Source organism: Larus michahellis, chromosome 9, assembly GCF_964199755.1.
Source record: "Larus michahellis chromosome 9, bLarMic1.1, whole genome shotgun sequence".
Taxonomy (NCBI): Eukaryota; Metazoa; Chordata; class Aves; order Charadriiformes; family Laridae; genus Larus; species Larus michahellis.
In genome coordinates this window covers 11,271,905-11,393,800 of record NC_133904.1, presented here as the reverse complement: position 1 = coordinate 11,393,800, position 121,896 = coordinate 11,271,905, and the positions used below count along the sequence as shown (strand labels likewise).

At 42.5% G+C, this 121,896-nt stretch overlaps 4 protein-coding genes across 11 annotated transcripts; 1 reads left to right on the top strand and 3 right to left on the bottom strand.

Moving 5' to 3' along the window:
* Nucleotides 1-1,797: 1,797 nt before the first annotated feature.
* On the bottom strand, nucleotides 1,798-60,485 carry HOMER2 (homer scaffold protein 2). Its single transcript, XM_074600911.1, has 9 exons — nucleotides 60,220-60,485; nucleotides 35,586-35,742; nucleotides 18,417-18,548; nucleotides 11,826-11,918; nucleotides 10,393-10,532; nucleotides 8,837-8,993; nucleotides 6,410-6,520; nucleotides 3,435-3,515; nucleotides 1,798-2,084 (listed from the first exon to the last, which is right to left on the bottom strand). Exons 1-9 carry the CDS (start codon nucleotides 60,309-60,311, stop codon nucleotides 1,896-1,898), a joined length of 1,152 nt encoding a protein of 383 aa, XP_074457012.1. The 5' UTR covers nucleotides 60,312-60,485; the 3' UTR covers nucleotides 1,798-1,895.
* Nucleotides 60,486-67,664: 7,179 nt separating this feature from the next.
* Nucleotides 67,665-103,946, bottom strand: C9H15orf40 (chromosome 9 C15orf40 homolog). Of its 7 annotated transcripts, none has more exons than XR_012589042.1 (8): nucleotides 103,531-103,946; nucleotides 103,329-103,452; nucleotides 102,277-102,404; nucleotides 100,135-100,264; nucleotides 94,932-95,065; nucleotides 86,269-86,472; nucleotides 85,675-85,783; nucleotides 67,665-69,435 (listed from the first exon to the last, which is right to left on the bottom strand). XR_012589042.1 is itself a non-coding variant. In XM_074600912.1 (4 exons), exons 1-4 carry the CDS (start codon nucleotides 103,603-103,605, stop codon nucleotides 100,172-100,174), a joined length of 420 nt encoding a protein of 139 aa, XP_074457013.1. In that variant the 5' UTR covers nucleotides 103,606-103,672; the 3' UTR covers nucleotides 96,590-100,171. The 7 variants fall into 7 exon arrangements, 1 of the variants encoding a protein (XP_074457013.1); XR_012589039.1 differs by having other exon boundaries at nucleotides 67,855-69,435; nucleotides 85,675-85,801; nucleotides 103,531-103,672; XR_012589037.1 differs by having other exon boundaries at nucleotides 67,856-69,435; nucleotides 85,675-85,815; nucleotides 103,531-103,672.
* RAMAC (RNA guanine-7 methyltransferase activating subunit) lies at nucleotides 77,712-81,837 on the top strand. Of its 2 annotated transcripts, XM_074600914.1 has the most exons (3): nucleotides 77,712-77,831; nucleotides 79,493-79,667; nucleotides 80,673-81,837. In XM_074600914.1, the coding sequence occupies exons 2-3, from the start codon at nucleotides 79,501-79,503 to the stop codon at nucleotides 80,851-80,853; spliced, it is 348 nt and encodes a 115-aa protein (XP_074457015.1). In that variant the 5' UTR covers nucleotides 77,712-77,831; nucleotides 79,493-79,500; the 3' UTR covers nucleotides 80,854-81,837. The 2 variants fall into 2 exon arrangements, with proteins under 2 accessions (XP_074457015.1, XP_074457014.1); XM_074600913.1 differs by lacking the exon at nucleotides 77,712-77,831 and having other exon boundaries at nucleotides 79,483-79,667.
* A 613-nt stretch (nucleotides 103,947-104,559) lies between the features above and the next one.
* On the bottom strand, nucleotides 104,560-120,458 carry BTBD1 (BTB domain containing 1). The gene is made up of 8 exons (XM_074600909.1): nucleotides 119,951-120,458; nucleotides 113,546-113,702; nucleotides 112,895-113,000; nucleotides 111,102-111,299; nucleotides 110,645-110,837; nucleotides 109,995-110,082; nucleotides 105,942-106,088; nucleotides 104,560-105,037 (listed from the first exon to the last, which is right to left on the bottom strand). Exons 1-8 carry the CDS (start codon nucleotides 120,352-120,354, stop codon nucleotides 104,879-104,881), a joined length of 1,452 nt encoding a protein of 483 aa, XP_074457010.1. The 5' UTR covers nucleotides 120,355-120,458; the 3' UTR covers nucleotides 104,560-104,878.
* Between the last annotated feature and the right edge of the window lie 1,438 nt (nucleotides 120,459-121,896).

The following is a 121,896-nucleotide window of genomic DNA, read 5'->3' as shown; positions in this document are numbered from 1 at the left end:
TATGCAACCGTTGAATCTTCCACGCTGGCAAAGTCTAATTTTCACACGCCTGCATGCTATGTACCTGATTTTTATTTTTATTTTTGAATATCAACAGCCTACAGCAATTTTTTTTAAAGAGACTTAAATGGTCATAACGGTTATGAAAGGTCCCGGTTTCACATCCGCTGTTTAAAAGGAGTAAAAGCAAAAATGCACAAAGTCCTGTCTAAAACCCAGGCAATGAAGGTAACGCAACGGCAACAGATGAAATGAAAATTCAAGGGACAATCGCAGACAGAACCTGTCTCCAGCATGGGGGTTATATATCCATGTGCAAAAAGTATTAAATGCATGTTTCATCTATAACCCACCTTTCTTTTAAAGGTCACTTTTATAATTGAGATGTGCTGAGAAAATAAAAAAGCCCCTAAATAAAAAAAAAAAAGCATGGCCATTTTATATCAGTCCCTGCTGGAATGCACTAACATGGTGCTTAACTAAGCTTTCGCCTGAATTAAGCAAATAATAACGTCACATAAACAAAAGTTTTTTCCTGAATTAATTCAGATCCTGTGTAAACAGAACCTCAAACCAGGTTATGGGGAAAGAAGGGAAAGGAGCTGAAGGCAGTCCTGGGGGCAACAGCAAAACTTGGGCTGAATTCTCCTCTCTGGCCCTTTCTACATCCCTCCCTGTGATTAAGGGAATTTCCTTCTCGTTGGAGCCCAACGTATGAACTTGAATTTCTCAAAAAGTATTTAGAGCTGCTGAATAATCAGTTCGAGAATACAACAGCATTTCTGCCTCTCAGGTTGGGGGTTTTTTTGGACAGTCTAACCTGGTGACTAATTCCCACCCTGCTGCCAAAGACAGAGGCGAGAATGCAGAAATCATAGGAAAGGGGTTTAATTTCATGCGGTCATGACCCTGCCAGTCTCCTGGGCAGAACCTTGCTTCTGAGCAACCCCCTTTCTAATAACCTTATACTGCTCTTCACGTCAATGTCTCCTTCTCCACTGCTGCAGAAGTTAACCAACGGCGCCCTGTGTACAAACCAGTAACATACCGCTTTTTAAAAGAAATACCTGGTCCCGAGACTCGGGTGGGCATTATCTCAGAGATGCACATGAACAACAGAACTATATGGGTTCAAAATCGAAGGCCAAAGAGAGGTGATCTTGCTAAGCAAGAGAAGCTGTCCTCACCTACCGGGTAAGATGCATGACTTGAAGAGCTGAAACTCATTCCCACATCGTTGACTTTGAGCTGGTTGGGTCCAGGCAAGCACACGCAACCTATATCGGAGGTTATCTGAAATCCATTGGATTTTTTTCGGTGAATCAGGCATGATTGGCATGGTCCCTAAAGATACTGGTATCCGCGTGAAGCGATTCACTTGGCTGCAGCTCATCACAGGCACATTTTACAAACTGCAGGAGCTCCAACTAATCTTCTCTCTGCTCCACCAAGGAATAAAAGTGGATGTTGCTAGGAGTGCTGATAATCCGGACAAGAAAAAGACTTGTTTTCTGTTTCTATGGTTGCAACAGCCCTTAAGAAAGATATAATTTTCCCTGCAACGACTAACTGCATATTCATTTTAAGGTAGATCTAGTTCCAGATTCCTGAGACAGAACCCTCTACCTGTTCCCAACCCCACAAAGCCAGAGCAGCAATACAGAAAGTTTCTAATCTCAACAGAATTCAGTGAGCAGCACGATTGGTTTGGAAAATAAACAAAACAAACCAAAAAACAAACCAAAAAACCCCCACAGCAAATTTTCAGCCTCTATGTACAAAAACAATGCAAACAAGTGGAACATTCTAGTTATATTTTGTAAAACACACGTTTGGGATCAACAAAACATCAAACATCCAGACCCTAGATTACAAAAAAAAAAATCTATTGCCATCTAGTTGTCAACCCCAAGTTTAGACAGTCCTTGTCGGAAATCATGTAATTCATCTATCTTCCCGTCTAGTACATCTAAAAAATTCTTTAATTCAGTTTTAAGGTTGGTCTGCCTATGTTTGCTCTCTTCGACTTCTGTCCTTAGCGTTCTGACTTTCTCTTCAAGATCTTTGTTCTTTTCCTCAGCAGCCTTAAAGACAAAAGAGACGATAAGATGAATCACAGAGAAGAAGGATGAACAGCATTTAACAGGGTACAGCAACAAATGGCAGCCGGGCTGTAAAAGTTTGCTCCGACTTCTGCAAACCGATTAACACAAGCACCTCTGAGAGCAAGTGACATGGGCTAGTCAGATTAAAAGGAAAAAAAAAACCATGCAGGAAAGGACAGAGATTAACTGGAAAAGACGCTTTCCATCAGATTTTGTCACTTGGCTGATATCTTAAAATTCAGCTGGATTTAAATCATGCACCGTGCATAGATTTCTGTCAGTGCTACAGTTGCAGAATTAGACACTGTGCCACCAATTACATACAGAATTATCTATGATGAAAAAACAAGCTTACAAAATACTGCCTGAGGAATAATATTGCTTTATTCAGCACTTTTGGATTTATTGGTATTTTTTTAAAGTTCCCCTTTGTGTGAGCACCCAGGCAAGGAACAGGGCAGCCGTGTAACACCTCCCTTGCTGCAGTTTGTTCTATTATTTTCCCCTCTCATTAGCTCTTCTGCCTATTGTTCTCCGTCTCATACGTGTAAGCACATGCTCCAAATCCCACAGACAACATACTGTACCGTACCGAATCAAACAAAACTCCTGTTTTAACCATTTTCAGCACCTGCACTCCTCAGCAGCCTTCTAAATAATTTTAGATCATTTAGATTATCAGTGTGATGGATTGGATTTGACTTCATCGATGAGATGCCTTATATTTGTCCTCCTTTCATGCACTAATTTACTATATTTACACAAGCCCTGACTTTAACAAGTGATGGAGGTGGAAAGCCCAGAGCCCGGCAGGAGCCCCATGTGCACAGCCAAGCCCGGCCAGCCACGCTTAGCCGGCAAGGAACAACGCGGCACGTGAGCGCATCCTCAGCTGAACCTTTTTCCCCTGGTGGTGTGGAGCTACGCTCATCTGTTTCTTTCCAACAAGCTTTCCCTAGTGCCGCCACGGCAATTAGCCGCAGGTCTCGGAGTGCCGCTTGCCACATGTGGCTGCGGTGCGGTTCCGTGAGCCCAGAGCAGCAGGAAAACGGGATACAGGATAGCCTGGGATCCGCAGGAAGTAGATCCAACATGATCCCAGGCAAACCAACTTCTGCAAACAGTAAGGCAAAGAAATGGAACTATTTAATTACTCCTGTGCTGGGAAGGGCACGGTGTATTTCGCATGTAATTAGTATTTCTTGGTTTTACCAACTGCAGTTCTTTTGCCTTCAAACACTGAAGTCTGAACAGAGAAAAGCATATAGTTACGAGAAAAAAAGTAAATGTATCAACTATTTTAAAATTCATTTCATTGCTAAACTGTACCTGTAATTGTTGAGATACAGATTCACATTCTGACATTAGCTGTGGTATAATTTCACCCTGCTTTCGGAGCTCTTCCAGTTCCTTTGAAAACATAAAAAAAAAGAAGAATGCAAGCTTCAATTTAAAACATAATGAAAACTTGAGAATATGAAATGACTTTGCATATTTTATTGTATTCCGTACAGTACTTGGACGCAAAATAATCAAAATAGCATGTCTGCATTCCAAAACTCATGCTAATTTTCTACTAGAATACATTTTTTGCACTATATTTTTGACTTTTTATTTCTAAACCAGACAATGTAATCCAATCTCTAGCATGTATGCCATTAATTATATTGATGAAACCTTAACCTAAAACACATACCTATGCAAAAGATATATTCAGTAAGAGAGAAATCTGAAGGGCTGTAATGCTGCAAGCAATTTATAGATGGTAGCAAAGAGCAAATTAGACATGAATTTTCAATGATATATGGCAGCAAAAAAAGGCCAATGGTGTTACGAGCTGAATATATAGAGGCATCATTACAGAGCGCAGCTGTAATGGGCTCTCCTCCACTGCGCAGCTCCGCGAACCCTCCCCCCCTCCAAATTTGTATTCGGTTCCAGCATCACTATCAAAATTGAGAGGACTGGCTGAAAGGAGTTCACGAAAAGAGCGATGTGTCTTGATAGGAGACCATGTCTCCGATGGGAGTTGGGAGAGCCGAGCACATTAACACCGCAAGTGAACACCACCAATGTGGGTAGTATGGAAAGGCTCGAAAAAAGCCTGTACGTTTTATGGAAGGATTGTCAGAGCATCTGAAAAGCACATTTGCAGGTCCCAGAGAATCTCTGTGACTTGAAGAGACTGCAGGGTCCTCCTCCAGAAACTGCCCTTGTGGGTGACCGTCTCAAGAGTAAACAGGGTAGATCCTCTCTGAGCTGCACCCACAGAAAAAAACGGCCCTACCTGAAAGGCAGATTTCTTGGCTACGAAAGGGGATTTCTTCCCTAGCAGCTGAACTTACAGCACAATGCGAGTGTAACAGAGTCCAAAGTCAAGCTCTTCCACAGAACCCGACAACAGCGCTTTTCCTCAAGCCCCCCATTCCCTTGCTTTAAGTACATCAATATTCAGCACTTCCCGCCTCTCCCAAATTTCACAAGAATCCAGTGTATCCTGGACAGCATGTTGCTTTCTTCCGAGGTTTGCCAAAAGCCCCATTACATCAATAAATTCTTTTTTTTTTTTGAGAAAGTCTGCAATTCCAGGACAACTCTAACTGGTTTTATTGTTTCCTCTCAGTCTTTCAGCATTAGTTTATGATCATGTAAGAAGACAAACCACATAATACTACAGATTCTTTGTGAACTGCACTGAAGAATTTAACTAATGTAAGAGTAACTATATCCAGGCAATGTCCCAGCTGCTGATAGAGGGGAAAGAAAGGGTAACTTACCCTTCATTTTGAGATATGAGTTCCCATGCACATATATATATATATATCTGTATACACATAAATAATGTCTGGGGGTTCATAGCTCAAAATATAAATATATTATACTATATGTATTTACTATATACATACAGTACTATACTGTATACTTATTATATATACTATGATACAGTGTGTGTATATATATGCTATATGGCTTATGATATATATATAAAAAAATATAAATATTTCACTAGATATTCACTAGATATATCATCTTGATTCCCATGTCTTTACATTTCTCTCTCCTCTCTTCCTACATGATGAGGGTATCAGCAGCTCCTCTTACATGGCAACGTCCATGAGCAGGCTTCACGCTGGTTTGAATTGAAAACCATGAAAAAGTTACTTACGGGTGGTTTAGACCTAATGAGGAACCTGCTAATGTAAGCATGCAGTTTGGAAACAAGTTAGTATATTGTCAGTGTAAATGGAAGACAGGCATGTAATATTCACAAGTCAATCAATTTTCTGGTTCATTTGGTACCATAAAGACGTGAATCTTGAGGAAAATGCTAGCAGAGAATAAGGGTTATTATACATGCTATTACCACAGAAAGGTTGGGAAGAAAGCATGACATTTTCCTTTGAAATATGGGGCTGAAAAACGTATTTATAACAGTGCATCAAAATCCATCTCCCTAAACTATTTCCTTGTGCCATCTTAAAACCCCTTAACAGCACCGCGTTTAAGAGCACCAGCAGAGATGCTGTAATGGCACATGGCAAACTTTACTGCACCTGCTGACAGCTTTTTCTCTTCAGCCAGCACAGAGCATTTGGTCACTGTAATGAAGGAAAAAACCAAGGACCCCATTATTTTCCCCACTGTTCGCGGGCTCCAAGCCATCAATATCATTCTCTGTAGAAAAAAAGAACACCCTGTATGTCAAAAATGACAAACAGGGGTACTCTAAATGAATCTGAATTTCTCACTCTTGGCACTAGCCCTGAGATCAGAGGGAGACTGTAAAACGGCAAAGCTGAAGACTACAAGCCATCCGGAAAAAGAAATAGGATTTGTTACACAAATGCCAAGTGATCTTGTAAATGATGCCTTTTTACTGATGCTCCTGATGTCTATGGGAATTCAGGACATGGGGATTGGCAACCAAGTCTGTTCTCAGCACACGTCTGTCTGGCTTTGGGCAACTTGTTTTCACCACTGCAGCTCTTGTATCAGGAATAAAGTGTTGTATACCTACAAGTATCATGTTTGTCAACCACTTGTAGTGGTTTGGGCTGGACTGGCCACTGCCAAATTTAAGTGCGCTGTCACAGCGCGTAACACATCACGAAATTGAAACCTGAGGAACTCTATCAAACTATTGCTGGAGTTGTACATGGAAAATCCAGAAAGGGGTGACACCCTGAGGCATCGGGCTGCTTCTGGCTGTAGGTGAGCCAGTCCATAAATCTACATCCCAAGCGAGTGGCAGAAAGACCCCCTCAGACCCTAAAGCAAGCCATTTCTGTGTGCAGGGCACTTACCAGCTCTTTGTCCTGAAGTTCTGTTTCCAGTTCCTGCAGACGTCTACTCAGCTGTGCGTTTCTTTCCTTCTCTTTATTTATTTCATTGCACTGTTCCTCCAGTTCTTCAATCTTTAAGAAATGTCAGACATTAGATGAAATTTTTCAAATTTCTGAAAATCTGGGGCAGACCACGCCTGATATAAAGGGGCATTGCTCCACTGAGCAGAGGGAAGCGCGGACAATTTTAATTTGTCATGGATCCGTTTCTAGATCATAGCACTTGATTCACTGCAACAAAATTACCCCTTCTTTCCTTAAAAAGAGCCAATTCACACATCCATTAGGAAGCCTCGGGACTGTGTTTATTCTCTCTTGTACAGTATCTCATCTAATTACTCAGGAACGTGCTGCTAAAATAAATGGGGCTGGGGATAAAATCCACACTTCATTTCTGTGAAACCAACACAGGACTGTAAGGGATAGGTTTTCTTAACGCAGCAAGGAGAAGAAGTCTCTCCAGTGCTCCCGGCTTTGCCCCCTCCAGGGTTGCTTATTATTCTAGCTGGAGTACGAGAGACACAACATGAAAACTTCGGGGGGAGAACCAGTTCAGAGTAACGCACGCCGCTTTGTTCTCTCGCCCAGGGACATGCTTTGCTCTCTCCATACCGCCTCCTGCCAGCTCTGGACTGAGCTCCCAGGAGATGCACTTCCCACAGGCTGACGGGCCAGCTCATTAAAGGATGTGCTTTAACTCTCAGCTTCGTGTTGCTTTGGGATTAGAACTTCCCTCACTTGAAGGTAGAGCAATATGCAAAATATTCTGACCCAATTAATAAAGGAGAAGGAGCTTCCCAGGGCGCTGCAGCGGCGCAGCGTGAGCGCCGAGCAAGGAACCTACATGGGGGAAAAGCTCAGAAAAACCTCTCTGCACAGAAAAAGACAGCGCGGTATCCAGACAGCATTGCTGCGCAGCCTGGCTAGTCACCGGTACGATGACTTTGCAGCTGTAGTAAGGCAGTGTTTTGATAATCGCTTCCTATCTAGGCTACAGCTACTGAGATGTGGCATGTTTCATCAGTTAATGAAACAAGTTTGCTCTGCAACAGTACGGAAAAGCAAAAAACTACAAATTAGCAGTTAGTCATTTGTAGAAAATAGCAAATTATGCTATTTTCTTATACCATACTGTTCCAGGCTCTCAATTCTCCCCTACCCAAAAGAGACTGGATATAGGAACCCAAATCATGCAACAATTAATATTAATTTGTTAATGTAACGTCAGTTAATACAGCTCTGGTTTGATCTCTGAATTATCACTGTGCACACCTAAAATACATGTGAATAGAGAGTATCCGCCAGGGGAAAACGTTGCTCCACATGAATTTTCAGTGCTGACAGGCAACCCAGGCCGCCTCCAACACAGAAATACTATTTGCAGCCTACTGACATACAAAAAGATATGAAATTTCTTCCCCTCTTTAAAAGTAAACGCTAAACCAAAAAAACCCAAACAATAATCCTCACCAGACTGATGCAATCTGATCTCTACACCAAACGTCCCAGTGATCCATCTAAGCGAGCAGGGAAAGGGTCCGGCTCTTTCAAAGACATTTAAGATGAATAACGTGAAATTACCCCTGCGAGCCCTGCTTACGGAAACCAGGCTCCCCCGTGCCCAGGTTGGTGCCACCGCTGTGTGGGGCTGCTACCAGCTCTTGACAGATAGCATGGGATTATTTGAGAGACAATACCAATGACTATTCTAAACTGAGCCTTTAAAAATTTAAACCCCTCAATTGTTCTCTGCTGCAGCCGCTGCTCACCCTCGCTCTTACACTACTGAGAAATGTGCTCAGTAACGGTAGGCGGGGGGAAAGGCTTTTGATGGTGCCTCTTGGCAGGTTTCTGGATGAGATGTGCCTGGCGTTAGTGCTGGAGGACCCGGCTCACAGCCAGCTGGGGACATAACTCCCGCCCTCATTCTCCGTCTGCCATCGGGATTTGCTTCTCATACTGAAGGGTTCCCAGCTTGGTTTCCCGTGGGTAACCAGGCCACAACCTTGCCTTCTGCTCATTCATCACCTGGCAGTTCAAAACGAGCTTTGAAAGGGGTATGAAATAGTACTCCCACTTTTAAAACCTTTCTGTTTTGTCACCCCAGCCAGCAGCCCCTGCCCACACCAAGTCTCCCAAACCAAGAGGAGGGAGCTTCAGAGGATGTGGCAGCGCCGGTCCTCCCGCTGATCCCCAGCCCTTGGAACTTCCCTGCCCGCTGTGTGCAGAGGGAAGCAGCTGCCTCGATCCCCCCTCCACCTCCCTTTCAAAGACAAAATCTGTCTCCTAACACATGCAAAGACAAAAAGCAGCAGAAACCCAAGAGAAAGAGCAATGGCAGGAGCGGCTAACGGAAGGGACGGCTCTCCTGTGGGTATGCTCTGCTACCTTGGTCCTGAGCTGGTCGTTCTCCTCCTTGCAGGCTGAGAACTGCTTCTTCCAGTGCTCGATGCTGGCGGCGGACTCCTGCAGCGCCGTGGTCAGCCTGGCGTTGCTCTCCCGCAGCGTCTGCAGCTCCGTCTCCCACTTCTTCACATTGGATGAGCTGAGAAAACCAGGGTGCCATGAGGAGGCTTCACCTCATCATCCTGTGTATCATTACCTGACTGCAAACCATCCACCCGCAGCGCATGTTTACCCATAACGTGTTGCTATAAGATCAAGCATACTCAGATGGATGCAATCTCCACACTCTTTCCAAAGAGAGTTTTTCTCCGGGGCCACGCATGGTCTGTGCTCACCTCCAGGGCGGGCGGCCGTGCCTCGCTCAGCACCCACCTGGGCACCTGGTACCCGTGCAGCAAAGCAACTCTGCACATTTGCAAACCGTACGATAATTCAGAAGAGAAGATGTCAGGGGGTTGACACTGCTTATATTTGATTTTTTTTTTTTTTTAATGCTCAGCCTTAAATATAGGAGTGTTACATAATGCTGAAGAATTAAACTACTCATTCCCCAAAGCTTCAAGATGCAGCGTAGAGCACGAGATTAAAGAGTGAATGGAAGGGAGGCTTTGAAGGTCCCCACACGCCAGTCGCTACTTGCCTGTGGAGGTGTCTTCAGCAGCAGGAACGAGCAAATGTTATGATTTGAAATAGGTTACGCTATTGAAGTGTCAATAAAGAGAGATGAGGTACTGCAAATATAATATATGCAACCTTAGAATTGCTCACTGGGTAGCGCTGCTTATGGTGCCGCTGCCTTATTTCTTAAATAGCTTTTTAAGAGTAGCTTGATCCTGTTAGGTTTTCTTTCCATTCACAGATATATTCATATGCAAGAGGCAGAGAAGGCAAGATCCCAGTAGAGAAAGATTCTATTTTAATGTCGTAACTTTGCATATTCCGACACCTGTATTTTCACTATGGCTGCAAATTACTCTTCTCAGCATTTTCAAATAATTTATCAAATCAAATAGTAAAAAATGTGACTTCAAGAGGCATTGTCCATAGCTTAGAAACATCCCCCTAAGACTTCTAAGCAGCCTGGTGGAATTACATTTCTCACTTCAACTTTTTATGGTTGAGTTCATTCCCTTTTATAATTTTAAATATCCATATCTATTTTCATCAAAGTAAATGTAGCAAACTCAAAGAGAAAAAGAGACTGGCTTCACATGTTATCAGTAGCAATTGCTCCCCCATGGCTTCAATGTTGTTTCTGTAGCTCTAAAACTTCACTAACAAAAGTGGCTATAAGAGTTGGCATCAGCAGAGTAAAAAAGTTCTTATTTCATCACAAACTAGATCAGGAAAAAAATAAATGGTAAGTATGGCTCAACTGGATACCGGGACATACTTGCTAAAATCTGCTTATTCATCCAGTCTGCTGTGTCATTTTAAATTAGTGCAATTACATTTGAATAATTCCTGTTAATATCATTAACCATCAGATAATTACAGCACGCTATTCCAATGCAATTTAGGTATTAAAGGAACTTCACCTTTGGGCTAGAGCAATTTTTAATTTATCATTCTCAGACTTGAGGTGTGCCTCAGCAGGACCACCATGCGATGCCTTCTCGTCGTCTGTCCCATTCACACTAGATGCTCGAGTGGAAGATGGCGTTTCACGTCCAGATTCCTGCAGCACAACACACAAATAAAAGAACACTGGGCATCTCCTGCAACACCACAACACCAGTTTCTTTGTAATCTTGATCCCGTGCCACCCTGCTGAGACCTAGGCTGCGGATGCTCTCCTGGCAGAACAGCCGTAACAAATGCATGCCCTTTACATCTTGGCTGCAAAGCTGGTCTGTTTAAAAAGAATGAAAAAGTAATAATGATACAAGAAATGGAAGTATAAAGTGTTAAAAAAAAATTAACTGTTTTAATGGAAAAGGCTTGTGTTTTCTAAATGTTGTTTGGGTTTTTTAAGATAATGAAACAATACAGTGCACCTGGAAGCACAGGGTCCAAACCAAAAATAAAAAAAAGAAGATACTGCTCCTCCAAAGAGATACAATTCATAGACTGCTTGGTCCTGATCACCAACAGAGAACAAACAAAGTGAACCATAAAGGCCATGCACAAAGTCTTCAAAAAATGAGTACAGCCTCTCAGATTGATCTTTGTGGACCCCACAGAGAGGGGTAGTCGCAAGACTTAAGAGCACTCAGCAACTTGTTTTCTGATCACGCAGCTTAATTTCTCTCTGATCAAAATTCATCTAACTTTCCTCCAGATGTTAACCCAGGCCAAGAACGCCCGCTGAACGGGGTTCATTCTTACCTAACACAACGTGTATGAAATTACAAACATGGAAAGACTGGGGCAACCCTCAACTTCCTCAATCTGTGAGAAATCCAGATTTCCCTGGACACGGAGGCACTTGGCTATGTCAAGGTGTGCTGCCTAGAGAAGTGCACTGTACAAATAGAGAACACAAACACAGCCCCTCTTCCCAGCCCACAGCCTTCCATCAGTCACACCCGGGCAAGGAAACACTACGGCCACCAAGTCAGACTCCATTGGCAAACCGAACTCCTGCAAAAGTAGATTAGACGGAGGACAAAAAGAAGTACCTCGATGAATCTCATCTACTGCCTGCTGAAGCACTACGCTGACTTACTTTCCAGTGACCAAAGTAACCGTAACAGTACAAATCAAAGCATGTACAGTTTTCCGTTATTAAAGAAGTTGTAACAGCTCAAGAATTGCTTAAAAAAAATAGATATAAATGAAGGCAAAGAGTGTGGATGGATGAAAAATATTCCTCTGACAATGTTAATGTCCAGCAGCTGACAATTACCTCCTGCAATCTTCATTTTACATACTTTAAGCTTGCTGCCAGAAGCTGGTACAGTCCATTAGAAAATTTAACTTTAAATTATTTATCCTGTATGCATACAGGCATTAAAGCTAAATTACAGACCTGGGAATGATTGCTTGAGGTCTCAATTTTCTCTTGAGATCTGTCTCTTGCTAGTTTGGCAGCTTCTTTTACTTCTTGGAATTTCTCTGCAAACTGGAAAAAGCATGAAAGGTATTTATTAAAACGATTTATCATCTATTAAATCATTCAGATTACTGTCTTTATACAGTTCATAGACCTCCAAAAGTGAACAACTAATTTTGATACTTTAAAATTTTTGGTAAGAAAAAACATTTTAATTCTTTGGCAGGGACGTTCTTTCAAAAGGAACGGGGGTGGGGGGGGGTCTAAAAGAGGGATATCTCTGTAGCTCTGGCCGATCACAGTAAAAACCCATGGAGAATAAAATGAGCTATTAATGTCTCCTGGTTTGATTTGGTTTTGTTTATTTCCTCCCCCTCCTCTGTTTCAGTTGGTGTTGACAGTCTATTAAAGTTGAAAGTATTAAAGACATATGTTTGGATAAAAAAAATTATCAATGTCTTCTGTTTCTAAGAGCAAGTCAATTAAATTAAAGAATGCAAATGAGCTCATCTGCAGGATGCAAGCAAGGGATTATCAAGAGACAGAAAAAATGAGAAGGTAGATCTGAATGTACGATGGGCCCATATGAAAACACAGCTTTTCTGGTCTGATTTTCTTATTACTGGCAAAAATGAAGGTAGAAGACTTCAGGGAAAGGCTTGAATGCTTCCTGTAAGAGGGTTATATCAAACTGGTGGAGGCAGGGGCACGGAAGGATAAAGATGAAAAGTAACGATCCCAATCTCTACAAGTTGCTGTAGGACATCTGCTGCGAAGTCAGCCTGGCACTTTTGAAATACGGCTGTTATCTCAGCCAGTCAGGGCTGCAGGGCTTTAAACACTTTAAACGGTGTTTAAAGTTTTAAAAGGAGGATTGCAAAGATGAAAGAAAAGGCACAATATATAATTTATTTTTTTAATTAAGGTGTATCCAGTATAAGAATGAGTAACTTTGTCTCTCTGCTAAAGCAGCTTGGTCTTGCTTGCCTGTGTTCTGAGAAACTTGAAATGCTAGAAAGGAAGGACATATTAAAAGTAAAAATATAAATAGATGTACTTCATTGCACACTTTGTGAATAAAAGGATTGCCGTTATATCCTCAGATAATTCAGAACACTTATGACAAAATTGTAAATAAAAGCATGAAAAAAACCCATCACATTTTGTAGTCAGGGAATGGGGAGAATCATTATCCACTTACTAATCTTATCTTCTAACTTTTAGATTTACAGCAGGTATTTAGTATGCTCTCTCTCAGTAAAATACTGGGGCCACAAAGACTGATAAAACAAATCTTCTCCAACCGGTCTGAGAGGAATCTGGATTTTTATGTGGAGGCACCTGTGTCCTGTGTAACGCACACAAATGGAGATTTCCAACACACACACGTACATCATTCTTAAATCCCATGGACAGTCTCAAAGCCAAGTGAAATTTCGGGTGTGGACCACGATCTGTGATGATGCTTGTGAATGAAGATCGAGCTCTCGCATCCAGCTGTTTTCTGTACAACCGCTGAAATCGCACATGCAAAGTACGTGCTCGCTGATGGCAGCGGTTGCTGTCTGGTGGCATGTGCAGTCACTGCACACGCAAATGACTTGATTACCTTTGCGGCACCATAAAGATCATTAGGAACAACTACATTACATTTTCGCCTTAAGTGATTTAACTCCAACTTTACACAAAATGTATTTCCTGCTGTGACCAAACAGCTATAGCAAACTGATTATTTCTAAAATATTGTGTCAACAGTAAGTTCTGCACTTGGGTTTCTTGCAAATAGTAAAGGGCTGTTTTGAGTCTCTCTTTTACAATAAATCTTTATGGGCAAGTATGAAAAATTTATGAGGGTTCTTCATGGCCTGTAAGAAATATGAAAAGACAAAAAGAATTGGAAGCGATCTATCAGATTTTATTTTTGCAGCTATCTTCATAAAGCACACAGGAGACTGCTGTGAAAAATCATGTGAGCTGAGAAGAGCAGGACATTTTCCCACATTTCCATAATAAAAAATTGTATATGAGCGGGCAAAGCTAATCTTCAATATAAAACCAATAATGATCTCCTTGCACAATAGCTTGCGGCCGTGCCTCTGGTTTACCAACACATGTATTTAACACATTTGCTTTTAGAAACAAGTACAGATAACTGAATTTTTCACCATCTTAGTGACAGATCTTTGGCTTTAAGAGTCAAAATATTACCCTTCATTCTTATTGTTGTTACGAATGTAAAGACAGCTGTATCAGAAACGGGGTGAAAGACTGTCTCTGGAAACAGTCAGTCCATAAAGGGTTCTGCTGCCACTTCTTTTTAATTCTCAGCTAATTAATACCTGCTAGATTTTACTAACAGTCTATTTTTGAAAGCTACAGAGGATCACTTGGCTTGTTATGAAACGAAAGCCTTTCACTTGATTACCCTTCTGAGTGCAGCAACACGGTGGTGACAGCCCAAACTTGTCTTGCATTACCAACGCTAATTGCTACAGCAGCAAACCAGGCGTTCCTGAAGCCACCCAGATCCCGAGGCCATCTCCGAGAGTGACGGCATGGCCACAGCATCTCATCACTGGCAGAAATTAAAGAGATGCTGTCTCTCCAGTAACCAATTTCTTCTGTTCCAAACACAGATAACGGACAAATAATTGATACTGCAAAACCATGTGCCACCTCCAAGATCTAAGTTGACTTTGAGCAATCAAACCATTGCAGCAACAGGGAGTGCTTTTTAGATGTGAAATTCCTAGTTAACAAGCAAAATAATCTTCTGTTTAGTAAATGAAAACTTGGTAAATGTGGTCTCAAGGGAAAACGCATATTTAAATATCTAAAGCAAACTAAAAAAAATCATCATGCTCCTTCCCCATCCATCTTCACTCCCTTTGTCTTCCCTTTCCTCCACCCTCACCCTTGGGCAAAGTTCCCCAAAATTAGCGAAAAAAGAAAAGACTGGAGTAGGAGAAATACCAACTAAAGACCACTCCAATAGTCCATCATGGATTACACGACGTGTCTTCCCATGCTCCAGGAAGCTGTGAGACCGAGCTGGAAAAGATTTGAGACCTATGGAAAAGATTTGCTGCTACCAACGCTTGTGAAGCCATTCAGTCTAAGGCTGCTGCAGCCCATGAGCCCTGTTGATTATGAGTCTTGGCCAGTGAAATTTAATGGGGATTCAAGGATGCTACTGCGCATTGCACAAATTATCTAAAGGCTGTTCAAATCTGCAGCCAGCTGGCCACCTGGAAAAAAATATATATGTTTTAATAGATCTTCCTAACATTTTAGACCTTAAAAAGCATTATTTTGAACGTGTAAATTTTAAGCTGCTGATCTGGGCACAATATTTTACATCTCCTACTGACAAATTGTGCCAGTGTCAGATAGATGAAACAGCTGCTCCCACCCAAAGCAGTCTCATAAATATTTCATCGCCCTCTCGGTTTGCAGAAGGCTGGGCGATGTGACAATCCTGTTGGGGAGCACTGCTGTGCCGTGACCCACAACGCATGTGTCGCTTTGCCCTTTTGTTTTTTTGGATGAGCCCTTGGTACCGGGCAGATCGGCAGCAAAAAAAAAGACCATTTATTCCAGAAAGCGGCCAGTAATTTGCAGAGTGCGCTGGCAGCAGCGGTGCCGGTTGGACTGGCTGGGGGCTGCGCTGGGGGCAGGGGCAGGCTCTGCTCGGAGCTTTCCCCCTGCAGCACAGCGCCTGGCACATGCAGAGGAGCAGAGTCCTGTGCTCCCCAGATGCTGACTGCAGTTGCTTTATGATGTGCAAAGTCTGGGTTTACTGGGTTTCTCACCTGTGTAAATCTTTGTCCCTGTGCCCTTGACTGCCTACAGCTCCTCAGAGAGCACGTCTGCCTCCAAGCATCCAGGATGATTGCAGAAATTTTACTTAACTGCTTCATGAGCAAAACACATCACTACCTTTACAGCACCGGCCCTGCCTCTTCATCACACCCCGGCACACCATGAATTCTCTTCTGATTCCGGTTTCGATTCGGCCGTAGCGATGTTTGAATAGTGCCTTGAGGCAGAGGGTGGGAAGGGGGGAAAGGCGGGTCAGCGAGTCCTGCAGGAGGGGAAACGGACCCCGAGTAGGACATCAACTTTAAGCCCTGGGATTCTCCCAATCAATGTGAATGGTAATTAGGTTACTAGGTCACCGAATGCAGTTTTCATTAATGGCTTATGTTTAATTTGAACTGCTTTTCCCTATAGGTATGGATTAATGCTTAAGTATCTCAAGAGAAGCAAGGCATTAGGAAGAGGCAATATCTTTTATTAGGCCAACCAATATACTTAAAAATGCAGACGTTCTTAGGCGTGCTAACCTCTTCTCCTGTCTCATTATTATTCATCGTTTTCAGCAGACATTTTTCAGCTTTATTTATTTATTTATTTTAAGCCAGGGCTATTGATCTCTGGTTTAGTGGAGTTTTAGTGTGTCCTTCCAATTCCTCACTAAAAGCTTCAGTCATTTCCAGTAAACCTGGCAAGCTTTAATTTATATCTTTTATAAGAGTATAATAATATCAACATAAAATTAAACTTGATTTTACTATTCCCAATATGCTTATACATCTGTAATCTCTCCACCATCTCCGATCTTTCTCACTAATGGTTCAATAATTAAACTGAGGAGCATGGATGACAAGGGATATCTTTGTCCCACTGCTTTGCGTGGTGGTAATAAACCAGGTTTTCTTACATTTTCCAGCTAGATAACTGTCGGAATTTTTTTTTTTTTTAAATAGCTCATCTCAAGCCATTTTCAGAAGTGCTTCCCTTCAATATTCTGAGCAGAAAAAAAGTCTTTCTGCTGATTTGGAAAGCTTTTCCTGCATGGAGAAGGCAGCGGGCAGTGGGCTCTTCAGCAGCCCGCGCAGTGCAAGCAGATGTGCAAACCGATCTGAGAGAAACAGCTGGTGCCGAGGCCCTTGTGCCCACACGACATGTTTTTCAGATTGGCTCTAGTTTGGCCACATGAACGTTGAAGAGCTGCTTTTGGATACCAGCATTAAATTTATTCTAAGTATGTGTTTGGACAGTTTTGGAGAATACGGTAAAATCTCTCTGATTAGGGTGCAAGGACCTCCAAATGTACCTCCTGCCTTGTTACACCTCCGTCTCCCGAGCCAGCCTCGGCACCACCTGCTCCACGCAGATTATTGCCGCAGCACCTTTACGGACGTCCCAAGTCCAAAAATAATTTGACGTGAAAAGTAAAATATGCTTTACCTTTATGAAACAGTTGCAAAAAATGCAATTCTCTGGAAATTTCAAAAACTCAGTAAGACAGACTTAGTATAATAAATTCCTATAACAATTCAGTCGATGGAAAAGTCCTCCTTCTATTGCAATGGCCTGCCTTTGCTATTTTAGACACTACAAGAAACACCTTGTTCTCCTCATCCTTTTCTTATCAAAGCACACAAGAGGACGGCAACAGGAGAGACTGTGTGCTGTGCCCGAGGACACAATGTTGAGTTAACTGACAAAACCCACTGCCAAGTAGCATGCTTCAGGTGTCACCTATGTGTTAGATAAGTAGGGGTTATCTTCCTACATGAACAAACAAACACCTCAGCTGCTTGACGAGCACTTGGCAAGACCACTAATCTAATGACAGAGGACATATTTTAAACTGCTGGTTATTCATGGCAAGAGGCAGCTCTAGACTTTGCAAGCCTGCTGTTGCAGCCAGTCCCTGGTCCAGGGAAGCATTGCATTAATACCAAGCCCCCGGCCAGGTTTGCCCTCTGGGAGAGGCAGCTCTGCCAGCAAACCTGGCGTCAGACCTCCCCAGCCACTCATCCCCCCGCCGGCCCAGTCACTGCCGCGACTCACCGCCACCTCCGCAGGTCTGTGATAAAGCAGCTTGGGGTCAGGGCTGCAAATCACACCACTGAGCTGAAATGCCAAAAATGCAGTACTGGTTTAACCCAGATCAGTTCACCGAGCCTCCCGAGAGCACGGCCCCACCAGCACTGGTTATCTGCAAAATGAGGGCACCAGCAAGCCCCAGGGGCTGGCAACTCCTTTACCTCGGTTAGCTACCAACGGCAGCAAGTCATCAACCCCCACATTCCTGAGGCTGCGCAGCAACCCTCTTCCTTCAGACACGTTAAGCAGCCCTAATATCACCCAACAGTCCTGGCACATCAGTGGTTCCCTTTGCTTTTGGTGCCACTTTCAGCTGAAAGGAGCACACAGGCCAGGGAGATGCCAAAAAATACGACAGAGTTCGGGTTGTTTCTGTAAACATCTGAAAACACAAATGCTTTTAGCCACGCTGGGCAAGATACTGTCAAGATCACCTTGCAAGTACCATCGTCAGAGGTCAGACTTAATTTATGGTTTTGACTAAACAGTTTGCAATACTGCCTGCTTCTGTATATACAGACATCGGGTAATTACAGGAGATGGGCAACTTGCGCGAATGAAGAGGACTTGCATAAGCATACAGCTCAGAAGAGGTCGGATGGATAGATGCAATTTTTCACTAATAAAAAACAAGAGAGCCTTCGCAGAAATTCCCTGAGCCCCCCGTACCTTCGTCAGCTGCTGCTCGGAGGGAAAGCCCAAACCAAACACAGTATTTGCTCTGCTGTCCGCCCACTGGCCGAACTTCTGCGATGTTTTAGTGAAGGTCATGTTGGGTGTGATTGTGCTGTTTATGATCACCTGTTTGGAAACAGATCAAAAAAGAATTAAAAAGTAGAAGCCACATTGGAAACGCATATCTTAGCAACGATATCATCCAAAGCAATTAGCAGTCTAAATTGGGAAATTACTGTATTCGGAAGATTTTTTTCCCAAAACACTACAGTTTCTATCTTGTCTTACTTCATGCAGGAATTTAGATGTTTTATCTTCTTTTCCCAAAGCACTACCACGGACCTGCTGTTAAACACGGCTGCAGGAACGTCACTGAACTCGAAGCAACAGCAGGGACAGGAGCTATAAAATTACCCCGGCAGAAATGCAGATGCAAAATCCACTTTTTCCAGGGTTACAAAGGCAGAGGCGGGGAGGCACACGGCTACTCCCACCGCCCCGCCAGGCACCCGGGATGGCCCGGGGACTCCAAGCATGGTGTCCACCAGCAACACCTGCCCTTACACTGGAAGAGCAAAGAGATATTTCTGCATTTCTCCATTTGTAGGAGAAGTACAAGTAGGATGTCAGAGACGTGTCAGAAACTTTAAAAAAACAATAAAAAACAAGACAAGGAGAAGCTGATAGCTTAACTGTGGGTTTAACTTGGGAGGGTGGTGAAGTGTATCACCACCAACACACACGCAGGATCAAATGTGGGCCTCAAGACAAATATTCTGCCACTTTACACAAGTTAACTAATATCTGCTTCAACACCAGTAACCTTGAAGGCAACGGTGGTTCTTGTAATTAAAGAAATAGCCAACACGGGGAAGGCTGTTGGGATGAGGTCTCTAAGGAACTTAGTGGAGCAAGCGTAAAATGTGATCTTGCAAAAAGGAATGAGATACATGTCAGGTCATTATCAAAAACCTTAATTTTATTTTCAAGATACTTCATTATATGAGTCTAGAGACTCCTTCCCCTGGAAAGTAATTCACGTACAATGTTCCTTCTGCTAACAGAATAGGAGCTTTCTTTAGTAAAGCTACCATCCTTTTCAATATGCAAATTATGCAGTAATTAAGCCAAATCTGTGGGACAGTTTAATTAACATGATCAGGAAGTATCCTGGCAACATCATTTACTATGTATTCCAAGCAGTTTTTTTCCTAAGCTATCATTTACATTTAGCAAAAAGTGTGAATTAAATTTACCAGAAAAAGATCTTTACTTGCCTCCGTCCCCTGCTGAACTTCTGACCTCTGTGCTGATGCTTATATTTGCTTTCTTAGAAATGGCTCAACTTCAGTGGTTCTCTATTTTTGCACCATCACTTTCAAATAAACATACGATTTTCTCCCATTTCCTACCACCGAAAGCTTCACCAAAAGGATCAAACCAGATGAGGGCCAGGCAGCTGATGCTCCTGAGATTGTTTTTTGCGTGGGAAGAATCAGGGAAGAAAGGGGGAGAGGTGACTCTGCCACCAGCGCTGGCCATCGCGCACCATACAAACATCAGCTTTCAGGGTCAAAACATCTCTTTGAATGGCCGGGCGACAGGCAGAGGTACAAGCAAAACTGCCCAGATGTGCTCTCCTCCGGCTAAGTCGCACAACAGAAACGCAGCCAACATAAAATCCAAGTGCAATTTCAGAGATTTAAATTAAAAGAAAATCAAAGATTTTATGCAGGGTTTTGACAATGCAAAGGGAGTATGATGATGCGAGGACTACATGATACAGAGAGTCACAAGAACAGGAGGAAAAGCTATCACCAACCCAGAAAAACCAGGATGCTTTCCAAAAACTTTAAGGAAAGTGCTACATGTATATTTCGTCTTTAAAAATCTCACATCAGACAGATGAACTACTTACAAATGTTTAGCTTCTCAAGTTACAGAATTTATTTTAGAAGCTATGAAATATCCAGAAGTTTCAAGTGATAAAAAGTATTATTTCAGTCCTACTGTGCCTATCAAATTAGACATCTGTGGGGAAAAACTAATAAAATGACCCATTTTATCGAGAGGCAAAAGCCTCACTCGCTGCAAGAAGACTCTGAGAAGAATAAAATTCTTCCACAGCTCCTACAATAGCCATTGTAAATACAAATATGCAAAAAAAATCCACAGCAAAGATATCTTTTAGACCACAGTCCACTATTATTAAAGATGTGATAAAAGGAATAATGAAGCTTGCGAACTGTAAACCAAGGAACACCTTATCGAGTGATGAAAGGCACTACATTAGTTTAGCACCTTAGAGGTTAATTTTCTTCTATAGCCAGCGCAGAATCCAAGAAAAGGTTGTGGTGATCACACACCTTCAAGAAACTGACAGTTCATCTGTTAAATTTATAATAAGCTGCAATTAGTGAAACTGCCTGGAAGCCAGCTCTACCTTTTTTTTTGCCTTAAATCCTCCTCAGTCAGTCAGGCACTTCAGAACCGCTGCGTTCCTACAGAGAAGTGAAAACCTAAGTGGAAGCTTAGGAGATTAAATCAGAGCTCATGGAAACCGTTCAGAGGAGCTGGACGCTGCGGGTACATCACACTTACCCATCCCGGTCTTTCCCCCTCTCAAAGCCGGCTCACCCTCGGCTACGTGAGACGAGAAGGAAAGTGCTGCCCACCACTCCTCCATCACCCGGGCAGAAGGTGTCCAGCCAGGGCAGAAGGTCTCCAGCCAGGGCAGAAGGCAGGGGAAGCATTTGTGGCTACCGTAACAGGAATGTTCAGACAAACTGGGAAAACCATCCTTTTTTCATGAAAGGATGAGCCAGAATTTTCAAGTTTCAAAGGAAGAAGGAGCTGAGAGGAAGGGTGCAGAAGGGAAAGGGCATTATGTGAAAACTGCCACGGGCAGGATGAGCCCACGGGCTCTTTTCCACCCCAACCTGCAATCCAGTATTATAATTCTATAAGAAAAGGTCATTCATCAATTCAAATGGGCTCTGATGAAATAACTTTGCATTTGGTCCTCATTCGTATACTACACACATAGTGCAATTCTGTCTGCATCAGAAAACAGAATAAACTTGTGGACTTTCATCCAGGAGAGACGATTCAAAAGACAAACTACGCTCTAATCAAATGCAATCAATCCCTGAAGTGGTTAAAGAGCTCTCCCTAAAGACAAAGGCAAAGAGGAGCATAATGTAATAAGCACCTTACAGAATAATAAACTCATTCATCATACTGACTGAGTTGTCTGCATGTTGTTATAAAAAAATAAATATCTGCCTTTGCTCTCATCTACATGCAAGCATATCAGATGGCGAACATTCCTGATACTTCCGCATAAGGCAAACAAAATCCCATACTAATTTCACTTCCTTTGGGAGAAAAACAATCCTGACAGATCTAAATTTTTATTTGAAGATGACACAGAAGAATGTTCACAGTAAAAGGTAGCGCTACATCAACGAGGAATGACTCCAGACATTTAGAAACACACCAGGTATATTCATCAGATAAAAGCGAATGCAAATAAAGCTGCCGTAGAGCAGAACCTCCATAGGCTGTAACACACCCATCCCACTGCCTTCCCACGGAGAGAAACTGCCAAATAAATCAAGCAGGGAGAGGTCACAAGATGACCTGAGTGTGTAGAAGGAAAAAAAAAAAGTATTGGCAGCTCATGCTGCTTGTAATATATGAGCAGTGCCCATATGTACAGCTGCCATTTCTTTCAGGGGATGCTTCGAGTATTTAAAGGGTTCCCCTCCCACACTCCCTGCATCACAACAGCGCATCGAAGGGGAAAAGCTGATGTGGGTCCTGAAAATACGTTTTCCCCAGTCACCATTTCATTAACGAAAGGTGAAGGTGCCTGTCGGCTGGATGGAGTACAGCGGGAGCAGAGCCGGAGCAGCACACGGGGCTTTGCCAGCTTGGCTCACAGCGTACGCCCGGGCTGCATCGGCCCCGGCTTGCCAGATTGGCAAGGGGGAAAGCAGAGAGGAGAGCAAGCTCAGCTCCAAGGCAGCAGAGCAGCGATCATGGTGGGTGTTTGGCACAGCCGCCGGCACAGCCCCGAGGAGGAGGGCCAACGCGCCGGCAGGAATTGGCCAGGACACCTCCTCTGATGAGACACCCACCAAAGAGGACGATGAGCCAATTCAGCCAGCCCTGTCACAAGCTTCTCTACCTGGGAAAAGACCAAAATAACAGCTATGAAATAGCTAATGAATATATTAGCCAATATATTTTGGAACAGCGTTAAAATAAATTGGGACAAGAGCGCCAGATTAGGAATTACTCTGTAATTTCCCCTTTAAATTCACATCACTTGCTACTCTGAAGTAACCTCACCTCCAGAAAAGCCCCAGGGCTCGAGGCCATAGGATCTACTCATTAAGAAGTCACTACATTAAAACCTCCCCATTTCGTTTTCACACCTCTGAATACATGCTTTCCAGTTTGCAGCCCTTGTGAAATTTAATTTCCCCAACCCACCAGGCTGCTAATCTACAGTAAAGATGTATCCCAGTCTAAAAACAGAACTGAAGAGGGAAAGAAGCTGCTAATCCTCTGTCCACAGCTATCACAGGCTCAGCAGGTTCTTCCAGCTCATCAAGTCGACGTGAATCAGAAGGGCTTGTGACACTGGATATGAAGATGAGGAGACAGGGATGGATTTGCAGAGAAATTCTCTCTCTATCCCAAATGTTCAGCAAATCCTTTGTGGAATTAACCCACCTACGTTTCCACGATTTGCACTATCCTTTGCTATCTACCATCCTTCCTACCTCTGCTGAGAGCTTCTAGACTTAAATGTAACATCTGTTCAGCAACGTGCCACTGGTGGTAAACTGATCATCTCATTTCTAGTTCTACAAAGCCAGCACACACACACACACACACGTTAATCAAGACAGTACTATTAAAGGGAAAAAACAGCATCCCTTGCTGAGGCCACCTAACAGAGTAAAGCAGGAGCAGCACAAAGACGTGCTCGCAGCTGAGCAAGAACTCGGGGATGAAAGAAAGAACAGCCTTTGGCCAAAACAGTGAACCTGTAATGCAGGAGGATTAATTATAATTGCTTTACAAATCAGGGCCAGCAGATGTGATCAAATGTTTCCCCCACCCTTCCTGATAAGTCTTTGTAGAAGGTCCTTAACGCAAAAAAGCCTGGGAAAACTGAAGGTAGCAACTTGTTCTATCTTTGCCTTACCTGCTGCACCTGACGTGTACGCGGTGCTTTACCTGGGACAGGCTGAGGGTATGGATTCATTAGATTGGGAGCACTGTAGAAATATGTTAAAAGCATTGGGTTTCTCCATTTTGCTGTTCCTCCTGCTCCGCTCCATCCTTTGTGCGTGACAGAGGGGCAGAGCACGGGGCAGGCAACAGCTGGCGGGACATCTACTACCAGACTCTCGCTCATTTTATCCCTACAGTGCTAGCAAGCCTCGCCAGCCACTGCTTTTCAAGAGTTTCTGTTCTTCACAGCTAACCAGGACAGTGGCTATTGCACCCATCGATGGACTCCAAAAGCTTCCATAGCTACACCACGCATTGCTGCGGGAGGGGAAGGGGAACCGCAGAGATTCGTCTGCACTCTGCAAAGAGGAAGGTGCCAGGTCGTCTCGCAAGCTGCAGGGGACTTGCTGCAGTCTGAAGCATTTAATCGCCATCCTGAGCTCCCTCTGCAGAGAGAAGACTCACCTTTTATGGATAAAGTACCTCACGTGCTGCCGCTGCTTGTTTTATGGGGAAAAGGGCCATTTCTACCGTTGCACATAGCTGGTCTTTGGTCTTGCGTCACTTTTCGTCCCCAGGATAATTCAATGAATGATGAGGTTCATTTTTAACCTCAAAAGCCAACAAGTCAAACAAAAACCATACAGTTCTTGTCCACATTCATGAAAAGAGACATAAAAATAAGTACCCCCTTCCAATAAAAAGACTAATAACTGTTTTTCCTCTGGTAAAATATTTCTGTTGTAAAGCCCTCACTGAGAACCTGTCTAAATGCAATGAAAGTGGGTTTATGATTATGTGAATTCTATTAAGTAAATCTCCCGCTACACCTACTCCATTGCGCTCTTTTTCTTCCCAAGGTAATTAACATCTCTGCAGAGTTGGCTTCCCACCTCCTCCACCCAGTCTAAGTCTCTGAAATCTCCTATTTTTGCTTTGACATCTGACTAGATTTTTTTTTCCTTTTAGGCACAGCACACACATCCACCCACCCACACGATTCAAAGCACCAGCAGCTGTTTCATGAAGAAAATCTTCAGCAAGGATTTTCAAGCCCTCTACGCTGGAACAAATTGTTACCCAGGAATTTCATGCAACATTTTACAAAATATATAAACCAAGATGCTTGTGTGTTATTTTCATGCGAAAAATAAGATTTCTAACTTATCACAGACAGGGAGAAGTGACTTAGTGACTAAAAAGAAGATAAGAGAAGTCTTAGTGACTAAAATTGGGGTGACGGAGAAGGTTGCGTTATCTACCATTAGATACAATTTAAAAAACCCTATAGTTATATCACATTCATGCTTTGGAGGATTTAATAAAAGCATATAGTCTTTTTGTAGAGTATAACCACATCACTACATGAATTATTTAAGCACTGATCATTTTCTGCATCCTTCAAGGTGTATGACAACAGCTTCACTTAAGCCTGAATGTCCCTTGGCAGAGGTCAGAAATGGCATGTCCACGTGGCATCGTTAAAGACTCCTCTAACTCTTTTAACAACCTACACACCCCGGGGAGCAGTCAGCAATAGGATAGCTTACCACTGCCTCTCTAACACCTGGAAAAACTGTCCCTTGGCATGAGGAATGGCCAAGAAGGGAAGGTCCATTATTTTTAGGAGATGACTGGATCTACTTGGCATCTTCTAAAGCACCTCCAAGTGGTCACTGTTACGTGACAATCAAGGGCAACCAGGTCTAGCAACACTTAGGAGTAATACACTAACATAACTGAAGATAAAAGGTATCTACGAGATAATAGAAAACACCAATCCTTCTGCATCCTCAGAAATGCCTCATCCCTTATTTTCCTGTTAGAAAATAAAGCTGGGTGGAGGTTAGCTGGGGCTTATGCGATCATCTTGTTCACTCCTCGGGGAGAATCAGCTTTAGACTGCAGCTTGTATTTAATGGTTGACAGTCATTTATACTATTCCTCATCCTCCTTCTAACAACCACTGTGCCATTGGATGCGACTTCACAATCCAGAATCAAGAAAGAAGTGATGTTTCGAGGGTTTTTTTGCAAAACTAGGAAAATACTGCCTTGAATTATGTTTGATGCTCGAATTTTAAGAATACACAATGCAGTGTAGTTATTTATAAACTCCATCTGGCATGACTCGATTAGCGTGTCTGATACATTGACTCTCCAAATAGGGATTTCCAAGTATTAGGTACCTCCGGCACCACAGCGGGGGGGAGAAGGGAATAAATAAATTATATAGCTGTTTCAGTGGACAAGAAATCCTTAGAGTTTCATAAAGCACAGCTCATAGGAATAATTCTTTATTACTGTCAGTAGCTGAACTTAAAAAAAGAGGGAGTAAAAATCCCAGATTAGGAAACAAACAGCTAACCAGTGCTGCATTTATTGCAATTCTTGATGGATGTCCCTAATACCCTGGGAGGAGGCTGCGGAAAGCTCGAGGGGACGGAGCATGTGCTCAGTTCACCTTTGAGCACCACATTCCTCAGCCCCCTTACAATTTCTTTTGGAAGAAAAAGGCAGCACAACGCAAAACCCACAAGCAAGGTGAACACCACTGTGCTCCCTGGACTCTGGTGAGAGGGTATGGAAGTTTTTACCCTCTGTAAATTTCCCTATTTCGTTCTCATCCCACAGGTTTTGTTTTGAGCAGCTAATGAAACCAAAAGGAGGAAAGCATCTGTAAACTCTACCATCTTGTGCCTGTGTTGATGATGTTACTAAAAACTTTGAATTTTTTCTCAGTTTTCACCTAACAGCAGGAATAGATTATTTTCACCAAAAATTTGTTCAAGATTCGTCAAAAGCTTTGCTAAGTTCAAGGACCATGACCTAAACCAGGCACCCTTTGCTTGATTCCAGGTTTCTCTACAATAACATCACATGGCTTAATTAACCTCTCTGGCACGGTCAGATGCCACATCCATACTCAAGTCTGGTGCCTAGAAACAACTGTGTGTGAGGCAGGTACACACTGAAAAACTTTCTTTTACAGAGCTTTTCCAAGAAATTTTATGGAGAGATTTTAGAAAGGAAAAATCTACCCAGACCATAGTTTCCTTGCGTGCTGGTGAGCGGTGCAGGAAGAAATCCTCTAGCAAGGAGTCTTATCTTTTCCTTTTTTCTTTTTTTCTTTTTACAGAGTAACAAATTGTGTTTCTGTAAAGGCTTCTGCAACATTGATCTCCTGCATTCGGTTGTGTGTGGTCTTTCCAGAGCCAGTGACACTCGCGCGCACCCTACACACAGGCAGAAAAATGAGCCAGATAGGATCAAACAGTGGCAGATGTGCTTCTGTTCTTCTGTCAAGGATACAGCTGTTGCCAGCACTTTGTTATCTTTTCTCCTAAGCTTACTAACTGGCTTCTGAAGGATTTACTTCCAGAAATAATCCAGACAACGAACAGAGGATTTTTCACATTTCCAAGTTAATAACTTGAAAAGAGATTAATATAGAAACATTTAAGTGATATGAGTTCTACAGCTCCAGACTTTTCTTTTTTTTTGAACCAAAACACATCCTCGGCAGATGATCAAGATTTGGTCTCAAGGGACCGACCAAATTTCCTGGCATTTACTTTGTTCCATTTCTCAGCTTTTGACAAGCTCTCTTTCACTTGAAGCCCCAGGTCTTGTTTGTGCAAACATTTTTAATTTTTCCTTCCATTCCCAGCTCAGCTCCACCGGTATTAGCAATTATGAAATTACCCATGCAGTTAAGCCCTAACAGTATTTTTTTTTACCCTCTGAACATCCGAGGACCAGTCCACACAAGCGCACCCAATGTTACCAGCTCTACCTATCTAACGCAGTCTTGGCAACTGCTGAAAGTTCTCCTGCAGACACAACTCCAGGCAATGTACTATCCTCCCTCCTATTAAATCCTGCACCTCCCCTCAGCCTGAATTTCTGAATACTTGATATCACCTCAAGCAAATAAAGGATGATGCAAGTGGGTAGTCTCATCCCTGTCCGACCGCCCTGCTTCTCCTTTGTGCTGTATTTCTTCATCACCAAATTCCAATGAAAATGTTCTCAAGTTATTTTAACGTCTAGAGAGAAAAACTCAAGTAACTTTAGTCAAGCTGAGTACAACACGAACACAAACAACAAAAATATTTTAAGACCATTGCGGACTGTTATTTTCCTTAATTTCATTCACTTTTATTTCAAAGATGTCTTTGAGAAGGATGTGAAGTCCTGGCCTATGTAGCAGAAGGATCCAGTGCCCAGTTGTCCAGTGTGTTGACCCCACATAGATACTGATCCTTGTTTTAAAACATGCATTTCATTTTCTATTTGTGTCTGTCCTGCCTCCACTTCTGTTAATCCCAACATTCACATTTCTCTTTGATACTTCACGGGCTGAACGATTTACGTCTCCACAGGACCCCTCTGGTGCACACGCCGCACCCTCGGGGTGCCTGCAGACACCCTGCTGCCGCTGCCCCGCTCCCCGGCTGCTGCTCACCCGGCACCCAGACCCAGAGCAGCAACCGCTGCCTGGACGGCACCAGCAACTTCTCCTTAAATTGAGAGTTCCCTCCAAATCCTTCACAGTGACACTAAAAACCTGGACGTTGCATCACCACCACTCTGACAGCTTCCAATGACACCAGGAAATAGCTATTAAAACCAGCACAGTAAAAATATTAATTATTTACTGCAATTGCTTCACTGCGTGAATGAGAGAGACCGGTTCCAGCTTAGGTTAGGCTGGTGTGCTACATCCAGGGCAGGACAGATGTTCTCCCACTCTTAATCTGTTCATCATACAAAATGAAGGAGAACTTCGCTACAAAAGGAGCAGCTGCCTCTCCGAGAGCAGCCCAATCCAGCTTTGTTATTTACAGCAACAACAAGTCCAAAAGGGACTGCAAAAAGCAGCTAGAGGCTCTTCAGGCATCTTTTACAAAGTACTTCGTTGAGCACAATTGGTACTAGAACATGCCTCCAGCAGACAAGCATCGTCTTCCAGCACGGGCTGGGAAATCTGAACTGGGTAAAGTCCACCCTGCAGCTGCCTCAGGAAGGAAACTCATCTGATGAGAGCGCATTAAATGGCACCAAATTATTTTAAGGGCTCTAGTATGGATTCACAATATATACACGCTGATATTATTATAGTTGCTCTGTCTCAATGGTAAAGTACTTATCTGTTATATGATGTGTATACATAAAGATCATAAAACCACAACTAATGTTTTTCCTTAATAGTCATCTCGCTTGCATAAAAGCAATGAGATGTTTATTACATCATACACACAAACTATGCACACTTGAAGACAGGATTATGCATTAAAATTAGATTTTATACCGTGATTTTGTATTTCAAAAGATGTTCTTTTTTATGTGGGGGGTTAATTAGTTCCATTTGTTGGAATTACTCTTTTATGGCTCCAGTATCATCTCCAGTGCTGATAATCATGTTGAAATTAGCTCCAATAGTTCACAAAATACTTAACATACTATGATAAAGAGAAGATGAAGGCCATCAAGTGTACTTAGATTTCTGTATTATGGTCCAGTACTGGAAATCTTTTCTTACGGCATATGAAGGTTTCTTTTCTGGACAGGTACGGCCAAGAATGCAGGAATACTGGATCAGTCAGCTTGGACCTCCAGAGGTCACAATGTGGTCATCTTTCCACCAGCTTACCCTAATGCGGCGTCACCCTTAAGCTGGATGTGTCTTTTGGGCTCTTCAAACAGTAACAGGTGTCACACGCTGCCTTTTGATGAAAGGTCCTTTTTGTGTTGGTTCTCAGTGCCAGAAGTATAAGTGATATTGAGCTTTCTCCACACCTGTTTTATGGTTGGCACACTTTCTGGGACAAGAAAAAAGGGGGTTTCCCACCCAGCCTGGAAGAAACAGCGTGAAGGGTAAAAAAGTGCACGGCAGAAAAAGTTTTGAAAAAAAAAGAAATACCCATCTCAATTACCCAGCAGCGAAAAAAAGCTTTGAGAAGCTGGAATAAAAAAAATATTTTCTGCTAATTTAATCAAATTTTACAGTGGGGACTGTCTGGAAATCGTAGTCCTGCCAGTGCTGCGGTCAGCAAAATAATCTTGAGGGGGACGAGCGGGCAGAGGGCAGCCGGCTGCGGCCCCAGCAGCACCGCGCTCCTCCGGGAGGCAAACGGCACGCAGCACTCCGCTCGAGCAACGGCCATCAATAGAACTAGGGCAGGCAAAACTGGAAATAAAAGCATCCTTGTCCCTTACCCAAAATACACGTACGTGCTTCACCCACACCTTTCAAAATCATAGCATTTAATTCAGAGTTTCTCTATACACATTAAAAGAAAAAGCAACGCACCACCTTGTAAGGTCACTTTTCATGTTCTTTTACATCCCTTTATCTTTTCCTACCCAAGACCGTAAAACATCTTCTGATTGTTTCAGTACAAAACTACTAAACCTGAAAATTTAGGTAGTTAAAAAACTTATGTATTTAAGAAATATAAACCATGGTACATCGCCCCACCTCATTCATCGTGCACGGGGTCAGGCGAACACACACTGGTACTCTGAACGCCACAAGGGAAGGTGATGTTGTGATTGTTTCCGCTACACATTACCGCAAATCAGATCCGTGAGGTTTTAGAGGCACAGTTAATGCTGCCACACCAACGCAGGCCCCTGCGGAGGTACGCATTGCCAGAAGCCTTTTTTAATTCAGTGCCAAAAATTCCGTAATATCTAAATTACTTGGTAGGTTTTTCCTGAGAAAGAGTTGTTATTGGTTTAATGGCTGAACTTACGTCAATGAAAGAAAAAAAAAAGAACATAAAGAACTTGCCAGATGAAGGAATTTCATCCATGTTACCGTACCCTGCAATTTTTTTTCCTGTGAAAGGAAAGCTTCTTAAATTCAGGAGTCACCTTTTGGCAAAATACCCTAGGATATTTTTAACAAGTATGTCTTAAAATAATTCCATTTCCATGGGCAAAGAAAATGATTTGTTTTGAGTTCTCTGAACAGAGCACTGGAAGGACTCTGAGTTTCCTCTCCGTGTGCCGAGGACGCCTGCCTCCAGTCGTGAGAACACAGAAAGCGTGGTCATAAAGAGGTGGGCAGCGATTAAATTAGGTAGCAATTAGGACTAGTACAGGAACTGAGAAAGCCAGAAATACATCAAATATTAGCAGATCGTCTCTTCTTACCTCCCTAAGTATCTGCTACCACGTGCTGCCGGGGCTCGGTCCCTGCCAGCTTCCTTCTGCTCTGGAAATCATACTGTCCGTTCCTGCTGGGATACTCACTGATAGATCCCGTGATAAGGGCATACACGCCACTTAATCAAACACCTTCATCCCACTGGACAATGTACTGTATTCACTTTGGGCAACAGTATGTGAATACCGACTGGCAAAATTTGGCCCATATTCTTAAATCTTACTAATTGCAATTTACTTCAGAAATAGACCCACTGATTTCGCCTTCCCAGCACAGCAATTTTTCTGTTTCTCTCTTCAATACTTTCACACGCCTATGCCCAACTTAGCTGCTGATCTTCAATATTCAAGGTAATTGTTAGGTAATAAACTCTTAAATGACCTAGCAACTGGGAATGAGTGTCAGCTGACAACTTTTTTTTCTCTGAAACACAAAGTCTTTGTTTCTGTATCATGTATTTACCAAAATTATTCTTGCAATCTATTCATGTTTTTAACCCTGATTTTAATTTTTTCTAGTCATCTGTTTAAACATCTCACAGAGACAACTTTGGACCAGCACCTGAGATGACTCTTGCTGTGTCACTTTGCTGCTGCCATAGCAGAATGCCTCGCTATCCACTTTATTGCTGGATATTAATTTTTAAGATGGCTTTATGTTCCTTATTAACAACTTATTGCTCAAAAGATAAAAGTGATGTCGTTCCAATCACACGTTCTGTAAAAATGTAACATCTAAACATTTGAAAATGAGGACAGAAGCTTGTTTTTGAGGGATTATATTTCCTTCTCAAATTCTATACAGAAACAAGTTTCTCATCCTCTCCCCTTTGTCTATATTGTTTGGATAACGCATATTTCCAATTTATAAAAAGTAAACAAACCCACCAACCAGGACATTACCATACATTATTCCAGAGGATGAAGGAAGATACCGGTCTGAGTAATTTTCATGCTTTCCAACTTTTTTTTCGCCTCTAAAAGGCAGAATAATGTAGGTCACTTTTAATGAGGAGCCCTGCGCGTGGCTGTCCCCACACACTACACAGCAACCAGGCACTTACAAGTTCACGTTCTCCCTGCATCATCGCTGTATTTTGTCATTTTTCAACAGGGTTGACTTTTGCCCACGACGCTGGGCACTTTCATACGGTGAAGTCTCTTGGCTGCCTCATTAACTCTGAATCAGTGCGTGCCCCTGCATTTTACTGTATCATTTCCTCCAGCACTCGTTATGCTGCAGTTTAAACAGCCTCTGGCTAGAAACTTCTTAAAACATCATGATGAAATTACTTTCTCGACAACATACAAGTCAATTATAATGTAATTAAAAGCTACACTAATCTATTCCCTTGTTTGGTAATGGTATCTTGGTTAAGATCATCCAGTGCATACTCGTATGGTATCTGTGAAATCTTTTGCTATAAATTGTAAGGTACAGTCCACAGCACCTGTTCTTCTGTGAAAGACACAGGAATTATAAAACCTGTTCTCTTCTAGCTTTGCAAGCACGAGGAGCTAAAGTGGTACAAGTTGTTTTGAATCTAGGGTCTCCGCTTTCCAGTGCCTGACTCCCTGGGCATTTCAATGGGGTTTTTCGTTGTTGGTCTGGCAGGATTTGGAAGAAACCTGGCACCTGGAAGGCGTATGCTCTCGCCTGGCCGCCCTCCATCATATCAGATTCCTGGTTTTCAGCATGAGCCTCTTGCATATTCCCCTGCAAGGGAAGAGTTAAGCTCACTTGACTTCACTCTGCTCCCTACCTTTACCCTGCTCCCTTTCTGTCCCATTTTCCTCTCTGCTGCAATGTCCGTCTTCACCACCTCCGCACGTACCATCCGGTCCCTCTGTCCTTCCCCACCACTTGGCAAACTGGTACAGACCCGAAGGCCGTGTCCTACTGCCCCGGCAGCAGAGCCAACAACCCCCTGCCCCTCTGCCACCCACACTCACAAAGTGAGTTCTCAATATTTATGCCTTTTAACATACGGGCTCAGCAGTTCCCTAATCCCCATCTTCAGCCCACTCCTTAATCCTTCTGCTCCCGTGCCCTGTGGCACCCCTCCTCACCCTCCTGTGCCATGGGGGGCTTGGGGACGAGGGACAGGGACCTGCCAGGGAGAAAGGGACAGGCTACGCGTGCTGGAGAGGAGAGGATGGGGCTGAAGGACAGGGGACTGCGGAGGGTCCAGGCCTTTGGGGAAGCAGCGGCAGCCTGAGGAAGCCACTCCTGCAAGAACCACAGCCATGGGGTTGGTGGTGCACCACCACAGCCATCGGGTTGGTGGTGGATCAGGAGGAAACTAAATATTCATCAGGTTGACATTACACAGCCTGCCCACAACAGCAGCGCTAACGGGTTCCAGCAGCCCTCTCTTCCTCTGCTCTGTCCAGAGCGATAGCTTGAACGCTAAAAGCAAAATAAAGCTTATGCAACCAAGCAACGAACAATGTTTAAGTGAAGTGCACCGTATTCTTCATCACTTAAAAATATTTTGTTACTATGTAATGTCAGCATAAGGATTCGTTCTGCCTTATTTTTTTTTTTTTTTTTTACAACTGCTGCATACAGGTTGGATTTAAATGATATTTTTCTGCAAGATCAATGTGCACTGTATATGTTATTGTATAAGCTGTTAGAACAGGCCCTTGGCAGTTCAGACAAGAATGGAGAGTTGTAAGAGACACATGTCCTTCGTCACCACCTTCCTTCTAGGGCCAAGTCCCTTAATTTACTTGATCTTCAGGATTTTTCTTTAAAACAGGGATAACTTTTGCCTGCAGCGATGCTGTGATGCTAATCCATCTGGTATTTGCCAACACACAGAAGACTTTATTCTAATAAAGATGTACGGAAAGCAGGACAACACCAACCAATGCTGTTTATATTCTTCCTCACAGTCCTACCCAGTTTCATTTTTGGCTGGAAAAGTAGGTCAAAACACTAAACAATAGTTATTTGAGGCATAAAAGCAACTTTTCACCTTATTTGGGTATAAACACCCTTCTTTTTCCAAATCAGCACTCTTAAAACGGACAGGCAGGGTAACTGGGGGCTCTCCGGAGGCGAGCATGAAGGCAGCATCTCTTCTCGACCTGTTCCTTAATCAGCAAAGGTTCAATACAAGAGGAATAATTCATGTGGCCAGCAATTGATTCTTGCTCAGGAAGCCCCAGGGGAGAATTTTAATCATGGAAATCTCGCCTTCTTCTGGGACATACTAAAATGGGGGGGTGGTTCCTTCTGAATGGCTTTGGGGCAGATTACAAAGCAAAGCTCGGATGCCCACCTTGTTCTCAGCACGCACTTTGCAGTTCTGGGCAGGATCCCTGGCTGTGGCCATGCGCTGTCCCTGCAGCTTCCCCCTGCCACGTACAGTAATTACTTTCTTTTCATTAATTGGTCTTAATGCATGCGTGCACATCCACAAATCAAGCGACCCACTGCTGCGAGTACAGAAGTTTTGGCTTGGAAGTCACGCTCGCCTGGGTTTGCAAAGCCAGCAGCCCACCACCACCAGAAGCACCCGAGCTTTGCCCGAGCAGGAGCGGGAGCATCCGTGGGGTGAAAGCAAATTTGGGGGGGCTCAGCTTTCCCCAGAAAGTTGCGGGGGGGTTGTGTGAGCCGACTGCCAACGGGCAGTCAGGGCGGTTAGCTGGCGTTCGTGGAAATGAACACACCGGCACAAACAGCGTAATGACGGTGATATATTAATGCTGTACTGATGTCAATGAAACATTACCATCAATTTAAGCAGGCAGTATGGCTGATTTATAAGCCAATATATAACCAAATATAGCACAGGAGATGTTTGGAAAAACAAGCATGTGAAATAAGCATGACAAATAGAAAATTACTAAGGGATGATTTCTGCCATCTCTCTCTCCCAGGACAGTGGTATTTTAACATCCTCATCCAAACAGGAACACAGATAAACAGGCTGTAAACTTGTCTCGTTATCCTGTGGCTTGCGCTTTGACAGAAATGACCAATGATTTTTGTACATGAGTGAAATGTTTTAACTTATACCTCTGATTGGGATCTCCTAGGGGAAAGTGGTCACCTTACAAGTTACTTCGGAGGGACTAATGAGAGGGATAAACCTAGTATGTAATAAAAACACTTGTCTGAGCAACCCATTCCATCCGACTGATTGGGATTCTTACAGGGAATACTTCAGCAAACTATCTGGTAATGCAAAATAAAATAAGAAAAAGAGAGTGTGTGTGGGGGGGAAATCTTCATGCCTCATTTTGTCATCTGAGGCTGATGAACTCCAGTGCAAAAGCTGAAGAAAATTAAGTGCTAACCTGTAAACAGTTCAACCAGGCAAAAGTGAATATGCAGTTGGCATTTACATAAAAAGTTCTAGCCTGCACACATCTGTCTCCTCATTCCCTTTAAAAAGAACGTTTTTTCACCAAAAGGGCCTCAGCCTTATCTACCTAAAATGATGGTAGGTTTTAGATACTGTGTTACAGACTCAATTTGGACACTTAAAGTTCTTGGTTCATTAAGATCATGAAGTCAAACTAGTCAGAGATAAAATCAATTAACTCTGGCAAAATCATTTTTAAGGTGTCTTTCCGATTATCACTACAAGTGTCCACAATGGATCATATTAAAAAAGCAAGTTTAAAGATAAAAAGATAGACGTCTATGTCCATCTTCAGCCAGGGCTGACAGTCACGATCCTCTCCGCACAGTAAACACGCCGGGGTACCATCAGCCTCCTACCTTGGCTCCATCCACACTGATAATCCGATAGCTGTTTCTCGTGCTGTCATAGAAGTAGGAAACAGTTACAGCCTGCTTGCTTGCGGGAACCCAGTTCTTCTTCGTGCTGGGGTCAATTTGGAAGACATGGGCTCTGGTGGTGAAGATGGGCTGTTCTCTGGAATAGGGAGGGACAGGAGAAATGGATGCATGAGTCTGCAGAAGATGAAATGTCCCAGAAGCCCAGCCTTGACCAGGCATGCTGAAAGCACAAGACAGAGAGTGCCTGGCAATCCCCCAAGTGAAAAAGCAGAGCAGTGATGCTGCCGAGCTGCGATCCAGCCTTGGGTACCTCTCCTTGGCATCGCGAAGTGACACTCAGTGCCGTAAAGTTACTGCTGTAGCCCAGGAAGCAATCAGCTTTTTTATCCCCATGTTACAATAACTCAGTACCCACCTTTTCCTCAAAATATTTATTTCCAGGAAAGGACGCTCACATGCATTCCTTCTTTCCCCATCCACATATTTTGCCAAAAGCAACAACAAGCTCCCCCCGGCTGGATTTCCTCCTGCCACACATTCCTGTGAACCACTACCTACAGCCAGAGCTCCTCTGCAGATGCACCAATGATACCGGTGATCTACAGGCATGGTATAATTACTGAAATATTATTCTCTATCCTTAGAATCCCACTGTTCTGTGGATGTGCAAGATCATTGCATCGGATGCAAAACCAGACAATCATCCAGGGGAGCAAGGGGGAAAAGAAACAACCAGAACCCTGCATTGATACATATTGCCTTTCAGATCGACTATCAGTGGGTGATGTACTGCCCCGGACACCCCGTTCCTAAACACCAGCCCTCCTCAGATGCTTTTACTCATCAAGAAAATCGTGCGGCCAGCGGAGGGACTTTGTTTTACCTTCAACACACGACAATCACACAGAAAAGCGGAGGGTGCAGGACCAAAAGAATAAAACGTGATACAAAGTCATCTAGGTTGAAGATCAGAATTAAGACTTTAACTTAAAGGCCATAAAACTAAATTCCATTCTAACTATACCTTCAATCCAAGTTTACAAGTAGAAGCGATCCGCAAATCAAGCTCTACTGTGCTTTTATATACATTTTTATGCTTTGAGTTTTTAAAAGCTACAGTATCTAACAGTCTATATTAAGTGCATCGCTCAATATATTGTTATCACATACAAAACATTATTCATGAATAGTTACGTATAGAATAGAATTATGACAGGATTCAAAAACAATTGTACTACAATAGAGTTACTGCCCAAAAACGTTTACCACATGGAAACCGAAAAGGCTGCCAGGCTGAATTTTGCATAAAGCAAATGAAAAGAGGTAGGTGAAAGGCCAGAGAGAGCTCTTGCTCTCATATGCTATTCTTTCCTATTTATATAAGTAATTCTCTTCTATTATTCTCGGTCACATAGTTTTGGAACTGTGTTTTTATTAAGATTTCTATAATCTTCAGCTCCCTGTATACCCACACACCCGCGCATTTTTAGAATTGAACAACTTTAGGTGCCGTATGTAGGAACTGTATCAAACACCACACAAGATCTCAACCGTTGCAGTTAAATTAAAATCAAGGGGAGTACAGCAACGACTATCAAGCAGATGAAGCGATCTACCTGTAGAATTAGCTCAGGAAAGATGGCGTGAGCTTGCAAAGCCCAGCAAAGCCTCAGGAGGGAGAAAATGAAACAATGGTTTTCCCCTTGCAAGACATACGCAAAGTTTTACATTTTTCCAGGGGCCGCCATGCAGGTTTCTGGATGCATAGCTGTGCTGAACTCTGTAAAATACTTATATGAAATAAAGTGAAATTACAATGGGACTGTCATGTTACAGCTGTGAGAGTAGCATTTGCTTCAGCTTTTCCTTATCAGTAGCTCACTGAACCTGACTCATTTCACACGCTAAAATCGATGCCGTCCTTAGCTGGGAGAAAAGAAGGGGCAGGTCTCTGTAACATTTTAAAAATATTTCCGTCATCCATTACACGGGATTAGCAGCGAAATGCCCATGAAGGTCGTGGGGTTTGTTTGCAATAAGGAATGCAGGGAAGGGAAGTTTCCCCCAAGCTACTTACTCTTTTACTCTAAAAATATGTACTTTCCCAAGCGAAAATAATTTTGAATTTATTTTGCCTTTTACGTAGCACTCTATTTTTTGTGGATTCTACTAACGTTTTTGCTAATGGTAATACGACCTATATATTGCAGTCTAAACTTTCTGAAGTTTCAGACTTTTCCTTCATGCAAACCCATTCCACAAACAACTTTAACTCTGTTAAGTCATCTTAACAATGCCAAAAAACATTGCTAAAATTTATGCCTGGCCTCCTGCAGCAGCAGCAGCAAGCACATAGAGTACATCTGGAGATAACAAAAGTAGAATGAAGGGAAAAACTATCTTTCTCAATTTTTTCAGGAGTCTTGGAGCAGCTACTGTTGCCACCATGCATCCAAGTGGATAAATTAGTGGATAATGAAGCTCACGGCTTGAGATAGCCATCTATCCATTCGTGTGGGGCTTTTATTAAAAAGTAAAGGCAAAACCTGACTCTGTTTCTAATCCTTATGATTATTAAACAAACAAAAAAAAAGTGCATTTTGTCTTCCTGGGTGCAAACAGCAGTCCTATCACTCACGGTGACACTGTGCTAGTTGATGAATTATTTAAACAAACAAACAAAAAAGTACGTATAAACTTAAGCATTTTAGCACATTCACGATAAGTGAGTTGTTGACCTTGTGTTGAGTCTCAAACTTGGAAGGGGACCTGGTTGCTCTGCAATACCCCTTTGACCTTCCTCCTGCAGGTGGCTCCGTAAGGCAGCAAAGCCCCAGGACTGATTTTTGACCCCCTGGAGCAGACGAAGTGCCCCCAGGACACAACCTCCTGGAAGGATTTCCTGGTGTTGGCTCATAATAATTAAGAAAAGAAGATGCATTTCTGTGGCCGTGCCTGCCCTGCCGCACCCACCCGCAGGTCTGCGCTCAGCTGGCCCCCCAGGGAGCCCAACCCCACCAGCAGTGCCCATCGGCCGGCTCCGGGAGCCAGTACCACCGCGCTTGGCCTCACACCACGGCGGGTCGGCAAAGCCAACAGTGTCAACAAGCTCCAGTGGTGCAGCTTTCAACACGGAGGGGAAACATCCTGCTTCATTGCACCCCAAACTCTTTTGACCAGTGAAGCACGCACTGTGGCACTGTTTTCAAACGAAACGCTGAATTAGGCACTTCTACAACACTTACCACGGCCTTCACACGGCTCCAAACTGAGAAGGATTATTCTGCGTTACTCACTCGCAACTCTTCACTTTAAAGAAAGCACTTTACTGATAGAGGAATGACTTCATTTACCAGGATTTCTTCTTTCTTTTTCATTTTAACAGAGATTTATCAAGTCTTATGCTTAGAAGAACAGCAATGCTAACTCGGAATTCCCGCAGCGCATCCTGCCTCGGTTGAGCCCCTGTAAGCTGGTCGTTCCGTGAGGCTCCCAGTTTGCCTGGGGAGGCCGGGAGCAGCCAGCCAGCCAGGCTGCCGACTCGTAAACCAGAAAACAAAGAGAATTTATGAATGTTTAAAATCTCATTAATTTTAACCCAAGTTGTTAATGATTGATTAAATAGTCTTTAAAAAAAAAAACAACAAACAAAAACCTGTTTAAAAAATCAATTTGACAGCAACACCCACTGCTTAGAGTAAAGCTGCTTGAAAAGTAGAAAATGGAGACCTAAATTACAGGTAATAGTTCTTCGTTTAATAATGCAGATTAAGACAGAAAATGCACTTTGATAAGATTTTTCATTATTAAATATGGCCAGGATGTTTTTATAAATATGACTGCAATTTTCAACTCATGGTTTTATGCATTTTAGCTGACTTTTAATTTCCATCATTGTGTTGTGTCAGAAAAATCTCAAGTAAAAAGCAATCATTCTCCATTAATGTAGAAATATGTCATTAACCTTTTCTGAAGAATTTAAAAAGCAAAAACCAAGACTCTGGAGCTAAGTAACCGCATCCACAGCTGTGTGAGATACCGTATCACTTTCTGGTTAATATACAACCATGCCAAATTTTACAAGTGTGTGACTAGCTGCAAGCCATGTGTTTTATATTACTCTTCCTAATCAACGGGAATGAGCTCTCGCTTAGGGAAAGTTCAAATTATTTAATTCCAAGTTCCTTGTTTATCATTTGAATCATGTGCACAACCAGTGATTTAAATCACTTCAGCTGCAAAGAGCCTTCGCTGACTGGCAGCCAGCACCACAAGGGCTGTGGGATATTGGTGGCCGCTGGAGCCGTGGTGCGGCGAACCCTGGCTGGTGGCCAGCCAGCACCTGGGAAAGCCCCGGGGCCCCAGCCACACGCAGGGCCACACGGAGCCGGCTCTGGCTTCGAGCAAGGCACTGATGATATGAACACTTCTGTATTGCAGCAGTCTTTTTTGTAGTAAATAGAACACAGTGACTCACGTGGGTGCCTGCGGGAGCAGCACCCAAGTGCTTTGAAATGTGCAAAGTGTCCAGTGCGCATCAGGTGGACGCGGTAAATGGAACAAAGCAGCTGCTTTATTTCTTGTAGGATCTGGAACATCAAACATATCTGTGACAGCAGCTTTGCCTGGTAATCCACCAGAGGCAAAACCACTATTTGCACATTTTGCTAAGACTTTTATTAACGGATGACATAAAATTCTCCATGAAGAGGGTTCCTAGTTTACAGGACAGGATTATCCGTGCTCTCCCCACACTAATCCTAGCCAGCTTTGCACTAACTATCCAATTTACCAATTGGCATAAAGACATTTTTTAAAAGAATACGTCCCCTTATAGCTGCCATTTGGCGCAGGACGCACATGCCTGCAGACAGCACGTCAGCGCAGAGTTTTTGGAACATGGTGCTTCCCGCTACAGGCCAGCGTCATGCACACGCTGAGGTTTATGCTACCTGACAGTGCCAGCAGATCTGCAGTGATTTGCTATAACAAGTATTAGATAATGAGGATCTTTCAAGAAAGAAGAAGAGTAGGTACGAACGCAAAACCCTAGATTGTGACAAACCCCCCCCAATGCTGGTCGCAATGATACAAAAAATTTTATTTGCTAAAGGCAACATGATACACTTGGTGCCAATAGTTATTTGGATCAAGCATTGCTACTACCGCCTGACAGCGCAACGAAAAGAACTAATCCCTTATGGATATCATCACATATAATGTAGTTTGGAGTGCCATTTGTATTTATTTGTGATAAAAAAATGCAGCAGTGTCGGCACCGGGGGTCCCCACGCCTCAGGGTGCAGCCACCTCACCCCTCCAGGTTGTGGCCCCCGAGTTCACAGATGGAGATTTTTCTCCTATTTGAAATAGTCATTTCGATGAAAGTCCAGGCAAGTATTGATGCCTAAAAATTACCTGTGAAAATTACTGTTTAATCTGCCCGTAACGCTACTCACTTGTTCATACACGCACATCTCAAACTTTAAAAAACAACCAAGCCTCTCCCCAAAACACCAAAATCCAAGTAAAAGCCAACCTCTAATGGAGAACATAACTACTGTGGGAAGAAGTTACAGTTCGTGGTGTCGCACATGGCAATTAGGACACTGGTTGCAGTTTACACACAAAATTAATCTTTGCTCAAAGCAAAAGAGAGAGGCCACTATCCTCCAGCCTGTTACCTCTACACATTGAAGGCTTGTGCCACCTTGGATCAGATCTTTTCATGAAGTGGAAAGCCACACAAATTAGCTTCTTAACGATGACTGAGGATGGAGTTGGAGGACTCTCTCCTCGCCTCACCATGGGCAAGAGCGTCCCTCTCGCGTCCGCCACAAACAAAGCAAATTCAGCTGTCTGAGCCCAATTCCCTGAGATAAGGTACACTCAACGTCCATCACCACCTCGCTCCTGGCTGGGGTCAGGGACCAGGATGGCAGACTGGACCATCGGCATGGGCAATACTCAGAGCTGGGGAGAGGCCAACCCTAAACCGCCACATTTTACAGACGTGGTAGCAGCAAACCGGCATCAGGAAGGCAGGCAGCTTGCTCCCTTCCCAAACTGGCATATGCTCATTAATCCGGGGCAGTCCGATCCCATCGGCTGCGACAGGCAGGGTCGGTGCCGGCTGCCGGCGCATACCACCAGCAGTGGTGGAGAAGGTGCAGGACTCACAGGGTGAAGCGAGCCGGTGGGGGACGGCTCCATTTTACACCTGAGGAAAGAGCCATCGAGAGCAAGATGGCATCCCGGGATAACAGAGCCTATAGCAAGCCTGGAAATAAAATTAAATCACCTCATTTCCTCTCTGTAGCGTTGCTATCGCTATCATTTCAGGGCAGGTTTATACCAGATCCTCCACCCAGGGAAGTTTTTAACTACGTGAATATGAAAGGCTAAATCAACAGCTGAATATTCACCACTCAACAAAGGGGATTATTGTAAAAATTAACAGCCTTTACAGACCAGAGAGAAGCTATTGGTGGTTTTAACAAGTGCTCCCGCATGATGTGGAGGCAGGTGGGCATCCCGTTTGCGTAGGGATAAATTCAAACCCTATTAAACGGAAAAAAATATCGGTCCTCTGTATACCCGCACCACCTCTCCTACCCTAGTTGACAAATGAGGCTGCATCAGCACATAAACGGATGCCCAAAGCCTTCCTATTTCTCTACTTTCTTCCTATTTTCTGCCTGCCGGCAGCCAAGCACTGGTCTGCCCGGAGCTGCTCGGCTCCGCACACCTGGGCAGCTGCCGTTTGTCCCGCAGTGCAAACAGCCCTCCTCACGCAGGGATTGCCAGAGCAAAAATGACTGGGAAGGATGGAGAAGCAACCCTGAGCAACAGAGGGCAGGAAAGGTGAGTGCAGAAAGGAGAGAGAGGCCTTAATATCTGTTGTTGCACACGAGGGATGGGAGAACCGGCCCAGAGCGACAAGCTGGGCTAGCAGGGGACAACTACACTCGGTTTTTGCTCTTTTTTCTCGCTTGTAAAAAAATAAATATGCATTAAACTGCCTTTGTGGGTACTCTGCTAGACAAATGCTGCGCTGCTGGGTGGTGTTTTGCTGCAGAGCTGAACTGCAGGTACAGGGAACAACTTCTGAAACACCCAGACTAATAGGACAGAAATTACAGCCTCCCTAAAAAAAAAGAGCAAACAAGAAACAGCTATTTCTAAAATATAGATTACTCAAAGTCCTTCTTTCCAGTCTTTTATCCCACTTCTGCAAGCAGACCCATCTGCCTGTGAGTGCCCGCGATGAGGCTGAGAAGCAGCGCTGAATCCAGCGGCAGCGCTCATCCTCGTCAAGGGCAGGGTCGTGCTCAAGTAACCACAGTTGTGACTCTCTGCTGCCCACTTTATACTAGGTTTGATATCAACTCACCCCCAGGAATATATGAATTTCATGCAAGAACCCCCCCCCCCATCTTTTTAGCTCCCTCCTTTTACAGGCATTATTATTTCAACAGACAGAATGTAATTAGCAAAAATGCTTCTTGCATTTGCAGGAAACATAATAGTTCCAGTTATTTAGACAAAAAAAAAATTAAGAAAAAAACCTAGCTAGCTAAAGCACAGATGTTAATTAAACTCATTTTTGATTTGCGGCTGAGTAAGTCCAAAAGAATAAATCTTCACGACAAAAGCTCTTGGTATGAAAGTCACTGTAACATCTGCGAGATCTCACAATACCATTATGCCTTTATGAAGTCAATATACAAATTAAAAGGCTTAACTTCGGCAGTGAAAAAGCTCACACTTTATTTTTGGGCTATCTCCAGACAGCTATTAACCTTTCAAGACTCTGTGAATAAGCACTCATACGCAAGTGACAGGAACCGAGAGGACCCTGAACTAACCCTCCACAGGTAAGGTTATTTACTAGAAAAAAAAAACCAAGTTCAGTCACACGTGTGTGAAACTGGTTGTGTTACTCTGATTATTTCAGAGATTTTTCCTCAGAAGACACTGAAAGCAGATACACAAATCTGCACCCACAGGAACGTTTACACGGCCTGCCATTTGCATGGGGATAAATGCAAACCCTATTAAACCGGAAAAAATACCTCTATACTCTGTTTACGCCCAGCACTTCTCCTACCTTGTTGACAAATGAGGCTGCATCAGCACACAAACAGAGCCCAAAAGCCTTCCTGTTTCTCTGGATCGGTTAAAAATTACATCCTTGAGGTTCACCCCTGCTCCAGTAGAGTTAATGCTTTTTTAGCACAGCCTCCGCTGTGGCACAATGTTTGCACTGTAATATTTCAGCGCGAGATTGCCATTGTAAATTGGGAGTGTAAATCTTGGCGTGGTGAACGCGAGCCTGCAGGAGAGGGACCGCAGCCTCCTGCGCCCTGCCCGGTGCCCGCGGCCCCCACCCAGGGATGGCAACACCCCCCCCCCCAGGCTCTGCCGCACACACCTGCTGGCACCCACCAAAATCCATCCCGTGCCGCTGATGTGAGGAAGGATGAGGCACCAGCACGCACTAGCCTTGTGTTTCACATGCTGGGGGCTGCTCTGGAAAGCTCTGGGCGAGACCCACCGCCGCAGGAGGGACCCCACAGGAGCTCACTGCTCCCACCGACGCAGGAGGGACCCCACAGGAGCTCATTGCAGTGGGGTGTGCGGGGCTGAGCGGGCCCGGGGGTTCCCCACATGAGGGAAACACTCAGCTCAGCCCCGCGGGGCACACATCAGCCTCCGCTGCTGCCCGAGCAGCCCAGCCGAACCCGAGCGAGCCCACAGCTCCGTGCCGCCATGAATTTTTCCAGTCTGCAGATCTGAACGGCGCCAAGCTCCTCGAGCACCATCCAAAACCGAGAGGCAGCATTCCTCAGAGCCCTCGCCCCCGCAGCGAGCGCTGCCCAGGAGCCCCCAGCACTGGCCATGCTGGGGCAGACGAGGTGCCAGCAGCGCATTGCTGCTGGGCCTCCTCACCCCACGTCAGACCCCGTACACATCTGGAGTTAGCATTGGTGAGGAACGGTCAAAGGGGAGAAAACAACATGGACACAATACTGGGGGAAGAGAGAAATTTATTTTGCACTTGTAAACCAGCAGGAAAAATCCTTTAGCGTGCTAGTGGGGTCTTTATTATTATTACTAATCCTTTGCACCACGTCTTCTGTGTGGCAGAAGGCTGGGGATACTTTGAGGTTCTGAGCGCTATTTGGTGTTTATTTAAAAAAAATCAAGAAATTAAATTTCAGAGGACATACGATCCTCTGAAAATGCACTGTACCTACAAACAGGAGACTGAAGTGAAAAACCATGCGTGTGATTGTCCATGTAAAACCACTGACACCACCAGGGAGGCATCCTTATGTTTAGGACTTTTTCTTCTCCCATACTGTAAGAATTTGCATGGCAGATGAGGTTATCTTTGCACAAAGAAATCTGAAAAGTTGATTTTAATCAGTAGCATAATCAAAGCCTCACTATTGCAAAATAATATGATTAAACACTTCATTATTTCGAACGCCACAGAACTAAGCAAATCCTTGGAGGGGCGTACTTTTGTGCACTAATCCATGCATGTAATTATTGATACGCTTTCCCATGCCCTATTCAAATACTCTCCCCTGAGGCTTTTCTTCCACTTACACTAGGGGGAAAAAAGAAAAAAAAAAAGCCAATCAGTTCAGTTTAAAGAACAAGTTGTGTAACTCTTTTTGATCTACCGCCTAAAGGATCAAATAAGGGATTCTACCAAGCGTAATGTCAAAAGCAAACGATAGGGCTTTCCCTGTCGTGGTGGCCACCACCCGGCACAGGCAGTGCTGGCAGGGGACGGCGTGCGCCCTGTGCTGGTACACGCCGTGACCAGAGACGCTGCCAGAGCACCTGGGCTAATAAAACACTCAGGTCTGAGCGCTTTATTAGACTGCAAGAAAAAGGTGCGCCGACAGATGGTTTTAATACAAGGATGCGTGCCTTTAATGAAACTTAAGCATGTAAAAAATTAAAAGCAATTAAAGAATAAGCGTTTTACTCTGTAAGAGATTAGAAAGATGCAAACCAATGCCCACACTGGGTTTTCAGTGCTTGTATCAACTTGCCCATGCTGAGAACAGCACCGGGCTGGCAACAGCACTGCCATGTTCCAACAGATCCGTTGCTACCAGCCTCCTTCTTGAGCAAACCACCTAGAAGACAAAAATCACCAAATGTAGTCAAGAACACCAATAAAAACAGCAAGGAGAGGTTCCAGCACATCCCCTGTGCACACAGCCAGGAACCCCGCAGCTGCTGGCGGGAAAGGGCAAGGTGCTGGACACAAACGAGCATGGCTAAAGCCAGCATCATTCCCCACTCGATGGGGTTTAAATTGGACTATCTGGAAGAAAGCAGTTTTCCATTTTCTGACAATTTTAATAGACTAATAGAATCAGCAACCAGAGTATTTTGGTCGCTGCTGGCACACAGGCAGCACCTCTCTAAGGAACTGGGGGACACGGTTCTTGAAACTAATGTATTTACTAGCAGCCAATAAGATCACAGAATGACACATTTCTTCTGCTTCGAGTTAAAAATACAAAGGAAATTTCAAACATTTAGAAGCGAACGTTATTCGCTTTAATCTTTAAAAATATAACACCATCTGTTGCCATCAGATTTACAGTACAGATCTCAGATATGTACATTTATTTGTTGGTATAAAAAGCTGTCAGCAACCCCAGCGCAAAAGTGAAGATGCTCTGGTAATCTGCTGAGCTTCAGAGAGAAAAACTACTAAATCTGAAACACTTCACCAAGAGGTTATTCATGAGAAACACAGTAGCTACAAAACAAAAAATCCACTATTCCCCTTGCCACAAAAAAGAAAAATAATAATCATACCAGTGAAATCACAAAACTAAACCCCTACAACTTGCTAACATGGCAATCTGTGCATATTTGCAGGTGACATTAGGATAAACTTATCCCAGAAATTCCTGAACCTCAACAGCCCCACATTTCTGATCCCCGCACGCAGTCCTGCGCCCTCGGCACTCCCGATTTCTGCGTGCCAATGCCTCCAACTTTGTGGGTTACGCAAGGCACAGGTTATGCGAGGTGTGGGCTATGGGAGGATTTCATTTCAAGTATCAACATTTTTCATGCAATGCAGGTTCCATAACTACAGGCTATAATGCAAATATGGAAAAAAATGTGACATTCTCATGTCAGCGGAGTCTCAAAATTTAGTGTGGGCTGGCTGAAAAGTTGTAGAATAAACAAAACATAGCACACATTCTTATTATAAACTTATTATGCAGGATGAGTCCGGGAAATATGTAAAACCATATAAAAAGTTCAAGATTTTTTTCTGGATATGCATTAGCCATTACAAATCTAAACCAAGTCTTAAGGCAGCAAGAGCCCTGAGCGACCAGGCTAGGACACCCGCCAGGGGCTACATTTGCAGGAGCGTTCAAAAGGCAGACCCCATATAGTGTCAGATCATTAGCAATTTTAAAATAAAAAGGCCTTGACCTTTTTTCAAAAAAATTATTCACTCTGCTGAAAAGTCATCTTCTCACTTATCTGAAGTCAAACAAGAAACCCTGGAAAAATAAAATCTTACCTGTATGATGCTAATGATCACATTTCTCGTGTTTCTAACATTTAGCTTTGTGTGCCTTGGAAGGTAGTACAACAGGAGAGGACTTAATTTTTTCCCATGACATACTCTGTCCTGCTGGTATTTCTTGATTGAAAGACTGCAAGTAAATCTGGCTTTGCCTTATGAAATTAAGGTCTACTAGACATAAAAATCCAATTAGTGCTACAAAAGTGAAGGCATAACATTTCCATAGTCTCGTTTACAGCAATATAGACTTTTTTCTTCTTTCTGTCAAGGGTGAAGGACACAGCTGAATGATGGGATTTTTTTCCGTCTCATTTATATATTGACTGTAATAAGGCCAGACAGGTAGGCCTGTGCAAGTGCTGATTCTGTCAGCAGCCAAAGTTGCCAGGACTGTGAATATTGTCACTTATAGATTGATAAATGGGCTACACGGACTAATTGTATTTCAGCATCTCTGGACAGATGGCAAACCTTACAGCCATATGGTGATTATTTCCACTGCGCTGAAAGTATATTAACACTTACCAAAATGTTTAAAGTGATGAGATGATCTAAAATAATTTTTCCATGAACTGGGATAAAAACGATGGGCTCGGATGGGCCGGCACGCTGGGGCTGGGCTCCCTCCCAGGATTCCCGTTTGGTGGAGGCTCGAGGGCCTGCGGGTATCACACAGTTATTGATGAAAGCGGTTGTGTACTGGGTCCTCAGCTGGAGTACTGCGCCGTTGCGATAGCCACGGGATAACATGCCTCATTTTAGCTGTTCTGCATTGCCCTTATTTAGTTGCCACTGTTTGCTGCTTGATACGCCAGCGGCCCTGTGAGTTGGCAGCACTGATAACGTATACTTTCTTTTCCTGGTATGTTTTTTCCTAAATCCTTCCCTGCTCTCTGGTTGAAAACACATTGAAGTTACTGTCCTATTTTTAAAGGTAGCCTCATACCCAGCCCTGGCCCATGCAAATGCAGCGGAGGACTGCCCAAACCATGGACAGTAGGGTCTCCGAAGTAGGACTATACATGCCCTCTATGCATTTAGCTGTCCCCATGTCTGCTCCCAAAAGAGGAATCAGCTGGGAGAGGACAGAACTATGCCCCAGCAACCCTGTGAAACAAAACAAACCAGCTGGATGGCGAACAGAGGCTCATCCTGCTCACTGCCGACTGGATAAGCCATTGCTAAGTTCTGCAGTGCTACTTCAGCAGGCAGCCGGTAGCTCATCGTATTTACCAAATGCCAACAAAGCACTCAATGGATAATACGTCAGGCTGATACGCATCCCAGACAACGCAACCTGCTTATGGCTGTGTCCTTTACTAATACTTTTGCTGTGGGGCTTTGAACCTTTTATGAGATTTATGCAGCAGTGAATTCACCCTTCAAAACAACAGGAGAGTACACGCAGGAGACCGGATCCTCTTCTGCTCTAAGTTACTGCTTATTTATACCAACCAAATGTCAGCAAAATCAGCTTGTAAATTCTAAACAGGTTTTTATGCTAGAATAAAACCCATATTACACAAATTATTTTTTTTTCTTAATTTTCAGAACAAAATTATGAACATTTATATGTTTGAAAATAGGATTAAAAATAATGTCTTGTATTCTGCACTTTGAGTGCACTCTCATGGTAGGAGACTCCTTGCTGGTGGAAGCATACACCTGACCTGCTGGGGGAGAAAAAAGTTCATGCACCACATTCCCTTATTTGCCGTAAGTAAAGCATAGCAAGTCAAGAGCTAGAAACTGCACTCTTCGTAGTCCCTGTGATCTAAAATTAGTGCCTGGTGTTAGTATGCAGAATGGATCAAGTACTCACTCAGCCACTGAGGATAAGGTGCCAACTGGTGAGAAATTCTTACTATGCTTTTTTGCACGTTCACACTTTAGCACCCTAAGAATTAAATCGATTCGACTTGTACGGCCTCTATTACAGAACTCTCTAAACACAGTTTTCTTTTAAGAAGATTTACTACCCCTGAAAGGCAGCAAAAAATATGCATTTCAATTGCCCATTTCTCCCTTGACAACCCAGAGCAGCCCCGTGTTTTTCCATGTGCCTCCCCAGCCAACGCTTTGACCCAGGCTGGGAGCTGCTGCCGCCCCGGGCACCGGCCGGGATGCCCTCCCCGCAGGCAGCCGCGGCAGCTCCCACGTCACCACAGGGGAAAGCAGGAGTGCCAAAAGGAGAAGGAAAAAGAAAAGAAAGGGAGGAAAAGTAACTTTGATCCACGGTGCAAAGTTTGGACCACCCCGCTTAATTCCTGGAAATCAGCTGTGATTTTAAGGGGTAACAGGCAGCACTGAACCACCCCAGGTTGTTCCCAGAGGTCGTGTGTCTATTTTCTCTTCTGGCCAATAATTCAGAGGTCATCCTGTAAAGCAGCTGACGAGCAAAACTCTTTCCAGTACAGCCTCATGTCACTTACACTGATGTAGCAGTTATTTGAAAGCGTGTTGCAAATCAGTGACTGTTACTTTGATATTTCATGGGAAAAGCCTTCCAGAGTCACACAATATTGCTCTATGTCCTTAGGATAAGGATGCCAATTCATAAGGCAGGGAGGAAAAACCAAACAGGGAACGCAAAGTGGATTAGATATTTTGATTCTGTTCCAAACTCTAAGCTTAAAATACAAGCTTTGGCAACTTCTCCCCCATAGAATTTGAAATGCTAATTTCTAACTCAATGGAGAAAAGTTCTTGCAAAGATCTGAACAATACGTATGCAGGATTACTGCTCCGAGACTGAAAAATTCAGAACAGACCTTTTCTGTAGAGGGAAACACAGGTAACCACAGCCGCAGGAGACATATTTACCCCAAGCTTCATGAGGAACTCGGTTCAGCTGAAGAAGGCAGCTCTGCCCACAGCCCTCCGCAAAACCACAGGCTTCGCAGAGGAGTCTGGGGAGGCAAAGCAGAGTGAGGGAGATCACTGGAAGCGTCAGGCTGCGTACGACTAAGTCCTTGAGAGCTGATGCATCTTCCATAATATGCAATTCTGAAGGTCTCAAAAAACAGATGCTCAGAACTTTCTGTCCGGGAACGTCTTTGAGGATTGCACGGAAACTTTAAAGACGTTATTTGTCCTTCGGATCTCTCAAAAGACAAACGGGAATTTCATGTTATGCACAAACACCCATTGCCCTGCTCCAAAGCACAGAGGAAGGTAGAAGAGGGGAAAGGAAAGCTCCCTGAGGAAGCACAGACTCAGGCACACTTCTGGATCTGCCTAGGAGGAGGTGAGCAGCCTCCCCGTCTACCCCAAATAACTCCCCAACCAACAGCTCCCTTTCTGCAACATGGGATTGACCCTTGCTCCGCTGTGATTGTGTTTCATTCTAACCGAGATTAGAGATCATAGAATCTTCATGGTTGGAAAGGACCTTTGAGATCATCGAGTCCAACCATACACACACACACAAAAAAACCCCCTACAATCTCTGTCACTAGAGCATGCCCTGAAGTGCCAAATCTAGACATTTCTTAAATACCTCTAGGGATGGTGACTCAACCACCTCCCTGGGCAGGCTGTTCCAGCGCCTCACCACTCTTTCAGTAAAGTAATTCTTCCTAATATCTAATCTAAACCTCCCCTGCCGCAACTTCAGACCATTTCCTCTGGTCCACTCATTATTCACCTGGGAGAAGAGGCCAACACCCACCTCTCTCCAACCTCCTTTCAGGGAGCTGTAGAGGGCAATGAGGTCTCCCTTCAGCCTCCTCTTCTCCAAGCTAAACATGTCCAGCTCCCCCAGCCTCTCCTCATATGGCCTGGTCTCCAGACCCCTCACCAGCCTGGTCGCTCTCCTCTGGACACGCTCCAGCGCTTCAATGTCCCTCTTGTACAGAGGGGCCCAGAACTGAACACAGTACTCGAGGTGAGGCCTCACCAGTGCCGAGTACAGAGGCACCATCACTTCCCTGCTCCTGCTGGCCACGCTATTCCTGACACAAGCCAGAATGCTGTTGGCCCTCTTGGCCACCTGGGCACATTGCTGGCTCATGTTAAGCTGTCCGTCCACCAGCACCCCCAGGTCCTTTTCTGCCGGGCAGCTTTCCAGCCACTCTTCCCCAAGCCTGTAGCACTGCTTGGGGTTGTTGTGACTGAAATGCAGGACCCGGCACTTGGCCTTATTAAACTTCATACAACTGGCCTTGGCCCATCCATCCAGCCTGTCCAGGTCCCTCTGTAGAGCCTTCCTACCCTCAAGCAGATCAACTCTCCCACCTAGTTTGGTGTTGTCTGCAAACTTACTGAGGGTGCACTCCATTCCCTCATCCAGTTCATCGATAAAGATATTAAACAAAACCGGCCCCAAAAACTGATTCAAGCTTTTAATTGAATTTCCTTGAATTTTGGTGGGTGTAGCAAAGTGTCAAATCCCTGTTCTCAGTAAAGTCAGTTTCTGTTATCTTGAAAAAAACCATAAACCAAATTAGACTCGTTTTTACATATTAGCATTTTTAGAAGATCCCTTAAATACAAGTTTATAAAGACCACTTCCACAAACAACAGGCAACAGAAAATGAGCTATCTCCTGTAACGGACTACATAAGTGACAAACAGCTGTCAAACACAAAATAAAATAATCATGAAAAGAGAGAGCTCTCATTCACCTGTGTGCTGGAAAGTTTCAGGCAACTAAATCTCCTTTATTGTTTCATCAAAGAATAAATTTCTCCCTATCCCATCTGGAGGAGAGGGGATTATTATGACAATCATTGGATTATACATGTACATAAATAGAGTCCAAAGATGCTTTTATCTCCCCTCCTCGTACCCCCAAGGGCAGCGGTTGTGCCCTTGGGTGTACATTGTGCCTGTGAGCACCACAGGGCTGCCCTGTCTGGGCAGGAACCTCCTGGCAGGTCAGGGAGGAGTATTTTGGCTTTGGGGCTACCAGGGGTTTGTCCTACTTGACGGTGTAAGAGGTAGGGGCTCTCCCTGGCGGGGCAGCACACAGGTACACGCCGGTTAGGGATGGGGCGATGGCAAGGTAGAGACAGGGGGACAACTACGCTGCTGCCATCTTCGCACCAGCATCTGAGCTACCCGCCAGAGCAGAGCCCCCGCCTCATGTATTTAGACATCACCATCTCTGAAATAAACAATAATAAAGTGTCAGGCTCTCCCTACATTTCCCACGCATCCTCGCAGCAGCTCAGAGCCCCAGCACAGCCCTGGGTGCTGGTTGGCGACATTTTGCATGTCTCGTCTCAGAGAATTTCTCAGATTTTTTTTCAAATGCTCTCATTGACAATTTTTAATATCACAAACCAGATCACATGTTCCCACTTAAATAACTGCAGGGAGACATTTTAGATGTGTGCAACAGATTTATAGTGAGAAGCTGGAATAGAAGAGCCTGGTAAAAGTGGGAAATGAAACAAAGGCAACAACAAAGTGTTGCTGTTACAGATTACAGAGCAACTCATCAAAAGTGAAGAACTTGAGTCAGTCACTGCAAAGCAATTAACATGAAGGAGAGACAGTGTGCGTGTTGAAGTACTACGTTTTCAAAAGGAAAAGCCTTGCTGAATACTCCCAGCTCTGGCTACACTACCTGTCCTTCTTCCAGGGATGAAACAATAAGTAATGAATACTGAAAATAAGATGCTCACACCTCCACATAATAAAATTAACATTTCCCTTCAGGGCCATGCAAGATTTAAATTTTATATTTCCCCCCCCCCCCCAAAAAATACAGTGTTCCACATTTGAATAGAATCTACTGCAAAATGATAAGCAGAGGCAAACAACAAGTATTTATGCAGTAAGTACTCATACACACCATTTCACAGTCCACAAGGAAGGATCCTTGGTACAACTAGAAGCAGCTTTAGGAAAAAATATTGTACAAGCTGGCTGCATATTTTTAAACATATTCCACAGAGGCCTTTGCTGTCTTGCTGCATTGATGTACTAAACCTCACCTGATAAGAATGCAGTTGCAGGACTTCTGTTGTTCCCTGTTAGCATTTGCATTATAACAACACCTAGCAGCTCCAGAGGGCTCTCTCAGGCCCCTTGATGCGTAGGCAAAGTGCAACTTCTACAGAACATTTCTTTTTGAACTGCAGCAGGGTTCGAGTTTCTAAATGCTGTAGGCTGCAGTGAATCTTCCAGACGGAAAGAAAACAGTTTGTCACTTCAGAAATTCTTACAATCTTGCATTTTGATAAGGCACGTCAAATAAATAAAATCAGACTAGTGTGCGGGGGAAGCAGGAAAGGAGGCTGCGCTGCCACCGAAGTGAACAAGCTTTGCGCAGTAACCAGCAGTCACTTCTGCTCACACCTCCATCGCCAGGCCCTCTTTCCCCTGTGTCAAATCTGCTCGCTCCTCTCCATGATAAAGCCACAGTTGTTTTGCAGCTAAAGCTCCCAGTCTTGCCAGCCTTCAACATGAAGCCCACAAATCCTGAAACACCTACACAGCAGAGCCTCCTGCTCCCCTATGAGTCATTAAGCAGGCTGTCCCGCTTGGTGATGTCACCCAGCAATAGCCTTTTTTTTTTTAAAAAAAAAAAAACAAAACAAAACACCAAACAAATCCTAAAATGCCTCAAGCATCAATTATTTAAAATATTGTCTTCATTTTAATCCTGACCCCAGTGGCAAAATTACCATTACGAAGCATTTCCAAGTGATGCAAGAGGGTCCAATAGCCTCTAATAGTTGCTACGTCAGTGAGGAGTAAGCAGCCAGCTACTCGTGTCACACATGAGCTAAGCACAGAGCATCCAAGCCAGCAGCAGCGGGCAGATTTCTCTCTTACAAACAGGCAGAGAGCAGCTAGGATGTGTCATCAAAAATATAATCAAAGATCAACTGCATCATCCAATCTCATCTTGTACATTTTGCATGAGTACGTATTACACAACCCCTGCTCATGCCGTCTCTAACCCGTGCTGGGTGATGTGTGGCGATGGCGCAGCAGTAACCTTCCCTGATACTAATGGTCTATTCCCTGCCTAATTGCTCTTGCCATTAAAAGTGCTTCTTTAATGTTCAAGCTTAAATGCTTCCTGTCTTCGTTTGAAGGCAGTGCCCTTGCCACATTCTGAGATTTAATAACAGGATTGTCAGCTATTTACAGAGTACAGCTGAATTATCAGAGAAACATACTTGAAATATGTTCCCCTAAGCACACTTACATCCTAAAAACCCACGACCAAAACCCAGTATAAACAAGTCACACACTCTATTTGCAGGGCACAAAGTGCACAAATGTGACGGACTGCATTCAAGGTGAAAGCAGGCAGAGATTTGACCCTGTAGCAACCTTCAGGACTGAGGACCTTCCCACTCTGCACACACCCCATCACAAAGTCAACAGGAAAACCAACAGCTGATTCAAAACGCTTACGCATCCTTAAATGTATGTTCATGGGTGAGGCTATTTATTGTAGGCACTGCATTAATAGAGACGAATTAATAAAACAAATACACAGCACTGCAGAAAATCCAGATGCAAAACCAGGCTGATGCCTTTGCTCTCAGGTTCTCAGCAAACTCATTGCTCCTCTCTGCCTGTTTTGGTCATGCCGGGAATATGCTTGAACAGTTTAAGATCCTTTGTCAGATCTTGAACCAGTTAAAACCACTTTCAGTTTACAGGAACTGAACATCAAATAATTCTTTTTAACATTTCAAATGATGCCTTTGTTACCAGGAGACCTACTCACCACCCTCTTTTCAAATGGAAAGAAAGGCTTGAGGGACAGCCCAACTTTGGGGAGGATATTTTATTTATAAGTTTTCTCAAGTGGTAATCAAATTAACAGTAGTAATTAATTAGGTTAGTAACTGAAAGCAACTTGACTACAATCACTCTCTCAGCATTAAGTTTTCTTTCTGTTCACTCTTTCTACAGCATTGTCTAGCGAGCAAATTTTGGTGAAATTTACACCAGGGCACTCAAACCAGTTGTGGCACTGGCAGATTTTTCCTATTGTAATTTGCCGAACTCATCTCTAGCAGACCCTACAAGTTTTTCCTTAACCCACTGTGTCTTTCATGCCAATCATTCCTTCATCATTTCTTTCTGCTACTCTTTTATGAGCTTGTTTCGTAATTTCTCCCAACCCTATGTTTTCCTTGGAGCTTATTCACACAGAAGATTTTTGCCTAAATTCAGTCACATGCATCTATCTGCACTGTTACAAATGCCTCACGTGATTGTGTGAGAGGCGACAACGTGTCTCACTTGGTGGCAGACTTGGATGAAACGCTCCAACATTACAGGTTTGTTCACTCACTTGAACGCGACCACACCAAGATCCTTAGCATACACAAATCCTTATGACAATATAGCTGTTTGCTCTGTTTTTTTTTCTTCCCGCACCCCACCAAGCTCCCTGCCTCTCTAATCTTATTTAAATTGTGTTAAATATAAGAAAGGAACTACACAGAACAGGTTTTATACATACTGTTGAAGTCAACGGTGTTTTCCCATCTATTTCAGTGAACCCAACATACTGCTCCAGAACTCAAAGTTCTCTGGATCTGACTTTTCCACTGGATTTTGTACAGACACCTGTATCTGTTCACAGAGGTACCGAAATCTCCAAGTCAGAACAGCAGCTGTTTATACCCCCCCTGCAAAATGGGAATAGCCACATAAGGAACCCAGGCTGCGAAGACTCAAGCATCCCCAGCCAGCTGCTTCAAAAATCACGACATTAACAGCCTCAGCATCTATCAGATCTCAGTCCCTTTCCTTGAACACCAACACCATCACCAGTCGGATGATGCCTGATATAATTGCCCCCCCCCCCCCCCCCCCCCGACCTTGAGCTATGCTAGGAACTGAAGCTGCTGACCTTAAAGCCTCAAAAATAAACAACAAAGAGTCCCTGAGCTCACGGTATCAACTCAGCTGCGTTTGGGCATACGCTCATCCCAGCCCTGCTTTGAGGGACACTGGCTTGGCAATGAGAGCCGGGTGCTGTTATCTGCCCTCTGCTCCCGGGGTCCCAGGGTGGCCCCTTCCCTCATGGACAGATGGCTCGGACAAACTTTGGAGGGAGCCGGCACAAGACTCCCATGGATTTCAGCAGGAGCTGGATGACGGCCAAGGTGAATTTCCTCTGCAACACGCTGTTCCCCGCTACGGAGCTTCTTAGGGGAAGCTTATCACCATGGTATCTAAAGTACTGCTGGTACCGGGAAAGGCCAGCTTGAACACCATCCAAAATTAATGTCTTCCTTCCTTCATCACATCTTCTGCTTTCTTCACCTTCTTCTTTCCTCGTCCTCCCATTTGTTTGCTTTTTACTCCCCAAATAAAGCTGTATGTTGGCCGATGGATGTTACTATTGCTAACAGCAGAAGGGAAGAGTGCAAGGCACGTTCCTGATGCTCTTAAATGTCACTGCATAACAAAAACATTACATACCACCACTCTCAGCAATATAGGCCCCCAACTGCACCTTTTCATAAAAATATTACAGGAGGGGCAGAGAGCTGTTCCTCAGTCTGGTCTCCTTAAGACGAAGTTACTTCATTGCTTGATCCAGGCTTGGAAACTCGCCTTTTCCCACCTTCCTGGAGAAAGGTGTGGGCATAAAGTCCCCCTGGGGGAAGTACGGATGGATCCCAGCTGGACGGGACTAATTTATCACATTAGCCCCTGTGGGAGCAGCATGGAGAAGCCATCTCCTATCAGCCAAAAGAAACGTGTACTGTGAGCTAGTTCATCATTAACCCACATAGCACACACCTCTACATTGTCGTACAGCTTTCTGCAATACCTTCTAACACTCAGAGGCCTGATTTTCATTTTGATACGATTTACAAAACAGATTTAAAATCCAATTTTATTGCTAGAGGGTACTTAAATTAGTTCAGTTTTAATCCAACAGATAATATAAATAACAGCTTCAGCAGCAGTGAAGTGATTTAGAGGTCTAATCCAAACTGGATATTTGTCACATGCCTCATAAAAAGGAATATTTTGTAGGGGACTGATAAGGAAATTCAAAAATGCTAAAGAAATGAAAATAGTAAAAGAATGTAAGCACAGCTGAAGCAGCTATCCAATACTTCCTTAAATCATCTAATAACTAAACCTGAAGCATCTTTAAAACTGGAAAGTTAGCTTAGACTGCTTAAATTGAGGTCAAATTGAGTCAGACCACGGCTATTGATGAGTAGGTACAGCTCACTACCACCAGAGCCATAGACAAGTGAGCCACTTTCTTGGTTGTGTTAGCCCTCGGCTTGCAACACCAAGAGACAAATCAGGTGATATTTTCAGACAAAGATTTCTACAGCTGGAAACGCGTTACACTGTGGTTTTCAAATGGCTAAAGTTTAAGCTCCGAGACTACTGAGGTAACAGTAGTTATCAGATATGCTGGGCAGGAGAAAGTGGTGATTTAGGAAAAGATTTGTTCCCCTATAAGTAAATATTTGTCCAGTGAGATCCTTAACAGTGGCTTGACCCAAAGACAATGGTTTTCAGCCAGCAGGAACCTTCACATTGATTTTTATGGGCACTGAAGCAGATTTTTTTTTTTTCCTGGACACTTTTTTTTTTTTTTTTTTTTACAACACTTGTTTTCGTATCCCCTGAATTACGGGCATTAATTTTTTTTTAAACATGCAAATTATTTCTATAAGACTTGACACTACCTTGCTGCCTAGTAAGTTGAACTAAAACAACAGTTTAAATAGCTCAGCTCACAGCTAATAAGCAATTTAAATAGATTTGCTGAGCTCAAGTAGCTATATCAGGTTTCATAGCACCATCAGTCACTGCCAAATCCATAGGCAGCATTTAAATGAATCATTAGCAATGGTTACCCCCAGGAAAAAAAAAAAAAAAATTTAAGAGCTGAGTCAAATTATTGTCGTTATTTCTGTGAGAATGTGCTCCATACGTGACACCAAAACATGCCCAGGAAGCAAAATCCCACTGGAATGTCTGGGACAAAATATATTCTTTCAAGAAAGAAAGACTGAGCTCCGTGCTCTGATCACAACATACTTGGTAAAGACAGATGAGTACAGAGGTGCCCATTTCACAGAATGAAAAGCTGGAGCACACAGAGGTGAAGGATTTGCCAGCAGAAATGGAATGTGGAGGAACGCGGGGAGGTTGCTCCTGTGTCGTGTGTGCTGAGCCACGGCTGCAATAACACTATCACAAACATACTTTCAAGTTCTCTGTATGAGAAAGGTGAATGGCAAGATAATGACGCAAGACACTAAGCAACATGTACATCCAAAGAACACCTTGTCTACACTCTGTACAGAGTGTACGAGTGTGTACAACCCACGCCAAAACCCTGGGGATGAATGATGCTGGGAGCTTGGTCTCACGTGCACCGGTACAAGACTGAAATAACTTACTTGGAGTGAGGCTCATTAAATCAGGATATTGAACCAGACTGGTAAACGTGCCTTGTACCTGTACAAGACTGCATGACACAACCAGAGCACTCAAAAGCCTTCAAGTCCTTCGCGACTGGAACAGCTGTGGAGGCAGAGCAGGACCATGCCGAGCCCAGAGCTACAATCAACTTACAGAAGGGGGTGGGGATCACTGCAACCTTCCACTCAATTCTCTTCAAGCCACAGCTAAACTTTTCAGCTACACCAATCTACCAGTACAGAAATGGTTAAAAATGATGACAACAAAAATATTTGGCCAGATAAAAACGACAGAGGCAAATTTCCCTTGGATGGCTGTTTCTGACCATCCTGGACTCAGCAGGGCAGCGCTGCTCCAGCCAGGTTTTGATGCTTCTTTCTCCAACCCCAGGGACAGTTTCTGTTTTATTTTCCAGTGGAACTTTACATAATTAAGAAGCAGATGAGCCCCTTGTAATCCTGATGTGAAACACAGGGAGATACTGACTTAGATCTTATTTCTGCCTCTGCCCATGTACTTCTATTCAATACTTCTGGGTATCAAATTCAGACACATGGATGGCATTTTAATTCATTATTTATCCATATTATCTCAAATTATATCACTTTGACAATAACAAATCTATAGTGGGAGTTTGCATAGTTGGAAGTGGCATAAGGAGCCTCAGAAACCGGAGAATGATTCCTTGCCACAGGGGGGTGAGGGGAGGCAAGGAAGAGAAAAGGTATAAGAGAACTTAATAGGATAAAAATAAAGCAAATTAAATGTGTGGGTTTGGAATCCCCCAAGACATTCTGGTCGAGAGGATCTCAAACCTATATATAGTTCAAGCCAAAAGCACAGCGTTAGCCTCTGTTTCCTCATATTTCGTCCACAAACTGCTCTAAGGCCAGCATTTGGCTTTTGTCCCCTTGTTAAAGTTAAAGGAGAAGAAAAATGCAGGACTGATTTTTTTGAAAGATCAAGATGAATTCTCCAAGAGGCCATCACATGTGATCAGAGACTTCTGGCATGTCAAAAAAAAAAAAAAACAAAACCAAAAAACCAAAACAAACAAGGGGGCGAACATTTACAGAAATTAGAGAACAACTGGCACAGTTCAGGCAAGTTTTTTGTGTGCCTCCAGCAGCCGAGAGCTCTCGCTGAGCCAGAGCACGAAACATCTGAGGATGAACTCGCCGCTCAGCCCGGCGCACATGCCGCAGCTCCCCGCCGAGGGACCGGACCCCCCGGCCCCGCACCAGCCTCCCCCGGCCCGCGACACCCCTCCCGGCTCCTCCCCGCTTATTCCAGCGGGGATTTTGCCGCCGGTAACGTGCCCAGGGGTGTTTTTTCTCCGCTGCGTGCCCGCTCCGCCGCTGCCTCGGGCGGGAGCCTCCCCGCCGCCGCTCCGCGCGGGTGGTAAATGATTAATTACAGTATAAACCGCCGGTTTTAGGGAACGCTCACAGTGCTTCCCGGCGGCCGGGCGCACCTGCGGCGGGGCCGGGACCGGGGCGGCGGGAGACGGCGCCCACGCGTGGGTCGGGACGCGGGGCCGGGGCGGCGGGAGGCGGCGCCCACGCGTGGGTCGGGGCGGGACGCGGCGCCCGGGCGGGGGTCGGCACCCACGCGTGAGTCGGGGCTCGGCGGACTCACCCCATGTCTCGGCACCTTTCGGCGGCGGCGGTACCCCCCGGCGGCTCCCCGCGCTCGGCGGCCAGCGGCGGCCGCGTCCCCACTTCGCACATGCGGCCGCCCCGGTTACCGGCACCGGCCCCGGCTGGCTGCGGCTGCACGGCGGCGACGGCGAGGCGTCCTGCTCCTCCTCCCGCCGCCTCCCTCCCCCCTTACATAACCTCCCTCCCGGGCGGCGGCGGCACCGAGCAGCTCCCGCCGCACCCGCCGCCCTGCCAGGCGGCAGCGCGGGGGCGGTGGCGGGGCGGGGCGGGGCGCGCCCCCGGGGTCCCTCCGCTCCCCGCCCCGGGCCCGGGCAGGCGGCGGCGGCGAGAGTCGCCTTGAGGGGTTTGTGTCCCGGGTGGGGAGCGAGAAGCCCCGGTGGGAGGCTTCAGCATCTGGGGTGTGTGTCCCCGCTCCCGGTGCCTGCGCTGGGGGGGTGGAGGCGGGGGCGACCTGCCGGAAGGGGACAGGGTGGCGATAAAACTTCGGGTGAAGTTGTGGGGGTGTCCTCCGAGCGGCCCCGCCCGCTGCCGTGAAGCCCCAACAGCGGGGTCAGACCGGCGGTCCCGGACACGCTGCTACCGGCACCGGATTCTCCGGGAGACCGGCTGTCCCGGGACCGGCTTGTCCCGCAGCGGGAGCGCGCCCCGCCGACAGCCGCGGCTCCGCGGCGCGGGCACGGCTGCGGTCCGAGAGCGGATCCCGGGGACGCCCTTCCGACCCCGAGGCGATGTCACCGCCGAGAGATGTCCTGTGAAACGCAAGCAGGCGGTTCTCTCCCGCCATCGCGCCCTCCCCGCGGCTCCTCAGGCTTTGAATCCCTTTTCCCGGGGGAGTGAAGGAAGCGCAGACCGTGTGTGCGTCCCTGCCATCCCAAGGAGCTTCTAAGCCACCGGGCAATTTCAGCCACCTTTGGGCAATGGGCCCTGGCAGACAGCCCTGCAGTCCTGATCTGGCCACCACCCTGCTGCTGCTCAGCCCAGGAGCGCAAAGTGCATCAGGAGGACTGACCCTCTCTTGGCCTTCAGTCCCCCTGCAAATCTGGTCCCAAAGCTATAATTTCCCTCTAGGTTTCATGAAAATAAAGAGAGGGATGATTACTTTCCACGGAAGGAAACGTGTCACTAGTGTGGAAGAGCTGTGTCATGGCTGCCCAACCACGAGGGTGACACTGACATCTCACAGGCAATCACAGGACACAAATCCATAGGAAAGCCACGGACCTGCTTGTTCAGGTATTTGTAGGACTGTGCTACACAGACACAGTTATTCTTTTGTGGGCAAAAGATGCCCAATTCACACATAAGAGAGGATTTTAACTTCTCCCACACAAAGTTATAATTAACACCTTGCCACCAAGAGTGATTATTTTAATCTTTTTTTTTTTTTTTTTTTTTAATCTCACATTGATTTATCCTTTCTTTCAAAGAAAGTTTAGAAGTTGTGGGAAAGACTTAATGCTTGCTTGCTTTAATTTAGTGTGTAATAACTGGGGTTGTCCCCAGTATCACCTGGGGACCTCATGGGAACCCTCAAAGGAGAACTCAACCAGCAACATAACACCTTCCAGCTATGGGCAAGGAAACTGTTCCCTGCTCTGACAGATAACTATTTCCTGATATCTGGAACACCAAAATGGAGTATCAATGCCATACACTCAAATAAAGTCTATGCCATGGGGAAAAAAAAAAAAAAGCAGGGTGAATTACATAGATGTTTTCAAAAGGCTGTGGGACGACACCACTCCAACATTTCTGTTTGCTTTACCACAGTCAGATGGTTACTGTGGATGTTGAAGGAGACTTAACTCCTCACCCAACCACTGACCCCTAAAGACTTCCCATGTCCCGTTCTGCCAGCTGAAGGCAAGGTCCCGTTTTGTCCAGGACAGTCATGGCAAAAGCAACAATCCTTCTGTGTTCACGACGGGCTGCAGCCTTGAATATTGCTTTGACGTGACCATTCCTCTCTTCCTGGGGACACAGCGAGGGGTAGTGTTCTCCGAGGGGAAAAAATGGCAGCCTGGCAATCCCGTGGAAAAAACTCTCACCATAAATCGTATGATTTTACCTCACTGTTTTACACCATTCACTTCATTTTGTTAAATTACATAATCCATTCATCAGAGAAGAGTCGACTTAGTCCTCTCTGAGTGATTAGCTCATTTTGGTGAGTATCTGAAAGCTGTGTTTTATGAGCCAGTGCTGTATGCGGCTTACAAATATCTAATGGAATTGGATCAAAATGGGGTAATGCACTTGCTACATGTGTCACGATAAGATGAAAATTGGAAATAGGAACTGCAGTTGCCTTTGTGTTTTCTAGTGTTTTAATCTTTTCCAACCACAAATTAAAGAGTGTATTTTCATCCCCAATTACAAAAACAAAGCTTAAGCTTATGGAAGTAATTTTGGCTGTGAAATTCACATGATACAAATTTTTGCATATAATTTTTGTTCATAAGGTATTCCCATTTTATTTATGATCTTTTCAGAACTGTCTTCTAGAAGAGACAGAGTTGTGGTCCCATTTCTCAAGGACCCTGAGACATGTGGTCTGGCAGACAGCAAGTTAACCCAGTTTTCTGCTTATATTTGGGTTTCTGTAAGCGTGCTCCCTTTGTCTGAAATTCCCTCTATTCTTCCAAATGGATGAGATATCCCTCTTTCTGAAGTGTGGTGCAACATTGCTGTCCTCTTGTCTCTGCCAAACACAGGATGAAGTCCTGTCCTCAACTGAAGTCAACGGTAAATGTCTCATGTATTTGAATGAGGCCCAGATCGCATGCAAACCGTTTAACACTATCAATATTGAATGAAGTGATCGCTCTACAGAAGATTCCATCTTGGACTCCTCCATCATCACAAAGAGTCCTAATTCATGTATAGTTCCCGTTGATTCACGTTATTCCAGTATAATTTAGTATTCCATTTTCTTAAAGCATTTTGAGTTCTCCGTAAATGAGAACTATAAATACGCTATTAAAATTAATCAGTTCTTAAGCTTTCATATGTGACATGATATTTGACTTCCGATGTGGCTCCGATGCAGGATGTGTACATGATGGTAATTCAGTCCTCATTTGGTATTCACAAGGGTGCTCTTATTACTGTGGCACAGTTCAGGAAGACTCAAAATACTGAAGGCACAAGACCCCTCGGCATGATTCAAGCTGAGCAATAAAAATATCCACATTCTGTAAATGGATGTAACTTCTTTAGATGAGAAATTTCTCCTATTCTCATGGCCCTCCTAATGATATAAATTTTTTTAGTTCTTGATACAGGGTAGATATCCTTTTCAGAAAACTGATCTGGCAATCAGGCATATGTGCCCAGTCTGCATTCTGAAAAGCAAAGAGCTCACCGGTCTTTTCCTCTCTCTCGGGGTTTTTGTTCTCTCCTTTTGTTTGACTTTCACTATTGTCATCTTTTGCCACTCTATTTTATTTTAGATATAATTTTATTTCAGAAAACCTGCTGTTTAGTCTTTTTCAACTGTTATACTTCAAGACAGTTTTCTCCATATTTCCCATGGCAGATAGTATTAAATAAAATATTCAATACTGTGATTTTCTCTTTTTTTCCAGCTAGACTGATGAAATTTGCATTTTTTTACTCCAACAGAACTCTGCCATTTCCCTTTTTTTTTTTCTTCCTTGACAAATAACCAACCATTTTCAAGCTTTAAATGTTATCCAGAAGTTTAACCGAAAAAGCTTTGGGGAATTCTTGATTTTTACATTTGAAACAGAGAATTAGTTTTCAAAATCCCCTGACAAATGGAGAATTAATGTAATTATAATATCACTGGATATAAAATTTTAAAGATGAGCAAATGAGAAAAGAAAGGATCTTAAGTCAGACTGCTGAAACACTGATTTACGATTTTTGTTGTTAAAACCTACTTAATCCAGTATCTAATAAACAATTTGGTCAAAGGGTCTATTTGTTTAAAAAAATCAACACCCCTGTCCTTTCAATTAAAATGTCAGAGCTCACAATAAACATCTGAGACCTTCAACAAGTCCTCCAGCAAGACAGAAAAACCTCCAAAGCTGACATTCATGTGATTTCTAAGGTAAAAACAGTTTTCCTCTAAGGTAAAAGCAGTTCTCCTCTCCACTCTCCTCCAGAAATAATCCAAGAACAATCATTTAGGAGTACTTTCTGTGTCTTTAAAAGCAAAAAAGGAGAAGCCCATTTTTGAAAGCGTTTTGTCAATCATCTTTAAAGAGTAGGTTGAACATTCTCTTATTATTCTTTGCCATTTATTCTTACATGTATAATTACTTAGTGCCAGGAGGCTCCTGTCTAAGTGAAGTAATAGAAGGTACACTCGTGTTCTACCTCACTTTCAAAAAGTTGTCCTGTAAAATATGCAAATATCAGTTCAAAGCAGATTTTTATGTAAATGCAAAGAGCTGTCATTCTCGCACTGTGGTATATGCTGCCTTCTCAATGAAGACAAATACACAGCTAACAAAAAGTAATATTAAATACAATTTTAGTGAGAAAAACCAGACACATAAAGAAAACCAGCAAAACCAGAATAATGCCCTACCAGCCACCACAGGTCTCCAGGCCCTGAATGTAAGTACCCAGCACAGTGTTGAAGGCTGCAAAATTGCAAGAGGCTGATGGATTTCTAATAATACTGGCACAGTCAGAGAGCATCTGTCAGCATTAATAAACAATTTGGGACAGATCCTCTAGGCATCCTCTGCACTTTGGTCTACTAGAAATCCAGCCTGAGACACATCCAGGAATCCACACTAAATCTGAATATTTGTAAGGGTGGTTCCATGCTTGGAGCAAACCTCATTCCCTTTAACAGACCTATTTCTCTGTACTTACACAGTAAGATAGAGAAAACAGATGCTCCCCATTCTCCTTCTTAATGTTCTCATTGATGTAGACACTTTGATTATGCCTACTCCGCCGTAAAGTAAATGAGGTTGGTCACTCTTCACATGACAGCTTTTTTCTGCACCTAGTGGGTCTTGCTGCTCTTCTCTGAAATCATGCAAATTTCAACTGGTTTTGCAGTGGACCGACTGGGACTCTGCAGAGTAGGTGAGGAGTATGCATGTATGGATGTAAGGAGCATGTAAAAGTCTCCCTACAGCCTGCATTTGAGTCTATGTACTTGTTTCATGTACATCCTAGTACTGCTTTTTTTTGAGCACATATGCATGAGTGGAGATCTTCATAAACTGAATCACAGCAATGCACAGGTCTCCCAGCTGGTGAGCTGGATCCTGAATTGCTCCTTCAAAATTGTACCAAATGCGTTCAGTTTTTCCTTTCCAATATGCAGCACTTTGCATTTCATATGTCACTTTAGAAGTTACCAGCTTTTTCACGTGAAGTTTATTTTGGGCGTTTTCTTTTTAAATGCCCAAAAGAAGAAAAAAATAAATTCTATTTCATCTGCGAGTACAGATGATGACTTTGGTTTCCTTCCAGGCTCACACCACAACATTCCATTTATTTGTAATTTATAAAATGGAAGTTAGAGCAATCAGGCACTGGTTACACAGATGAGGTAGATTAATTTTCTTTTTAAGCTAATTCAGATCAAAATTTTTGTTCCTGGCAGTCCAAATTGTACAAGAGATAGGAGAAGGAAAGAACTATATACCCTGTCTGTTAGAAACAGGACCCTCATATTGCGACTTGACTGTGACAATGATGGTGACAGCCAAGGCTACCAGTAGAGAAGCAGATAATATGTAAGAGAAAAGATATTCAGATTTTTGGTGAAAGAACCTTAATTTTCAAACATGGAGAATTTCACGACCATTCATTTCAGTAAACCATTTTGCTCACATGTAAATTTTCTTGTAGCTCAGGAGTTTTTAATTCTCAGGCCCTTTCTACCATCTGTAACTCAATCTCTATTTTTTAAAGAAATTGCAGACATCTGTTTAAATACCCATCTCTTCCGTCACATGGAATTTTGGATTCAAAAATCTAAGCTCGAAAATAATACCGAAGTTGGATTACAGTTCCAAGCAACCATGGTCTGGCATTTTAAATGCTGCCTTTTTAATTAGCCCATTCCGTTATACTGTCTGTGTCGGGCTCTACAGTGCATGAACAATGTCTGGTGTGGTGTGGGTCGGTGAGTCGGGCGGGGGGGGTCATGCTGCCACAGGAGCCGGGGGGATAGGGAAGAGGCAAGGTGGAGAAGACCCCCCAGGCTCATTGCAGCCAGCTCTCCTGCAGCAGGAAGGGGGTCTGGCCTCCAAGGGGGCTGGGGGGCCAAGGGCCCATGGCTGAGCCTGGGATTCTGCTGTGGTCCTGTGTCATGTGTGGAACTAATCCTGCCTATGAGACCACAGCCAGCTCAAGCAGCATAAGCAAAACTCAATTTTGCTGCCCCACACCAGACTTTTTGCAGCAGTGGGTGCAATTTCAGAGTGTAATCAGGGACATGTGGGGGACAGGGGAGGGTACTGCAGAAGGAAAAGGAGGGCAGAGCAGTGGGACCCATGGGAAGGGATGAGAAGGCAATGTGGGATGTTCCTAGGGGCTGTAATGAGAAATGTGTTTTTTTTCTTTTTGCAGCCTGTCCTCCTCCAAGACACCCTGCCTCCCCCTCACCCTCTACCAGGGTCCTGGACGTGCCAGCGGGCAGGTCTCCATCCCTCAGCTCCCTCCCTGAAGGATCACTCCCCAATGCATCCCCACCTTCACTCTCCAAAAAAACACACTATTCCCATACAAAATAGGACAGAGAAAGAGAGGCTGGGGCCAGACCTTTCAGAGCATTTTAGTTCTCCAGAACTGCTTGCCTTATCTGCTTGTAGGAATTCATATTTCAGTCTGGTGCAAAATACTTCATTCTTCATGTTTTTTTAGAACTTACTCATCAGTGGACTTCGACCCTTAATCAACTCCTTGCTTGCCTTACCGGAAAAGGAAGACATTTCCATGGGTACACCAGAGGTCTGATTCATTTACACAAACGTCCAGTGGCTTGATAAAGGCTTACGTGTTTCCTTGTGGGCAGAGGTATCTGGATCCCCCCATGGATGAATTTCTTAAAGGATTGAGCAGTACAGACAGAGTGCCAGGTGGGAATGAAGCCACATGGAATTTCAAGCCTATTTACAAAAACTGATGGTTGAGGTATAGCAGTGAGCACCCCAAAGCTCATAAGGACACGAGTGGCACTGCAGCACACGATTTCCTCCTTCAATTGTGGAAAATATCTTGAGTTCAGGGAAGCCAGACCTGGCTCAGAGATATGAAACTGGAAGTGCCCAACTGTGGGTGTCTTTCACAGACAGAGAGAACTTTCATTTGTGAAGGAAACTATTTGTCACCACAAAAGCTATATTTTGCATCATTCTCTGGAAAAAGTGTTGAGTTTTTCACCCTGCAGACTCTCCTACGGAAAGCAATTACGATGCATTTAAGAAGTAGTCTAATATTTTTATGCTTCCAAAATGCACTCAAAAAAACAAAACCAAAAAACCCTACTGGACTTAATTTGCACTACTTTCAAAAAAAGTTGAAGACCTTGACTTATACTGGTCCTTATGCCTAGGTCCTGCTAAACTACAGTAATTAATCAGTAATAAAAGTGAAGCCAGAAGGCCGCAAATAATGCAGAATTTGTTCTCTTTTTACTACACTAGTAATTACAGTCTGCAAAAGTAAAAAATTGTTATTTGACAAAAGAACAATGAGAATACAGCTGCCAGAAACAAAGATACCAGGCATACTTTGATGAGGAAATGCATTTTAAAAGAATCTGTTAGGTGGCAAGTTGTGCTGCATGCCTTCCCTAGACAAAACTAGCTCAAGGGAAGCTTATGCATTCCTAATTCTACGTAATATAACTTTGTTCTGCAACAATACTTGGATGACAAAATACATAAACACTACTAATCAGTTAAACAAACACAATCAGATTTTTTTAGCTCCATATTTTGCTTCTCGAAGTATTTACTGTTAACAATCTTAAATCCAATATTGTGTAATTCTAGTTAACCAAAGTTATAAAAGTGTTCATATCTAATGGTAAACACAGATTCCACTTTTCTGGGTAAATTTCATAGTCCTTGGGGGGTGTATAAAATCCGTATTTTTTGAAAGATCAGAGTAAAATTTTTAGTCACTTGCAAATATTAAAAAAAAAATATTTAGGGACATGGCTACAGTTCAAGCACCTGGAGGAGCACTCTGTAGATCCAGAATGCTTTACCTGGGTTTTGAAGAAGTACCGAAAGGATGGCAGGCAGCAGCAGCCATGCATTAATACCATATTCAGTCCTTCAGCCACAGTTCAGTTAGGGCTTTGGAGCCAGGGGAGGGATCACAGTGCACCACCATGGGAGATGACACCAAGCACACAGTTACAGAACTCAGTTCAACTCCATGGGACTTGGTGGAAGGTGGAGCAGAACACTTACAACTTTCAGAAAAGCTTTGAGCTATGTTTTGTTTTAAATGAATCTTTAGCCAATAGAGAAATATTAATATACACACATCAAAATCTTTCCTACATACTTGAGAAAATGAAGTCAACACTATAAAGTATGGATGACACATATCCTCTATTTTTCATTTACTGTTCATTTGCAGAAGAGCACATGATTTATGTTGTGAGTGTACCAACATTTTTCTAAGTTTAATTTGATAGTTTTCCTGAAGGAATAGGCTAATCTTCATCCATACCCACCTTTAGTAATATTTATTACTGTTCTTCAGCTCCTCAGTGGCCGACTGAATATTCTCTCTATGTCCACCTGGTGAGTGTGCTTTTCCCAAAATAGTCCATGACCACTCTTTTCTATATTTGCACGAGAGACGTACTATTATTATATTTGCATGGAAGAAGTTAGGCAATCCTGCAAAAATGTTTTTCAGTGATATCACTTTTCCAACTTGTAAATTGATTTACAATTTGAAATGCGACATCTTAAGTGGCACGTGACAGAAGAGCTAAGCAGGAAATATTTTGCAGTCTCGTAGAAAGATAGCCAGAGTTGTTCTTTTTCAGATCTTCTGTTTGCCCAGAAGAATTAACATTTGGTCAAAGAGGATAACCTGCAGCTATTGTTTTTCAGTATCCAACTTTCTTCCAATATTTAAAGCTGAATTATTGATGGTTTTAGGAACATGTCTTCCGAGATACAATTCCACGCCATTAGCTGCATTGGGAAAAGAGCAGGAACCAGCCCTGAAAGTATAACAAATCATGTTTTGAATGCATAGGACATGCAAAGCCACAAATGCCAGCCAACCAACACTACATGTTTAAAGCCACATTCAACGAACCGGAATTTTCTCATGCACAATAATGCCTGTTGTGACAAGTAACTAGACTCTTGAGGAAAGAGCCTTTAAAATGCATTTTCTCTCCAGCTAAAGGAATTCTCACTACACAGACACCTTCAACAAGATAATGCTTTGCATCTTCATTTGTGCAGGTGTCTCAAAATAATAATATCTGCACAGAAGCCAGTGCTGGCCTCCATGATGCAAATGGAAAAACCCCTTCTTTTGACTTCACTGGGATCATGATTTGGTCATAATTGATTAATCCTCATTCCATTCCTGTGAGACAAGTGAAGGATATATACAGATCACTTAACACACCACTGCAGCATGGTTGTTTCTGGAAAATATCAGCTGTTCCAAAACAGAGAGGAGCCCAGCACACAGTTTGGAACAGGATGCAATAGCCAACACTATCTCCATCTGGAACAATACAGGAAATGCTGATAGCCGGAGTGGCATCACTGAAAATAGATTTTGGCCAGCACACAGGGATTAAGAGCCTTAATTTTCAAAAGGTGCGCTGGGACCTTTAATAACCATAAATAGTCATGACTTTGTATTTGTGCCTCACTGGAAAGATGGCAGCACTTGCAGTGTGGTGTTTCCTCATACCATGCTGACACATTGCTTCATTACTGGATCATCTGCAGTTTTCAACACAACTGACGTGACTTCCGAGTCAAACGGAGAGCCACAGCAAATTCCTGACCCTGCTGAAGGCAATATCACAACAGTACTTGGAACCAGTGGAACAAGGATTTCTCTCCCTGGAAATAGTCTGTGAGATCTGGTAGCACATTTCCCATCAGATAGCAACCGTGAGATCTTTGATATCTTATGTAACTGCCATCCTTAAATAAAACATATATCTAGTTCATCATTTTTCCCCCTGATTTAATTAGAATCTTGCTTAGTTTTTCAGGTTGGCAAAGTCTTATCTTGCACTATGCTGCAGATGCTACTGCTTGGAGATTAACGTTTGCTTTTTAATTAAAGTTTTTACTCGGGAAGTTTGTGATACCCCCACAGCAGCATTTAAGACCAAGAAAATAACTCTGTATTATTCTTAAAATGAGCAGCCATAGCATAATATGAAACAATCACATTCAACGTATCACCAAAAATTACTGTGTGGTTTTCATTTACATGTGAGATTTTCTGAACTTGTTTTTAATAAGCCTCCATCAGAAGCTCCATCAGAACTTTGCATTTTCCAAGATAACATCTCTATATTTTTTTAAGTTTAGACTGTTGAGTAGTCAGCATGTTGCTCTGCACTGGTTCCCAACCAACACTAGAAAGCAGCGTCCAGCTGAGCACTAGCACGCAAAGCAGCTGGTTGCCACCAAAGCACGGCTTCTGCAGGGATGGGAAAGAAACAGCCACAACTCAAGGAAGCAGTGAAGAGAGAGACCTGAAACTGGGAGGGTGAGCAGGGCCACAGGAACAGCGGCACTGTGGAAAGGTTCCAGGAAAGGAAACTGCTGCAGGAGCTGGGTCAAAGATGGAGAAGGAATTACAGCAGCACTGGGGCAGGCAAGGACGCTGTGCCTCAACATCTGAAGCAGAGGTCTCAGGGAGAGCAGGAGGGGACACAGAGGGGTGGCAGCCACAGCATAATCTCCTGAAAGATTAGGAACCCTTGTCTGCTGGAAAGAATGATCTGCAGTCCTAATTTAGTAACAGAGGGAGAGTTATTACTGCTAGCAGTAGTGGTGACCTAGACCCCCAGACACAGCACAAACATAAAATTAAAAGATAGTCTCTGCTCAAAGAGCTTTCAGATTTTGTGTAGGGCAAGGCACAACGCAAGGATGCACAGGGTAGTGCACGGCAGTAGCGAGGCAATGTCAGAACAAGGAGCAGACTGCTCAGTCCAGCTTTGCAAAATCCTGCAGGCTTCTCTGCAGCTCAGCTAATTCACTTATACTTTATTTCACTTCAGCACAGTGTGGTCTCAATACAGATTGGTATCTCTGGAATATTCAGGTTTACAATTTTAAAAAAATTACTTCAGATTAAGAAGACATTCCAAAGTTGAAGTGTACAAAGTTGGCCTATACTTCAGCCCTTGCTTACTCTAACGACCCTTAAACTTAAGAGGAACTGCAGAGAACATACAAGAGCTCTCCTTACACACAAAGAGAAGAGAAAGAAGGCAGACAAATTCCTGTGTTAACTAACAGCTTCTTGGTAAAGCCATCTGGGGAGAGCCATGTTTAGTATCTAAAGGAGGGAGTATTACTTAGATCAGTTCCACTGACCTGAGCCTTGAGAGGGAACAAAACACTGAAATACTCTTGTATTTCATTGCCTTTAGCAGTACCTGAACACGTGCTTACACATCTGCAGTGGTTTTGGCAGACGGAAGCAGGAGGACAAGTGTGAGCGGGGCCTCATTGCACATCTGTCTGCAGGGCTGGTGGCGAGGGCAGATTTCGAAACCAGGCCTCAGAGAGGAGCCTCAGGGCGACGCTCCAGTGCCTGGGGAATGTCACCACCCAGAGAAGGGAGACTCTGGGAGTAAATGGGAGACCTAGGTATCCTCTTTAGAGGTTGAATATTTAACTTTGTATCTGAGGCAACCCATTGGCATGCAACATGCAAACTGCATGACCTATCCAACCCAGGAGAAATGCTAGATGTTGGCTAAAAAGGCACAACCATTTCCTTCTGCTAGATCCTAGGTTTTGCAAGGATCTGAGTTTCTGATTTAAACATAACAGAAATTGTTACCAGATGTGCATGTCAAGGCCCTGAATGCACTGACAGGCCTTAATTGCCACGACCAACCCCCCCGGGGCCTCCCACACACCCCTGCCCCGCGCAGAGGGGCTCAGGAAAGCTCAGCCCTGGGCCCGCATCGCTGTTGCTCTGCCAGGCTTCAGATCCAGCCGTGCTGCAGCCATGCCGTGCCTGGCCATGGGCCCTGTCAATCTAGGCAGTGACCCACGGACTGAATTTCTGACCTGCCTTGGACTCGTCTCGTCCCCATAAACTTGTCCGGCCCTCTGAGCACTGGGCTGCCATCCCCAGCCAGCCCTGCACGGGGCTGTGGGATGGGCCCCCTACCCTGCCGCCATGCTGTCAGCTTCCTGTCCCTCCCTGCTCCTTGGCAGCAAAGAGGAAATTCTCTAAATTCCCCTTCTAAACTCAGCTAGGTGCTACTAATTTGTATCTAACTTACAAGTTGTCATTTCAATAGTGCAGCAGATTTGAATGTATTAGGCTGGATACAAACAAAAGAAATGAGCCCAAACTAAAATATCCAACTATAAAAGAAAATTGAATATGAATAAACTCTAGTCCCAGAATCTTCTGCAAGTACTTCCTTTATATTTTGCGACTATCTTTACAATAGGCTATCCACAGTAGCACTGATTCATACATCCCCACTTCCAGGATTACTTGACATCTAAAAAGCATCTGAGTTGGAGCTTAGACAGCACGACGATTATCATGAGTTTGATATCTTAGCATTTGGCTACTCCATTTTCTGACTTTCAAGCAGTTCCACAGAAGAATGCTTGAATTATCTGAATATTCCTCCCACTTTTATTTCTTCTTTTATTTTTTCTTTTTTTTTTTTTCCATTTGTACGATACCTACGTCTGCGAAAGCACATAACCTGTGCACCAGATGTGCTATGTAAAAACTCCTGCCTGCCCTTCAGCCACAGCATGCGTGCCTCCACGGGGTCTAACCCACCTCCACCCCAAATGAGGAACATATGGAGCACCATCAATGGCAGAAACAAGAATTCACTTTGAACTACATTCCTCCTATCAAAGGGCCCTCTGTCTTGCCTTCTTCTTCTCTGTTCCTCTGGGTAATCATAAGGAAAGAACTGAACATTTGGAAAAGCCTCCTGGGGACAAATTCATTTCTCGTGTAACTCTGCTGAAGTTAATGGTGTTGCACCATGGATTAAAATGGCACCATAATATTAAAAAACAGAGACAGCATACTACTCTGTAATTACTGTCTAAGAGAGCAAAAATAATAAAAATGATTCATTCTTATAGACCCCAAAGGGCACAGCTGGCTTAGTCAGTTTAAAAGGTGAAAATAAAAGAAGGCAGCTAGAATGTAGTGATTTTTAATTTGTATATATGTATATAGATATGTATAAATGACAGTCAGATAACACCACCTCTGCACTAATTTTAAGAACAATACGCTAGAAATATAATTTAATGTGACTGTGAGTTTTAAAAGACTGATAACAGAAATAGCTCTTAGGAAAATTAAAGGCCTTCTTTCATACTGGCATAAATTAGGAATAAATTCCTTTTAATCAAGTGTTACACTGTTGTAAGCTTAATACAAAGGAATTGGGCCCCACAGCACCAAAATGGTTATTCTGTAACACAATCAAGCACCAGGAATTGCATTTTCACCTTCTTAAATAAGGACAATGCTATTTTTTTAAGTTAACATTTAAAGGTCATTGTTACAGGAAGGAAACATTTCTTCTATTAAGTTTAGTGAAGTTGGTAGAAATGGCGCAGTCTGTTCCTTTATGGACTTCACTTTACAATACCATATGGACGTGTGTGAAAGACACTCTGAATCTCAGTGATATTGTACAATATAACAGCAAAGGCAGAGATCTGACAGAATAACTGCACGGGCTTCAGAGGCATTTGTCAGTAACAGCTGTTATATCTCCGGCTTTCTTGTTATTTAAGTGAGCTTCATCTAGGCAATAATCCTTTCCAGCCAAAGGAATAATACCTCGTGATGAGAACTGATCTTCCGAGCACAGGAGGTTGTAGAGAAAGAGCACAACACCAAATATTTCTGCAGATTGGCTAAAGAGTATCTCTGCTTACCTATCTCTCAGTGCAATGAATGATCTAGCAAATACTTTGCGGTCATTAGTTACTCGGATGTCCCCTGGTGGTCTTATGGCCTCTCGTGCCCACAGAAACACAGTTTTCCTTTAGTGTGTAATCAATAACAAGGCTGCCACGCACGCCCTTTGTACCTGCCGTTAGCCAGAACACAAAGTCTTGCTCTCTCTAACAGTGCCAGACATCACCATTTCCTAGAATAAATTATCTGTGGAAAACTGGTTTCGTTGTACAAACAAACCAGGCTTTCAGTTACACTGTAACTGAGACACTGAAAAAAGAACCAGGGGAGAGGGAAATTGGCTGACAGGAAATCACCGGTCAGGTTCAGCAAGTGGGGGAAAAGAAACAGAATTTTGAAGATAATTAAATTTTCACTAAAATATTATCTGATGTATTATTTTGTTGTTTAAAAACCAGCAGGAACCCTAACAATCTATGGAGGTTTCTGTGCTTGTTCGTTTATAGATATACATTCCCTTGATCAGACAGGCCTCAATTACAAAGGATGTTAGTTCCTTTGTTGATTTCTCAAGGTAGATATTAACATTGAAGTAAAAGGATCCCTCCTGTTTAAAGATACAGAAATGAACAAAAAATTTAGTTCTCTTTTTTTTCCTGCTACCGAGATACATGCTGACTTTTCATTAAAAATGCCACAGCTGTCAGCCTCTACCAAGATAAAACAACAAACCTAGTCATAAAGAAAAGGAAAATTGTAAAAACCATAAGATTTTAAACAAATAAAACTTGAATAATGTTTTCCTTTTGCTTCTGGGTACAGGCTGGTTATCAAGTAAAGCAGACTTACTTCTTTTCCCAAGCAGTGTCCATAATAACAGGGGCCAGAAATTAATTTTTAAATGAAAGTTGAGTATAATGAAAACACATGAGTCCAGAAGCTAGGGATTTACGTAAAACATCAAATACAAAGTCTTGCGACAGAACAGTAAGAGTTATCAAGACTAAATAATTACAAAAAGAACTGCCATTTTCCATCATTTCAAGACAGACAAGACTTCGCTAGTTTTACTGTATATTCCTTTGTTCAGTCAGGAAGACCCATTCTACAAAAGCTCCATTCATTTCCAATAGGTTAAAAGAAACAATTCTTAGTTTAAAATTTAGAAGATAAGACTTAATCTAAAAGCACATTATTTAACAGAATAAAAACCCCAGAAAAAAAAAAAGCAAACCCTTTGAGGCTTCATCACACTACAGTAGACTTCAGAGATGCTGATTATGAGATTGTGTTTGTACAAAAACACATTAATTACTCAGAGAGGCTTGAAGTGAGCAGAGAGATTGCAAGAGTGGATTATCAAATCCTCAATCTTGACAACACTTGGAGCTAGACCTTTTAAGTACTCGGGCACTTACTATGTGTTGTGTGAGGCATTTAGTGGGTGTTGAAAGACCTACTTGGTGGCAATATCCATTTTTGAGTGCCTTTATTCCTTTAAAATTCACCTGCCACTTTGGCTTTTTTATAGTTTGAACTTCAGTATAGCACCTCTGAGAAATCTTAGAAAACCGCCACCCGGATCACGGTCTCCTTGATGTTATAACCCATAGCAGGCACAAAGACGTGCCATGAATAAAGATCCAAAGCACAAACATCATATATAAATGAACATGATATATATAATTATGTGCCACTCTGATTTAGCCATTCCCTGCAAATGTTCTTCTATGCAGAATATGCTGACGAGAACACCTTTGCAAGACTGTAATTTGTGAAGTACACTGCTCACAGCATTTACAGGGGGCCCACGCCTTCAACAGGCCCATGCCTTAGATTATGTATATGCTTAAATGTATGGATGACTTTAGTCTATAATTAAAAGTTTAATATTAAATTAAGTTTGGTCTTTTATGAAAAATGTCACCCGTGAAACGGCAGACTAGAGCCTCAAAAAAAAGAAGTATCTCCCTTTTATTAAGGATCATCTCATGAATTTTATGCATTAAATCCTCTGTAGACACACCTGAAACTGCAATATCCAGTGGTCAAAATGAAACTTGTCTGAGGAAGAAATAAAATCCTACTTACTTCTGCCCATTCCGAAAGGGCAGTGAGTAGAACACGGATTATATCGGGAAAATGTAAGCTAAAATATATTATTTTTCAGCCTCAATGACAATTTGTTTGGCCTAGAACTAGCTATCCAGGCTAAGATATTTGCATTAGGCTGTTTGGATTGAGGTCATCGCTTCTATTTTGCAAGTGACAATACACTCCTACTATAGGTCATGCAGGAGAGCAGGCTGTAATTATTTCTGTTTATATCAAACAAAGGGCACTTATTCTGGTCTAATATTTTTGGAGAATTGGATGCCGCTGTCGCTGTTGCTGGGGTGTTTTGTTTCAAGTGACGTACTCCATTATCAGTCTCCATGCTTTGCTAGTGCCTGTGAGCAATAGAGTCTCTAGTAGAGCTTATGAAAAACCATTGCTTTCTGTAAGAGTCCTACAAAAAAATCCATTTCTTATACACAGCACGAGAGGCCATTTAAAACCCATTGGCTTAGGAGCTGTGGAAAGTAGCAACGCAAAGACGTCAGAACTGTGGAAACATGGCAAACAGGAGAAGAGGGGCACCAATGCCATTTCTGCTTCAGGAAGGTCTGGATGCCACCAGTCATTCAGAGGAGAGAGGCGACACCGCATCCCCACACTGCAAATCCTTTGGGCAGCGAGCTGTTAATAACTGCTGTGGCACTTCATAAATTAATAACAACGCCCAGGGCCGCAGAAGTACAGCAGGGGAGGTACAGTTCCCTGCCTGTAGCTACTTACACGCACAAAGACTTCGTTTAGGAAAAGTTTGGTGCTCACACATAACTTCAGGTGTATTAAAGGCGACAGGACTAACCACTTGCTACAGCACCACGTGGGAGCGTAAATATGTTCCTGAGGCAGACGCCAAACCAGAATTACTTCAGTTTACACAGAATTATTCAGCTGCCAAAAAGGCTCCATGTCCTCTTAGTTTCCTCTCACGGTAGCCAACACACTTCTGAACTTTTTGATACCTGAAATACACTTCAAATCGCATTATCAAACAGCCACGTAAGGCACCGCGTTCGCTTTACCCTTTTCGGTTGTGCCTTCCTGTGAAACATCCAAGTATCGCCTCCTCAAAACCCGCCTAGGAGCCAAGGAAAGGGCCCCAACAAATCTCAGTACTATTTATGCGACCGTGTTTTGTACCAAATCCTAATTTGAGGGCATCAAGGCCTACACTTTTGCGGGCTTCCCACAGCCGCCGGGGCAGGTGCCGCCTCAGGCCGGCGTCCCCTCAGCGCGCCCGTGGCGCGCTGAGGGGACGCCGGCCTGAGGCGGCACCGCCCCGGCGGCGGCGAAGGGGAAGCGGCGGGGCCCGGCCCGGAAGAGGAGGGCTTTCCGCGGCGGTTCGGCGGCGGCTGGCGGAGCAGGGTGAGGGGAACGGTTGTCTGTGAGGGAGGAGGGTGGCGGGAAGAAGGCGAGACCCGCCATGAGGGGACGGTGCTCCGGCCCGACGCGCCGTGAGGGGAAAGAGGGCTCCGGCGCCAGCCCCTCCTGAGGGGAGTGAGCCCCGTCCGTTGGGGACGCGGGGGAAAGTGTGGGGGTCTCTCCTGTTATCGTCCCCCCGCAGGATGAATAGTGATATTAAAATTACTAATCGTGAGGAGAGCAGCTCCCACTGCTCCCTGGAGAAGGCTGTAGTGGTATGTGGGGGGGTCCTCAGGGCAGAGTGTGTCGTCGTGTCGTCCCTCCCCCCCCCCCCCCCCCCCCAAGTCTGAGGAGCGAAATTCCTTGGAGATAGCTCATTAAAAACTAATGAGGTTAGCTCATGGCACCAAAAAAAAAAAAAAGGAGAGTGAAGTCACTGGACATCCTGCAGGAATAACTCCTACACTTGCTTCCGAAAGATTTACACTGCGTCATTAGGTGGGAAGGCTGCAGATGGGCTCTGGAGATCACCAGGCGGTGATGCTGATGAAAGGGGAGTTCAGTCTACAGAAAGAGTTCTGTGCTGTATTCCCCATAAACATCCTGCTTACTTACCCTAGTCTTAAGCTGCTCATGGGCACAGCAGGGAGAAGAATAGAAGAATCAGGCTTGGTCATTTAAGGTATATATTTTAGCCCTCAGCGTCCAGAAGAAACCTGCCTCCTCCTTCCTACCCTCCAGTTTGCAAGGTGAACATTGCCTGCAAATCTTCAGGAGACGGCAGAAAAGCTTATTCTGGAAGTCGAGAGGCAAAGACCTTTAATGTTCTGAATTACCCCGAGTTGTTAAGGCATAGAGCCTTTCTCAGCTGCATCTGCTATTAGGGACAGACTTTTACTGATGGATAGTACTAGATAGCACCAACGCTGAAGGGCAAATGCATATATACCAGATAAATAAGGAAACTAAGGCCTTGAACACCAATCCCATCACAGAGGCATATTATGAGGTAACTTAACATCCTCTTAGGTGCTGTCCTTTCCCTGAATCAAGTTATTAACACAAACATTATTGTGAATAAATCTGATTCTTTTACTTTGCTGGCTATGTGTATCTGTAGGCTTTGCATGATATTCTACCTTAGCAAACTTTTCACAGTGATTGTAGTAATGTTTTTACTGTCAAAAATGGATTAGGAGTAGATTGGGAGTACATTCTGAAGAAATACTTTTTTCTATTATTGACCCTCAGAAATGTCCTGTATCTCTCTACGACAGCTCATCTAATCTAGGTTTATCAAAATTGATTCAAAGGTGATGCTGCGTAATGGCTGACTACATTAGGTATTAATATGAGCTGAATTTCTCCTGTGTGGATGGAGTCCCTTAAAACCACTCCCAGTGTTTAGACAGATCAGTATCCGCATATTCAGTATAGATGTCCAAAGACTGCACATAGAATTGGAACTGCTTTCCATCAGAGATAAACTATTCAGGAAAGTTATTTTCAGTCTTAGATCATCAGGACTTAAAAGTCAGTCACCTCTGCTGTGCCCAAAACTTAACTGCTGTGTTAATCTGAGTGTAACTTTTCATTTTGGTAGCTATTACATTAAGAGTCTTCGTACATTGCTAAAGCCGCTTTTATTGTGTTCATGTTTCAAGTTTTCAGAATGACTTCCTTGGTTGACATGCCCCTGAATTATGAAAAGATGTTTGCTCATCGATTCACATCAGATGATGAAGAATACCAAGAATATCTGAAACGTCCTGCTGATCCCCCTCCTATAGTTGAAGAATGGAGAAACAGATCTGGTGGCAACCAGAGAAACCGAGATCGGTACTGATTCTTTTATCTAGTAGAAATGACTGTAAAATCCATCATCCAGTCTGTCTAGCAAGTGCTGTGTTACCTGCCTACTGCAAAATATTTGAATTATTTCTTCAGGATGTAATTGCAGCTTTTTACTGAATTCTGGGACAGAAACATCTGATTTTTGTGTGACTGAAAAACAACGATTACAGCATAGAGTATGTTTGGCAATAGTAACATCAGCCTTTAATATAAAGTAGTTAAACTCCAGTCCAACTAACAATTGGGAAGGCTTCTTAACTAAATACCTAAATAGGATTTGTGCCTTACATGAAGAAAAGGACAACGTTCTAACTTTTTCTCACCCTGGAAGCTTGTCATTAAGTTAAACACAGAATTGATTTCTAAGATTAAAAAAAACCCCATGATTGTTTAAGGAGATGTTCTTACAAAACTGTGGTTCTTTGAACTAATGAACTCTTACATCTACACTCTGGGCACAAACTGAACCTCATGTAAACGTTGTTTGTCTACACCACACCATTGTGAAAACAGTGTTGGTATGGATTTTAGGGAATATGCAAATTCCAGGACTCTGTCTGGTTAGGTAGCTAAATTGTACTTAAGCCTGCTTTGCCACAGCTTTCAACCATGAAGCTACTAGATTGACCCTGGCTTTGATACAGCTACAGATGTATCTTGTGGTTGCTTTTTAGATACATGGTCTGTTTGAGTCTCTATTCGGAGTTCCAGCAGTTCACCTAATACCTGTGAATACTTTGTGTTAGGAAACAGACTGTCCTTCTGTGGCTTAGCAAATAGCGTGTTGGGTAGCAGTAAGAAATTAATGAATGATCTCAGATGACTGTAGATATGTTTTCATCAGTTTTTCATAAAAAACTATCAGTAATTGAGCGTATAAAGACTTACATGACAGTTTTCATGAAAACTGTAAAATTTAGGAGTTCACTATTATTTACCTTTCAAGAAGTCACAGTTTACGTGAATCTTTGACATTTCTTTTCGTTGCAGGTTTCAAGATGGCAGATATTTTAGAGGGGACAGATACAACTGGCAAGGTGACTACAGATCTAATCAGAGGCCAGAAAGAAGTTGGGGCAATAACTACCAGCAGCACAGACAAGGACAATCGTACTCCTCCCACTATGGCTACAACTCCTACAACCCAGGGCCCCGTTACCATCCCTACTGATGATGCGTGTGGTTTGAAAGTCCAGTAATGCTGTGTAACAAGTTCAGTTAGACTTCAGTTTTCTTATTCCACTGTTTTATAGATATCTGGAGAATCAGTATTACAGTCCATTGCTGTTTATCTGTAGTATGAATTGAAAAAGGGAATACCTTTTATGAATAATGAAAGCATATTATACAGAGTTTGTTTAGAGTCTGTAGATCTTAGATTAAATTTCTTTCTCGTTCTTTTGCCTGAATACATAACTGTAAATCTTAGATTAAATTTCTTTCTCATTCTTTTGTCTGAATATATACTAGTATACTTTTTCCATCACTGAAATTTGTCTCTTACATTTTAGGAAACACACCAGGTCAGGGGAAACCAGCTGCGGTTTGTGTGCAGCCTGTAGCAGTGGCACATCGCCCTAAGATAGTTCTTTTTGAAAGCGACATACTGTGTCTTTCTCTGGAGAAAATTTCTTAGTTTGGCTTTTGATGGTGATAGAAGCTCAGTTTTGTTTGAATTTCAGATGCATTAAACCTGGGAAGAGAGATGCTAATATAGAAATATTTTATGGCATCAGCAATAGTGTCTGTTGACTCAATGACTTCAATTTATTTGCAGTGTTCCTCTTAAAACATAGTGTAAAAGTTGGAATAAAAATTAAGTAGTTTAAATATGTATTCTTATTGTAGTAGTTTTACCTGAGAAGTGATACCAGACGTAGATTAATTTGTATCATCTTAAAATAAATTTGGTATGTGCATAACAACTTCTGAAATTCCCATTTCAGTAAAGCTGTAAAATTAATAATTGCAATTAGTTTGTAATAAATACTTTGTGCATGTTATAGAAGAAAGAAACCATAATAAGTACTGTTCTGCATACTTTTTCTGCATGAGAAAAATAGCATAAGCAGCGCAGAGTGTTATTCAGTTCTTAGAATTTAAGTTTTGTGGGTTTTTTAAGTCTTCACACAATAAAATTATAGTTCAAGTGTAATGATGTTTCTGAGTATTTCTGAAACGGACTTTTGAAACATCCAGAATTGCAACACTGTCATCTGTGCTGATAGCTGCACAGAAGCAGCTCCGACAGGGACACGTTAATGCTGGACACCTGTTGGCTCAAGTTAGAAGAATGGCCTACTCGGCTACAGTCGAGAGGATGAGACACACTGTGATTAATTAGAAGCCTGAAGTGTTAATCCACTGTCTTACATTCTACTATAATAGGGTCAAAGTTCTCATTTTCACCATTTACGTGATGAGCTAATTTGTATCAGGAGAGCAGAGCATTTCTTTGTACTTGACATTTTCTTCAGCTGTACAGAAACACGGAACCATCCATGCTGACTATTGAGTCATGACACTATGTGATAAGGAGCGCAAATTAGCGCATCTTGATTTAAAAGCAAAGAATAAATACAGAAGTGAAAAGCACAGTCTCACAGCCCATGGGATGCTTTTTAGAGCCGAAGAGTATGTTCTCTACTGATCTTAGAAACACGCACCGTACGTAGCTTTTACATAGTCTGTGATACAAAAGCCGTTGATACAAGTGTCTCCACCTGCCTAAGTATTTGTGTTCTCTGCTTTTCATTAAGTATTGTTAACTCTGATACAGTTTTTAATATCCGACTCCCTGAAGTATTTGCCTTGAATTCAGTTGTTTGTTTAACCTTGGAAATCTTTGAGCGAAAGGTTTGCTTTTCCTTAAGGAGTTCTACTGGATGAAATACACCCTTTTTAGCCCGTGTTAACATGGCGGAGCTGTTACACTGGGGGATACACGATCATGCAAAGCTCCTCTCGGTGCACTATGGAGAGCCTGCAAGTTGGCATGGTGGAATTCCCTTTTAATGCAGAATCCCACGCAAAACGCCAGCTGCCCCAGGCTCCCCCCTCCAGGAAGGGAGCGCGTCTCTCTCTGCAAAGAGCCTGACACCGCCAGCTCTGCCACGGAAGCCAGGCTGCGCCTGGATGTTCTTTCTTCCTTACCATCTGGGGTAGCATCTCAGGTTGAAACAAAACCTGGCAAAAGGCATGCATTCTGCCTCATCTGTTGCCTTTCCTCAAGACCAATAACTATTTTATTTTTAGTGCCCTTCACCTAGTGAATAAAGAATCCCCAACATTGTGCCCAAGCTGTAGAAGCAGAGAGATTTGGATGGCTGAAGTGGAAGTTATGACTTAGAATCACACATTTCATGATCTCAGCTCTCTTATTCTGAGTTTCTCAACTGCGAGATGAGGAGAGATGCAGGCCAGGGCAGCTTCCCGGTTTCTGTCTTTACATTCCTGAGCTCTCAATTCAACTATAAGGACTCATATGATTTACAAAACTTTTCCTTGGACCAATTACGACAAGAATGCAATTTTTTGGGGGTAATAAATTTCTAAATAGATGTATGCCTTGCACTGGAGAGAAAGGTAAATAGAATTCAAAATATAGTACCTGCAGTAGTTTCCACTTAGATGAATTAGTATTTATTATAAAGTCCAGTTTACTTTTTCTGTCAAGCTAAATAAAAGCAGTAAGTATTGCCTGCAACTACCGTTTGTGCATTTCCATGTGTTATACAGATAACAAAACTGCAGCTGGGTAACTTTAGCATTTGCAACTTCAAACACTACAGAAATTGTTTGCTTTAACTATGCTGGAGATTGCGGAGTAAAGATTAATATTCAGTGTCTGGAATCTGACTTTAAGAAATCTCTTCCACCTGACATTTGCTCAGACATCATTATTATCATGAATAAAACAAAAGAGAGATAAGTGTTATGTATTAAAAAATGACTGCCACATTACTGAGTGTTTGAACACGCCAGAAGTTCTCAATATGGCTCTTGCAGCAGTTCTAAATCCGCTTCTGAACACATACAGCAATTTTGTATGGACTGTTAATTGATAACTGAAGAATTACCATGCTGAATTACAGGTGCTGTGGCAAACAACTAAGAAAACTCAGTAGCTTTCATACAATGTCTTAACTAGCTTTTTAGAAAATGCTAAAGGCTTTCAAATCACAGCTAAGCCACTAGATACTGGAAGGCAAAAGAAAGTGCATAGTAAAAAAAAAATAAAAAATTGTGTGATTTGTGAGATACCATTTTACAAGTGTTCACTGCTATTCAAGCTCTATTTTATCCCAGCTCTGCAGCTGGGAATAGCAGCGTGCAGACGTGCTCTGAAAGGTTAGTTAGAAGCTGAACTACTTTCAAGAGGCTCTCTAGTACAGATTTCAGACAGGGAAGACAAGTGTCGTTTCTGATACACGTATAATCAACATTCAACTTCTAGAACAAAAAAGATATTTAATCTATTGTTCAAATATATTTGAATATATCGCAGCAGTTACATATTTGAACGTATTTCAACTCATACTATCAATTTGCTAATAAATATTCTGCTTAACCAAGAAACGTGTTCACATGTGCTTCTTATACTGAGATGTTGAAAGGAAAATTCTTTTTTTTGTATCAAATTTAAGCTAAGGTTTTGTCTGCCACCACCCCTATTCCTTAGGAAAAAAACCAATACATCTCTGAATTACACAACTCCAGGTGAATTTTGTTAGCTGATCCAACTTGTGCAGTCAGACCTTCCCTCACTGACAAACAAGAGCGGTGGGAGCATGGAGCAAGAAGGAAGGGAGAATGGGGCTGCCCCTTCCAGCAGCTACTGACCGCCTTAGGAGTGATTTAACAACACTGCACCTTCCTTGCCTTTCCATTTTCAGGAAAAATTACTATAATCTGTCCCCTTGTCCCTGCACATTAGAAGAGAGCTATGTAACCCTGCTGAAATTATGCACAGCGCTGATATTCTAATGACCATAGGCGAAGCAAGATTAAAGGGCAGGGCAGGTTTCCCTGGGAGTACCTGGGAAACACAACTCATGGAGGCAAATCCTAGAGATCAAACCAGAGTCCAGTGGCTCCCGCACTGCCAGGAGAGCAGACGGCAGCTGTGCTATGGTGGTGCACAATGATCTTGCCTCTCAAGAGGATTATTTTTTCATTAGGCCCCCCAGGCTGGAATTTATTTTTGTGTTTACCATGGCCTATATTTTCCTTCAGTAAAGCACGGACTGCACTTAGTGGTTGTCAGTCCTCATTTGCTTATGTGAAACAGTGATGCCAAAGTGCTATTTCTATACAGCTCGCCCCCTGACTTTCTAAGTACCCAGTCCTGTTAAAACGTAAACATATTACAAGAGATGGTGAAAGGTGGTAATAATGATGTTTTACTCTCAGCCTAACAAACACACAAGAGGATAAATCACATCATCACCCCCAATGGTTACCTCTTGTGTTATTGCGACTAGCAGGAGTACAAATTAATGTTGTCTTTTGCCTAACACAGAGATGCTTTTTTTTCAAATAATACTTCAGCGGATGGATGACTTTTTTTCCAGAAGTATGGGCTGCCTTCTTTTTTCTTTTATTTTGCATATTGTGTAAATCAAACTTTGCTTCACTAATAAAAGATGTATCAATAACAAGCATCAAAACTGCTCCTGCTCATTGTTTGAAGAAAAAACTTATCTACTCAAAGATGAGTTAAAGTTAAGGAAACAACTTAGTCATTTGTTATAGAACTACAAAAATAACGGGGGCCCAACCTGATCTATGAAAAAAAATAATTTTCAAGGATTCAAGCAGAATCTTCAAACTGAAACAGGATACATGCTAAAGAATGATTACGACACAAAGCTTTTTCAAAGTTCTTGTTCAGTATGAGGGAAGACAATTTGGTATTTATATACCCACATAAATTAAATACTTAAGATTGCAATTAGTACTGTTGAGATAAAGATTAAAAAAACAAGCATACCGTAAGGAGTTTCACGTAGCTTCTGGACACCGTGTTCCACGTTTAGCATGATCAGAAAACAGATGCTCTTTGTCCAAAGTCACGGCTGAAGTTTGTTTCTGAAGAAATGCTTGAAATGATACATTTTCTATTGAAAATGTGCTCAAGAAAAATAAAGTAACATTAATAATTGCCAAGTGCAACCAGCCCCTAATGATTACATATTCTTTTTACAAAATAAAAAGAAAATCATTTTTTCCATAGCGAAGACCTGGTTTTTAAGTTTTACCCTTCTGTAGTCATCAAGTCATCTTGATTTATGAATGCCACTGAGACCTAAAACAAAGTATGTTCAAACTACTGCTTCAGTGGTTGTCATAGCATGACCATTTAAACACAACATGGGAAACCTCTGGAGGTCAGATCAGCTTAGTACAAGAGCACTGTGTGGACACATGTTCTTCTCAGATCAAGCTCCTGTGACTTATTTATAAGCCACATGCTTGAAGTGCCTGCTCTGAAGCGAGCTGATGGAGCATCCAGCTTGGGGTACGCATCCCCTCCTCTAAACCCCAGCTACAGCTACACTGCTAGAGGAACGGAAAGGAGCTTTACCTTAAATTGCCAACATGGACAAATCCTATTTCTCCAGCCCTGCAGCTCAGGGAATACTTCCATCAGCAGAATTACATTTTTTGTTGTTCTAAGATAAGATGAGAGTGGGAGGGTGTGCTGTACAGCCCAGGCGAAGACGGGAAGGAGCATGGCTGAGCTGAAGGAACAATTGCTTCATGGCCATTTCCTCCTGCATCCTGAACCCTGTAGGGGAAAATAAGTTTTGAGATATGATTATTTGTTATCAAGTGACTTTACTGCCATGCCACAGCCTGGGGGGGTAAAAAAAAGAGAAATTCCTTCCTCCTCCACAGACTCCAGGGACCTCCCCAGCATAAAACAAGCCGGCAGAATATGGACCGAGGAATCTGGAAGCAGTTAAGCAGCTGGCTCATTACGTTGGCAGAGTTTAAGTCCTTAAGCAAGGTGGAGAGATCCAAGGGGCGATAAACAAATAACTATTGATCACATATTCTGCAGTCTGGGTAAATCCAATTGAAGAACTCTTTAGACCTCCCCAGCAGGATTTTCGTTTTTAGAGACAAAATGGATTTAGACTAGGTAATACAAGATCAGCCTAATCTTACTTCCCTCCATACCTGCATTAGACATATTCCTACTACCAGCCTAAAAATGTTTTTTAAATCTGATACTGTTTTTACTCTCTCTTCTTCCTGTCACCATGCAGGCACCAAACTACTTATTTCAGATATATCTGCTTTACTAGTTCCTCATATTCTTGAACAATCCTGCAGACAAGACCTATTAAAACTACTTTAAAATTCTAAAAAGACAACTTTGCCAGAGTGCCAGTCATCCTACCTGAATTAAAAAGAAAGTTAAAAGGAAAAGATGTTTTCAAAGATAGAACCAGACACGCGTGTTAATTCCCAGCTCAGCTACAAACCAGTTTTAATGCTTTTGTGTCTCAGCTTCCATCCGTAACGCAGTGGTAGGTCTGCCCTGTTTCCCTCTTCTGTGCCTTGGTATTTCGGCTACAAACCCTCCCAGGCAGGGGCTGCTCTGCCTAAAGCATAGGTACGGCGTATAACAATCTCCGCTGGGGTCTGTATCTCTCAACACAATGCATTAGAAACATTCTGGTGAGAGAATGAAATTTTAAATATTTTAGATACTATGAAGGCAGTGACTTGGCTTAAACACTGCCTTTATGTCACTCCACAGTTACACAGTGTAGTTTTTAGAGGCGTACAGCTGGGATTCTGTGGCCTAGCAAGCTCTCAAAGCTAGACCTGCACTAAACAATAAGTGATTCTAATCCTATGGGTGTAGTAGAAAAGCCCTTCAAAAATGTAAGTAGCATAAAGACAGCCTCATCATAGCTAAGAGGTACGGGCAGTCCAATTTGATAGTTAACACTGAATTAAAGATAAGTGAATTAAAAACAAGGGACAATCTATGCAAACCAGATTCCACATCAATAAAACTTGTGACTGTTACTGTATTGAATGTACTATTCATTTATATTCAATTGATTTTAAAAACATTCACGCACACACCACACAATCAGGGCAAGAGTGAGTAAAATTCCAGCATTATGCAAGTGTTACAGCGCTTGTCCTTTTTTAAATCAAGCAGATGCAAACATTTTAACGCAAACTACTGAATACATAGTTAAGCATCCAAGTTTCAAAAACATTAAAGGTAAAGTTTTTTTCTGTGCCTAGAGCAAAAGAGGAGGAAAGAAAATACAGTGGTAAGGGGAGGAGTGGAGGAGTCATCTCTGATGGAAGAGGGAATGCACTGTTGCAAGAAAAGGAGAGAGAAGACTGACAGAGCAGCCATTGCAAGAAATGTGCCTTATCAGAAATTAAAAAGTCGTCTTCTAGAAGAGTCTACTGAAAAGTCAGAGTGTCCTTAGTAGCTGAGAAGACCAAGTCTTCTGATGGAAGGTAAAATATAAATCTATTTAAAAGCCGTTTGTGATTGATGAGAACTGGAAGACAAAGATGGCATCACAGTCCCTTGGCAAGAAAATTCCTCCAGATGGCATCTATTTCTCATTAATGCTCTGGGGGAGGATCCTAGACATCCCAGCAGGTCCTGTCGTGACTTTGGATTCAAAGCTGTCCACAAACTGAGCTGCTCTTTGGCTCAACTCCACTTTGGCTGCACATGCATATGGCACGCAGCAGCACTACAGGACATCGGCTGATGAATGGCTTTAACTGTTAATTTCTGTCTCTGTAGATCACACCTCCTACACTGTCTTTTAAAAGGCAGAAACCTGTCTGTAACCATGCCACCCAAGACATGGCTCAGAAAATCTTCTCAGTCTCTTCACGTTTTCTGCTACTACTATAGAAACTTTGAGGATTGCTAGAAAGCACTAAGAATTGTAACACACACACACAAAAAGGAAGGAAATCTTAACAAGTGAACGTCAGCTCATTTTTGGTTATTCACACCTCCCAAAGTGAGCACCAAGGTGACCAAAAAGTCAGCCTTGAGTTAAGACTGTATCAAATATCTGCATCTTGATGTCATTTGGCAAAATCAGAGCAGAGCTTTAAAACAGTCTCTAAACTGAAAAATCTTCACTCCCTGTCCATCACCAGCCTCTTTCACTCCACCTGTGGTGGTGCCACCATACCATCATCCCATCCCTCACACACACGGAACATTTGTAGTTGGATTGGGGTTTTTTTGTCCAACCTAATTTTAGATGAATTGAGGGACAGATTTTCTACGCTTCCCTCTGGAGGCTATTCTCTGAACCTCCTGGAGCTCGTTCCTTCTTTCTTCACCATGGCGTAAGTATGTTTTTTATATATATACATATATATATAGGAGGAAGTATACCTCTTCCTCCTCTACCCTGTTATCATCAGCTATTTGTCACTTTGGGATAGCTTCATTGTGGAATAGCGTGTGGCAGTGACCTCATAGTATTTTTGCCCACATCACTTGAGATAAGAGCAGCCTATTCTGGGATCCCAGCTGAGCTCCGGGGAGCCCAGGATCCGTAAAGTGCTAAGCACCTAGCCAAATCTCCACCCAGCTCCCTACTCCTGCTTGCAAGAGAGACAAGCAGAGTTTAATATGGCAGTCTCAACCTTAACTTAACATCCTTAACGCAAGAGTGCCTCAGTTTCAACAGCTGAAAGGAGGCTATTTAACAAAAGAAAATGACTTTAGGTAAAAAAAAACCTCATTGACACCTCATTACGATTTGTCTGGGTTAACACACAGGGGTGGAGAACACTACAGACCTGAAAGAAGCACAGGCTCCAAAGAGTAGGATTTATTTGAATTCCTATGGATTAAGCCGCTAAATAAACCCCACTATTTTCTGTGAGCATAACAGATATAGGAGCAGTCAGTCCACTGCAGCATGCTGGAAACCTAAACTAATGTTATAACGCATGAAAGACCTTGCGCATGTAACATCTGCATCACAACCCAGGCAGGGAAGCGCCACGCTGGGTCTGCGCTCCTTCCGAGGCCGGGGATGCCCCGCGTGCCCCCCGACATCGCTGGCCTGCTGGCAAACCAGAGAGCGCACGAGTTGGTAACCAGGCTGATTATCTGCCAGCAGATGATAAACTGCAGGCTCCCATGCAGGAACAGCCAGACCTTCTATTTTAACTAGCAAAATGCTATAGCGGAATCACTGATCTGTAGTTGGGATTTTACTTAATTCAATAAATTGTTTGCTGCGTGTCCACATCTTGCTCTGTTTCCAAGTCAAATTAACACACCACTTCAGGCTCAGATAAGCAATACATCCCGAATACTGATACAGGCCAGAATGTGATTATACTAAAATCAGTTTATAAATCCTCTTCATTGGCCCTTTGTCAGGAAACTTCACTATACACAAGAGGAGGTAAAGGAATAAAACGAAATCAAACACAGTATGCTTAAGGAACAATTAAAATAGGTATTTTAATTCACCTTTGTAACCTTCTAAGAGCTTTCAAATTTATATGGCTTTAAATGATAATGATTTTGACAAAAAACATTTTTTCCTCTGTGAAAGGTATTAGCAGGAAATTGAAAAGCTGAAGGAAAATGAAATTGCATTTTTCACATTTGTTACGAGTCCCACTCTAACTGTGCAGCAGGAGAGGTATTTGTCATGCGTAGCCTGTCCTTCTCTTTGGATGCTCTCTTCCAATTTGGACTGGAAGCACGGTGTGTTAAAGGATCATTAACCAAAGTCACGTACACCAGCTCTCCCTCACAAACGAACACCGCAAACACTGCAGCGGCCACAGAGACGCTGTATAATCAGGGCACAGTGTAGAGCTGCTGGCTCACACAAGACAAAGTAGACAGACTAAACTACTCAAAAGAAGTCTTTTTTTCCCTAAAACACACCCATCCCAAAGAAAGGGCAAGGCAGTGGCCTGGCAGCTGCTGAAGGGCTCCTCAGAGCTCGTCTATCTCACCCGCAAAGTGCAGAACCTCCAGACATCCCTCCGGGCCCAAGGGACCCTGCCACCTTCAGTCTTAGCACAACCAGTGTTATTACCTGCCTTCTGGATGGACAGCGTTCTTATCCCTCATATTTACACTAAGTTTCAAGCACGTAACAGGCACTTTACACTGCGAACGCATTATGAAAGATGATGGGAGACAGATACGACCTTGCACTGGCTTGTACAAGTGGTGATGTTGGGACTGAGTATTGTTTCACAGAACAAAGGGCTGGGTCACAGCCGTATCACAGGACGTTTTCACATCAGCACACTCCAAGAAGTTTTGAAATAGAGTCGTAACCCCGGTTGCACAGATTCATAAAGCAATCAGATCCCATGGTGAGAGGTATACTGAGGTACAGGGAAGAACTGCTTCCTTCATAGTTATATTCCTGTCTCCGGGCGCTAAATGCAGTATCTCTGACTACTAAAATGCAGTCAGACGACGCAATGCACTTCCAAAATTACAGAAAACCAGTTTTTTGAAACTGAATTCATTCCTGTTTAGTTTCTCCCACATAAACCTGTCTTTTATATAGCACTCTTGGCCCCTAACACAGACAGGTTGATATATGCCCCAGCATTCTGGAAATCATTTTAGGTTGGTGTTTTTGCCATAAAAGAGAGGAATGCAATGCCTGGGGTAGCAAAGAAAACTGAACAAGATTTTCATCTCCTTCCAAGAGTCTCATGATCTACTTTTAAATCTTTTTCCATTGCTATTTAATGGCATCATAATTACTGTAAGTCTCTAGCGTTCAGAATAACCACAAAACAAATACAACCTTGATTATGCTCTTATTATTATTTGTATTACAGTGGCAACAAGAGACTTGGAGCTCTACCGAAGCAACAGAAGAGTGGTATCTCCAAGAACCCGCATCTAATCTAGAATGAGAATTTGTAGGTTATTACAAACAGAAAAGACTGGGGGGAATGGACAAAACACAGAGGTTGCTATACCTAGTTTACATGCTCTTATTTTCCTATTTAGAAGTCTGACATTCTTCTTCGGAAAAGATTCTGTCCTTCATGAAACTGGAGACAAAGATAATCAGCAGTCCTAGTCTCTAGAATTGGCTCAAACCTCATTGCTTAGGACAAGTTCTTTAAAATCCTCAAACACAGCTACCTCCCCTGCTGCCAGTCCAACGTTCACAGCAGACTTGATAGCTTATTCTCTGCTGCCAAACCTGCCTCCAGTCACACTTTTTTGTTACAACTAAGAAGTCACAGATTTATTTATCCTCTAAAACCGTGGGCTGTATTTATCCTCTAAAACTGAACAGGCATGTAGCAGCAGACCAAAGGCTTCTTTGTGGAGAAAGCACATCATTTCAGAAGAAACAAAGACGGGTGTCTCTTCTGCTCAGTGCTGTTCGCAGACAGTAAAGCAAAGGAAAACAAGTCTTTGATTTACCCTCTCACATACGGCACCATTGAATGAGTCAGTTAATCAGAAGACCTGATTTTACCATTCCCAAGTGATTTCACTTAAACCTTGACATGTCATCCCCTTTTGGTATTTGTGCTTTTTCAACAGTGGAAATTAATACACCAGAGGGGCTAGGTCTATAATTCAGAGATGAAAGGTGGCAATGATGGGTATAAATTTCTCCAAGTTCAAATTTCTCTTCTAATTAGAGTCTTAACGCTTTCTTTTCTGACATAGAAATAGAAGACAGCATTTCATATTTTGAAACAATTCTTAATACAGTCCACAGTTATCTCCCCCTGCAGAGCAAACTCCCACCGTATCCACTAACCCGACTGAGCGTTTCTGGCAGCAGCTCCTCCCTCTGCCCAAAGCTGGAGGCTGAGCTCCCAGCACTGCCAACTTTGCCTAATGGAAACCCGTGGGAGGCTTCACAACCCTTTGGATGAAGCTCCAAGATAAGAGAAGACCCCAGGAGGTGCAGTTGGCCGACTCCGGTGTCGAGGGGATGTGCCAGCCTCTCGCAGCAATTAGAGAGTGTTAGTCCTGCCTTGCTGTGAAGGGTAATGGCTCAGTCACCAAAACGAAAAAACACTGGCAAACTGTAGATGCCTTTGTAGAATCAATTTACCGAAATGAGATGGGAAGGCAGAATAGATTAACTGCTTACGAGGAGCTCACCAACTCTTCCATCTGAATTTGTATTTTAACCCGCACAGCTCTAAATAACAACAGCATCAGTAGATGCTCTTCCTACATTACACATCAATAGCCCTTATATAACCTATCATTTCAGAAAATGAATCTTTCCTTCCTGAAAAATTTCAGATTGGTATTTAAGGGCTCAGGATTCACATTAAGAAGGACATAGGTAATATCCTTTTTCCCAACCAGATTCACAGATTGCAAGTAAAAAATAACTGTGAAAGTTATATTGCAAATTATTACTTTTACAGTCTTTGAAAACATGACAGGTTTTCTCCTCATTCTGACTTGAGTGCTAAACAGCAGAGCAGGTGCTATAAAATATCTAGAGTCTCTCACACCCTCTATTCTGTGCATGTTCCTCCCCAGCAGAGCTTAGAAGGACACGCAGCAAATAATTCCAACAAGCCAAGCAAAATTACTCCTAGCTCAATAAATGACCTTCGATTAATGTAAATTATTCTGCATTTTTTCCCCCTTTCCCCACCACATTTTATTTTCTTTATTTTTGGATTGCAGAAGCTCACTTAGTATGCAAACCCAGGAATCAAACAAACAAGCTCCGTTTCTCCAGAGAGTGTCATCAAGGTACCTCCCACTGGATAATTGCAGGACAAAGCCTAAAACCCAGGCTGGAAATAGCTAAGATCTGAAAATGAACTAACAGAAATTCCTTCTTTAAGTTTATAAGCCCAAGTGTGTAAAATTTGGAGCACTTCACTAAATTCTTGCCCAGGTAAGAAGACCAAGTAGGTCCACTGAAGTGAACAAGAATCATATGCAGCTGAGAAATGAAGGGTCTTCTGTAGAAAAAGTTGTTAAACACCATTTTCCATAACACATGCTCTAACGGAACTTTTCTTCGCAGCCTTGTGACATGAACAGTGGTGCAGAAAGGTTTCTGTTTCTTGTGGAGGAGCAAGATCAGAGAAAAAAATACTTTCCAATTCAGATTTGCAATGGTAACCCCATAAAGCTGACAGAAAGGCTTATGGCAAGCGCTGGTATTACACATTCTTTTTGTCTGTTTCTTTAAGCACATAACACATGTATACAAACACCTCCACTGACAGGCTCACTTTACTTATTTTTGCAGCTTTAGAATTTATATACTTTTCAGACTACTGAAAGTTGTGTTTAATTAGCTCTTACACCTTCTCTTCTTTTACACACAAATGCATTTGGCTACTGAAAGACTGGCCTTGCCACACATTCACAATTTAATGACAGCTATTGTCAAATCAGTGTTTTCAGATGCTCTAATTTCACATTTATCTTTTGCCAGAAATATTGCCTGGCGTTGTATTAAATAAAGAAAAAACTTTATTCTAGCTGATATGTGACAGTAATCACAGCAAACAGAAGTCATACAGTTTGAGAACATCATTACAAGCTGATAATCTTTAAAAAAATATTTAACAAAATGCTCCTGGGTCTGCTTTAGTAGCTGAACCTGAACTCAGTGAGGAAGTGACTGAGCAGAATCAGACATCCTCTTTAAGTAAAATTAGCCAAGTGCAATTTGCCTGGCTGGCCCCCTCTATGTATTAGCATTTATATTCAGCCAGTGATGAGCTTAATCAGGTTTTTCAAACAAAAAGAAAAAAATCCCCCTCCAAAACCATAAACCTATCAGGTTTATTAGGAACAGACTGCACTTCCATTGTAAAAAGGCAACTAAGAAACTGAAGAAAATTGTCTGTTCAGAAGTGTATCCTAGTAGCTAATGGCAAATTTTGCTCAGAGCGGAAACATGACCTCACATACATGCTAGCTGATTCCTGTCAGATTTAGTGAAGACAAAAGGAGACACTTTATTAAAGGGCAAATGCCAGGAGGCTCCACAGAGCTGCTACAGGGCCTGCTGGGGAGGGACAGGTTTGCCCTCTGTTTGCAAAGATTATATCCCAAGGTCTTTTTCCCCCATCCCACAATGAGTGTATCTCAAAGAGCTGTCAGGCCCAAGAAACAGAAAAAGAAATGCAGGAGCATCTAAGGAGCATCAGCAGCAATGCTGATGTGACAACTAAAGAGCAGGAACAAGCCCAGAGAGCCTGGTCCTGCTGGAGGGCACTTACCTGAAACAGCAGCAGCAGCAGCAAAACTGAAGGTGGGAGGCAGCAAGAGGCCACAGGAACCCCGTCTCAGAGACGGCAGGAAGGTGGTGAGCACATCTGCTGATACCACTGTCAAATTTAACCTTCTGAACCTCCTGAACACCAGAAAAGCAGCAAAAAATTATGTAGATTTTAAGACAAGCTATTGAAAGTAGCAATGGTTAAAAAAAAAGGTTCCACAGAAATAGCTTGTTTTCAACTTGCTAACGCCTCTTTCAGACAGATGGGCACCAAGTATGTCCAAACACTTATTGAGAGCTTTGAAATTTTTTATAGATTATGCCTTAGTGCATCCTGGTTTGCAAAACACCTGGCCAAAGGAACAACGTGCTGCAGCCCTTCCCGGCTGCACTGCACAGGTACTAGGGTAATGGAAAAAAAGGCAACTTCATGACAATTGCCCCAGAATTACACTTTGAAACCCCAGTTATTCTCTTAAGGCAGACAACTGCTTTATCTGAGCAGCACAAAATGAGGCTTTGACCCTCCGTTGTTCATTCCAACGTTCTCTTCTCCTTAAGTCCATGGTTAACTGTTCTCTTTACAGCATGTTTCTACAGTGACCAACTGCTAAATTGATCCTCGATATATTTCCCTTTCCACTCCCCTTACTTCAGACTTGGAAACTCAAAATGTGATTTAAACAAAATTCCAAAAACTCAGCCTGGGGCTGTAGTAAGATGGTATGGTAGACTACTTCATCACTCTAACTTCTCCAGCTCTTGAAACAATGCAAAAACAAATAAATGCAGCATTTATAGATGAAAGCAGAATTCTTCATGGCTCGCTAACAATTACTTGAAAAGCTAATACATAAAGGACCAGGAAGAAATGAATTCCCAGCACCTCAGAGAAGTGTCAGACTCCACCTTTCATGCAAGTATTTCATTTCTTCAGCAGCTTTTTGACTGTTTATTGGGCCTTGGTTACATTAACAGCACTTCGCCCCAAGTGCAGCAGCCTTCCTGGAGAATAATAACCAAGATACACTTTCCATGTGGGTAAAGCACCGTGTTCCCAGAAGGAGACAGGGGAGCACATTTTTATAACAGTTAATACAGCAATGAATCATCCTCCCGAGATAAAGACTAAAAATATTAAGAGGGGCATATAGTAGGTTGAAATAATAAAAAAAAAATTTAAAAAGGGACTCAGCTGGTTCAAGTTTTACATATGCAAATAAACAGTATGAGAGGGGAAACGGAGTGAGACATATGAAGCAATGATCAGAAAGATCAGGTGTATCTATCTTCCCGGAGGCTGAAAGAAGGAAGATATTAAACTGTACTTTCTGGTAAATTGCCACTGCCAATTATTGACAAAGTTGTCAATTATACGGGATTATTCAGACTGATGATACCTGAAGAAATGGGGACTTAGAAAACACTTGGGACTAAAAGGAGAGATAGGAATGCACTGCAGATGATAAATGGAGTGGACTGAAAGTAAAAGAGCAAAGAGGCCAGCTTCAGGGAGTATAATTAAATATTCTTAATTAGAGGACTCTGACTAAACCATGCACCTACTTTCGAAGTTGGATTTTAGAAAATAAATATTAACCGAGTGGAAGAAACCCAAGAATGTTCTATGCCATAAGACTGCTCAGTATAGAATTTATTCGGATAACTTTTATTTTGCTATTGTTTAAACAACTTAATTATACAAAAAAAATGCCATGGCCGCCCAGGTCTGTAAGCAGTAAGATATTAAATCACCATTAGACAGATTTTCCTGAAATTGGTCAGACAATGCATTAGGAAAAGAGGACAGTGCTTGAGTCAACAGTAGGTGAGTAATCATGTAGCTTAATGCACACGGATAAAACAGGGACCAGCAAATAAAAGGAGGGTAGCAACTGGCACCACAGTGTTTTTAAGCTGGATAAGGAGTAAGAGTTAAGTTTTATTTTGAGACAAGGGATGTGAACAGTGTTTTGAAATTCTTGGAAAAAGCCTCATGCAATATCACAAAGCTCTGTTCTATTATAAACATACTCTGACGAAGAGTTAGGGATGTTTGTTACCACATTTTTCTCAATAGAATGAAAGTTTTTACATTGTGTTTATGAAGAGACAGGTGACAGGTTAGGATTTCAATACAAGATTTGAAAGAACTAGGCCTAAATCACAGTTTTGGCATTGACTTGTTTGGTCACCCAGCCTGCTTAACTCTTCTGTTTCTCACTCTTGATATACAACGGACCAGCAATTCCTGCCTGCCAGGCATTTCACCAGGACACACATATCCACAACCAAGATATTATGGATATAATTGGAAGACTGGATGAAAAACATTGATATAAGAGGCGCTTAGATATTAGATATGGCAACACCCCAGTGTTATTTATACTAACCTTCTAAAACAATTGTGGTTACTCATATTTGATAAATCCTCAGCACATAAAGGCTTTATTTGCCACACGGCCAGCTAGTTCGCTGCTTCAGTCTTAAGTGAGACAGGGCGCTACTACCAGGAGAACTTAATTTCCGTCCCTCTGCTTTGATTGCTGCTGTGGCTTTCATCTGTCATAGCTTTTTTTACGCAATCACTGCGGCCTCAACTAAGTAATGCCTTGAGCAACAGAAGCTAGGGCTTCAATACATGCCACCAATAATATTTTTGCTTCCTAAGAAGCAAGGCTGAAAAACAGCCAACTGCAACAAGCTTTGAAAGGATACTGTATGATAATTGAACTGGACAGATTAAAGTGAGTCTTAAATGCCATATTACAATCCAGATGAAAAGAAAAAGTACTTGGCTTGGCCAAGCACAAAATCAGTATTCTATAAATGGCTCCACCCTCCCCACACACTTGTAAATGCAATAGAAAACAAAAATGCAATAGGAAGGAGGGCACAGTGGTTGTTTTCTCAAGGACTAACAAACTTCCTAGCTGAACAGTACTTGTCTTCTGATTGACAAGTGATGAATATGACAATATGCCTGGCTCACATTACATCAAAATGACAGCATAATGCACTGAAGGCACCCCATTTGTCCTCAAGTTACTTTCACTGATTAGGAAGAAAAGATGCAGAATTATAGTTGAAGGTGCTTAGAAAAGGTGAAACCTCTGAAGCAGAAGCTAGCAAAGGCTAGGCAGAACATGCTGACAAGACAGAGAGGAAACTGAAAGATTAAATTGGCTATTGTTGAAGATAATCATCATTGAAGACCAATGTACTTCAGAGACTGTACCTGTCCAGGAGGAGCCTATCCAGCTCCTCCCTCCATCTGAGGGGCCTGAAGTCATGGGAAAGTGTAATACATTATTTCAATACAGTATATAATACATATAATGTAACACATGGTATTAGCTTCCAAAGAAATCTTTATAATGGCTGTTGCAGCATCCAATTCAGAATACAATTTATAAATGCAGCATTCCTCAGTCTTTGGATTGCTGTTTCCTACTCACAATCAAAAGAAGTTTAGGAAATAAGAAAAAAACTCCCACCCATAAACACTTAGGTTTGGTTTGCTTTGCCTTAATTTTTCTGCAAGGCTTGGTACCCCTCTGCTGGGCATGAAGAGATGAAACAGCAAGGAGCTGTGAACCAAAACCGACCAAACAGTAAAGCAAAACCAGCCTGTCCAGACTGAAACGGATAAGTAAAGAAAGGCAAATGAGGCAACGTAAGGCTCACCAGAAGCCTGAGAAAATAAGGACCCCCGATGCAAACCATTAAACAAACAGCATTCACAATTTAGACTTAGTTCTCCAAACACTGTCCAAAGAAGAAAGTAACATTTTTCGTAACATCTTTAAAATGAGTCACCTTGAAGGAGCTGTCATCTTGACAAGCACCAGTTCTCTAACTCTAAAAACAATTGTTCCAATATTTAGGACAACAGGAAGTATAAAGAATTTCCCAAAGCAAAAGATTTTTGTCCATGAAAAATTAAATTATGAGCTATGAAGCCTGCATCGCATGAAGCCAGTAAAGAAATTTAGCTGTAACTTAAGCATTCATAACATTGTTTTCCAGGAGAAGGTACGACACACCTTAAGCAAACTTTCAGAACAGTTTTTCTTTTTTTACTTCAGACATTACATTTATATATGTGTATTTTAAAATGTGATAACCACAGTAAAGATAGGACAATTTCAGACATCAGTAGTGATGCAGATGAAAAAGCAAATTTCTATCAGAGACATGTGCAATATCACGTGTTTTTGGGAAATACTAGTTAAATCTCACTTTGACCTCTGAAGCGTGACAAAGAGAGAAGTTAAGCCACCTTCTCATTAGCCCTGAGACCGGAGTATAGCTGCCCATTTTGTTTCAGACTTTTTGTTCTGTTCAACACATGACTCTGCTCAGTTCTCTATGCGTTGGAATACTACTCATTTTTAAATGAAGGAAAGATTGCAAAAAAGCCCTCTTTAAAAATAACATTCTAGTAAGTGACTTCTAGGAAACCTTTTTTTGTTGTTTTTGTTAAAAATATAAATGCAAAACAAAGTTTGATAATACTTTTTGCCCCTTTTATTAAAAACAGTCATTACATGTGACATACATTTGTCAAAGACACACGATTATATCTCTACTTTCCAGGAAACTACAGACAAAGCGACACCGTGTATGCAATTACTAGGTTCTGGGTCAGTTTTTCATACTGCAAACTTCTGGTTTTGTTTCAGTTGTTTGGGTGATTCTGCTTTTAGCTTGCCTGTGTGATCAACAACAGTATATTGGCTTCAAATATGTTTATTTTAAATGTACATATGTGCACACAGTGCAAAACTGCACCCAGTACCTGCTGTTAGATACTGAAGAGAACATCCTTCTAGCATCTTTACCCTCCAGACAGACTCATCCTTCTGTACCACTTCACATCGAAGCCTATAACTCCAAGCCTTTCACTCTGTTAACCAAAGTTTGTTTTACTAAGAAACAAATTTTTTTTAAACCACTTGTTTAGGGACCTGGAAAGAGGTCAAATCTTACCAACAGGAAACTCTCCAGAGGGGAAAAAAAGTCTTTAGTGACAGAAGCAGATACAGAGCCTCAGTAAAGACAAGTTTTTCTTACCAAACCCAGACAAAAACTTTAACTATAGAGCAGGGGTGGCGGGGGGAAGAAGAACTATCTTTCCCTAGTCATTACTCACATTCTCAACAAAACCAGATTTACATAAGAAAGAATATCAGTCCATTTACCAAGATGCATTGTCCCATTTCTCGCTCTTGTTTTAGGTCAACTGGAAGCTTCTTTTTTCAGTTTTTCTAAAATCTCATCTGGTGTCATCGATACCAAAATCTTCACCACTTTTTCACGTGATTTACCACCCTGGTTTAGACACACACACAAAAAAAACCATCTTTCAGAGAATCACCGCCAAATACACATTCCAAAAAAATCTCTCCGTAACGCCAACATATCAGGTACTTTTAAAATAATTCATAAAGTGTGGGTATGCAGAACTAACAGCAGTAAGAGATAGTTCATCAATGTCCTTTCTAGTTATTTGAAAGGTGGAAAACACCATCTTATCTACTCTCCTTTTAAAATTGGAAACAGCTCCCAGAGCATGCCCTGAACTGATCCTCTTTTTATAGGCTAGAACAAAAAGCAAGGACTGATAAGTTTCCATAATTCACTTGTATCATCTAGAAGCAAGACTCCAACTAATTTCCACTTTTGCTTTTAAAAAGTGGGTGTGTACACACACATGTGTGTATATTTGATAACCATGTACTTTCAGAACCATTCTTCAGAGTTGTCTCCCAGAGTATTAGTTAGTCTAAAGATGAGTTCTCAAGTTGATAATATCAACTAAATGAAAGGAATCACATTGTATATAACCTATAAGACAGATTCATACAGCAGTTATTTGAAATATTATTGACCAGGTTTTGTATTACTGAAAAAAAGACTATTTTACATAAGACCTGCCAAACCTACCATCTCATTTCATATTGCCTGAAGACACAACTTTGCTAGTATTCAGTAAACAACGAGAAACAAGTTGCTTGTTAATCTGCAACCTGGCAAAAAGTTTTAAAAGCCCGTAAGGGACATCCTGAAGGAGGAAAAAATCTTTAACTCTATTATATAGAAATTTAGCATGAAATTTAAAATCAAAAATAGATTTTTGAAGCAGTCTAGCCAGCTGATGATGAAAATTAAGACCCCTGCAAAGAAATCTGGTAGTCTCAGTTTTATACTGGATCATTTCCCACCAATTTCCCGATTTGGATTGGTTTTGTTAATGTCAGCACTTATCACAAAGCAAGTAGAACAGAAGAGAGGAACCAGTACCAAAAATCACTCGCTGTTTACAACCAGCAGATCAGGATGGAAAAATCTAAGCCACAGGTAAAATACAGACTTTACCACAATGCTTCACTGAAAACAAACAGTGGCTTGTGAAAAACAAACACTAGCATGTAATTATTTGGACACTGTAGATCAGAACAACTGAGTCAAGAAGGTCATACAACACTGGTCCCTTTTATCTTCAACTCTGCTTAGCACTTATGAGAATAATCTAGTTAAACTTGAATGTCCCTTTAAGATAGGAAAACAGTGTTATCTGCAAAATGTTGATAAACAAATGAAGCAGGTTGCCCATCATTCAGGAAAAACAAGACCGAAATCTTCGTATCGCTACCTTTCAGCAACACAGGCTCAATCCCCTGAGCACATTGCCATTTACCACTATCTTTTAACAGGCTTCTACAACTACAACTTCATTGTGCTCTTACGTTCATAAACTATAAATGAACACAGCTGGAAAGACTGACTTTAAGTACAATGAATTAATAAAACAAATTATTTATTCAGTGCAATGAATAAAACAGAGTTTCCGCTCGCCAAAGTCAAGACTTGTAAATTCTAAAACAAAGAAACTCGAGGCCCAGCTATAACCCAACAGCTTAGAGACGCTCTTGCTTGTGTGTAACAGTTAATGGTTGGAAAATTTTAAATCAAATACAGAAGTTACTTCAAAAAAAAGAATGAAAGGTTTTATTAATAAAATGCACATTCTCTGCAAAGTACAAATTTTGTGAACTGCATTTGGAATGAAACCAAGAGACTCTCTGAAGAACCAGAAAACATGAACCACACAAATTTGGAAAATATATCATGGTGAGAACTATTCTGATTAAAGATCTTAAGGTCAGCTGTGGTTCTTCCCGCACTTTGTTCTCAATGAATCATTCCATTAACTCAACTAAACGCCTTTAAAGCGTATTTTGGACTGAACTTGGAGAGCAGCTCCCTGTAATCAATGAGTAAGTTTCAAAATCTTGAATTTAAATTGCAGTAGGGCAAGACAAAGAAAATAAAAAAAGTACCTTCTCTAAAATAACTTCACTCTTCTTCACCTCTAGCACCTTAGAGAGGTAGCGACACAGCTCGGCATTTGCCTCCCCTTCTGATGGAGGTGCAGCGATAGCTACACCCACTGCCTCAGCCGTCACATCTATAACAAATAATTTAAGGATTTTATACTCAAAATACTCAAAACATCTAGATATTGCCTCCTAAAAAAGAATGTTTATGCTTTCAAAAGCATTTTAATTTAAAATAAACTCATAGATTAACAGGTAACAACACTTTTACACTTCACAAATTCCCTTAAATTAAAACCGTTAGCGAGTACAAATCTCCCGATATGGAGAACAGCGAAGCCTTCAGACCTGTGCCAGCGAGCGGCCATGAATCCCCAGCGCTCGCACCCCCGGGGCCCTGCGCTGAGCCCCCCTCTACACTGCCCGTTCTGATGCAAGCACGGTCTAGCTTAGCATCACGTAGTGTAACACAAATCAGGTTACCCCACCATAGAAAGCATGACAGCTAAGTCTGCCCAGAGAGCTGTGCTACCACCAACAATCTCCTCGTGCTGCCCATTGAGGCTGGACACTCTCCTGGACATTCCTGCAGCCCACCGTGCTCATCTCATACATATACCGGTATAAAGTGCCGTTCTAATTCGTACAGAGGCAAGTCCAGATTTGCGGAGGGAGAACGCATTTTATTAGACGACACTTTTATAGTTCAAATCGAGTGGCAGAACCTCTCGGCAGACGAACGGGACGCACCAAATCGCGCTGCTCAGGCCTGTTTGCTGTCACTCCTTTCCCAGGCGTCAGCCCGGAGGGACGCAGCCGCGCTCGCTGCACCCCCTGCCGCCACCCGCGGGATGTGACCGTGCTGCTCCTGCCTTCCCTTAATCAACGCGTGAAATCACGACTTTCTGCCGTTTTCTGACCCTTTGCTTTCCTACAGCTGAGAGGAGAGGGATGAGCTGCCGCACCGGTCAGAGAGACCGGCTTTCCCGCTCCGTCCCCGGCTCAGGGCCGCTGCTTCCGGAGCTCCCCGGGCCGGCCCGTGCCCACAGACCCACCTGTGACGGCGCTGCGGCGGGCGCCGGGCTTGGCGCGAACCGCCACCCTCACGCACCCCTCGCCCGCCGACACCGGTCCCGCGGCGGCGCCCGGTCCCGCGGGGCCCTTCGCGGCTTCTTTTCCCTGAAACAGAGGAACGGCCGCGGTCAGGGCGGGCTCTGGGCGCCCCCCTGAGTCCAGTCCCGTCACCCCCCCCCGCACCTTTCGGGGCATGGCCCCGCCGCCGCCCCGCGCCGCCGCCGCCAGGGGCCGACGGAAGCCGGCGAGGGCCAGCATGGCGCCGTGCGCCGCTCCGGCAACGCCGGCTCGCCCCGCCCCTTCCCGGCGCTCCGGCCGCTCCGTCTCCGGGCACCAGCACCCCCGGGGCTCCGGCGGCTCCTCCCGGCTCTGAGGGGCAGCCCCGGTGGCGGCTGCCCGCTGGAGCACGCACGGCCGGGAGGGGGCGAAAAGGACGGCGGCAGGGGCGGGGGACGCGCTGAGCCAAAGCGGGAGGTTGGAATGACACGGCTTTGAGACCTGAGACCTGCAGCAGGCATTTAAAGAGAAACGAGGAAAGAGAAAAGAAGAGGTAGTTGGGGTTTTTTTGGTGGTTTTTTTTTTTTTTCCTGCATTCTCAAATTATGACTTTAGTATACAGGATTTTGTAGGTGAAGACGTTCTACTGCGACACCGTACACATTGCAAGTTGCTGAATGCTCTATACATACATGGTTGCATCACATCATTGTATGCAATCTGTAAAGCTATGCACAAAATAATCCTTAATTCATACTAATATTTTAGTATTAGAATGCCCAATGATAAAATAACATCATTACAAGTCTTGTATTCTCATTATACATTTTCTTATAGGCACATATGTATATACAGTGGCTATTTCCATAACCAGCTCTATGTTCCAAAACAGCCCTTCTGAATTAAGAGAGATTCTGGAAAGATCTGTTTATTGCTGCTTAATTTAACTTAGTATCTCTTCAGTGCAGCTGCAGATGCCGTCTGCAGCGCTAAGTCCATTAATTCTCCATGGCTTATCCAAAAAGTCAAGACGGTAGCAATATGAATCCAGCTTTGCCGATGCACTTCAAAAAATATAGTAGGCAAGTCCTGTCCATAGGGTCTGTGGGAGGTCACGTTGGAAAGAAGTGTAAGCTGGGACTACAGCAGCAGCTTTACTGTCTTTTTAGGACAGGTTAGGGAAAACGTACACAAAAAGCTCATAATGAGTAAGGATGATGTTCCAGTTCAAAAAAATTAATTTTAATACAAGAGAAATGAAGGGGTGAAAGTACAAAGCAATTAATCACAAATTACTATTTAAAACAATCTTTTCAATATACAGCGTACTTACTCCACTTGATGTTTTGTTAAGAGGAAAAGCTAAATTACATTCTGCCTTTAACAATGCAGAGAAAATTGCTTTTCTGGTACCTCTCAAACAAATTAGTTTTGTTTTCACACATTCATGTAATTTCACATAATTTTTTAACTGCCGCCAATAGTGAGCTGAAGTCCACTGATGCGCTGACACATTCGAGATGATCATATGAAATTATGTATAAAATATTATTTCTGGTATCTGTCCATCTTCTATTGAGGTACCGTTATTGTTACCTGGTGAGCTATAAAAAACAAAGCATGTTTTGCTAGCAGTGGGAGATTCGTGGATCACTTTTTTCAAACCTTTTGTTCCGTAGTGGGAGTCAGGACCCTGAAAAACATCAGAAGAGATTAGCAACTGAAGGGAAGTGGGCAGCAAGACCCATGAAGTGTTGAAGTTCAAACACTACTGACTTAGGTCATTTTAATATTATAAGATTTACGTACCTACATCATATGTCAAACCCAAAATCACAGACAACAGAAGCAAGTGCCTTATGTCTAAATAACAAAAAAAAGTTTCCCTGACAGCAGACTTAAAACTACTTGATTTTATCCAACTAGTAACAAATATTTTCTTGTATTTCTCCTTGTCGTACAAGTTGTCTATATTCTCACCTAGTTCCCTGCCTCAGCTTCTTTTAGTGTGCAACATTTTTTTCCCAACCCAATCAACTTTGATTTCGGTATAGGGAATTATATTTAAAAGAATATTAAAAGATTTTTTGAGAAAACACTGAATAAATAAATTTGTCCGTAACATTAAGGGGAGACTTCCCTAGAACAAATAATTCTTTCCTGTATTTCAGCACTAGTATATAAAAAGTAATTAAAAAAAAAAACAAACCTTTCAGCTTTCTTGACTCTAGCTAGTGGTTAGAATACCCTTGATAAAAGAAATCAAACTTAAATTTTTATAGGAAGCTGCCAGATTAAATATTCTAGATAGTGCTTTTGCCCACACAGAACCAGTGACTTCCATTAGGACTCATTCTAACTCTTACATCAAGCCAGTAAGTGGAAAAGCACAAAGGGTCCAGTTATGAATTCTGTGCTGTGGCACAAAAGAGAGGTAGCAGTCTTGTAAGTTACCGTGGAGTTTAAATACAACCTTCTTTAGCACTGAACTTAAAATAAATTCAGGATCTAGAAGACATTTTCCCATCACAAGATGCATAAAAGAACAATTCTTGCATCAAAATAACATTTTCTTCTGCACTGTTAGGCATTCTTACTTTCAGCGTTGCACAAGCTGTGTAGCAAACCGTTGGCAAAATCTCTATAGGTTCTTTGAACATAACTCTGAACGTACTAGCTGTTCCATCACAACTAAATCCAGTATCGTTTTGTCCTAGCGTTTGATTCTTCTCATAATCGATTATCTGTACAAAAACATGAAAACAGTATTTTTAGATTTACAAGCTTGAGAAAGATTTTTATTATACGCATATTAGAAGATACAAGCAAACACTTGCCTACTCCACCCAGTTTAATTGCAAGGATAGTGCAATCTCAGAACTGGAGAGTAGGTGTAATTTCCCGATACCATTAGGGCTGACCCAGCAGCGTGCCAAACGATGGCTTGTGAATTTTACACAGGCTGTCTTCAATCTGTGAGCTAGATTCAACGCTGCTCCAACCAGGTTATAGTCTTTGCTTGGGAGACGAAGAACAGCTCTTAGACCTTCAGCTTCTGACCTTCATATACTACATATAATCCTGAACTTAGATTTGCTGATCTTTGTACCCCTGCACAGCCCACATGAGGGAATCACATTTGCTGGCTGTGGCTCATTTGAAAAACAAGTTTTTACAGATAATATAAGCAGTCAATGATACATTCTTGAAAGAAAACAAGAACTTGTGCCGCAATGTTTTATACAATTTATTTCTATTCTAGATTCAGGATAAAAATTACACTCAGACTACATATTATTTCTTTTGCCGTCAATTTTAGTAGCGAATAGGGATCACTAGCTAAGATGTAGTAATAGCAGACTACAATGCTGAACTAATTAACGACTACAATGATGAAGTCCTAAGCCCCTTTCACATAAAAGATGTATTTGCAATAAACATTATCACTATTTTAAGACAAGTATTAGAGGTTTAACTCTCTGAAGCTCTGCTAGTACTGATACAGGTCCAAGAAGAAAGGTAAAGACATAGGACTTAAATACCTGTCTGAAAAGATTGTGACAAGAAAGTTTCAGATTCATCAGGAATTGGGGATTCTTACAGAATAAAGAGAACCTGTATCAGATGGATGGCCTTCATCTGAACCATAAAGGTACATGAGCCTTTCAGTTTGGATCAGGAGCATGTTTTTCAAGTGAATCTCTTGATCATTCCCACTTAATATGCTTTGTTTTGCCCTGCAAGAACTAAATTCTTTTCAGATGAAATAAATCCAGCAAAAATGCTGAGGGAGCACACCAAATGCTCTCATCTGCTAACAGGAATTTAGCCGAGAGGATCAAACAAGAGTTAATAAAAAGTAAAGATCCCCACATATGCATAGTATAGCTGCTAGGTCCTCAGTATCAATTGCTACTCATTTACGTTGATACATAGTTTGAGAAAACCAAACTGATGGCACTTCAAATCAAGGAATTTGCAAGTGAGCTTTTAAACTGAGGAATGTGGAAAAGCCAACAAATTCCTTCAAAACCTCATTCCAGATACATTTTGTTTGGAACACCACAAGAGGAAAGGCACAACATTTTTATCTTAAGAAGAAAGACACAAAATTCCTATCCTTAAGTACAGGATGGTCAGAGTAATGAAATAATACAAAACAGAAGACAAATAAACTGTCACTTAAATAGGATGCCCAGAAATGAACTGAAATAGCAGTTCCAGCACACGCTAGAAGTCTACAAAATAAGATAGGGACAATGGAATTTCTGTCCCTGAATGAAGTAACAAATTTTGTCTTTCACAAAATTTCCCACACACCTAATAAATCAATGTGATACGATAGTACCAGGTTATGAAATACGCAGTACAGAGTAAAACTGTGCCAGTCACGGAATGCTAAAATCTTGTTAGAAAGCTTAGAATCAAATAAAAATTAATCTCAATAAAAAAAGAGAATTCAAATTGACTGAAATTCCACACTTAAAAAGGAAAAAAAAAAATAGTGCTGGATCAATATTACTAGAAGACAGTCCTGATCACAACATGCTAAGAGAGATCAAAACAGGCTACAAGAGCAGGAAATAAAATTTTAGCGGTGTCTTCAATTACCCGCTCAGACCGGGCAAGTGTCATACCAGGACATGAAGCAGGGTTGACATTTTTAGATGCTATCACTGACCATTTCATGAGCTTGCTAACCAATTGCTCAGTAGAAAGAAACGCAACCCTTGATTCGGTGCTGAACGATGAGCAGGATCAGATTCAAAATTTCATAATGGAAACACTACGTAACAGTGTCTATAATATACTTAGAGTCAACGCTCCCATATGAACAACAAAAGCAAATCCACCACAGCTGTGCTAAATTTCAAAGAGAGAAAAATGAGGATGTTTGTTCAAAAGAAGCTAAAACAAGCAATTAAGAAAATCAAATCCTTATAAGAAGCATGCAGACTACTGCCCAAGGACAGTACCACCTATTAGGAAAGGCTTGAGAAAAGGTGAAAAAAGCTGGCATGGCTGATCAGCAAAATGCTATTACTGGAAATAAACAAACAAAAAAGGGCATCCTATAGAAATATGAAGTTGTACCCAGACTAAAATAGAAAGGTTCAAACTGACAGATTAAAATGTAAAAAAATACAATTAAGTAGGCCAAAAGGAGGTTTAGGAACAGCTCTCCGAAAGCATCAAAACCAATGTTAAATCATTCTTTCAACACAGCAGAAGCAAAAAGCCCTATAGACTGTCTGGTGGGCTAAATAGCATGAAGATATAAAATGAGTAACAGGAGGATAAGATTATCACGTAGGAGTCTGGAGAACAGCAATACAAATACGTCATCTACCAGCAGAAGAAACAAACAGCAAACCTAAAATTGAAGTAACTTTACAGAAGTAATTACAGTAACAGTAACATACAACCTTCTACCTAAGACTGAATCAGTAGCAAATAAGATGGCAATCTTTCCAAAAAAGCTCTGGGCAAGTACAAGCTTCCAAGCCCCAATACGTGTACCAGGCAAGCTAAGAATGTAATCAATACATAGTCTGGTCAGACAAATACAAATGGCCCAATGTGCTCCAACAGTGGCAAGAGAAGATGCTGCTGAGAGTTAGAATACAAGGCTGGGCTCTGCTGTTTGTTGCCCCAGCATCCACAACTGTTCTACTAGGGGTGCTACAGTACACTCCCCACTTCTGTGTCTTCTGGAATCTTCTGAAGAATCTGCTATTGATGAATGAACATGTTCAAATACCACCAAATTCAAAACAGGATATCCGCTTCTTGTGGCGGTATGTTTAGTATCCTCTGCATTGAAAAAATGCTCTCATCCATTTTGATCTTCTGCTAGTATCAGTAAGAGTCCCCTAGTTCTATTATTCTGGGGTTTGGTGAACAACAGAGTGTTCTGCATTTACCTTATCCATCGCCCTCATGATTTTAGAGGTATTGCTCACACCTCCCCATAGCCTCTCCCCTACAAACTGAAGAGTCCTAGCCTTTTGGTCTCCCTTCACAAAGCAGCTCTATCCTCTTAATCATTTTATTTACCCTTTTCTCTACCTTTTAATTCTGTTGTGTGAGATTGGGAACTGCACACAATACTCAAGACGTGGGCATACCTGGCTGTCATACAGCCACACAATGTCACCTTTTATCTTGTTTTCAATGTCTTCCTGATGACACAGTGAGCTTTTTTATCAGTCACTACATGTTGTGTCACTGATTTCAGAGATTCCTGAATTACTAGAAACTTTAACAAAGGACAGACTTTGTGCACAACTGAACAGATTACAAAGCTATGAAATTCCTCTGCAGAAAGCTAACAGGAATTAAAGGTTAGACCAGACAAGTATCCTGAAGAAAGATTCACCAGGAGCTACTAAATAGAGAAACCAAATCGGTCTCTCAGGAAGCACTTATACTAAAAACGATTGAAGGACAGGAGAATACAGGAGAAAGAGAGAAGGGTTACATATTGTTCTTACTTTTCCCTAGTCATCCGCTTATGACTACTGTTGGGGACAAAATACAGGTTAAATTCCGGGCCTATCAATTGCTCCTACCCAAATATACACCAAACGTTTTGCAAGTACTACAAGTGTAGTTTCTGCATAAGCCTATTTAAACAGAATATACTGTACCTGTATATTAACTTGATAGTCTGTGGGTCCGTGAATAGATCCATATAATCCAAATCCCACTATAGAAATTCTTCTATTAACTGTGAACCTAGTAAAACATAAGCAAAGAAAGGAATTTAAATAACTGCGATGGGTGTGTTACCTTATTCCCAGTCAAGTAAGAAAAAGACTCCCACTGAAGAGTAGGGAAATAAACTGAAAGTGACGTTAATTTCTTTTTCCAACACCACTTTCTATTTAGATTTCAATAGCAAGACAAACGCTTTGTAAGGTATCAACTTTACAGGTTAAAGCTTTGCTAATCTTCCAAGATATTCAGTATCACTAAAGAAAAAAAACAACTGGATCCTTTTTAATACCTCCAAAATAAAAACAGATCAAGAGACTTGGTATTTTAAAAAGGAATATGCAGGTAACACCCAAACACTCTAGAATGCACTCAACCCTCCTGAACTTTGATCTTTGCTACTTTATATTTTATGTGCGCAACAGCCTAAGTTATTTTTAAAAAAAGGATAATATCAAACATGCCCAAACAGAACCAGCATGTTTGTTGCTGTATCTTATGCCAAAAAGTCAAAGTTGAGTAATATATTCCCTTTCTTCCCACGCTTCTCTGTCTCTCCTCCAAATTGTTTCAAAAGCGATACCTAATCCGATCACTTGTTCCACTGTAGCCCCAGCGACTCTCCACTTGCTGGAACCTGTTAATACTGCATTCTTTTCCTCTTAGGCAACATCTTGGTCGGTCAATATAATCTACTTTAGGTTTAGGATTGACAGTAAAATGCAGGAAGAGATTTACTACTTCCCGATCTGACAAAATTCCAGACTGAGCAGGACCTGTGGAAAGGAAAAACTTCTCAGATGATTTGAAGAATTACTCCAACTGTTGTATTTAAACCACACATATTCGCAAACTGAAGATGACAGTAATATTTTCCAACAGCCAGAGCGTATTCTGCATAATGTTTTGCTTTCATTTGTGCATCACAACTTTTATTAGTATGATATTAATAACAGAATAGAATGTTAGGCATCTAAACACTTGCAGTGAGCAGCGCAGAAATGCAGTCTAACAGTAAGACAAAGAACCCCAAAACTCACCTGCTGCAAACTCTTCAATAGTCATTAATGGAAAACGGATTAAGGAAAGAGCTCTTCCAAGGACTTTTTGTTTGTTTCCAAATGTCACAGGCAATTGCTGTCTTTGACATTCTGCTTCTGCCCAACGAACAACAGCTCCAAAGAGTCTACTTTCTCGAATACTAAGTGTATCTCTTTCTAGAACTGCACATAATGTGTCTAAAGAAAAAGTTACCAGATTTAGATCAGTTTTTCATCCAAATCACTAACAGTGCTACACATTAAGTAAGCTTAAAATTTTAATTAAACACTAAGAACATTCATCATAAGACATAAAAAATAAGACAACTTATCTTATGTGTAAGGAAATCTCACAATGGTGTATAGACTCCAAACTAAAAAATCATTTTCCTGCTATGAAGACAGCATATGAACTTCCTTCTTGATTCCTAAGAGTGCAACTATATATAATCCATGCAGTGACAACCAATATCCTAAAGAATTTCCATGGCTAGGGCAAGATCGAAACTGGAAGTGACCAGGCGGTGAATGTACACTACTGAAAAAACAAGTTATTCATGATGACATTGTCATATTCTCACCCACCTACCAATCTGGATCAACTATAGACACAAGCAGCAGTGGTGCACACAAAACCAGTTTAAAGATACACGAAAGTGATCTTAAACATCGATGTATTTGCCACTCACAAAGCTTGAAGGTAGAACACGGGATGTGAGGCAAGGTACTCTCACGTGTTTTACAAAAGCAAGTTTTCCTGTGTTTCTTACTCATTTTGGCTTTTTATGAATAATAGGTATTCTATCCTCAATTTATCATAGAACAAAAGCCTGAAAAACAAAAGCGTTCTCATAATCTGAATCTTCTGTCTTCTTTGGGAATTTTTATATGCCCTGAATTTAAGCAAGACATGTTTGCAGTCATAGAAAATATCATATTGGAAAGTCAAAACAGATGGGGACTTACCAAGAGTAAAGATGAACACTCACAATCTGGGTACAAATCCCACTGAACACAAGTTAACTTTACAATTTCTTTAAGCAGCTGGAATACCTTCCTTCACTCTGAGTTTTTCACCCAGACTAGCTGAATTGGAGTAAAATCTTAGACATGTACAGTAACAATGAAATTAAGTATGCAAATTTACAACTGCTAGCTTTTCATAAAAGATGAAACATAGAAACCAGCAGTTTAGATTTTATTTTCTTTAAACAGATTTCATAAATTGTACCAGATCTGTGCAACTCTGAATAAAGAAGTACCATGCAGCAAAAAAACAGTATGCTTCCTGTTATACGAGAAAAGTAGGTATGGAACCCTCAGGGACAAAGCACAACACTCAGCAAGTGAAAGCGCTGGCTTTAGTGAAAGTGTAGTGTTACCATGGTGGGAGCCCTGGGACACCAACACTAATCAAATGGGGACCCAACGCAGTGGAACCCTGCTCAGGAGTGAAGCTCAAAGGAAAGCACTACAGGGGTGGATAATAAAACTTGCACTGATTGAAATATCATACATATGCAATGTCCTGTTTTGCTCATTAGCACACTTGCTGATGTAATGCAGGTGTTGTTCTCTGAATTCCAAGATTCGCAGTTGGCTGTTGCTTTGGTGCCCATGTAAAGTTGGGTGCAGATGAAGGGGAAGGCGAACAACCCAGGTTAGCATGACAAGGAGATAAGATGTACCCAGATGGGGGAGGTGAACTATCCTGGGTTACCATAACAACGTCTCCTCGTGCCCCTACAATTCTCTTCAGAAGTTTAATGCTCAGGACACACAAAGTAACTTACCTATATCGATATCAGTAAAGCCTTCTGCACTTATTGCATCCATAGTACTTTTGTCTATTGTGTCAAGACAAAGACTAGCAAGCTGAGGTTCATCAAACAAACGAGCCTTAAAAGGTAAAGAAATACATCTTCAGCATAAAAAATACTTTTACTCTAGTATAGATCTAAATTAGGATAGGTTGATTTGTCTAAGTGTTCTTTGTGTTTATACCTTAAAGAGAACTTAAATTCTCAAAGGAGTACATAACTAATGAGAATTCACTACAAGCAATTTTTGCTTCATGCTTATGTTTGTACTTTTGGCAATATAACTAAAAAAAAGTACACATGAAATCCGCTATAGTGAACCGAAGCAGTCTTAACAAAAAACAATCAAAAAGCAATTAAGAGATTCTGTAGATAAACTGGCTCCATTTGAAGTCCCAGTCCGTTGTGTGTTAAAAAAAAAAAAAAGAAAGAAAAAAGGGAAAAAAAGCCTTTCCTCCACATTAATAAGAAGCTTAGCCTGTAAAAATGCTAACAGAGCGACAAGACATTTTCATACATAAATTAGGCTATGGGATAGCAAACCCACTATGAAGTAATATTTGGTCATTTCCCTCCAAATACTGATTCTCCTAGTAAATCAAGACTAAACTTAAATTTACCTACTTGAGTAAGCAGCATAAAGGCATTATCTGCTCGGAGGTGCTTCGTTAGAAAATCCACACAATGTGCTTCCAGGGCTGGGACTGCATACTTTTTAGCAGTGTATAAAGTAGTCATAACTGTTTCTGGACCAATTTGAACTTCATCTGAATAAAGAAACCTAGAAATCAATACACAAATACAGATCATAAGAACATATTTTGAGGGGAGCAGTCAAGCAGAATGTAACAGTCTCTTTGCATTTAGAAAACAGGTCAAAGATTCGCACTGTGAACATGCAACAAAACAGTTGACCATGTAGCATTGTTACGAACTAATAAGCTAGTTAAACGGCTGAAGAAAGAATATTACGTTAACCTAATGGCATACATTTGTTTTAAATATGTATTACTCCCTAAGACTGCTCTGGGCTGTACTAGTTATACATAGCTACCAAACTGTAAACAACAGCTGAGCTGCAGAATTACTTAACATACGAATGCATGCTCTTTTGATTCACCAGGAAGAGCTGCATTTCTAAATGTCAATACATAACCCTCCGTGGCTATATTGCTGAACTTAATTTACTGACCGTCCACTGACTGCTTCCCTGGCACGAGGGGAACAGTGTCAAGGACTTAACACTGTGATAACATCTTATGTCAAAGTTACCATTCTGTACTGTTCAGAGGAGAGGAAAGCAGATGACCTTGACTCTTCTATTCCTGCCATAGCAAACACTCTGGCTTGTCTCCACTCTTTGAGGCCAGATGATTGGTTGAGATTTTAGCATGAGCTGTAAACCAAAAGATAGAAGCCTCCACCAAAACGAGGAAAAAACCCTGTTTCCTGAGCAGCTGTTATTTGAGACCCGACAAGATAAGATTTATTTTAAGATTCTGTATGGAAAAGATGACTTATTTTTAAAAATAAATTTTCTTACAGGTGACACTGAAGATATCTTAGCAATATTTAATCAGTTTTTCAGATAATAATCAAGAACAGCCTGTGACTTACAAAAATACATTTGTCCCAACATACAGATGATTAAACATAATCAACCAGGGCACATCAGTAAAAGCAGGAACCCCACAATGAAGACCAAGCCTTTCCTTTATATTTCTTTTTTGTTCAGAACCTCCTGGAAATGAGTGGCAAGCAATATGTAGAGTCAGAAGGCGTATTTAGAAGGGTTTTTAAATGTAACAATAAGCAGACTGTATTCAACAGGAGAAACTTGTGAAACTTGTTTGCAAGATGGGGAGATCTAAGTAATAGAAACCTAGAATTAAAGTCTCAAGTTCTTCACTGTTTATATTTCGTATATTCTTGGTAATTGTTAACACACAACTAAATCTGGCATTCCACATTAAATTTTCTGCCACTTACCAACAGGTACATATTTACCATTACAATACTCCAATCTATTCAAACTGTCGGCTTTCACATCACTTAGGAAATGTGAATGATGCTCTAGATTAATTCTTTAAACTGGATTTACATCAAACAGCTTTAGAAAGAATTAATTTAATTAAATGCTAACTTTTTTCTTTTTAAGTAAAAGTTTCGTACAGTCCATTTAGAACTGATTTATGAAAGCTATAAACTATTATCTGTCGATGGAAATGACGGGCTGACTTGCCAGTCACAATCACCGACAAATTTACTTTTAAGAAACTAAGATCTCACAGGTACAGTTTCGTATACCAAATTCAAATTGACAACTAGTTCATTAAAGCAGTGGAATAGTGCATTTAGATTTTGGTTTTAAGATTTAAAAAAATCTGTTTAAAATGCCCTAATTCTCCTTGTATGGCTTTATAGAAGATTGGAGTCCAAATCACGTAAGAGTTGAACATTAAGAGGCTGTACAAAAAGTGGCATTACCATGCAAACTACACTATAAATTTTACCTAATCCTAAAAAAAAAAAAAAATTTAAAAAAAAATCCACCAAATTGGAATGTAATTTGGATTTTATTCCTTAAGTGTGTCCAATCTGAAGCCAATGAACTGACACAACAGAGCTTATCTTGCTTGTGGTTCACTTGCTAATATGCCTTCTTAAGAATCAAGGTGCAGATCCAAACTGCACTTTTCTGACCCTTGCTGTCCCAGGAATTTTGCAGGCTTTTTCCTCCTATGATCACAAACCAATTACACGGCCAAACGACAGGAATTCAAATGTGGCAACAGTGCATATACATGCAGGTTTTTCATTCATGTGAGATCTTTGAGCTACAGGATGCTTTTTCATCCCACAAAGGACACGCTTGAGGCTCTATGCTCCAATCCCTCCCCTGCCGTATGGCTGGATATACATTAAGAGACACTCCCCAACTGAAAGCGTGTCAAAGACAAACTAACAGGACTTAAGTGATTCAAGTTATGACAACTAAGATTTGCACAGCACCTCAAGCAGTAACTAAAACATCGGCGTGTTATCAACACTATTTTCAGTACAAACAGTGCAAATACTAAAAAGTGTTAATTTGTAAAGTTAAAAGGCAGCTGTAAAAACTACGAAAAATGCTAATAAAGTACATTGCTCTAGGATGTTGTATAATCCTATTTCCCTTAAGTATACAGATGGATGATCATGATGCATTCATCTACTCATAAAAGAGGAACTCTAGGTGTGTCTTCTCTCTAAAAATCCCTCTGCTCATGTGCCAAGAGCCCTGTCTCTGTTAACTCTCCCATTTGTGGCACACCTCAACTAGCACACCTTTATATTTATACCACTGTTGATCCTCCACTTAACACAGTGGGGCTCAAGATCACTTATCCTTCCCCCTTGCTTTCTTCCCTCCTCTCCTTCCCTTCAAGAGACTTATAGAAACAAACTGTTCTTTAGACATTGACTAATTTTATTGTCATCCAGGCTGGTGTGCACATGTGTATACGCATAGTGGAAGAACACTTCTAGTGACCAGAACAAACCTTTTTTTCAAGTGACCACTCAATCATTCACTTTACATAAGCCTCTCATACATTTTATGCCACTTTTCCTTACTCTCATGTTAGCGCTTCTTTCTCCCCTAATCTTAGCATCTTCCCAAGAGCTGAAGTGTTGTCATCATTATAAAAGCACACAGGAATCTTTTTCCAGTTAGTCATTATTACCCCTTTATTTACTGCTTGCCAAAGTCCTCTGCAAAGACATCTGGAAGACAGACTGCTAAATTTGTGCCATGTCGTCACTTTCCTTTATACTATGATCAAAGGCCAAGTTAAATTACTGTAAAATGTGAATGAAATTTTAAAAAAATCTTATTAAAAACAATAAAATGAAGCCCTAAACCAGAATCCTATTGGGACAACTTTAATTTTCTTGATCACTGCTATTCAACTTGTACAGTTAGAAGCATACAAAAAAACCCCAAAAACCTGTTTAATTGAGAAGCAGATTCAAACTTGGTGACTGATATTATTTCAGCTCTTAAGGATCAATCTGTCAAACTACTGAACTGGTCATCTGCTTGTAAAAAACTCCTCTGTCTCATGTTTGAAAACTCATCAGGCAAGAGGAATACTGGGTGATAAACCAAAACACACACCACAGACATTTCTAAGCCTTTGAGTACAGCCAACTGTTTTCTAAGAACGTTCTCTTCCCTTTCCCCAGCCAATTTGAAAAGGTTCCCCTTTTCCCATCTTTACAGTTAAGATTTCAGCCCACAGACAAGGAGGACTACCCAACTTTCTGTAGGGGAAAAAAGAAACCCTGAAACATATTATTGGAATTACAGCGGTACTACCAATTAAAGTTTCAGTTCATTATTTTCAAATACTTTTACTCTACAAATTTGTTACTTTAGAGTCCCTTGTCAGAAAAGGCTAGCAACTGTATCCGATTTTAAGTTGTGTACGAACATATCCAAAACAAAAATAAAAAAACCACAGACATCATATTAACTTGGTGACTATGAGATGTTTAAGTCGTTCGATTCCTAACTACTTTTTTCTTACCCATAAACATAACTCTTGAACTACCATCTATTTTGTGACAAAACACTAACATTTATGAAAGTTTACATCATAGGATACATAAATGACAGTCAGTCTCACTGGACAGATACAGATGGAATGAATTTAAAGAGAATCAGAAAAATTTTCATCAAAAAAAATCTTTTCCTTTGGCTTTAATTTACAAGTAGCATTTGTCAGTAGGTCTTCATGAAACACATCAACTATAGATAGGACCTAACAAACCACGCGTGAATAAAATCGAAACAAGCTGTGGAACATTAAATAATTAGTAGATTATCCCTATAAATTTTGCATCACTTAAATATTTCCTTTACCTTGACGTTCATTTGCTATGTGTACTCAAAGATCCCAACTTAATTTCTAGCCAATACACTTCAAATTGTCTTTGCAAAGATTAAAGAAAAGTCCTATAAAAGGCAACCATCATTATCTGACCAATTTACTAATGGTAGATAAAAGCAGCCAACAGTGCAAGGCATAATTCTTGTCTCTTCTGGTCAACACCAGGAAAAAAAATCAGGTTGTCTTATAGTTGTTATACCTTAAAAACAGCCTATACAAGCACAGAAGTCATCCGGTACTGGTCTGTATTAAAGAAGTTCTCCTTAGATATATTTTTAACACGGTGTTCTAATGTATATTTATTCCAATGTAAGCTCAAAATATAGATATAATATGGAAGAATGTCCTGAAAAGCTGCCATGTATTTCGTACCAAAGACGACATCAAGCCTGAGATGATTCAACAGTTCATCAGTCTGGTGATATTTAGACAAGATACAAGTATAATCAGTTTACTTATGTAAGTCCCCTGACAATTACGTACTAGCAGCTCTACCAAGATGGCTTTTGTTCACTTCTAACATCTCTTCGTTCACTTCTACAGTTTTCAAATACCATCCTTCTTATCTCTACTTAGAACTTTCCTGTTTCCACGTTTATATTTTTATCCAAACTTCTCTCATTATATTAACTTTTCACTGTCCAGTGTTTTTTTCCACATATATATATAGACAAACACATAGATGTGCACAGTCATTCACTTTTAACCCTCGAAACCATTGTGCTTGAAAGACACTTCCCACTATCTTGCACTCTTCTACACAAACTCTTCACCTTGCCACTACCTCTTTGCTAAGAATCCACAAAATACATACAGTTCATTTGCTAATGGCAACAGTGAGACATTGCTGCTGCATGGTGGTTTGCTGGTTTTTTTTCAAATCAGTTGTTGCACCTCCTGTGTTCATGATTACTAAAAGGACTAAGTGACTTCTCACTGTTCTTAAGTGTTAGGCCTCAAAACAAAGAGAAAAGTTGCTAAGACTTTGGAGCTTTTTCTATTACAGGAAGTTTCGAGACACTACATACTTATTTCCAGCCAATATTATTACTTGTTTCCCAAACATTCATTACAGAAGCCTGTTTCATATATATATAGAGAGATTTTGCCTAGCAGAAGTTTCTTTGAGAAAAACCTTCAGGTTAAGCAGTTTAGTCATATTACCACACCACAGCCTGATGCACAAAGAAACTGTCAGTAATTGTTTCTGTGAACACCATAAATTGTATTTACCACTACACGGAGTAAAATGAAATGGTAGACAAACTCATCAGTTTTGCGAGCATGAAAAGCAGCAGATCCTGTTCTGCCCAAATTAGAAACCACTAACCCATTTTACATACTTTTTGCCATCACTGCACTCATGGTCTCACTTGGGTGGTTTGTGTGTAAAAAAATCAGTTAGTAACTGGATTCTGCTGCATGTTCACTCTCCAACCAAAAGTATCTATAGTAAGTGTGATTAGGATGGGCATTACTCTGGTAAAAAGATATATCAATTTATTTCTACCACTGAAAAAGTGAACAGCAAGATGAGTAAGATTTCAAAGTTAAGTACCAAATGAAATTAAAAGCTTGGCATAACAGCCTCTATCCCTTCTTAGCCATTGTGAGAAGGTGGATGGACGCTCAGAGGAACCACTAATTCCCATCATCTTACTGTAGAAAAACAAAGAAACAAACAACCCACAAATGGAATCAAAAGGCCAAACCAGACACCCACCACTATCAAAGTACTGACTGGACAATTAACTGCCCTAAAATTGGGGCACTTCCCTTGGGAAAAGGATGCAGGAAAAGAGCAAGAAGGAACCAAAATGTGATCGGGGTGGGGGGGCGGCTTGACCTTGCGTGCCAGCTCACAAGGTGGTGAGGCGTTCTCTCTGCATCTACCCCCACGACACGCAGACGGCGGCTCTTCGGGGACAGGAGCCAGGAGGGGCGGCGGAGCGAGGCGATGACACCGGCGGCCGAGCGGAGCCCCCGGCCCGGCCCGGCCTAAGGAGAGACCTCTCCCTCCCAACGACGCTGCGAGATGCCCCCGGCCCATGACCCCCCAGCTGGCCCGGGACCCCCCGCCCCGCCGCGGCCTGACCTGAGGAGCGCCAGGAAGGCGGCGGGCTCCACGTCGGGCAGCTCGATCTCGGCCGAGGTGGTGGCCATGCCGCCGTTGAACATCGCGTCGAAGACGGCGCTGCCGGCCGCCAGGACGAAGCGGTGGGCGGGGATGCGCTGCTGGCCGGGCCCGGGGGGCGCCCCGCCGCTCCCGCCGCGGGGGCTGCCCTTGCCCACCACGAAGTGAACGTCACTGAGGAGCTCGTTGGAGAAGAGGAAGGCGAAGCGCTCTCGCAGCGAGCCCTTGGTGGCCTGCCAGTTGTACAGCGGCTCCCGCTGCAGCACCGCGCCGGCCTCCGCGGCAACGGCGGCGGCAGCAGCAGCGGCGGCGGCAGCGGCGGGCGTCTCCGCGGGCGGACCCGAGCCGCCGCCGGCGGCCGCCATCGCCGCCCTGAGGGGCCGGGCCGGGCCGGGCCGCTCCGTCCGCCGGCGGCACGCGCACGGCCGCCGCGCTGCCCGACGTCAGCCGCGAGCCTCCCCTGCGCCGCGCATGCGCCGCAGCGAGCCTGCGCGCGGCGGAGCCGTTGCTGCCCGCCCTCCGCCAGCGGGCCCGCCGGCCGGTGAGGGGAGCGGGGGCGGCTGAGGGGGAGCGCGGGCTTCCAGGCGTCGTGCGGCTCATCCAGGCCGCGTTTCGGAACCGTGTCCCCTGTTAGTTTTAAAAAGGCGTCCAAAAGCCGTGTCTGCGGTGGGAATGCGCTTTCCAGGGCTGCGAAGAGGGGAAAAAAAATACCCCGAACAGACGTGCAGAGCGCCGCGACAGTCACGGAAATTTGTGTCGTTACATGAAGGAATGAATAAATCTTGCATCTGTTCTGTTTAGGCACGTGAAATGCAAAATCATTTTTGTAATACCTGATTCCTTACCATAACAGACAAAACAAGGATTGATCATCTAGTTATTTCTGAAATTATGTTGAAACATTAGTGACTGTTGGCACGTATTACTTCTTATACAAAAGAAACGCATTTGCAACGTCTGTTGTCATTTCATGCTTTAAACTTCTGAGGACAAAAAATTGGCAATAGTGAAAGTAGAGGAGAGGCAGTGCGGTTTTTGTGCCTAACGCAGTCAAATTTAACGTCCTTGGACCAGAGAATGTAGGGTGAATTAATTTGGCAAATTCTGACAAGCAAAATAGGATAATTTTTAGTGTCCTATCTTGGTAGCTTTGGGGAAAGAAAGGGCAAAGGAAAAAAAAAAAGGTATGTTTGCGTTTTCACAGTCCTGTCAAAGCGGACACTGTCAGTTGAAAAATAAGGTGTATCATCTTGCCATCTACTGGAGTTTTGCTGTAAATACATCAGCAATTTAAATTATGGAGCTGAAAGCTATTTATCGTAGCTCCTGACTTGTCAGCATTTATGGAAGCGTGTGTCTAAAAGAGGAACAGAATATGTCACCACTCTGCATTTAGGTTTATAATTAGGACAAAACTGAGACCAAGCAAATGTGGTCCGTTTCGCAGAACAAGTTTTAGAGAACCTTAAGCAAGATGGAAGCAATTTCAGAGGGGTAAACTATAGTGGGAAAGGGCACAAGAAGACATAGTATACCAACCAGAAAGCAGCAACTAGCTTTGCACAGAGGCTATATTTAAAAATAAAATCATACTGCTGACTTAGAAGAATGAAGGTATCACCTTTGCGCTTTTCTCCTCCCAAGGTGGGCAAAGAAGGGAAAGCCGAAGAAGCTCAGATTCCCTCTGGTAGCCTGGGGACAGAGATGGAAAAAATCATGAGGGAAATGGTGACACCGTGGTCACAAATAAATAGTTTTCTGGGGATATTCTTTTCAGTCATGGGATGATCTGGGTATTAATGAGTTTCCTTCATTGCTGTCTTTCTGCTTTCACTCACAGGTTAATCTGTCAGCTGAGAGCCGACAGCCGTGACTGCTCTCCTTACAGAGAACTCTGTAAAACATGA

Coding starts and splice junctions, on each gene's coding strand:
- RAMAC (XM_074600913.1), top strand. CDS start 79,483: ATGTTTCAAGTTTTCAGAATGACTTCCTTGGTTGACATGCCCCTGAAT. Junction 79,668..80,672: donor AACCAGAGAAACCGAGATCG/GTACTGATTCTT, acceptor TTTTCGTTGCAG/GTTTCAAGATGGCAGATATT.
- HOMER2 (XM_074600911.1), bottom strand. CDS start 60,311: ATGTGCGAAGTGGGGACGCGGCCGCCGCTGGCCGCCGAGCGCGGGGAG. Junction 35,743..60,219: donor GAAAGGTGCCGAGACATGGG/GTGAGTCCGCCG, acceptor TCCCTATTCCAG/AGAACAGCCCATCTTCACCA. Junction 2,085..3,434: donor CTGTATCTCAACAATTACAG/GTACAGTTTAGC, acceptor TTTGTCTTTAAG/GCTGCTGAGGAAAAGAACAA.
- BTBD1 (XM_074600909.1), bottom strand. CDS start 120,354: ATGGCGGCCGCCGGCGGCGGCTCGGGTCCGCCCGCGGAGACGCCCGCC. Junction 113,001..113,545: donor CCTTTATGCTGCTTACTCAA/GTAGGTAAATTT, acceptor TTACCTTTTAAG/GCTCGTTTGTTTGATGAACC. Junction 111,300..112,894: donor CTTTACTGATATCGATATAG/GTAAGTTACTTT, acceptor CTTTTTCTTTAG/ACACATTATGTGCAGTTCTA.
- C9H15orf40 (XM_074600912.1), bottom strand. CDS start 103,605: ATGCTGGCCCTCGCCGGCTTCCGTCGGCCCCTGGCGGCGGCGGCGCGG. Junction 103,453..103,530: donor GCGGGGCCATGCCCCGAAAG/GTGCGGGGGGGG, acceptor CCTCTGTTTCAG/GGAAAAGAAGCCGCGAAGGG. Junction 102,405..103,328: donor CCGCCGCAGCGCCGTCACAG/GTGGGTCTGTGG, acceptor TATTTGTTATAG/ATGTGACGGCTGAGGCAGTG.